We start from the raw sequence: 144179 nt of genomic DNA, 5'->3' as shown, positions 1-144179 counted from the left end.
CTTTAAATCAGAACTGGAGGATTTTTATGGGGGGAAGGGATATTTTCAAGGGAAATAAATTATTTTCAGACAAAGTAGACCTTTTCTTTCAGAAAGTTTAAAAGGAGTGAGGGGGGAAAAGGTTTCTATTAGAAAAATAAAGAAAACCAGTTAAGCAGGCTCAGGCTGGCTTCTCAGATTGGGCTGGCTGGCTAACCCTCTGACTGGGAGCCAGTCCACAGAGGCAGCAGGCTCGCTTGTCCAGGCTGGGGGACAGGAATAGCCAGCCACACAACAGCTTCTGTCACCATTATGCCAACTGTACCTAACATGGAGGTAAATTAAAGATGCTCATCTGTTGCGAAGTTGATCTGGCAATTTCCCTTAGCAGAAAGCTCCTAGTGGGAAAAAACAAGGAGGGGGAATAAAAGTGTTTATTTGTTGAAAGGGAAGCATGGTTTTGTTGACTCAACCTTCATTAAACGGCTCTCATTATTGCCGCAGCGTGAGGTGCTGGCACAAGCCTCTGCTCTGTCACTTCTACACCAATGCCATCTGGAAAAGGAAGAGAAGGGAAGCAGGGCAGGAGAGCCTGAGCGTCCACCCCTCTTCCCATACCCCATCCCCAAGCTTGTCCCGATCTGAAAGAGAGATGCTGTGCTGGGAGGCGCTGGGAGCCCTGTGGCGGAGCTATAAATCTCACTCACTCAGAGAGGAAGATTTATACTCACAGCTTGGAAACAACGCCTGTAGCATGCACACACATTCCCACCCTGCAAAACCCAGCAGCTTTGCCAGAACGGAGACTGAAGAGAAGGTGCAGTCCCAGGAACAGCTAAATTGCTTTCATGACTTTCCAGCAGCATTTTGAAGACAAATTGGGGGCTTGTGTTTTAAATGTATCCCCAATTTGCATTTTGATTGGCTAACAGGCCATGCAAATTCCACAGTAAAGTACTGATCTGTCAAAGGCATCTGACAGTTTTCAACAATTGCTGAAATGGCTTTAAAACAGACCTGTGAGAGCTGGGGAGAGAAAAAAAAAAAATCAAAAAACCTCTGTCTGATGAGTGAGTTCTTTCATCTGCTAAAAGCTCTCCAAGCCCACAAGCCTGAGGCTGACTTTAAATAGAGTCAATGGAGAAATATCTTCTAGACAGGGGAATGATGAAGCCCTCCAATAGTTTCTCTCCCTTTCATTCACACTCTCTCTCACACATGTTTACCTTTGCTCTCTTCCTTACTCCAGAAAAAGTCCTACTCATACTGGTGCTGGGCACCCTCACTTCTCCTGGAAGGCAGAGAGCTGCCTGCCCTGCAGCATCTCATGGGGTTGAACTCTGGGATGGTCCTGAAGCCGCAAGGTCATGGGATCTTCTCCAGTTGCGAATGGTGGTGATGCTTTAAGGTAATTTTATTGCGAGGCAAAGGGATTCTTCAGTTTATGGTATCTTTAAATGAGTCATGATGGATGTTACCACTGCGTTGCCAATCAGGCACAACCTGTTTCTAGATTCAACAGGGACAAAATATTTCCTAAGGACATGTCACAGGGAGGCACTGAACTGCCCTGAAATAACACTTGGCAGTGCAAGGTGAAGCCAGTTGCATGCTCCCACAGCGGGACACCACACAAGCACTTTAGCCAGGGCAAAAGAGGCTTTGAGAGGCTGTGGCAAAGGGCCCATAGGGACCTTTTGCCAATTTATCACATTTTTCGGGAGATAGAAGGTAACAGAAAGAGCCTAGGCTTTTCTAGGGTTGTGCCACTGTGCTGGGTTATCTGGCTGCGAACATTTTCATTAGTTTGAAAAATGTTCATATCCTGAAGCAAGCTGCAAAACTAAAACTTCAGGCCTCTGCAAAGTCAAAGTAAGTTAAATAAATATATAAACCCGATCCCTTTTAGTCAAGTGAAACTTTCTCTTTCAGTAAGTGTCGTGGTTGAACCCCAGCCAGCCACTCAGCCCCACACAGCCGCCCACTCACCCGCCGGTGGGATGGGGTGGAGAATCACAGGGGTAAAAGTGAGAAAACTCGTGGGCTGCGCCACGGGCAGGGCAGTAGGTGAAGCAGAAGCCGCAGGGCAGCAAAGCGAAACCAGGGACCCCCCCGCTCCCCACGGCAGGCAGGGGCGCAGCCACCCCCAGGGCGGCAGGGCTCCAGCACGCCTGGCGGGCACTGGGGAAGGCAAACGCCACCATCCCAGCGCCCCCCCTTCCTTCTGCCCCCCGCTTCCCATGCCGAGCATGGCACCGCATGGCACGGCATAGCCCTCGGGGCAGGGGGGCGGCTGTCCCGGCCGTGTCCCCCCCAGCCCGCTTGCTGTGGGGTGGGGGGAGGGGCAGAGAAGCCCCTGGCTCCCAGAGCTCTGCTGGGCAGGACCTAAACCATCCCTGTGTGAGCAGCGCTGCTTCCAGCACAAATCCCAGCCAGCCCCGTGCCGGCTGCTGTGGGAAACACGGACTCCGTCCCAGCCAAAAGCAGCACAGTTGGGCATAAACCTTTCTCTTTCATTATGTCATGTATTAACAAAGCAAACAAAAAGCTCTTTGATCCTGTAATTTGCTAAGGTACAGAATGAGAAAGACATTGCAAACTTATTTTCTGTGTTGCACAGGAGATAACTTTTGGTCAGTTCCCAAAACACCCCCCACCCAAATCTTTGAGTGAAGAAGATGTTGAAACTGGCCCTATCTTTATTTTAAAAAGTTTTCAACGGTTTTTCAGTTTGGGTTGAAAGAGTCCTGAGATGGTCACTTCCTGAGAAGCATTTAGAATGATGGATACTGGAAAGTGGAGTCTCAAGCTACAAGACTCCAGAGTGTTTCTGACTCCAGAGATGTAAAGATCTCGCCCACTCCTTTCTTGTGTGAAAGAAGTCAGCTCATCTTTGGGTGCCTTTTTGTGGATCAGCCCACTGACCTCTGCAGAGCCCTAAGGCCATTTCCGTGCACAGTGACATAATAATGATGGATAAGAATCATTTACCATTTTGGGGGAGAGACTGAGCAAAAAACAACGTTTCTCAGGCCTGTCCCAAACTGTAGAGCCTGGCTCTGCACCGACCTGCCCCCTTTCCCAAAGCAGTGTGCAACTTCTCACCGCGACAGCACATTCCTCTCCCTGCCCTACAGCTGAGCCCTGATACCCCAGCAGCTCCTAGACTTTTGACCTCACAAACATTGCACAATCTGCCTATGAGCCTGTTCCTCCTTCTGCTTCATCTCATCGATGCAGCATCAGCCTTAGGCGAGCTGAACTGTGAAGAAATGACTATGCCTTGAGGCTGCAAACCTTTCGAGATATGCATGCAGGCTCTACCAGATCCAACAGGCACTTTTACCTACTGCCTCCACTTCTTTTGCTTTTTGTTGTGGGTTGACCTTGGCTAGGTGCCAGGTTCCCACCAAGCTGCTCTATCACGCCCCTCCTCAGCAGGACAGGGGAGGGGAGAAAATAAGATGGAAACAACTCATAGGTCAAGATGAAGGCAGTTCAATAAAGCAAAAACAAAGGCTGTGTGTAGAAGCAAAGGAAAACAGAAGATTTATTCTCTACTTCCCATCAGCAGACAATGTCCAGCCAGTTCCCAGGAAGCAGGGCATCAGTATATGTAGTGGTTGCTCCAGAAGACAAATGTTGTAACAGCAGATTCCCCCCCTTCCCTTAGCTTTTATATCTGAGCAGATACCATACGTTATGGAAGATCCCTTTTGTCAGTTTGGGTCAGCTGTCCTGCCTATGTCCCCTCCCAGGATCATGGTGGGATGAGGAAAGAAGGTTGACACTGAACAGTGTGGGCTGGGGGGGATCAGTGATACCTTTGGATTAGCCACATTGAGAAAGAAATGAGGTGATGTGCTTAGGACTTATCTGTGTGTGAATTACAAGGCTGTGAGGGCAACACATTGCAGCATGGTGTGATTCCCAAGTGCTTCAGGACTTGGAACATACATGGCCCATGGGGATGGGGAATGTTCCCTCCATGCTTGTTCCAGGTGATATGATCCCACTAGGATAAGGAGGCAACTGGGTCTGATGTGGAGGTACAGAGAGGAGGAAGAGCTGCAGTCAAGGGGCTCTTTCCCAGAGCTGCTATCCCTGAAGCGTCTGATTCTGACCCAGCTCTGCACCATGATGCATGGCTTTCCCAGCTTGCATTAGCCTTGCATTAGCAATGACTGATAAATCTCTGCACCACTTGTCATTGCATGCTCTGGATGAGGCATTAGCAGATTACCTCAATCATCCTCTTCTCCTGCACACAGCTCTGGTCTCATGCATGGTCTCTAGTCACCTCTTCCCCTCTTCTGTTCAACATGCAGTCCCCAGTCTTAACTCAGTGCTCCTTCCTCTGTTGTTCTTTACCTGTCCAACCCAAGCACATTAGCGACTTGGTCATCTATTTAATCCTTAGCTAAGGGCATTGGAGTTGTATCCTTGAGAGAGGAAAGAGCATGCAAGGTGTTTTTCTCACTTTCTCTCCTTCCCCAGGCCATCCTTTAGGAGGATTTCACTTTGGCTTCAGCTAATCAGGTGATCCAGCTCGGTGAGTGGGGAGAGCTGCCTCCAGACAAAGTTCAAGCCTTTTCTCCTCAACAGGTTTTTAGTGACAGTTACCATTCAGCCTTTAGCAGCAGGTATTTAGTTATTAATTTCCCATCTCCACCAGGTGGATGGTGCACAGAGACAACTGGTCTTGGTGGTCATAGAACTTTTCCACTTGGAAAAATTTCTTTTTTTGGTGCTACCCTTGGCACAAACCAGATATCTCAGTGGGTTAAACACAAACATAAGGAGGAAACTGAAAGGAGTGGACAATGTGACTCCCGTGTGCAACTCAGCGGTCAGAAGTGGATTGTTCTTTTCTTGTTCTTTCCCATTTTCCCCTCGTGCCTTGTAATGGTCATTGGTAGCAATCTGTGTCATGCCGTCCTGTGCTCTGAGATTCCAGAAATCCATTCATTACGGCCCCCAGGAACAAATCCCATCAAATAACCAGTTTATAAACTGCATTTCAGATATGTTCCACGAGTACTGATTGCAAATCGGAAGACATTTCCATTTCGCCTGAGGCCAAGATTTTTAATTTAAAAAAAAAAAATCCCGTCAGGGTCTGTGCAAAGGCTTTTTAGATATTCCAACCAGCACAGTTTATTTAAAAATTCAATAAGGCAATTTTCATGGCAGCAAGGAAAAAAGAAGCAGTGCTGATGTCTGCACACCCAGTAAGGAGGAAGCAGCATCCAGGGGCTCACCTCCCATACCCGCTGGAGCCAGACGATGCTGCTCCCTCATCTGAGCTCCTAACAGCCTACAGCCCCAAACCCAAGGTACTCTTTCTGCTTGACAATTAAATTTTCTTTTACAGTGGAACAAAGACTAGGGAGTGAGGAGCAGAAATGGCCTTTTTAGCATAATCTGCTGCCTAGGAGCCACATTAGCTACCACAGAGCAAATGTAAATGATCAGACCTCTTCCTGGACTTCATGAGGCTGGTGACCATGGTCAGAGGAAGACGGTGGCTGGCTTTGTGTAGGCATAGCCATGGCAAGTGGACAGAAGCTAAGTAGGATGCATATCAAAAGTGATTATTCTTTGCTTTCTATGAACCGTAAGGGTCTTCTGGGCAACAGACAAAAGTGAATTATTGTAGTTAGAGCAGAGGTGAAGGAACATCCCTGGCTGCTCTAGATCATGTAGCAAAGGTATTTTCTGCTACCTTACAGCCATTGCTGTCTTGCTCTCTGTTCCTCAGCCAGGCAGGGATAATAACCAAGACATCCCCTTGCCTTGGCACGGCATTGGGACACACCCATGCCTGGTCAGTCTTTGGAGGTTCAAGAGGTTCCTATCCCATCAAGGAAAGAAGCAGCCAGAAATCAGTAGTACTTACAGGAAAGAGAGTACAGAGAGACCTCTGTCACCCATCCCTCCCCTCAGGACCTCAACCCATCTCAGGATAGGGGCAGAGACACCTGTGTGACTTCCCCCATGATAAGTATTCAGGTCTCAGCCCACTGGCAGAAGGGCTGAAGGACTTTCTGAGCCTGCTGCTAACGAGATCATTAAGACAAACACAGCGATTACATGAACCTTTCCAGTCAGAAGGATGAGGTGGGGTTTTAATTAAGGTAATTATACTCAGTTGGAAAGGCTATTTGCAAAGGCATTTAAAGTCTCAGGGAAGGTGCTGTGCTGACAAGCTGGATTTAAAGATAGTAATACTGATAGAGCATGTGAAGCCTACTGCCTGTGTGGACCACTGGACTCAAGCTACCAGCATTGCTCCTGTCTTCCTTGAGAAACCTGATGCTACGTAAGAGAGGTAGGCAATGCTTTGCCAGTGGCAATGTCGTGGATGAGTTTATGCTGAAGCATGTCCATTATGGAGAGGATGCTGCTCTCTCAGCTCTGAAGAGTTTTCAGAGTGTCAGCACTTTTTAATTTTTTTTTCCTCTCTCCAAAAGAGGACAAAGACTTTTAACTGCTGAAATGTTCCCAGGTCAGTAACTTGTGGGGAGTAGCCAGCATCTGTGTTAGGTCAGCTGGCATTTTGTATTTGTAATTGATTGCTTTGGTTATTTATTTTTTTTTAAACTTTCTTAGTGCAGTGATCTACAATTTCTATATGAAAAGCCATTGCAACTTGAAACTGGGAGCTTGGGACTTTGCCAGTGCCATACTTCTGACAATTCAAAACTTAAGAATAGTAAAAGATGGGTAAGAACTGACCCTGGCCTGCAAGAAGTCTGGATTTTGATAAATCAATGCTTCCCTGTACAAGTCTCCATGGAAAAATTCTAATTGGCTGTGGTTGTGTCTACTTTACTCCTTTTTTTCACTTTTTCTGACTAAAAGCCATTTACAAACCTATCACCCCTTGTTAGAGACCTGTCTTTCTCTTCCTTTGTAACAGCTTTGCTGAGTGTTGGGGGTCCACAGTAAGGACATCTCATTGTTTCCTTATCCTTGGCAAGAAAGACGGAACAGATCAATGTGACTTATGCGTCACCCTTTCCCATTCAGTGCTGCCTCTCATTTTGTTCTGCTTTTAATATCATCTTTATTGCAAGTCTGTTCTAATGCTGCCTGTTTATTTATGGCTATTACTGAGACGATGCTTTAATTGTCGGATCAGCGCCTCCAGTCCATCAGCAAAAGGAGCCAGCAGCTCTTTATAAACATCATTTTTTATTTAGCTATACCACATGCACACACAACACACACACAATTAGGAACAAGAGTGTTATTCCCAACAAAGTCTTGTGCAGTTCTTTGTAATTTTACCCCGTCTTGAAAAGGACAGCCTTTGAGTCTGTTTACTCTTCTTTCTGCACTGAGCATTTTGCTTTGTAGATCTGGAAAAAGGAAATTCAATTAGAGTAGTATTCAGGATGGCTTATATATATATTTTCTACCAATTAGCATTTCATTAAGGCAGTTATATTGCATTTGCCAGAGACAGACACAACCCATTGCAGAGTATTATTTTAAGATCTCGTTTCTTTTTTTCAGCTTACAAGCTGCAAATGAAATCAGGTAGTGATTGATTAATTATTAATTCATTACTGGTGATTGGGTTGGGTTGGAGCTGGTCAGGAGTGTGAGAAAGGGGGGGGAAAAGTGCTAAGACAAGATATTCTTTTATTTCTTTAGACAACTTTGCAAGGAACTGAGGTGGACAGACTCACCCTAAAGCCAAGCAGAGATGCTGGCCTGCCTTGGATGCCTGGCACTGCCTGCCTCTGAGGGCTTCCCAACCCTGACCTCCCTGCAGAATGGAGGTGGGAGATGGGGAGTAGCAATTCCTCAGCAGTATTGCTTCTAAAATCTTTGGGGTAAGGACCACTCTACCCTTTTGTTGATCCCCCTCTTCTTCATGGTGCAACCAGTCAGTGGGATGAAGGACTGCTGCTCTTTCTGGAGGGCTGATGGAGTGGGACATGTGCCTGTAGGTGGTGTGCTCCTGCTGGCTGACAGCAGCTGTCCAAGCTGCGCCTCTGCCTTCCTCTAGAAGAAGGTGAAGTTCTGTCTTCCCTCTCCATCTCTCCCTCTGTTTGCAGCGTAGCTTTGTCTCTCTGTTGCTCTCAAGGTCACCATTGATCAGATTGTGAGTACTTTACAGCTGCAGCCTTGGATGGGCAGAAAGAAATTGATTGCAGTCAATTCAGCAGCAGATTGAACTATATTGACTTGTCCCCTATTCATGCAGACGAGGAGCTTTGCTACCTTTTAATTACCACAGCTATCCCTTCTTGGCATCAATGGAACTGTTGGGTGTGCGCATGGGACTGTGAGGGGTTCATATGGCCTTGAGGAAGAGAGTCTTTGGGGGGGGGGTGGGTATAGGGATTTTTTTTTTTTTCCTAACAAGTTAGGACCACGTGTGGTAGGAGGACCAGTGCTGTATGGCTGGTAAGGGAATCCTAGGGATAGAAAATCTTTTTTTTTTTTTTTTTCTGTTTACAGTGATTCTTCCTGGAAGAATCTCTGTCCCTGGAAGTTTTTGATTTATTTTTTTCATACTTGAAGCCAGCCATTTGCAAGAGTGACACTGCTGGAAAAAATGGCAGGCACAAGTGATGTAAGGGTGCTGCTCTTTTGAACTGGACACACTTTGCAAGAAAGGTGGAGGTTCATCTGGAAGAAGTCACACTGAGAAGCCTCGCTCCTTCCCCCTCCCTGCCTGAGCACAGAGGAGGGGTGCGCTGCTGCAAGCCCACTCCAATAGCTGGGCAAGCCAGCCTCCTGTTTAGCAATGTCCTTTAGCTGAATCCTCAGCTCTCTTGTTGGGGAGGAAGAGCTGTTTCTGTGGCCCTGGCTTACATCTAGGGATCAGGAGAGACTGGGATGTGTTCAACTGACCCCTGTGGAAAACAAGATGTACATGATTGATTTTCCATGGAGCTGCTCAGGCTTCTCACCCTGGATTCTGCTTCTGGCTCTGTGGGCTTGCAAGCTCTGATGGCACTAGCACAGTAATTCGTTGCTATCATAGAAAGTGCAGTTGGCACTTTTGAAAGGTGCAGGATTGGCAGCTTTAGAAGACTGAAATCCTCTGTTCATCTACTGAATTGATGCCAGTAGTACCAGCACTAGGAGTGAGAGAAGAGCAGTGATTCCAACAGGGCTGGTGAATAACAGCTTTTTTTTCACAAATTGAAAAGTAAAAATACTGAACAGAACAACAAAATCACTACCATTTACGGTCAGAGGAAGTATTGCATTTTGGTTTTTTACTACTAAAACTATTCTGAGACAGATAACAACACTAAAGGAAATTTCAAAAGAAAATACTCTTCAAGCTAAAAATAAAATCAAAATTTTAAAAACAAGTGAAGAGAAATTTGTTTGGGTTTTTTTTCCCCACTGTTCCCTCTTCCTACAAAGACCAGAAATTCAGTGCAATGTTCTGATGTGACCAAATACATCTTTAAGTCTCCTCCCTGGGATTTATGTCCAGTGCTTTTTTTTATGTCCAGGACTATGTAAGCCTAGATCTGACACTTTTAAGGATGCTAACCACAGGCTGGGTTTGTACACTACATGCCCAGCCATTGGAAGCTGGGCTAAGACAGACAATTCATTTTATACAAACTATGAAAACACTATCAGCTGGTCACGAACACAGGCTACAGCTTCTAGATAATCTTTAAGGTCCTTTCCAACCCAAACCATTCTATGACTTCAAAATAATCCTTCACATTTGCCTGTTGCTATATTAAAATACTGAGAAGCTGAATATGTGACTGTGATTTTAGTGACATGTCTGTGGCTTCAATCCCTGCTTTCTGAAAGGTCTTTGTATGGAAGTCATCCCCTCTCTTAACAAAAATCACAGATACTCTGGACAAAAATAGAAGGGGCTCAGCCCTGTACTCTTGCTTCCATGGTGGAGAGATGGGGTTGTTATCATTAGCGCGCCAAGGGTATCTATTGACTGTTGCAATCCAATATGAAATCTAACACAGAGACCAGCTTTATAGTATAAAACCCTTTCTTCTGCCCTTGTAGAGACCCTTGCCTTTTCTTTGCAGCATCCCAAAGGGAAGAAGTGAATTCCAACAGTTTACAACTCCCAGGGAGAGAATGCACTGTGATAATCTCCCCTGGTTTCTAGCTGTTAAAATAAATTCTTCCTATCTTAGTAAGACTCCCCTGAGGCCTCAGGAGACAGGTGCTCACTTGACCCAAGTGTCACCTGCACCTAATATATCACATCAGCCTCGGGGTAAAAACTGCAGCCAAGGCCTCCTCCGCAGAGCGGCCCGGGGAGGCCTGGCTCAGCACAGCCGCAGATGGAGGCCTGCACGCGGGGTCCCTTGGGAGGCAGGTGGGATCTGCTTAGTGTGCTGTGTAGCCAGCCCAGCCGCTGCCATGCCTCGGTGGGGGAACGTCAGGAGACTCGAAGGCATCACACAAAGTTCCTGCTTGTCTGCTGCAGTTGTCAAGGTGAGGCATGTGGACCAAATGTATCTTTACCAGGTGGTCACCCACTGCCTTTTTGAAGAAGGCTTCTGGGTTCTTATGGCTCTGTGCCGACTAGCTAGTGCTGCTGGCCTTGACCATGGAGATGAGCAGCTGCCTCTGGTTTTGGTGAATGAGCATTTTCTTCTGCAAGTCTCTCAGAAGAGGAAATAAAATTTTTCTTTGAGGAGTACATTCCTTCCCGCTGTAGAAAGTTTCAGGTCATCCAGAAACAATGACTCTTCCGCTGCTCTCTCCCACAGCAACCTTAAGGTCAAATGTGTCACTTGAAGTAGCTTGAAAGATGATGCATTTGGAGAAAGACAACTCAGCCAGGGAAATCCAGGCCTGACTATGTGATTGTGGAGGGGTGTGTGCATATTACAGTGAGAGCAATGGGGCATGTCCTCTGCACACATAGTCCTGGCTGCCCACTGTTGGTTTCTGGAGGTGGGTTTAAAGAGCAGTGAATCCTACCTGTTCTGAAGACGTTGCTCGGGACAGATGCTATAAAAAGAAGCTGGGGTAGATTGCCCCTGATGTTAATTGACAGGGTATAGTAGGAGAGACAGAGATGTCACTTTATCTGACTAATATGAAGACCCCCATTACATCATTACAATGGTTACTCCCAAGCCATGGCAGTCAGGTTATGCAATGATGTCTTAAAATAGTTTATGTTCTGCTTTTGTTCACTACAACCCAAACTCAAGAAGCACACACCCTTAGGCTCTCATCTTTGTCCACACCTAATTATGTGTGTTACTTATCTAGCAGGTTATTAATTATTTTGCTAATTATTTAGACTGCATGTGACTGGTCATCCCAAATGATGTACAACATGGGTTAATTTCACGCTTCATGCCATGTTTATGCCAAAGTCAAAAAGGCTTATATAGTTCTTCGTGATTAGAGAGCAATGTAGAGAGGTGGTTGTGGAACTGTTGTTCAACACAAGATTCCTGGGAAGCTCAGCTGGAATATTTCAGTAGCCAGCTCACTTTGTTTTCACTTCCAGGCAATGTGCAACTGAACAGTCAAGTTTTGCTGAATGCAGTGTTGCATGAGGACTTGCATAAACTTTCTATGAGCCTTTAGTTCCAAGTGTTTGGGAGCAGTCATCTAATATGGAAATAGATTCAACAGGGCCTTATGATTTAAATGATCAGTCGCTGCGCTAATGATTAGCTTGCGAACATTTCTAAGTGTCTGTTAGAGAGGAGCCTGGGTTGTGATATGAATGGTTTTGCACAGCAAAGAAAATTAGGATCTGTTCATGGAATACTCTGGCAGCAGCAAAAGAGTTTATATATGGCTTGTAAATTCTTCACCAAGCTCTAAGAATAAAAAACTGTTTACAGAAAAAATAAAATTGGGGATACACATGTGGAAACATGAATGAATAGGAATCACCCCATTTATTTGGGGTGAAGTGGTGGGCAAATGGGAGCAGATAAGAAATACACTGAAACTTTTGGAAGACTTCAGGTCAGTTTTTCTGAGTGGCTATTAGTAATTTACTTCTCTGCCTCACTTCCCGTGTCTTGGCTAATATTGATACTCATTCAAGGATGGGTGTAGGTCCAGGGAGATGGGATGAAAAAAGGAGAGCAGAGAAGGAAAATAGCCTTGTGTCTGTGTCCTGTCATCATAGTGCACACTGAGGAACTGGAGAAGAGAGGACAGGCAGCTCCATGAACATGAGTGGAAAAGGCATGGAGGAACTTTCCCATGATCTTTATTTCACTCCCATTACTAAGGCATAGGAAAAACAGTTCTCAGTTGTGGAACTAGAAGCCTGTATGTGTTTTCCCTTGTAGCAGATGTACAAACTTTTCCTGAGGGCCACCTGTAGAGCAAAGCTCCTGATTGCAGCCATCTGGGAGTCACTAGAGGCAGGCTGAGTACTGCTATTATTTATGTTTGCTGTAACCAATTAAACAGAAGCTTACTCAGTCCATAAAGAGCAATAGCCTGGGGAATGTGGGAGGGAGAGGCATTTTGAAGAGGCATTTTATCTTTGACACAGGCTCCTGGGCCGAGGATTGAAGGTCAATACATACACATCACACTGGCTGATCACAGTGTTGACAACCATTCACTTAGTTTTATGAAATTATCAATTGATCAGTGATTGCAGAATCTAATCAACTCTTAGAAAATACAGTGGGTCGAAAAGCCAGTTGGTCTGGATTGTTCTTCTACATCTTGCTCTGTGAGAGGGGGCCTTCCAGGAATGGTGCAGCTTCCTGGGACAGGGGTTAATGCCACTTTCCCTGTTACAGCTTGGTGGGATGACAGACTTTACTATCAGATGCCTTATTTCTTAGCTGACAGGTCATCCTGTCTTTCTGTGGTGTTTGAAATAAAGGAGCCCAAATTTGCTCACCCACTGCTGACATGGCATAGAATTCTGAATGTATTAATGTTATGAAGATACTTGTATTTTGCTCTGGGTGAAAGGCTTGCATATCACAAAGGGAGCCTCTGGCAACATTCTAAAGTGAATAAAGATCTCTGGATATCGGCAATTCTATATTCTCAAGAAAGCAGTGCAAAGTTTCTCATGACTAATTCTTAAAGGACTTTCAACAAACTTTACAAGAGGCAGCCACCACCTCTGAAATGGGCAGTCACTGGGAACATGCAGCAGTGTCTGGTTGTCAGCAATCTGAGTTGTGATAACTGAAATTGGTACCTGCATCCAAACACCTGCCAGAGCAGTTCTCCACCTGCACAGCCTAGTTTCTAAGCCTGTCTGGTACCCTACCACCTGCTGGCAGAAAATAGCTGTATCAATAAAGTCCCATTACTTCCAGGAGCGTGGTTCTTCTCAGAAGGCAGTAGAGAAATTGGAGAGGTTATCCCATGCCCTTTCCAGATCTGATTGAGTTGGTTCTAGCAAGTTAATGTATATCCGCTCTCCTTTTAAAATGCTTTACAGTTTAATAAAATGGAAAATCAAATTGCAAGAGAACAAAATGATTTTCATAAACATCGTTGTGGGCAAAGGGGTCCTTTGGATAATAGCACTTTTATCTCTGTTTTTGAATCTTCAGGCTGCCCTAAATGCATGTAATAACAGTAAGTCATTCACAACATGCACATTCTCACAGAATTACTGTATTAAACAACTCTGTTAAACTGCTAGGGAGCAAAGGTATATCTTTTGTTATTACCCCTGCAAACTGAACAGGAACTGATTGGTAGAAGCTGGCATTGCTGCTATGGATAGATAAGATCTAAGCCTATGGAGGTCAGCTTGGACAGACATCATTTACTATTGAAAGGCACAGTCCTGCAGCCACACAGAGCTGTGGGCGGAGGGATGGAAATAAATGGCAACATTTTGGGAGCCGTGGTGGTGGAAGGAGCTTTTTTTTATTTTTAATAATAGAGATTTATACTTATATACTACTAGTCAAACTGGAGAGCTGTGAGGATAAGATTCCCTCTTAATCAGAAATGTTAAAACAAATTCTCAGCTAATAGTCTCTGTACAAGCTGTACTGTCACTAGAGTTAGGCTTTGGCTAAAACTGAAATGGCTCTTTATCAGCACAGAACTGGGGAGCACTGAGTGAATAGATGCTGGTGGGGTGGGACAGTTGTCCTCAGAGTCCTTCTCCTTGTCCTGCCTCAAGTTACATCTGTAGTGTGTTGTCTGCAAGGCTAGGACTGTAGATGTGAATATGTTTCAGGAGCATAACGTGGTCGTTCCTCAATGCTAGCCACTGCCTGGGGTTTACAGAGAGATGGACAGAAATCACCCTGCAGTCCCACTACCTGCATTGCCCTTTCCACGGCAAAGGGCACAGGGACTGTGATCCCCCCTCCCCTTTCTATACCTACCTTTGATATCACTTGTTAGGACAGAGGGTCAAGCACAGGGGATAGGAGGAATAAAAAAACTGATGAGGATGGTCCACAGTGTCCTTTCCTAGAAACTCAGCTTCAGGGAGTGATCTGCTCAGTGCTTGGGCAAAGACCCCAGGGAGATCACGTGTGGACTAAGACAGACCCGGGTCAGGGTTCCAGACTGACTTTCTGGACTCATCTGCACATGTCATGGCGCCACACTGGAAATCTCTTTCTCTTCCTCTTTATTGTTAAGTAAAATCCCACGACTGAGAAGTTTTGTTGAAACAAAAACCCTTTTCCCTGCAAAGTCTGGTGTCAAAAGACTGATATTTTCTAATGAAAAAAACCAAAAACATTTCATCAGGGAATGTGCATCTGCCTCTGTTCTGTAGATACTGGTTGGTTTGTATGTTGGTAACAAGCGCTGAGAAGGAACATTTTGTCTCCTCTGAATACGGCCTGTTTGGGGAAATTGTGTTTTTGATGGATTGCTCTGAGCCCTCTGTTGTTAGAGATATTTTCCCTGTTTGGACTCCAGGGGATGGAAAATTTTATCTTTAATAGCAGGAAGTAGATATATCATCATGAGGTGGAAATATTCCCTTCCATGTTGAGAACGCTTTAGTAAAATTTTGGTGGAGAATAATTTTGAATTTTTCCTTTCCCCTTAAATTGTAAAACCTTTGCTAGCAGATCGTCAAAAGAAACAGTGGCAGAGCTGAGGTGGTGAAAATTGGAACAACCTGTTATCTCCAGGGCCTCTAGACCTCCTTTATACACAAAGCCATGTTACTGAATTCTTCACTTATTTCTGATGATACGAGTCATGGGGTTTGAGGCACCATGGACTGAAAGCTTCCATCAGAAGAAGCTTGATCCAGGGGTTAGGAAACAGGCTTGCTATTTTGGAAGCAACAGTTAAGTTTGCTGTCTGGATGCATCATTTCTATGTTACTTTATGGATAAGTCCCCTCAGTCTGTCAGGTTCTCATCTATAAAAATGGTAAGAATATTTCCATCTTATCCTAAATGTGTTATGAAATAAATCTAGAAGATTGAGGCTTTCTGTCTCCCTGTGTGCACACAGACATATACCTACACTCCTTCCTCCCTTTCCACAGAGACACTACTGCATTCTTTCAGCAGATTCACAGCTTCTAAGAGGCACACAGGTTGGTTTGTCCCCAAACCTTCTTTTCTCTTTGCTGTGCAAAATAACGCTCAAAGATGACACAAAGTTCTGCCACCAGACATGAATTTCATGGTGCACTCTGTAGCTGAGGCACATCCTTGTGGAATGTCACTGTGAATAATGTCATCAAAAGAGTCAAGTGGTACATAGTATAACAATGTAGGTCAACCCCCATTAACTGTATTTCCTAGTTATAGCTATGTATAATACGTAAATAATGCTCAAATATTAATCAAATTATGTGTTAGTAATTATCATTCCTATTACTTGAGTATGAAGAATGATAACACATTTTGGCCAAAACGTAGGCACTTTTTTCTTTTCTTTTAGTCTACGAGAAGTTGATGTTGCCTTCTGTGTGGAGAACACAAAGCCTGAGATTACAGAACTGGGCTGGGAAAGATAAAATCTATTCCAGTGATCCACTGGGCAACCGACTAATGCTCTGACAGCTCTTACTTGAGATTCCATACCTGCAGAAGTTAGAAACAGTGTCTCATTAGAATGAAGCTAGATTTGTTTGTTAAGTACCTTCAGAACAGAGGAGTTTGGAGCTATACAAAGCAGCTAAGTATGCATCTATGCACGTTCTGACATATGCTACCCTTTCCCAGGAAAAGAGGCTGTAATAAGAGACTTTGCTCAGTCAGAGGATTTGAATCTATCTCATCTTCAGCATCAGGGTCAGAGCAGCCCTGTGTCTGAACATATTGCTCTTCTAAAAGTGTAGGGGGCATCTCACCCTGTCACCCAAGGGAGCCTCAGGGTGCTGGGGATGTAAAAGCAGGGTCATGCCGTATTTGGGGTGATCTTGTACGCATTTCTCCACCTGCCATTTAGTTGGTGAGTGCAACAAATGGTGTTTTGTCTATTGGTCTGATTAGAAACCCGCTTGAGATCAATAGGAGTCTTTCCTTTCAGCAAGCAGGATTTAAAAGTGATAGTTTTTAAGACTGCTTGGCCCTCACTGGGATGAAAGGCACTGTATGGAGATGTAATACAAAAAAAGTTCCTTCTTCCACACATTCCTATTCATATGAATACGGGTACATCCACCTAGTTCAGTACACTGAAATGAATATCCGCTGTAAGAATAAAGCTTATCAAAGCCTAAACGCAGTACAATCAGCCTTCTATATAGATGCAAAACCTTACTGAGCAGCAGCAAAAAGAATTAAACCAAATAGAGGAAGACAGAGACTCATTAAAGAGAGTTACAACAAATCAGTTATCAGACGTTTAAAGAATAAACTTGTTAGAATAAACCTGTTAAATAAATCCTCAGCAAAGCTAATTAGGTCGGTGCTACACTGGCACAATGGCTCCCTTCTTCCATAGAAGACTCAATGATAGCATAAGCCTGTTAAAGGAACACACTAAGTATACAATAAGCCAGCTATTTAAAGGGTCCCTCAGTCAGCTCATCCTCTAAATCTGACCTATCTACAAATTGTCACTGGTGAGAAATATTTCCGAGGTTCCAAATGTCTATTGAAAACCCAGGCCCGTGTGCCTTGTCATTTGTGAGACAGACATCCATGGATGCGTCCCTTTTTCCAAACAAAGGGATTGGTGATGGCTGTAGAAGAGCTACATGACTGAGGGGTTTTTGTTTTCCTTTCTTTCTGTTTTGTACTCAAGGTGCAGATTAACCAACTGAACCTATTCTCAGAGCTTTAATGACAGTATTGATCGACTATTGGTGAAACAGCAAGGAAAGAAAAAGAATAAAAATAATTACTTTGCCTCTATATAGTGTTTTTTGTCAGCACACATGTAAGGGTAGATGCTTTGGAGATTAAAGGTGTTTAAGGCTTGAAATATCTGGGTTTGCCCCAATTCTGCCTCTGGTTTTGTGTAAAACCTGCACTTGTACATCCCACTTATAAGCAAGGTGACTAATGCTTCCTCTTGATTTCACCTGTTGTGATACTGAGGTCTGTGAGGCCAGCCTTCTAACTTCCCTCAGGACCATCTACAAAGCCAAATGAAGCTTTGGTAAAGTGTGTTAGCATTCCTGTGATGGCTTAGTCTTGCTAGTGTGTGTAACTGCAGGAGTGGAGATGTAGGTGCAAACCATGATGCTCTCAGTACTAACATTTCCCACAAATACCTTAGTATGTTGCTACCATCGTGCATTTGAGGTGCTGTGTAGAAAAAAGCTGGATGGGTAACTGCAGTGAGCTGAGTTCTAGCTGCTAGGTGAAAGTTATGGAAACAATAACCTGGACAGGGTGAGAGCATTAGGTTGGTGTATTAGCACTTGTGTTGCATAGACAGAAGCAGAAGCAGAGTGGTCCCCTTGAGATTATGTGGTCATCCAGCAGCAGAGCCCAAACCAGAACCCAGGCGTCCGAGCTGGTCCTGAATGTTTTATGCAATAGATCACTCCCTCCAGAGGTGAACCGGGTGATTTTCCTCAAGAAACAAGGGAAGATTGAAATCTGACTGGCTTAGAAGGAATTGATCTAAAACTAGCAGGGAAAGAAATGTTTATTACTGGAGAAGGTGTCACAAGGAAAAGAAAAGCTCGAAAACAAGAATTGAACACTACATAAAGAAACCCTTGACAGCCAGAGCCCTTTAAGGTGCCTTGAGTGTCTGTGTGCAGAATTCATTGCTGGCAACCAAAACCAGCGTCGGCTCTAAAGGCTGAGCTTAAGGTACGAATCTGCTGTAACAGCGCTGGGACACTGGGGATGACAGTGCTCTAGGGGAAACATCTAGGCTGTTTCAGAGCTGCTGTGGACAAACGGATACTGAGAGGGTAAAAGGTAGGAAATAAGAACCTGCAGGATTCCCTAGACTGAATTTCTGCCTAATGTTCAATGCACTCCTGAAGAAACGCAGTGAATGAAGTGTTTGGTATGGAAAGCTGGAACATGCTGGTACCAGAGCACGTCTGGACAGCAGGAGGTGAAGCAGCATGTGGGCAGAGTTCATTGTTAGTAATATCACCATTAGCAGGGAAAGGTAGCAGCTGAGTTCAGGACTGCTCAGGGAGAGGTGTGCATACACAGAGTAAGTAGCAGTCTTTGCTTTGGGAAGCATCCAAATAAAATAAACAAGATGGAGTTTTTATACACACACTTTAACACGCTGCTTGGGAAACTGTGGCATAAGAGCTACATCTGAGCAGTCTGGCAGCTGTGTTTCACGCTACACACTAAGATCTTGGTCCTAGACACCTAGATAGAGTAGACTATGGCTTGTTCTTCATTTAGTTGACTGTGTTTCTGGAAACAGATTCTGAATACCTTGATTTGTTTTTTCCTGCTCTGACCAATAGTAAGAATAGCCTGAGAGGCTGTGTTTATGCAACAAGTTTTTGTAAAGCACTTAGACATATGCCTTTCAACATAGTTCCTAAAAATCGAACACATCAACTTTTTTCTTAACAAGATGAAAAGTCACTATTGTATGTGAGAAATAATGTTGCCCAAGGCATGTGGTTACTGTATGGTAACAATAACCCCACTTCTCAGGGTGCTGGTATGCACCAGCTATCAACCTTGTGACTCACTGCATACCTGAGGCAAAGTGCAGTTATCTCAGAGTAACAGCATACTCTAAACCATGTCATTCCTTAGCAATTCAAATTCAAGTTTTCTCCTAAATATAATAAATTATATGAAGTGGGGGATGGGGGGGCGGGGGGATATTTCTTACTCCTTTTCCTATATTCGATACTTGCCAGGCTGTAGTGGGTTGACCCTGGCTGGACACCAGGTGCCCAGCAAAGCTGCTCTGTTGCTCCTCTCCTCGGCTGGGCAGTGAAGAGAAAAAATAACAAAAGGTTCATGGGTGAGCTGCTCCAGCATGGGCTGCCCATGGGTCACAGCCTCCTTCAGGCATCCCCCTGCCCCAGCGTGGGGTCCTGCATAGGCTGTGGGCAGGGATCTGTTCCCCTATGGGATCCATGGACTGGGGGGCACATCCTGCCTCACCATGGTCTTCATCATGGGCTGCCAGGGAATCTCTCTGCTCCAGCACCTGGAGCACCTCCTGCCTCCTCCTGCACCCACCTGGGGGCCTGCAGGGCTGTTGCTCTCATATTCTCGTTGCTCTCATATTCTCACTCCTCTCTCCAACTGCAATTGCTGTCAGGCAGCAACTTCTTCCTCTTCTTAAATACATTATCCCCGAGGTGCTACCATCATTGCTGATGGCCTTGGCCAATGGCAGGTCTGTCTTGAAGCCATCTGGAATTGGCTTTACTGGACACAGGGGAAGCTTCTAGCAGCTTCTCACAGAAGCCACCCCTGTAGCCCTGCTGCTACCAAAACCTTGCTACACAAACCCAATACAGCGGCATATTGGTTTGTCCGAAGACAATGGGGATGGTCCGTTCTGACCTATACTACTGTTTATGAAAAAGTGCAATTTTATTGCATGAATCTGTTGTAATACACTGGATGGCCTACCCTGGAGTCCTGTCCTCAGGCTCCAGAAAATGGAATTTGCCCCCTTTGTTGTATAGCATATAGCCAGATGGCTTGGTCATTATTTGTAATCCAGAAAGAAAATGACAAAACTACCCCTTACGGAAGCTGAAAAAAAATGCCTATACAATTATTACATATCAGCATCAATTTAACAGTCATGCAGTCAGTATGTGTAAACATGTTATGACTTGATTTTTATGCTGTGGGTGGTACCGTTATTCTGTACTAACATCCATTCGTATGACCTTAGCACAGCCTTACTAGATGTGCACTGGCTTCTCTCGGGTAAATCAGAAAAGAAACACTGACCCTCTAACTCTCATTGACATGCTTCTGAATTAGCTTAGGCTATGGATGACAGTGGCTGCCCACTGCCTCCAGCAACCCCTGTTAATCAAGCTAAGAGATCTCTTTCTCATGCCTGCTTCATAAATGTTGGGAGATATCAGTGCCTCTTGCTTTGCCTTCTACTTTGCAATGAACATTTTTGGGGCCCTGGGAGATATGAAACAGATGCAAGAACATAGATATATCAGAGTGAGGAATAAGGGGGAAAAAAAGCTCAACTGAACATTCTAGTCCCTGCATTTGACTGCACACAGGTTTCATCTACCAACATTTTTTTTTTGAGTGGTCTGAAGTGCTCAGAGATTGCAGACAGAGGCAGAGTGAGGCTTGAAGCCTTCTGTGCAGTGTACAGCTCATGATGGGTTGGGAGTTACAAGTAGTTCCCTTTTGAAAGCCTTAGTCCAAGTTCAGAAGGAAACTAAGCTGCAGGTGATGAATACTGATGACTTGTACTTGGTACCAGACAATAGTAACAATGGTGAATATGAAAGATTGCTAATAAAGAGGATGGATTTGTGACTAAGATGGGAAAATCAGCAGATATGGGTTCATTTGCTTGCTCTCCCGTGCACCTCAGCAAGCTGTAGAGGAAAGTATTCAACTCCTCTAACTTCATCCATCTACAATTTAGGAATTCAGTCTAAGCTGCTGATCTGCTTCCCTTTAGAGTTAACACAGAGCGTGCTAATTTCAGAAGGAAATTCATCCCATGTCAAAGATAGTGTCTAAGATAACAGGAAGATTATACCTGTAGAGTTAAAATTACCCCTTTCTGTTAACTGGAGAGAATATTTAGACAAATACTGGAAGCCAAATGCCTGGCCTGTTCTAATTCCCCATGAATTCAATGAATCAAATAATTATTCTTGCATCTCTTAGCCTTGTCCAGAAACCCTTCTATCAAAGACAGTTGGGAAACAACCTTCTGAGCTGGGAAACAATCAGTTCTTACTGTTCTTTCTGCCCACCACATTTTCCTGGAACTAACCCTATAGTGGTCACTGTCTTATTTTAATCTTCTGTGAGAGACAAACCATGATTATTTCTTTTTCACAAGACTTCTGCTTCCTACCCAAGACCAGTAGGAAAAATACTAACAAAGCTAATCAGAGAGTTAGATCTCAGGAGACTGACAATCTCATTCTGCAAACCCCCAGTAGCTCATGGTGCTCGGAATAAGTGTTCTGAAAGGTGAGGGTCTAGGACAACTGCAGTTCAATTTTGAAGCTGTGGCATTTCTTCCACTGTTAGTTTGATCCTGTATAGGGATTTATCTCAAAAGATAAATACGGGATATGTTAATTTAGGAGCAGTGCAAAGATGGAGAAGCACCTGCTTGGAAAGTTTAGTGAGTTCAGTCTTTCAGGCTTCTAGAGCTGTACTGAGGATGATTCGATTTAATGCAGAGGAGCCAGATATCAGAAACTCCTTTCAGGAAAAAAAAATCCCAACCAATTCCCAACTGTTCCTTCCCACTCTGTTGGGACCTGCCAACATTTTTGTTTAGCTTGGCAGGGGCTTCCAGCCTTTCCCTTACCCCCTGCTCAAGCCTTGACTGTAAACCTTTCTTTCTGCACTGGGGATGATGGAAACCATCTCTGCTAGCTCCTTGCCTCTTAGCCCTGACGCTTGAGCCCACTCCCAGGCTTCTTCCCATCATCCATCAAAACATCTTTGTATTGCCCATTCTGCTTTGTGAACAGTGAGACACCCACCCACCTGTAAAGGGTACCCACAGCAAATGAATATGGTTGGTGCTTAGGGGTTGGATATCTCTGCAACCAACACAAAACACAGTCTAAATAAGATCGCTACATACTGTGATATTGTTTGCAGAAGAGAAAGAGGAAATACATTTCACAGGAGACTGGGAGAGCACCAGAATATCAATACAATGCTCACAAAGCAAGTTTAATCCATTTTTAGCCTGTAATAAACAATGAAGCCTGCAAAACCTTGACAGAAATACATTCTGCATCCTCAAGGAGGGCAACACAACAGGATATGTGGAAAGAAAAAGTTTGCCTGTAGCATGAGAGGAACTCAGAGGAGGGTCTGATTATCTTCACCAGCTCATGGGACTCTGAAGTGAGTTTTTGCTGTAGAATCACAAATAGAAATGAAGTATTCACCTTATGCATTTGGCACATACAACTCCTTTTGGACGAGATAACTGCACTTTGTACTGGCCTGTCTGTGATAATTTCCTTTATAGCAGCTCATATGGTTCTGTGTTTTAGACCTGTGACCAAACCAATGCTGTTAATATGCTGATGGTTTAGCTGTTGCTGAGCAGTGTTTGCACAGCACGGAGGCCACCTCTGTTTCTCGCTTCTGCTCCCCCAGTACATAGACTGGGGTGTGTGAAAGAGATTGGGTGGCCCACAACTAGGTGGATGACCTGTGCTAACCAAAGAGATATTCCATGCCATGTAATATCATCTTCAGCAGTAAAAAGGGGGAGAAGGGGATTTCAGTTAGGTTAACCATCTTTTGCTTTGGAACTAGCTGGGTATTGGTCTGCCCATGGGAGGCGGTGAATAATTGTATCACTTGTTTTGTTTTTTTCTTTTTTTCATCTTCCACTGCTCCTTCAGTTATTAACAATTTTTCACTTGACTCCCAAGTTTTCTTGCTTTTACTCATCCTTTCCTCTTACCCCATCCCACTGGAGTGTGGGGTGGAGGCGAGTGAGCAAGTGGCTGTGCAGTGTTTAGTTGAATACTGTAGTTAACCCATACCCGCAACATGCTTGGAGCACACAGCAGTAACTAATTTTCTCATTTCTGTGGCAGCTGTTAGGTGAACATGGACACTTCTCTCTTCTTTCTACCATTCTCACCACAATGTTTTTTTTCTTGGCCTAACACTTGCAAATGGGAGACTCGTTTACACCATGTATATTGTGAATTCTGTTCTTCATATCCTCCCTTGATTTATTAGTTTCTTTTCCTTCATGGGAAGAATATGGTAGTTTAAAAAAATGTAAGCATTGTGTTTAAGACAACTGTTGAAGGAGAAAAAAAAGTGTGAGGATTGGACATGCTAAAATGGTTAACAGTTAAAAAAAAAAAGTCCTTACTGGAAGAAAAAATAGAAATTCTTGTTCAATGGAGCTTTGCTGATTTGAGGTGAAGATTCAGGCTTTGTTTATTGCAGGGAGAAGGTGAGTTGAAGTACCCAAAACTAAACAGAAGAGACCACTGAAAAGAGAAAGCTAGTGAAGTGAAATAATTTTGTTTTTTAAAAATGGCATCCAGAAACCTTATCTTTGACACATAAGAATAGACACATAGCTAAATATGCTGTAACCTGCTTAGGTTTCCAAAGCAGCAAATTAAACCAGTGGACTATGCAGTGAGTGTCCATTCAGATGAGCAAAGCTCATTGAACACAACAATACTGTAAGAGAACATGTTGAATACTCAATGCACCAAATAATCCTCTTTTGATACAGAGTCAGTAAAAGCTTTTGGGAAAGAGGCAACAATAGTGTATGTATGAACGGGGGGGGGGGGGGGGGGGGAACATTCTGGGACAGGAAAATGATGAACAAAACTACCCTCTTAGATTTGCTTTGTGTTCTCTTATTATTACATTTTTATAATATTGATAGAAATTCTTATTTCCAGGCAGGACACTGGTCCTTTGAGTTTGATGATGGACTTTCTGGAAGAAAGTGTTGCTTTGTAGAGAATATTTTAGTTGTTCTCTAGGTCCATGAGACCTTGGTGCCATCATCTCGCCTGTTTTCTCCTGCTCTCACTTCACAGGAATATGAAGTATCAGGCTGGGGGTGCCAGGTCCTGCTAGACACAATCACACAATAATCTTCCAGATGTAGTGAGGAAAGACAGCCAATATTGTTGCATTAGTTTAATGGGTAAATCCCATGCAACATTGTTCATGGAGCCTTTGCTTTGATTTCAAAGAACCTTATGTAGGACAGAAGGACTCCTCCTCCATTTCTGGTAAATGCCAAGAGCACCAATGAAAGAATACACTAGTGATAGCACCAAACACCATTTATTTGCTTAAATGTGTGCTTTGCATTTGTTTATAAGTTCTGTATAAGACCTGATCCCTCAGTCTTCTCTGCTGTGGTGTGAACTGTTCATCTGTGGCCTTGTACCAGGGGAAATCTGTGAGAGTCATTTCAGCCTTTTATTTGAGCCAGTGTGACAGAATCAGGGGTGGCTTACTGGCAAGTGTGCTTTGCAGCTGAACAGTCACTTGGAAAAAAGTAAAACTTGGGAGCTTTGGGTACACTGCAACTGAGATAAGCTAAGCTTCAGCCCTATCAGAACAGCTTGGAGTTTAACCAAACAGCTTCTAATTCTGCTTAGGAAAGATTTGCTGAAGATTTAGCTTAAGACAATGTTCTGTAGCCACAGGGGATGGGTGAGAGAAGGACAGAGTGTCCTTGCAGGCCAGAGAAGGGGGATGGAAGGAGGGTGTCTCCCGTTGTCCTCCTTGCCCCACATACCCTGAAAAGGGTGGCTGTTTTTTTCCCTTCTGTGTCCCCACCGCACAGCTGTGACTGTCTTGTCCGAGGGGTCCCTGGTGAGAGACCTCACAGGGTGGCAGGAACTGTGCACGGCTCTTCCTGCGCTGGCTTGCCTTTGCCGAGGTTTGTCGTGCCTGGGTCACGCCCTTGAGGCACCCCCAGCCCCGTTTACCACCCGAGCCCCGCGGAGGGACTTGTCAGCCCTGCCGGGCGGACCCAGCCGGGCCGGGAGCGCCGCCGCTCGCCCGCTGCCCCCCCGGGCGGCTCGGCTCGGCTCGGCTCGGCTCGGCTCGGCTCGCCAGCCCGGCCCGCTCCCGGGCGCTGCCCGAGCAGGCGGGGCTGAGCCGCGGAGCAGCGCGGAGCCCCGGGCCCGCAGCGTCCGTCACCGCCCGGCCGGGCCGGCGCTGTCCGCGGTGCTGAATCGCTCCCGCACGGCGGGGCTGGGGGCGGCTCCCTCCCCCCTCCTCGGGGAGGTGGGACCCCCCCAGTGCGGAGCCAGGCCGGGGAACAGGCTGCTCCTCCCGGCAGCTCCCTCCTCGGCCGATCCGGTCCCTGCTGCCTGGCTCCGCTGAGCAGAAAATCAAAGGCGAGGGGGAAGAAAAAAAAATTTAAATGGATGGTGGCTGCCTGGAATGGCACCCAGTCCCACTGCAGCCTCCTCCCCAAATCAGGGGGGGCAGACAAGTTTAGATCCCCCCACAGCCCCATCCAGAGGTCCTTTTCAGTCTCATCCTCCCTTCCCACGGTCCAAGCTCCGTCTGGCAAGAGCTTAAGTCCCTCCCTTTTGCCCCCCGCCCCTCCCCTTCCCTAATTATGTACAAAACACTTCTTAGAATAAAATGCCCACGCTGGGGCTCCTCCCTGCTTTCCTCTTCCCCATTCATCCTCTCCAGACCGCTCCAAGCCCCTCCCCCCGTGGCAAGCCCAGCCTCTCGCTTCCCTCCTGGAGCCCTTTTCATTTTTATTTCTAACCCCCTCTCCATTCTCCCTGCTGCCTCTGCTCCTTCCCCCGATGGCTACGAACTGAGCAGCAGAAGAGGGGGAGGGGGCACAGGAATAAGGGAAGGGGGGAAAATTAGCAAGAAAAAGGAAGAGGGGAGGAAAAAGGATTTTTTTAATTATTTTTTTTTTTTGCCTCTGCCCTTAATGCCCGCGATCTGGATCAAGGAAAGGGATTTTCTGTCTGAGCATGAAAAGGACTGCTAGAGCCCCAGGATTTTCACGCCTGCATTCTCAGCCCAGCACCCAGTATGCAAGCTGGACAGAGAAGCTCTCCCACAAGTTCCTACCGAGCCGAATAAAACCCGCGGGCGAGCAGATCTCCGCCAGAGAGGGACATTAGCATCAGGTAAGGCGAGCGCTGCGCTGCGGCTGCGGTGCCCCGTCCTGCCTCGGCCGCGTTGTGTAACGCACCCGCGGCCCCTCCGCGCCCAGCCGCGCACACGGCGCCTCTGCCCTGCACCCCAGCCCTGGGCAGCACGGAGTTGCGGGGGGGGGGGGGGGGGGGGGGGCGGGGGGGGGGGAGCTGAATGGCAGAAGTCCCGCAGCCCAGTTAGTGATAGTGCGTGTGTGTGCGGTGAGAGTGAGGCCGAAATTTGCTGCTAACTGGGAAGACTGGGAGCTCTGGTTTTTACTGGGGAAAGACGCAGCCCCTGGAGGATGCCCACTAGTAGGGGTTCAGCCCCCCGGTTTGGCTGGGCTGGTGGCGAGGCAGGGGTGGAGGTGGGGGTGGGAGGTAGCCAGCATCCATCTGTATTCCGGAGTATCGATACATCCCGGAGCGGGTGGTGGTGGGGAACCGTCCCCAAGGAGATGGTGTCATCTCCACTTAATCCACTGCTCCGTTTTTGCAAGTGACAAGCGAATCACGGAGGAAAAGGAAAGTCTGTCGCCTTGAATCCCACACGGGGCTGATTGCCTCTACTTATGGTGGGGACTGGGAGGCAGCAGCAGAGCCAAGGGAGGGCAGCGATGGCGGGGGGCTGCATCCCACAGTGCAGGAGGAGGTTGCTTTTCCCCGGCTCAGCTCTCAAAGCTGATCGCGAGGCTGGTGTGGAGCGTAACTTCGCCTTTTCCAGTCCATGGGGAATAGGGAGACAGAGGGCATCTCCACACCATTACATCATCCCCGAGGTCTAAAGACCCAGCGAGGATCCGAGGAGAGGAGGGCTGGAGGTGTGAGTGTGTGTTTTGCTTTTGGAGAGTCCCTCTTGCTTTTACTTAGGAGTGGGGAAGGGGAGTGGGTGTCACTTCTTAGATGCAGTCTCCTGGTCATGGGGAGAAACAAGCAGCAGATGAAATGCTGGCAGTCTTGCTGTATGAATTTATCCTCGTGATTGACATCTGCACTAGGTGGGACAGAAGGGTCCTTCATGCTTTACTCTGGCTGCTCATCTAGGTGCATAATAATAATTGGTTAATGGCAGTAAAGCTGCTTTCCCAAGAGTTGTAGAGAAGTATTTGGGAGGTGGTGAGAGGAGGAGGTAGTGAGTAAAGAGGAGATGAGGCTTTTGTGTAAGAAATCTGAAAAGATTTATTTTTTAAAAAAAATTCCTTATAAAGGAAAAAGATTGATCAGATCTGCTTATGAGTGACAGACAGACAAACCCGGAATCTCTCCCTCCCACACACCACACAGACAAGCAGTTGTCTCCCTCGCATACATGTACACGCTAAGCACACAAAACACATGCTGTCAAACTTGCACAGTCCACCCCATGCTTAAACACAGCATCTTGGTGTTTCTCTCCCACGGATGCAAGCACCTCTTCAAGCTACGCAGCCCCGCAGTTCCCCTGCACTCAGACACACAGGCTTGATCTGCACATGAACACACACTGTAACCTGCAGAAATAACTGCATTGATATTCTTATTATGCGAATCAAACAGTCAGATGTTCCCACGAGCGTACACATGCTGCCTTCTTTGCAGGTCTCTCAGTAGGTGGTTTGTTCCTCCAGTGTAGTCTTCTCCCTTGTAGTTAGTACCAGGCATTGATTTGGGGTTTGTCTGTCTCCAAAGCCCTTTGCGACTCAGCAGAAAAGCCTGCTACATTTTGTGTGCCTACGTTTGTTTTACTGCTCTTTGCATGTTCCCGGGACTCGGTAATGGTTGCACTACTGGAAAGGCAGGCAAGCAGCAGGCGGGGAGCAGGGGAATGGTAGTGGGGAGCGGTGGCAATCCCATACCCGTCACAGCCTCTCTGATCAAGAGCTGGAGCCTGTGAGTATGGGAAGTGCCCTGCTAGAGTTGCCTTGCTTTTTTCCGTGTGGGAGAGTGGATGTGAGCAAAGCCACAAACGCGTCTGTAGCTGAAACATACACAGTGCAAGGCTCCGCTTCAGTCTCACCCTGGTTCAGAGCAAAACCCTCCCAGCCTTAGAGTGCGAACCATCCCATGCCTTTGCAAGCCCCTGTCATCAGAAACGGTGTAGTATGCGCAGGGGAGGTGATGTCACTGGTGTTAGATGTATTTAACCAACATCCCCCTCCAACTATCCTCCCCTCCCCCTCTTTCCATAGGGCCTAGTGAGGAGCCCGTGCAGCCCTCCAGGAGCAGGAATATAACAAGGCCAACCAAAGTCTGTGTTAAAACTTTGGAGAGGAGGAACATACGGTGAATTGGCTTGCTATAGGTACAAGGTGTCCCAAGAGAGATGGCAGAGAGAATTAATTGTCTGTGTTCCCTCCTCACCTCTGCTGTTTATTTACTCCATTGGAAATATGTGTAAGGCTGATGCTAACCACTGCGTGGGAGGGGGTCTGCCAGCAGATCGTGCTCACTGTGTCTGTGCAGGGGAGCAGCCCAAAGCCCGACCCGCGCCTTTGCTGGGGCAGGTGCCCCACCTGCGTGGGGGGCTCTGCTCGGGAAAGCACTGCAGCCCCAGCACCTGCGTGTCCTGCCCGTCCCCCTGCCCACCTCCAGCAATGGGTGGGCATGTCCAGAGTGCACCCAGGGCCCCCTGCACACGCGGTATCTACAGCCCATGCTGAGATGCTGTGAAGGCAGGAAAAAATAATTGAGGGGAAAAATAAAAAAAAAAAAATTAAAATCACTAGATACCAGAAATGCGGGTGAAGAGCCCCAAAAGCACCTGGGGGCGCGACATCCGCAGATGGAAAAGCAGGGACCCCCCCTTCCTCCGTGGGAAGGACCCCTCCGCCGCCGGCAGCCCCGTGCCCCGCTGCGCCAGCGCGCAGCCCCTCCGCGGCGGCAGGATGGCGGCGCGGCCGTGCCCAGGAGGGGGCGCTGTGGCTCCACGCAGCGGCGGCGGGCGCGGAGCAGTGCGGAGGGGCGCGGAGCGATGCGCATCGCCCTCCTCCCCCCGCCTGCCCGGCCTCGCACAGCGGGAGCCAAGCGCTAATAATAATACGGGGGCGGGAGGGTGGCGAAGCCAAATAACAACAGGGCTCTCTTCTCCAGGGAGCCCAGGTGCAGCTGAATGGGCTGGGGCCGGATCCCCCCGGCTGCGGAGCCGCTGGGGCGAGGGCGAGTTCTGCTGAGGATCTGGCCCCATGCATGCAGGAATCTTTTACCCAGTGATGAAATGCAGCTACTTCTGGGACAGAGCCCAGCAGCTTTTCCGTGCCAGCAAATACTACAGGGGAAGTGAAAAATCACTTCATGCATTGAAAGTGCAGAGATGAACTTAGTGAGGCAGAATATAAATTACCCAGAGTTAGGTAGCTTGTGCCCTGTGGTTTGATTTACACCATCCCTCTTGCAAAGTATCACGAGATTTTTTTAACAACCGTAAGGACCTTGGCCCACTTCCTTCCAGGCTGTGCAGAGCAGCTTCCCAGAAGGGGAGAATATTTGTTCACAGAAAGATCCGGCTTCTTGCTAGACCCATAGACCATGGTTCAATCCTGCGGTTCTTCCTCTCGCCTAGAAGATGGCTGCCGCCCGGAGCATGATGCTGAGTTACCAAATGGTGCTGAGCTGAGTTAGGGGAAAGCATCTCCTCCTCCCAGCTGTGTGTGATAGCTCAGAGTGTGCTCGGGTGCCAGGGGAGTTTTTCCTTGCTCTCCGTGCCCTGCACTGCCACATCCAGCCGACCTGCTGGGACCAGAGCTCGGCTGGACAGGGCTGCAGCAGGCTTGTGGCTTGTCATCGGTGCAGGAAAGGGAAATGTTAAAGCAGAGACCTGGGGAAGGAAGGGAACTGGAGGTATCTACTGGGTTGTCTGGAGAGAGTGAAACATGGGCAGAGCTGGACTAGAGAAATGAGGTGGCATTCACCAGGGTTCAAGAGTAGACGCAGGATAGCTGTTGCTGACTTGACAGACTAAGCTGTACTGTTTCAGGGAAGAAAAAGTGCTATTACTAGTGGGACGGAGGAATGGGAGAAACAGCAGAAATCGGAGGAGCTGCTGATTTACCCTGAGCTACAGGCAATTGAAGGACTCAAGTTTACTTCAGGGATGCTGGATCAGGTCCTAAGTGAAGGTGGCATAAATTTGGCATAACCATGTCATTTTGAAAAGGAGCGAGGAGTCAGGCCCAGGGTTCCCTCTGTGGTTGGGATGGGGGGGTTAATACAACATTTCTAAACCTTTGCAGCCTCCTGCTTGGCGAGCTGTTTTCTTGCAGCCTTGAGGCAGGACCTGCAAGCAGCATCATAGAAAAGACATTTATTTTTGCTATTTGTTCTTCTGAAGTCATGTGCTCTAAATCCATTTTATCATTGCCTACAAGGTGCAGCTGACAGAGCTTAGCTATGCACAGTGCCATCGCTGTCTGCTGACAAGCCCATTCAGAGCGCAGTGCTGGGTGAGAGCGGTACCCGTGGTGGCACCAACGCCCCTGCGGCTCTGGTGATGGCGTCTCTCTAGGTGTTAACATAGCATTCCCCAATAGTTGAGCTCTCACACACATGATTCCCTGCTCCTGTTTCAGAAAAAAACAACCAGTTGCACTGCTGATGGATCACTTCTTATGCTGGCAATAGAAATAACAGTAAGTCAGAGCAGCAGCAGCTGATCGGAGCAAATAATCTAAAACAGCTTCAAATGGTGGCCTCCAGAGGAGGACAAAGTGAATAGCCTTTGCCAGACATATACTGTTGTTGTTCACTGTTTATGTTGGTGATAGAAATGCTGGGCAGAGGTAGAAACTGAGGTGCCAGGAACACCAGTAAGCTTTCAAGCCCTAGAACAAATTCTCTCTGTGTGTTAGCAGTGGGCACTGTTCAATGGAGTATTGCCATCACAGTGACACCTTTCCTCCCAGAGGTTCACAAACTCCAGCAAAGCCAGCTCTGGCCTGACACATACCAAGCAATGACGCAGAAGCTTGCAAACCAAGCTATGGGAGGTTCTCACAAGTAAGAGAAGCTCCAGAAAAATACAGTTTGTTCAACTTACTTTTTGCTGTAAATCAAAACACAATATAGGAGCAGACGGAGCTCTCACACTCCTCTCCGTTCTCCTGTACTGCCCAATTACCAGTAGAGTGGCTCTGGTTCTTGCAATCTTTTCATGCTTGGGACCTGTCTCATAGTTATCCTGATAAAGGTGCACTCTTTCACCCAGTGTTTATGGAAGGTAAAGCCTGGAGGCTTACAATAGGTCTTCTAATAGCTTGGACTTTTATATCTATGCATATTACAGCCAAAATATGCTGTACAGTGAGTATCTGTGAAAGGCTTGGAACCGCTTGCTGTAAATCATCCCAGCCTGTCGAAGCCAGGGGAGTTAACTGGCTTCATGGTGAGTGAGGATCTCTTTCTTAGGGTTTGATTTAGAGCATGATTTAGAACCTGGCCTGTGCTCTAGACTCTGCTGTGTCCATCATGATTTTGGATGCAGTTTTGGCCAGAAGTCCTGAGTCGACACAACTGATTCCATTTAGCCATCTCTTTACCCTGCTAGAGCAGTGCATGAGGTTGTCTGATACATTGCTAACATTGGAGACCTTTGTGGTAATTTATCCTTGCAGTTGTGGATGCTGACTTGCTGAGCAGGGGGAAGACTGGGAGGGCAAGCTTTAAAACCATTGCCTTGTGTGGGCACTACATTGCAGGTGTGGCTGCAGGACCAGAGGAATAAATAAAAGAAGCTTGCACAATAGTTCAAAGCAATAGTTAGAAAATGACAAAGAAACTAAAACTAACCAAGGAAGGATGGAAGGAAACGGACTGTGAGCCTCGGGAGGAGGCTGATGATTCAGGGCAGGAGGGAGAACCAGGACTAGCAGGTGTGAATCTTTAGCTAGACTTCTGGGATCAGCAGAATGGACAGCAGCGAGGCAGGCGACAAGTGCCGGAGCAGCCTGGCTGCTTTCGCCGTGTGACTGCTCTTCAGGCAGGTACAGATGGTGAGCGGGTAAGCAAAGCCCTCAGACATATGCTGGGGTGCATATGTGGCTATGGGTTCCTCCTGGCTCAGACCACCTCCTTGCCTAGAACATGAGGATGCTAGAGTTATTCCAGACATTTTTCACACTGCTCTGTGCTGGGGGATGTTTGCAGTAAAAATCAAAGGTGTGTTTTGGGAGGAGCAGGGAGAGCTTAGGAGTTACAAGGTGAGACTGAAGAACGCTTGAGAAATACTGAGAGAGTCAAAGGAAAGAACTAACAAAGACAGCATAATGTTTGTGCTAAAATTGTGAACAGAGATAAAAAAGCAGCAACAAGGATACATGTAACGTAGCCTTAAGACCAGCAGCTATTTCTAGAATTACTTATGTCATGTCGTCCAAATTCAGAGTTGCTTCTGCAAAACAACTCCAGGCTTCGCTGTTTTATGCCTGAGAATGCTGATAATGTGTTTATCTGCCATTTCCACTCTCCTAAAAGAGAACTATAGAGTATTTGAAAATGATGGTGGGTTGCTGTACCATATTTTAGGCCAGTGAATAGATAAATCTAATCAGCCAGGGAAAAGCTACCAGTTAGGATTCTCCCACAACATTTGTATGATGCTGGCTTAAAGTAACCTAATAGTTGTAATCTGAGTAATATTGTGATAAAAATCCTTTTTGTGCATCAGTTCTCTTATTTGCTTCTTGGGGCAGAAGACTTAATGTTAAAAGGCAGTGACCAGACCTGGATGTGGTGCTTGGGGTATTTGCTAGTGCCGTGGAGGAAGGAGCGATATGTATTGGTGATGGAGCTGGATTAGATCTTGTTAAGACTGGGAGAAACTGAGATTGGTGTAACCAAAACAGTAGGATACTGAAAAGAGCAGAAAGGCATGGATGAGTGCTATCCCTCCTGGGATAACCTTTCAGCTGCTCGGGGATGTGCGCAGTCAGTACTTGTCTCAGGACTGTCATGTGCAGTGTCACCAGGGTGCCTAGATCGTACAGGCATGACTATTTCATTATTGACTCCATTTATGATTTTGGTTTTCATAATGTTCTGCAGTAATGGGATTAGTAATGAGTTGTGTGCAAAAGTAATTTGTTTGGGATTTTTTAGATGTGGTATCACGTAATTTCCTTGGGTGTCTCCAACTTTCTATGGGAAAGAGAAGGAGTGAAAAACCATTTCTCCTGGTCCACCTCTCCCCTGTTGGTGACTGGAATCACATCCCTTGGCTAAACAGCACGCGGGCCCCAATTCTGCAGGGCATGTAATCGAGTGCTTAGCTATTGCTCAAAGAATATCAAACACAGGCTTGCTTTCAAATATGTGCTCAAACGTCGCTGACCCAGTGCAGTCATGACTGTAAAGGGCCTGATCCTGAAATCTGAATCAAACTAATTTTTAATTACAGTCCTGTGGATATAATGAAACCTGTTTCCAGGATCAAAATCTAAACAACAGCAAATCCATGCACATGCTGAGTGCAGAGTGAATCATGTTTATGATCTGTCAGAGTCCAGCTTCTTTGTTCCAAAATGCTGGTCAGGAAGGCAGAAGAAATATTCCCTGGGATATTATAAAGACTAACGTATCATCAGAGGGAGAATCAATGGAGATTGATGGCAAATTAGGTGGACGCTTGAGACATTAAAAGGAAGGATGGAAAATAGAAATGATATTATAATTGAACCATATTAATATATTTTAAATTGCTTTACAAATATTAACAAGTTATATAAGGAAGGCCTGGAAATCATAGTTTATTTAGCCTGGGAAAACTAGGAGTGAGAAGGGACTTTTGGGTTCCAGTACAAAAGTATATGAAGGTGAGAATGAAAAGCGATCAGAAACATTTTAACGCTTTGATGATATGAGAACAAGGGGACTCATCAGAATTAAAGGGCGCAACTTTTAGAGCAAATTAAAAGGAAATAGTCCTTTCTTCAGCGTATAGTGAAGCTACACAATTCCCTGCTGCAGGATGTCACTGAGATGAAAGTCTGGGTGGATTTGAAGTGTAAAAGGCTACATAACTTTGTAGCAATTAATAGCATTTGCAGCTCTGCAATCTAGGACAATGGTAATCAGATCTCATGCTTCAAAGCAAAAGCTGACCATCTTCTGGGGTCAGAAAGGACATTTTCTTTCTGCATAGAAAGAACATAATATGGCTGGCCAGGTAATATGACTGGATATGGTCGATCCTGCTAGTAGCTAAGTCAGCAAGAGATTAGCAAATTGCTTCTGTGGGTGCTGGATTAAGGTATTATAAAAAGGTTTTCATCAATGCCAGACAGAATATCAATCCAACAATCTCTTCTTCTGTGTCAACTCCCACAAAAGTAATTTCACTGATTACATTAGATATTGAAGTAGGACATAAAACGGGTGGTTATAAGCAGCGGCAATGACCCTGAGCTGCACGTTTCAGTTTCCTCTATCACCATCATTATCTGCAGGATGGTGCCGAGCTCAGATGAGCCTGGAGTCACTCAGTGCTCGGTACCGTGCAGATGCAAGCTCCCTGTCCTCGAGGGCCTGCGGTCCAGACAGAGGAGGCGGAAAAGAAACAGGGAATGCCGTCACCTCTGCTCAGCACCAGAGAAAGTGCAGCACAAGGCTCAGGGATCAATTCAAATCATATTACAGTCAGTGGAAGCATTTCAGTGTGCAGGAATCAGAGCTTGGGCTTGGCCTGGACAGATTTCGAAAGCAGTCGGTGGCAAGGTAATGGGACATTTTAGAAAACGGGACCTTAAATATCACAGTGGGGTATGCTGAACACTTGCAAAATCAGCCTCCAAGGTGTCTGCAAAATGTCACCTTAAAGAATTTGCCCAAGCTTATGCGGGAAGCCTGAAGCAGAGAGGAGTGCCCGGGTGCACTAAATCTGGGGATTTGACCAAACCACCCTGGCAGGAGTGACAGAACGGAGAGAGATCGGATAAGGAGCCCACTGGTGTCCCACCTCCTCTCCCCCCAGTTTCTCTTGAGTGCCACAGCCCCATGACCAGAAGGTCCCAAGGTACCTCCCCAGATGAAGGACCACCCTGTCTGCTGTGTGTAGTCCTGCACCCTGTCCATGGTCTTCCACTATCTCTGGGGCCATGTTGGTGGGAGGAGGGAGGAACCTGCCTTTCTCCATACTCTTTCTCTCATATCAGCCATTGTTTTCCCCTCTTGCTGAAGGCAGATGTTTGGGTGAAGAGAGAACAGGCTGTCGCATACAGACAAGGGTGTTCAGCTTCACCAGGTGACACTTGCTGAGGGCCATAGTTATCTGTAGCTGAGCACAGAGGAGTCTGCTCTTCCATGGTCATCTGTACTGGGGCTGAGACCAGTAATACAACTGGGTTTCCTTCAGAAAGGCAGGAAGGGTGACAAGCTGATGGCTGTGAGGAAGGCATATACACTAGATGGAATAAAGCTCTGAGGGAAATGTGTGATCGAGGCTGGGAGGGAGGGATGGGGGGTGGGAGAGGAGAGCTGGCAGGTAGGAACACAAAGTTCACTGGCAAGGCAAGTGCGAATGCTGAGACAAATTGCCACATCAGGACGAATGATTCCTTCGCTTCCTGGATTGCAAACCAGACAGAGATGTGACCAGCAGGTGCAAATCTGCTGACGAGGTGTTGTGTAGGTGTGATGATTACTGTGCTTGTAAGCCTGGCTGGAAAGGGCAAGGATGGGCGAGGGAGCTTCGGTTCTGTAAAATGCATGAGAAAGATGCATGCAAAAAAAATAGCTATGAAGTAGGATTGTAGTTTACCTGCATTATTGGAAGATTGATTTCTGATGAAAGGAGCAGAGGAAGGAGGGGAATAAAATTTTACAGATGGCAAGAATGGGGATCAGAGCTTTAAAATGGCAGTTGTGAGTTAGTGTTCTTGAAGGATTGGTTCAAATGTGACTGCAGAGACCAGTGCTGGTTTCTGATTTCCAACCATCTGCATTTAAAAGAGAGAGAGACCAGCAGACTGGCCTTAGTGAAATTCTGCTGGATTTCCCCCAGGGAATCAGGATTGTCCCTGCATTTCAAGTACCTGGAAGACTTAAAACACTGACAAGGCTGAAAGGTGAGGAGAGGGCTGAAAGGGAGAATGGCTGGCAGGAATAAGTAGATTGTAGACTACGCTGGATAATTCAGGGATCTGTAATAAAACTGCATGGTGATGGATAGTGAATAAAAGACTGTAGGTATATTATGGTTTACGGAGCACAGGACAGACGTGTCTCTAAGGAGACTGCGATAAGGAGTGGAAGGTAGCAGTGGACTGGGAGCAGCGGATGTTTTGGGATGCAACAGCACTGGGAGAATAAAGCAGCACTGTAGCAAGATAGTTCAATCCCGATGCTGTCACCGACATGTTATATATGACCTTGGGCAGGTCACTTAGGCTGATACCTTTCGGAAGAGCTTTCTAAATGCATGTGTTTCCATGCATAGGAGCTGAATTTCTTACAGTCAGTGCTGTGATTCTGAGCCCTCTAGCTCACACAGTGGATGCAAACCACCCAGGGAACTCGGCTCCAAGTTTGGCATGGGGAAAAGTCTGGATTTTTTTTAAGAATTCAGCAACCTGTGTCCTCAGGAAATACAGGGCCCCCCCTTTCCTCCCCCAAGACTGGTATTCAGCCGTGCTGATCTTTCCTTATCCAGTGCTGGGCAAAAGCAGCGCTGGATTGCGTCTCTCCCCCCTCTGCCCCAGCAAAAGGGCCCGATGTTTAGAAATCTGGCCTGAATTAATTTCTCTTCTCACTGCCTAAGACCACTAACTAAAGTTGCCCTTTTACTGGAATATATAAGAGAATATGCTAATTGTATCTGTTTCTCTCCCTTGCACACAGATATGGGGCTTTTACTTACACAACATGTACAATGAAGTGTGCAAGTGTGCACGTGCACACACACGCACACACACGTGCATGTGTGCACACACATCCATTGTGTTTTGGGAAGCCTGAATCAAGACTGCTGCTTCAGTGCAGCGTATTAGTCTTCTTACCAACTTCAGCATTTGAGGTAAATAGCAATTAATGGTAAAGCTGCTTACATTAAAAAAAGGAGCAACAGAGGCTGATAAGTCCTTCCTACCAGTGGATTCTCCTGCAGTGCTTCTCATTACTTTGTTTGTTTTCAAGTTTCAAGACAGAAATTTTGTCCGTGGTGTATTTTTTTCTCATTGCTGCTCCTCCAAGGGAGCAATTCTGTAGAGCCTTGTTAGCAGTGAGGTACAGCCCCCAGCCGCTTGTGTCTCAGCTAACAGGGACACTCCTTTGGTGCTGGGGGCACGACCCTCTCTCAGGTGTTATAATAGAGGTGGACAGAAGGGCTGGGGACAAATACACACTCTGCTGCCCTTGCACAGTGTTACTGCTCGTCTGCAGACTGCCTTAAATAAGATTTGGAGCTGGGGAAAAGGAAACCAACAGGAGAGCTAAGATCCACTCTAGATTTTATTTTTATGTGTCATTTTTAAATTCCAGGCTCTTGAAAGGATATGAGGGCTGACCTCCAGCTCAATAATGCAGTATTTTTGTAATAAGATGCTCATGATGCATTTTCCATGCCCCATGTGCATGTGCAGAGTGTTCCAGCACGCATTGTCTTCTGGGACAGTGTTGAAGGACTGTAGAAGATGAAAATAAGCCATTGGAGGGTTTGTGCTTGTTCATATTGGCCACAACTGATGTTAAGAAAGCAAAATATACCCAGAACTGGGTTCCTTCTTAGTGAAAGCTTGTTTCCTCCTGAAGAAACCCCAATTCCAAACTAATTGAAGTGCAGTATATGTGGCTAAGGGGTGCAGGGGCCAAGTTCTTTGACAATGTAGAAACACCCAGAGATAGTTAGATGTCTAACTCCTATATACATGCCTATTTTTTTTAATCCACTGGATGCAGGAAGCTAAGCAGGTGATGCTCCCCTAAATACCTCTGGGACTGAGATTGCAGGTGGGTGGCTGGGAGCAGGGTCCTATACTTGAGCGCTCAGCCACAGAAGCGGATGCCAGACGATGCCTGAGGAGCAGGAGCCCCAGGACTTGCTGTTCCCATCCCTGAGCATTGGTGTCTCCTTCAGAGCACACTTCAGTGGTCTGAACCAGGGCTGGCTGTTTGTGGGGAGCTGTGCTTTTCTTTTTGCTTAATGTCAGATGCACTTGGACATCACATGTTCCAGTTTTCTGAAGGAACCTCATGCCTATTTGATTGTATGTTAGGGACTGCAATGCTTAAAGAAAAAAAAAAAAAAACCAACAAAAAAGAGAGAGCGAGAGCCAAGAGAAGCAAAAAGAAAGAATTCAGAGAAACAGAGGGTAAAAAGGCATGGTGTGACTGTCTTGAAATAAAAAAAGCAGTATATGGCAATTTCTAGTGGTAAAAGTAAATCCAGTCTCAGATTATTTCCTGGGAACTTTACTCTCATTTTTGATACAAGGACTTGCTCATTTATTTTTCTCTAAATCTATTTATTTCACTCTAAGTTCTCTGTTGAATGCAGGTTTAGACTGGAATAGAGCAAAGGACTGTGAAAGTCATCAGCTTAAGAGACTCACAGAAACTCAGCCTTGCTGAGATCCCTCATGTTGTTATGAAGATCTGACAGACAGTTATTGTAATTCCTAGTAGGGATAGGTGAATAAGGATATTTTTTTTTTTTGTCAGTTTGGTTCTGAAATGAGAAGGGAAAAAATTAATTTTAGCTATTCAAACATAATTGGTGTGAGGGGGAAGAATGAAAAGACTTCTTTTATAATTGGGACTAGAAGGAAAAGCAAATGGAAAATCACTTCAAAACTTCAAATTTTGCAGGAATGCAAAATTTTTTTTCCATAACTGTATTTTTTCGCTTTTGTTTAGTCTTTTTTTTTCATTTTCTTCTAGATCCACTTTGTAAACATTTCAATATCATGCATTTAAGTTAAGGAATAATACAGTCATGTACTTTGATTCGTTTAAATTTTTCCCATCCCATTTTTTGATGGTAGCTATCTAACAAATTTAACCTGATTTAATAAACATTGGCAGTCAATCCCCAAGCACTTTTCTGTGCCTAATTTTAGTATGTGTTAAAAATCATGTCTCACATCTTTAGTGCCTATGACTGCAGTTTCCTTTATGCTACACACAGTTAAAGACAATTCGTACCTCAAATAACATACACTCAAAGGGTACAGAGCAGTAGGAGATGAAAGGAGAAAACAGAAAGATTTGTCTGAAGTCTCAGGGTAAATCAGTAGCAGAAGCATATAGAGGAGCCTACAGTCTTGACTTCCATTCCGCTGCTCTCTCTATGACTGCAGATTAATTATAAAATTCTTTCTCACCCATTAGATTTTCTCATACTCCTTCTACTCCTGCACTTTCTCGTTCACACCTTCAATTCTTTTTTACTCTTCCTTTAGTCCCACTTTCCTCGCTCTCCATTTTTGAACGCTTTCCTCTTTTCTCCTCTTCTGGTCCTCCTGTAGAAGAATACTAATGAAGTGACAAGTGATAATAATGTGTCTTGGCTGTGCCCACTGTGATGGATAAAGAAGGAGCAAGGTGTGTGGAGGAGAAGAGTAGCGAAGAGGGAGGGAAGGGGGTGATCTGAATTTATTTCAGACTCCAGGTGAAGGTATGCAGGAAGGCAGAGGGGCCAACTGCACACTCAGAAACGCTCACTGCAGTGGGAGCATGGAGTCCAAACTGAATGTCTAGGGAGGGGAGCATGAGCAGATCTGAAAGGTGGGACTGGTGCCCTCAGGGATGCAGGGGCCAAAAGGGGAACAAAGGCTTACAGGGAGATGTGTGGGCAAAGGGGAACGAGCAGATTTCTCCAGTTTGCTGTGACAGGACCTCAAACACAGATGTCTCACACTTGATTTGTCTGGACGAGTTTGTGTGCAGAGACTTCTAGTGCTCGAGTAAAATCAGAGGCGAATATGCATATTCAATCAGACAGGGGTTACGGGTGCTCTCTGCGCACTGGGCATTGCATGCTGGCAGGGATTAGACCGCCATCTGCTTGGTACAATACACATCACAGGGTCGGTACCTGAAGCTGGGATGTTGCTGGAACTCCTGCTGACTTCCTCAAGTCCTGCAGAATAATATTCTTGTCACCAGAGCCTCTATTGTGTGGTTAATGGGCTAATCTGGACTACAGATTTACAAATAGTCTCTGGATTTAGGGAGGAGAGGCGTTTAAGGGGCAGATAGGAGAAGAGGCTGCAGAATCCGTGCTTTGGACTGATACCTATAGCTCCCCGAGGAACAGAGGCCAAGCACACAACAGCTGGTGGGGAGAAACTGTGTTGATGCTGTGGGAACAAAGATGTTATCTAGTCTGCAATCCAGGCAGGAGGAGGGAGAAAACAGAGATGTAAATTAGGAGGAAGCTTCCTTGAGCTTCTTTGGTCCTAGAATATTATACCAAGAATAAAATGTCCAGGAATAGCTGTCTGTCATTGTAAACAGTCACATTAGACATGATAGATAACTTCAGGCTATGTCTTCATGAGCACAGTAGGCTCTAAATACCCTTCTTTCTTTGGAAACTCCTTCCAAACACCTTTGATTTCACAGGGATAAGCCAGCTAGCTGTATTCCTGTTCTGCATTTGATTTACCACTCACAGAAAATTATTTATCTAGCTAGCTATTTATTATCTAATTCCATGGCTGCAGTTGAGGCAAGTCTGTTTATTCCTTTTCCACAGCAGTGTCTCTTTCTCCGGCAGCTGTAACTGGCTTCTAGGTGCCCTGGGGAATGTCAAAGCAGAATTAATTAATCATGACCAATGATGAAGGTGTTTTTTAGATTTGGATTTGGCCAGCTGATCTTTCTGGGAGTTAGGCTGTTGAGGAAACAAATGTGATGCTTGCTCTGGATTGCTTTCAGACGGAGTCACTTTGGGAGGCTGCAGAGGCATGTAGGATCTATCAAGCAGTGGAGAAAATCTGGCAGAAGTCAGCAGTGTGCATGCTGGTGGAGGGGACTGCTCGCTCACTTTGGCAGGACACCATGCCAGTGAAACTGTTAGCTACAGTTTAGCATGTCCTGTCCTGTTCCTGGCCTGCAATGGTGTGAATCTTTCAGCATCCACAAGAAAGTCTTCTGGGCGTTTGTTCTGAATGTCCCCTTCAGAGCAGGAGGAGTTGTGATGGCACCTGGCACTTGCCGAACTGGAAGCCACCCCTTCATCATGCCCACGAGTGATGGCAGTGCTGGCAACTGCACAGGTTGTGATGAAGCAGCAGTGTTTGTTTTACAAATAGCTCTGATTTCTTCCAGATCCTCTTCCCTTTCTTTGTAGAGCCTGGTAGAGCATGTGCCGTTCTTCCTGGTCAATGATTTCCTCCTGGCAGTGGAGAAAGGTCAAGTGTCCACGCCAATTCTTTTTGATCTGTCAGCAGCCTTCAAATCCTCTGGCAATGAAGGGCTAATGATTTGCAGTGTCTGGCATGGATGGGCAATCTCTCCCTGCAGGACCATTCCTCCTTTCCAAAGAGACTCCACAGTGTGGTTTCGAGTAATGAAGCATCTCCCTCAAGAACTCTTCCAGGGGGTAATTCAGTGCTCAGTTGTACTGTTGCTGTCAGAGAGATGGGGCTACAATATTGCAGATGTGCTGATGACAAGGGATAAGATCAACTTTCCAGTAAATAATCCATAGTTTTCAAAATTTATCATCCTCAAACATCTTTTTCTGCCTTCAACTTGTTCCGCTGCTGCCTAACACAGGAACAAATGGAGGCACTTTGCTTCTTCCCCACCCCAGAGATGAAGGCATGCATACAGAGATGTAGGCTGGGATGGAGCCATTTGTGGGGCGGGGAGGTGGAAACATCAGCTTTTAATGGAAGTCTCAGAGTATGGCAGTACTCGCTGTTAGAGAAAAGCTGTAATCCATAGTGACAGGCCAGCTGGAGCAATAGTAGAGAACCAGGCGGATCTGCATGCAGAGGTGTGCGTTGAGCAGCTGCACGGGGGAATTCAGATTGCAAACTGCAGTGCTTGGCGCTAGCGGCATGTCCCTTTAAGAGGAAAAGCAGACAGAAAAGCCCACTACTACTTTAAATAAGCCTCCAAAGTTTGGAGATGCTTTTCCTTTTCATTCCCATTGCACAAACCACTGGGCTCAGCCCTATGAAGCCCACGGCCAGGGCTAGCCCCCCACCCCGAGGGGTGCTGTCAGCCTTGCAATGGGAAGGAGCAGCCCCTGCTGCCTCCTGAAGCTTTCTCTTAGCCTGCTGAAAGGCAGAAGGGAAACAAGGTTGGCCATGCATAGCCATGCCCTGCCTCTTGCTCCGTCCACCATCACGCGTAGACTCCTGTTAGGGCCCTGCCTTTGTGTACGTTGCTCTCTGCACATACATTGAAGATGGACTTGCTGCCCCCTCGCCGTCCAGCCCCCCGGACAGGCACGGGCAGCACTACGGCACGCACAGCTCGGCACGGGGACCCGCTGCCCTCAGTCTCTTATCGAACTGCCATGAATGCACGAGAGCCGCTGGGGACATTTTCATCCATGAAATGAAGAATCAATAGAGTCGCCTCATTACAGGCTCTGCTCCGTGCTGCCATTCTCCCCTTCCCTTTTGCCACATACCTTGCCCTTTTTGTCAACCCGCTTTTACCACCACCTACACAGGCTTGATGGTGCAAATTCACGGGTAGCAATTCCCCTCTGCTACGCATGGAGGAGCAAAAATGTGGTTTAAAAGAAGAAGGAAAAAAAAAATCAGAGAGACTTCCAAGAAGGAGGTGGAATATATCTTGTAAAAGTACATAAGTGGTTTGGAAGCCAAAGGCCCCAGGAGGTCAGTAGTATTCAGACTTTGAAATCCCTGATGCTCTTGAAAATGCTACATGTAAATTCTATCCTGGAAAAATCTGGTGGTTTTTTTTTTTTTTTTTTAATAACAAGCAGAGAAGTTGGTTTTGTGATGTGCAGAGGGGAGTGGAGCTGTGCTCTGCAGTCACTGAGCTGACAGAGCTGCTTGGGAAATGGACATGCTATTTCCTTGGGAAATTCACGCTTTTTGATTTGTGGTTGTTTTTCTTAAGCTCCAGTTTGAATGAGAACCACGTTCCCACAAAGCTCTTGTGGCCTAAAAATTCAAAAGCAATAATAATTTGAGATCATCAATATCTACTGTTTCTGTGGTGCTGAAGTACTAAAATGCTACAGGAAATATTTACTATTGAATAATGATAACACATATAACAAACCAACATCAAGCATTTTATACAATATATAGTATATTTTAAACATGTATCAATACAATACAGAATATGTAAAAATGTCAAAACAAATTAATTGAAACAACATAAAAATAATGTGTTTATCTCCTCAAAATGAAACATGAAATGAAAAGAGAAAATCAAAATGATCTGTTTTGACACTTTAAACATAAAAAAGTTTGTCAAAATTGACATGTTCCCATGCAACGTTTGGATTTCAAGAGAACTGCGTTTTCCTACGAAAAACTGTTCTGTCAAAATTTTTGACCAGCTCTACTTACAGCCTATCTAAACAGACAAGCATCACAGCCAAGACTCTCAAACGCTCCAGGTGGTCAGAAGATAGATTTAGCACAGAGCAGAACAGTCTCAAAGAAAGGAATAAATAAAACTCACAGCTAGAGGTGGCCTGAAACTTGGGTACCAAACTGCTTTAATGTTCGAGATGCTCAGATCCGAGTGTTTTTGGACTTTAATCCTAGCAAGGAATGCGTTCCTTCAATTTTTAGCAAATGTGTGTTGCAGGGTTGGTGCGCTGATGGAAGAGGCTATTTGTGATGGTGAGATGCCAGTGCAGAGTCTCCGTATCCCCTGGGATTTTTCAGTTCTTGGCATTGGTCAGGGTCTAGCTAGTAAGAGCCCTCTGTATTTGACAGATTAATACTGGTAAGTATGAGATGGCTTTATTTTCCACACATCCTTCTGTCTCAGTGGAAATTCCAGGCTTAGGGCTGAGGAAACAGGCTAAAATGCAGTGCTGCAGGTAGGCTGGCTTTCAGATGCAAGGCTGGTGAGAACAGCTTTGGCTAGGAGTTCTCCCACCTTCATGATACACAGATTTTAAATCTTCTCATTATATAAATGCAGTTTCAGCTTAATTTGAGCTTCTAATTTAATACGCTGTTACGAATTAAGACTTAATATGATATTTGATTATCCTTTTGCAATGAGATCCAACCCAAGGCTCATTGACTTCAATAGACCTTCCAGCAGAACCTGCAACTGCAGACCCTGCATAGATGCTTAGAGCAGAGCTACACTCAAGATTTCTGGCTTCTGTTTCAGAAGCTGCCGATATAATGGTGTTATTTGGGGCTAACACACATTCTAGCTCACATTTCTAGCCTGAATTTAAGTGCCTGTGCATCAATGTGCGTGTAACTTCCCCCATACAGGGAGGCAGGGCAGCAGCAGGAGCTGAATGTGGGTGTCCCCAGCCTCAGACCAGTGTCCTGGGCACTAAAGGAATCCGTCCTCAATAATTCTATCAGTGATTCGTATCACACACCTCTAAGTCACTGTGCAGCACCTGTCGGGTGGTTGCAGAGGTATCAAGCCCACGTCAGTGACCAGTTGTCCTCCCCTTGGTTCTGCCTGCAGCTCTTTCCCTGCAGAAGTCTGAGCCACGCCATCCCTGCGAGGTCTCACCTTGTTTCTCGAGTCTCCTGGCAGGGTAGCTGTGCAAGGGTCTAAGGCAGTGGCAGCAGGAGCCGGTGTGGTGAATGCACAGGGAGATTTTTATGGCCACAGCAAATTCTTCTTCCTCTCAGAGTGATAAGAGGGGCGTGTCTGCCCGGGGCCAGAATTTGCTGCTGCAAACAACTCGGGTCCCTTTTCCCTCTCCTCTTCAGCTCCCCTGGCTCCCTTGGCTTCATCCAGCATCCATGGTGGCAGAACCTGGTGCCCATAGGAAACGCCGAGTTAAATGGTGCTTTTCATCCTGGCAGGCAGGGCTGTCATTATCCAAGCAGCAGGAGCTGTACCAGGAGAAGCAATGGCCTGCAGATTTTAACCCCTTCTACTCCTCCAGTAAGAGCTGAGGATCACAAAAAAGCCAGGTCAAGAGCTAAAATTCCTTCTAAGGGACAAGAAGAACAGGAAGATAAATCATTCACAAGGATCATTAGGTAACCTCAGCTTCCTAGCATACCAAAATAATGAGTGTTAGCTTGCATTTCCCAAGCCCTATGGAGTGGGGTCACTCCATGTGGCTCTGGTGGTAAAGTCCCTGCCCAGGAATGAACTTCAGAACAACAAAAATATTGCAAAGAATGTCAGGTGTGGGATAACAGTTGACCTTTTGGATTGAGCGTTACATTATTGCTCTTCAGGGCAGTTTTGGCATCGATTTTTTTTTTTTTTCTTCAGGCTGTCTTCTTACAGGTCCAAATTGTTGCAATGGAATATATTAGGAAGGCGAGACCAGCACACAGAATGGAACAAGCATGATGGCAAAACCCAGGGTTTGTGGACTGGCACAGGCTTCTCTGAACTTAGTTTTCAGATTATTGTCTGTCTCAAATTTCCAGTAAAGACTGTAGGGAATGGTACGATTTTTGTTCAGATTTTGTGTATGGTTTGCAGGTGTTTCTTGTTCCAAAATGCAAGAAAAGTATTGCATTAATTTGGACATTTTCTTTTATGCATAAATTACAAAATCTATTTTGGCTCAGTCAAAACATACTGTTTAAGAAAACACTTCATTTTGATTTTTAATGTATATTACTCAACATGTAATGAAAAACAAAACACAATCTTGAACCGATCCTTTCCAAATAGAACGCTCAACACATTCTGTTCCAAAGAAAAGCTGACTACATGAAAATGCTTTTTTTTCCCCTTAAATCAACAAATTTCTACAAAGTGTTTTGCCTCTGATGAATTGGCATTTTTCTGACATAAAATGAGCAATCCAAAAAAATCCTAAGCAGCTCTGTGGCAAGTCTTAGCTAATTCTGGAATAGTAGCATGAAGGTGCGTAGGAAGGGTACTGTAAGGAGACATAGCGTTGAGCTGAGACTTAAGAGATTTGGGTTGAATTCCTGAAGCAGTTATAAAATGATCTGGGAAAAGCCATTAATCTATGCCGTGTCTCAATTCCCATTCTGCAGAATGGGAAAAACAGCATTTCCCAATCTCCTAAAGCTACTGCAAGTATAAAAACCTATTAACACTTATGAGATTACTGGACTTTGATATGAGGTGTATAAGTACTGAGGAAGACAGAAGACAGACCTGCATTTTTGTGTAACTTAGAATGAAATTATGGAGAAGTGGACTAGCTGGGACAATAATTTAATAATAGTAGGAATAATTGCAAGTTCAGGGCAGTGTTTAATAGAAATCACTGCTCACCACCCACCATATTTTTTTTTAATAAGCAGCTCAGAAAAGTGCAATTTATCATTATTATTATCATCTATATTCATTCTATCTCTGCCACTTTACAAATGAGAGAAGTTCCTCACAAACATCTACAAAGCTAGCTCATTATCCAGCCTCCCTATTTATAACTCTCATTTATGACAATGGCTATCAAAATCTTGCCAACAGTAGGGCTGCTGGTGTGCTGACACCACTGCTCCACAGCCCGCTGAGCGGTATTATCTCACTGTTCCCTTGCGTTCCCCCATCTGTCCCTGGCCATCTGGTGTCCTTGGTCTTCTAATTAGATTGTAAGCTTTTTGGGGCATGGACTGCCTTTCTGGTTTCTGTTTGTACAGCACCTAGCACAACGCTGTTCCAGGCTCAGATTCAGCAGGACCGTCTTCAAAACGTGAGGCTTCATCGCATACCTGTGTGTGCATGCAGAAGGTCTGTTAATTCAGTTCCCGACCTGTCAGGCACTGTTAGCTGGATCCCCTTTCTAAACAGAGCCCGGAACCAAGCGCCCATGGATCCTGGATTTCAGAGTGGTGGCTTTGCTACCTTGGCTAGTAGATTTGTGGTGATTTAATGGAGTTTAATTCCCTCTGTCCAGCACCACTTGATGTTGTGACTTGACAGAGGTTGTACACCTGCCACAGTTCTTCAGTTTCAAGCCACCTCTCATCCTCATCGTAATAACACCAGTAGTTTATAATTAGCTGAAGTGTGGGGACAAACGAGCTGAGAACAGGTACCTAGTTGTTACCAGTGTGATTCTCGCCTCGCTATATGCAGGGAGTAATTAGAGTTTCTGCACAAAACCCACTCCCTTTAGGCTGCTGGTTGAGCAGGGTTTGTAACAAAGGATTTGTAGGGTGGGCTTGCTTCACTGAGTGTTCAGAGAAGTTGTAAGCAAAGTGTTGATGAACTGAGAAGAAAAAAAAAACTTTTCTCCTCTAAGTCATTTGGGGTCAAAAGAAATATTTTTATCACTGTTTCCTCTTAATAGGCTGGAAAGAAAAATCAAAAGGAAAAAAAAAAAAATAAAGCTCTGCTAGTTTCAAATGGAGATTTGGAAATATTTCCCTTTGGTACTCTCACAACCAAACCACTGACATCTCCCAATCATTGCTGTTTTCAGCATGAACAATTTTGCAGAAGTGAAGTGAATTTGTGGGCTGCATTGGTGTTTTGGAGAGGTGTTTCTCATCCTCTCTCTTTGCCTTTCCTCACCCAAAAAATATTTCAGCTGATGAATATCCCTCAGGTCTAACTACTCATATTTTAAACTGAAATGGTTAAAGAAAGTGCAAATTTAGACACCGTTCAGTGCAGAATTATCAAGGTCTGAGGAGGGATTCACCTATCATTGCCTGAAATGGAGAAATCCCACTTCTGTAAAGAAATAGATTTACAGTAATTTGGGATTTTATGATTTTGCATGCCACAATCATCCAGAAAGTCAGAGCCACTGCTGAATTGCAGCTCCATCTCTGACTCCAGTCAGATACCAGTGCCTGTAGTTTGAGCTATAAAGACATGCAGGTCAGAAGTAGTCAAAATCTGTTTTTCCCAGAGCTGAGGTTTATCCACAGAAGTTCATATGACTTAACAAACCCCGACAAATTGGCTTCCCCATCCATTTCCATCCATGTTCCCTGTTTTCCTCTGGCCCTGGCACAGAAAAGATGTCCTCAGCTTGGCTGGATTGCTGGCCAGCATTCTAAAGGACAACTAAAGCTGCATCGCGGGTGGTAACAGCCTTCCAGCACCTTCATGGGCCATCTCTGAATTAGGTGCAGAACATGAATGCTGTTGCTCCAGTTGCACCCAGCGACCTAACATGAACTAAACCCTACCAGTGTAGGGCAGCAGTTACCTGTCCAGCAGGAATGTGAGTGTGCAGTTAACTTAAAGCAGGGGTAGCTGAATAAAACTGAAAAGAGCATCTCCTGTACTTAAAATTAAGGATACACTTAAGCTCTTTGCTGAAATGAGGTCAGACGTTCGTCACTTTGCAGGGTCGAGCTCTAAACTAACATAAGCTGTTTCATCTCTCCCTTGACACCTCAGTCTTTTACTAATTTATCAGCATTCTAAAGCAGTGTGTGAAGCTGCTGCAGAACAGAAGTGTTTCAGATACAAATAGCGATGGTTAGCCTCTTCCCTCTGGTAAATGGCAGCAGGCAGAAACCTCTCTCAACCTGCCAAGAACCAAATGTGGGGCACAAGAAAGAGTTATTGGTGCATGAAGCTTAAAGAGGTAGGGGACTTTTTTTTTTTTCTGCAAATAATGTGTTCAGTAAGTTCTCTTTCCTAAGTCTGCATTTCTGGTGGAAATAGTTTACAACAAGGAGCATGAGAAAACAGAAGGGATGTGTCCAAGATCAATTTGAATCTAATAGAAGGGATAAATGAAAGGTACGGAGGTTAGAAGAAAGGTAGAAAATCCCAGGAGGCACGGGAGCGGTGGAGTGCTCACAGCAAGTGATGGAGAGTCAGAGCTCCTGCATTCTGCCTTTCCATTAATAGCAGTGATCTGGGCTACACAGCCTCCTTCATATGAAACAGACCTTGCAATACCACTTTGTGCAAAAATCTATCATTCTGAGCTATCCCACTGTATAAAAATTACCTTTTAAGTGGCTAAGTAGACACCCAGCTTTATTCTTTTCTTCTTATTTCAAGAAACAATGGGAGTAACAGCACTTGCCTGCCTTACTAGAGCGCTGAGAGCTTTAATTAATGTCTCTAATTCAATTTGAACTCCTTGGATAAAAGGCGCTGCCTTGTGACAGCAAAGGTATTGCCTAAAATAGAATATAATTAACACACAGATATCAATCACGATGAAATTAAGTGTACATTCAAATACAACTTGCACTTTACAAAAAGTACTTGCCTATTTTTCCTCCAAGAATCCTGAAGACTCATAAGACAGGGAACATTTAATGTTCTAGGATGAATTCATATTAGAATAAGGCCATCTTAAACCACCTAACAAACTATAAGGGGCTTTAACAGAAATCTCCATTTGCGCTGATGGATGTGCCTTCGTGATGGATGATGGTGGAAACTGACTGTAATGTGACTCAGAATCAGGACATCCAACATTTTCTCCTCCCGGTACTTGCTTACTGTCAACTGTAGCCTACGTTCTAGCTCAGCCACCTATCATGTTTATTAACAGATGCGACAATGGCAAGATCATGTTTGTTGACGTGAACCAGAAGGACCTAGCTCACTGCATTGCTCTGTAGTGCTCCTAAGTGGAAATGGGCTTTATAGCTTGGATTTTTTTTAACTGATAAATTGCAAAGCTTGCCGACACATTGAGATGGTAGGACAGAAACACCCAGTGAGCTGTGTGGGCAGCATGACTGCGTTTTACTGGGTGCTATAACCAGATGATGGTCTCTCCAAGTTCATGGTCCACATAGTCAAACAAATACTATTGTGTTTCCATGCTGTTAATTGGAAAGTGAGGCAAAAAAGCATGTAAGGGCACTGCCCAAGATCATAGAGTGTGTCTGAGGCAGAACTGAGTGGAATGCTGGATTTCTGGATCAGAAACCAGTGTCTGACTTCTTCAAGCCACCCGTTTAGTGCAGAGATTGCTTCTATGCCAGATTTTTCATGAGTGTTTAGTCTCCTACCCAAGGGCTGTATACTTTTGAGATATTGCCCCCTGCCCTTTTTTTCCCCCATCCCTCTTGCAAAATCCCCAGAATGTATCATACATCAATGAAGCCCCGTAAAGACAGCTAACAAATTAATTTCAGATTCAAACTTGTTAGGAGTTAGATTGAACGCGCCTCACAATATTGCCTTAGACACAAAATAAACCCACTTTACTAAGCTTTATAGCTTCCATGGGGACCAGCCTGGTGGTGTGTTTTAATCTTTAATGTGTAACAACATCTCTACAGCAGCTACAGGGGGGAAAAAGATACTACTAAAAAATTAAAGTTGATGGTGTGATAGTTGTCTAGACCCACTTGTGCTCTACCATCCTCCATTGCCTCAGGCACCATTCCCTGCTCCCAGCGCTGATACAGCCAGCTTCCAGACTGAGGATGTGTCCATTTCTTCTAGCGATCTTAAGCCATATTCTCCCCATGTGTTAACGCTTAGTTAAGAGCCATCACAACTCTAATCACCCTGACTCTAACTTTGACCTAAAAGGAAAGGAAAGGAGGATGAAGAGGTGCATGGGGGGAATTAGTGAGTATCCTCTCTCCTTTATGAGCTGATATTTCCCCAATGTATGATGCTTGCATGTGGGAGGATGCACTGGGATTTTTCTGGAACCCAGTTTATTTGGCTTTTCTCATACTCACACCTGCAATGTGCTGGGAACTGGACGTGGGCTATCACTCCACTTTGGTATGTAAAAGCTCCCTTCCTCTCTTTGCAATAGAAATTCAATAGAAAGTGAAATGTTTAAAAGAAAACTGATCCAGGCTGGCTGATGAAGGAAGTAGTTATGGATGAGTTTAATGAACAGACAAGCAAGCGAGTTTGGACAATGTGTATGGAGGAACTGATCCTTATCAGCAGCGAATCTGCATACCCGTCTAATGGCAAATGTGCTGAGTTTGCAGCTGCTTACTGTGATGGGGCAGCACTGTAGGTCTGCAAAGAGCAGCAAGGCAGAGAAAGTAGCTTGGATGGAGAAGCAGGGGAAACAATCCCCTGAAGCGGAAATTGGAAGTGCTGAGGGTGGGAGCATGTCTCAGTAGTCACCTTGAGTTCATGACCACTTTGAGTGACAGCACAGATGTAATGTAGCCCACTTGGAATATGATCTGTTCCCCTTAATGTGGGGCTAGGAACTCCCCAAACCCCAGTTTTGTAAGAACCAGTCCTTTCTGAGAGGCAAGGGACTAGGGCAGCGAGAGCTGCTACATTTATGGGTGAAGCAGGAGTCAGTGATGAAGGCTGATACTAAATACATGCCTCCAGGACAGGAACAACCACCTCAGTCAGGAGCTACAGGTACCATTAGGTTTAATAACAGTAATATTCTATCTGCAATTGGAAAGAAGTTTATATTTGCCCAACAGAAAAAGCGAACATTCGTTGACTTTCCCTTACTTAATTTTTTTCATTTTTTCATGTAATGCAACAGCTGACTGTCATTTTTAACCAGACTTACACAACTCCGTTTTGTCAAGTGCTGCTGAGCTCACTGCAGCTCCCCAAACACATGCTGTGCACACGTGCAGACTCCCACACACTCCGGCGCACACACACACGCGGCACTTGTGCTCCCGTCACACTCCTGGGTTCAATCCACCCGCACAGGGGCCATGCATGCTCACTGCCATGGGCTGCAGATTTGCCATGCTCCCGGTGAAAGCTCCTGGAGCAGAGGAGACAGCCATGCCAACCACAAATGCTAACGCCCTCTGGTCTCTACTATGTTGCTCGCACCAGCCAAGGTCTCATGTTCACATGCAGTGCTGCAGATTGGCACGGCACCTCCAGCACACCTTGGTTTGGCCTTTCCTACACTCCTAGCAAAACCTTTTCTCTCTGGGAATTACAAATTTTTGAGTGCTTATGGTGGACTCAGACTCAAAACCAGAAGGGTTTCTGGAGATGTGCAAATAAACCCGACACTAAATTTCACTGTAGCAGAGCTCTGTGTAGCCTAATATCCTGCTTTAAAAAGTAGCTACAGTCTTTCTGCAGCATATTCTGCAGAAATAGTTGGGTATCACCTGTTCTGAGGGTAACTTTTGGCCAGGTTTTTGCTCCTAGAGTGAGGGATGCAGCCTCAAGATAGCTCTGCCTGCCCGGGCATGCCCACTGTCTTGGCACATCCTCCACAAAACGCAGCAAGGCAGGCAGATGGACAGGAGGTGGGCAGGAGGAGGAACACATCCTGCCTGTGGAGAGGACTCTTTCAGAGCAGCATCAGCAGTTCCCAGCAATGAGGAGCACAACCGAACACGCTGGGCTGCTGCTGCAGCTGCGTTGCAGTTCGGAAGCAGAAGGGGAGGGGGTCCGTGCCAGGCGCAGGGTGCCAGCTAAGCAAGCCGCTCACCTTCCGCCAACGGAGCCCATGGCTTCGCTCGGAGAAGGGCACCGCGCCAAGAGCATGGCTGCGGAGGCGGGTGATCTAATGGTTGAAACGCTGGAAACAGGAGTCAGGAGACGAGGGCTCCCTTCCAGCTGTATCTGTGGCTTGCTGTGTAACCTTTGGCAAGGCATTTCACCCCTCTGTTTCCATTCCCACTCATCATATGTCTTGTCTGTTTAGCCGTTAAGCACACCGGGGAGAGGAGCTGAGTTGTAGCAGGGCTGTCTGCAGCCATGATTTGATGGGGGGATGTGTGTGGTGTGTGCAGCAGGACAGCCGCTCTCCCACCATGTGAGCAATAGCGTGCCCTGCGCCAAGTGGTGTGCAGCATCCCCTTGAGCTCCCTAGCAGAGCTCCTAGGGTGAATAGGCATGTTCAGTGTGTCGCCCTGCAGAGCCTTGATCTTGGGAAGAGCCTCGAGGTCCTCCCGTAATCAAAATAGCAACAGTTCCTGTCCCCGTCCACCAGACACACAGCTCCCAAGCACCCAGGCAGGAAAACGGGTTGAGGTGATTTTATCTTTCGAAGTTTGGCAGGATTTCATAGTGTCGTGTGTGTGTGTGTGTGTGTCTGTGTGTGTGTGTGTCTGTGTGTCTGCATGCGCTCATCAGTGAAGCCTGGGTAATTATTTTGTTTTATTTCTTTTTTGGCAACACTTTAAAGTAAGAGCTGGATCTTTATAGATTGCTCAGGTTGCATGGAGTATGGATCACAGATCATCAGAGAAACATGAAAGCAGAAGACACGTTTCTCTGGCACAGCATTAAAGGGAAAATAAAGGGGTAATTGTAGCCTAGGGTGCAGCCACCTTCTGCGCCCAGCCTGTGCTCGCCTTTGCGGCACTGTGGAGAACCTCACGAGGGAAATGATGGAGAAGCTTGGGTGAGAATGTCTCAGGTCAGGACCTGGTTATTTCAAAGGTGATATATGCTCAGGAGGTTAAAGGCACCACTTAGGTACATGAATAAAACACTGCCAAATACTTTAAGCTGTAACACAGGCAGACTGAAGTCTTTTAAAACTTGATTTTTCAGGTCTGTTTTCACCCTGAGAGATGGTTGTCAAAGGATCAAAGCAAATCCCATTTTTAAACTCTCTCTTTCTCTCCCTCCTCCCTCTCCTCCCCTACATTTCTCTCTCTCTCTCTCTTTCCTTCGTCCTCTTCCCTCTCTTTTTCAACAGGACTCCACAGAATGGAGCAAGAATGAGAGGAAAAAGGCAGACAGAAAAGCATGAACTGGAGGCTTGTTGAGTTCCTCTACCTCCTGTTTATATGGGACCATATACTAGTACAGCCCTCCCACCAGGACCCAGCTGCTACCAACCAACATGTCTCCAAGGAGTTTGATTGGCTTATTTCAGACAGGGGCCCTTTCCACCACTCGCGGAGCTACTTATCCTTTGTGGAAAGACATCGTCAAGGATTTACAACCAGATATAAAATATACAGGTACGTTGGTTTCCTACAGCACCTGTAGCTTGGGTAAGTTAGGTGGTGGGAACTCAGCCGGTTCCCAGGGGCTCAAGGCTCGTAGTCACTGGGAGATGCATCATTGTTCCTGTTCCACCTGGAAACACTTCTTTGGTTCTTCATGGTCCTCAGCTGGCAATGCAAATTGCTTCAAAGTCTCAGATGTAATGCTCTGATAGTAAGATGAAGGCACTGCGGTACCATGGCAATGTGCACTACATAGATTGAGAAAAAAGGGACCAAAGGTGTGGGTGTACTTCATTTGTGGTGACAGATAAGTTCATAGGCAGGTTCACAGGCATGTTTTTTCAAATCAAGGCACCTGCAGGCTGACCAGGCCTCTGTACCAAATGCATACATGTGAACTGCTGACACCTCAAGGTTCACATGGGCAAGAACAGACATAAAGATGTCAAGACACACATCGGTATGGCAGTTCTCACACTGCTGTCCATGAGTTTTAGCTGTGAACTGCCTACCACAGACCTTTGCAGATTATCTGCATGTATGAATTGGACTTGTCCCCAGGACTGTGATTTTGGTTTAAAAGTCTTCCATCTAAAAAAACTACAGAGAATAGGCAGAATTTGGATTTTCCTTTGCCTTCTAGGTTTTGAAGCCTTTTTTGTTGCTTCTTTCAAGCTGTTCTTGCCAGCTGTGATATCCAGAAATGCACTTTTCCTTTTTCATTTTAACATGAAAAGCTAGGGTGCTCACATGAGCCTCTTATTAAAGCAGCAAGCGCTTTGGAGTGAAGGGGAATAAGAGAGCAAGTGTCATGAGATTTGCGCAAAAACCCAAAGAGACGGCAAAACTCTCATAGACATGTGTGCATTTACATAATTATATAGTCCTGTTGTCTTTCAGAAAGACACTTGAAAACACAACCAGGCAAACCAGTAGGTAGGAAAGGTCTAGTGAATAAGCTGGCAACACGCACGCAGATACACATACACGATGACTGGGGGATGGGGGGAGCAGGGAAACCATGTGTGCAGGCAGTGTTCTCCCCATGGGCAGAAAGCCAAAAGCACTTGGGGATTAATAGCGATGTGTGAGACATCATCTATGTGTGGGGAAGAAAAATGAGTTGCGCCTGTCCCATGGCCTCCAGGGAGTGCAGCGTCCCCTCCCCTCGCACCAGCCCGCAGAGCAAGGGCAGGTTAGCATGGGTTGAAGATATTGTCCTGGCTTGTCCTCTTCATTCAAAACAGCTCAGGGGGAAGACAGCCCCAAACCCTAGAAATTATGCTGCCACACTTCCACTAAGTGTGCCTCACTGTCTTTGCTTGCACATAGCAGCAGAGAAAACATGCCTTTTTCAAAAAGACTTTCTTCCTGGTTGTGGATATCTCCAGCTCTCCTCCTGCCCTGCCTGACAAGGTGTACTCTGATCGAGACTGCAAATCTCTGCCCTGTGCAATGCCCATGGCAGCGGCTCTGCCCTTTGCTAAAGAGCTCTTCAGCCCTGAATGCCACCGCAGCAGTCTGCAGGGGCTGTAGTGGCAGAGAAATGCATGCAATGTATGTGTTCAGACACATCTAAGAACTGTCACTGTAGGTCAGGCCAGAGATCCATCAAGCCTGGGATCCTGTCTCTAAGAATCATGGAGAAATGGGTCTGGAAGGACCTTGAGAGGTCATTTAATCCATGCCTCTTCCCCAAGGCAGACTCAGACATACCTGTGTCACATATGACAGAGGCTTGTGGGCAACCTGAAAGGTTTAACGTGACGAAAAAATCATGCCCAGTGCAGGCCACCTGCACCATGGCTTTGCTGTCCCCACTTTTATAAAGGAGCTAAAATCTTGTTTGTATGTAAAGTCTGTTATTTCTAGTTTTATCTGCTATGGAGCGAGGAACTAATTTCCCTTTGGTTTGTAGGAGACTGGTAAGAATTTGAAGGCTTATCTTGGTTCAGGGTGAACTTCATTTATGGGAAGTGGAAAGGGATCTGGTTTTCTCCATTTTGGCTGGATATTGCCAAAGCACTTATGAAAGACACTTGTAGCACAGGAGGACACAGTGTCCTTCTTCCGACATTGGAAAAATGGGCAGCAGCACTCTGCATGCATGGGAGGTGTCTGAGACAGGTCTTGCAGATGGTCAGAATGCTGGAGAAGTCATTATTCACAAAAGCAACTGGAGATGAGATGAAGTCCAGTGGAAGTAGTTAGTGAGAGAGTTTAGGAAGACATGGGAAGACTGCAAGGGCACCTAGGGATGCACCTCATGGCCAAATACCATGCACTAAACTGAAGGAGGGAGCTGAGGGCTTGGAGAAATCCAGCCATGTGTGTCATGGTTTGAGCTGCTGGCAGAGGAGCGCTTTGGAAATGCACTGTCTGGGACTAACTTTTGCTCCCACTACAGTCAGCTGAGGAGGAGGAGGGAGAGCCTCATGTGCTTCAGCAGAGCAGATGGAGCCATTAGGTAGGAGGCTGGCTAGATGCTGAAGGGTTATTTGTTTTTAATATCTGGCCCTGTTGGCAGAGCTGGCCACTTAAAAATTAGGCCCATGCATTTTTTAGGGAGTGTCAAAATCAGACTTGCTATGGTGGACTAGCGGAGTCCCAGCCAATTCTAGCAGTTAAGAGCTGGACTCTGAGCACATGTACCCTCCAGAACATATCATTTCACAGAAACCCACAGGGGTAAAAATCTCATTTTGTGGGCTCTTTAAATTGACTTCGAGAATCTGTAAAGCTGTTGGGATTTTGTCAACTGTTTAATTCCAACATAGAAGCCTCTTTCCTACCAAATGATGTCTCTCAATTGCTCTTTGCACTAGAATAGCCCAAGGGAGGCAGATATTCTACATTAAGGATATCGCTCCTTTCCTTAGAAAAGCAGCTGATACGGAGCATGGGAATTTTCTGTCTAGTCTCCTCTCTCAGTGTTCCCTTTCTCCCATAGTTTTTTTGGCTGGCCGGTTTGTTCTTTGTCCCTCAGTCAGGCAGTTCCTTGGAGCACTTTTGATTTTGTTGGATGAGGTTTGACATTTGGTAGGAAAGACCACTGCTCTTCCTCTAAGGCCAACAGCAGCAGACCTCAAACCAGCCACAGCACTTTGGAGTGGATGTGAAATCAGGCGGGAGGACCTCACCCATCCCTAATTGAAACACTTGCCTGTTTAGTGGTGATTTCCCCAGTGTCTTGCTGTGCAGAAGCATGGACACAGTGCATTAGGACCATGTCATTTACATTGAAAACCGACGGAGATAAAGCCCCTGTCAATGCTACACGGCAAGCATAAGGCACAACGCAGCATTTTCTCATTTTTACAGGTGGTGTTAAAAAGGAAACAACACCAAACTAAAACATACAACACTCCTCCTTCCATCACGGCTGAAGTCCAGAAGTCTGTCAGCAAGGAAGGAGCTTGGTTTAGTTAGCAAGGCTATTTTATATGCTGCACAAGCAGAATTGCTGTAGAACAGAGAAGCTGCTGATACCTTTTCATAGGATGCCTGCATCCAGATCTGCCATTCTAGCACAGAAAGGCCATTCACTGTCAGTCTCCAAAGGCTCATTCCTCCTTCTGTGTATTTTATTTTAGTAGATTCCAGGTCTATTTCTTGCAAAACTTGAACCACTGATACCAGGAACCATTCCTGGTACCCTCAGTCAAGGTTTGCACCTCAAATGTGATATTAGGAGGAAGGCAAGCAAAGGTGGGAGATGTTTTATATTAAATCATGAACAGTAGGGGTAGATACAATTGCATTAAGGAAGCACATTAATCAGCATTGATTCATACTAATAAGGCTGATTTAGGGGGGCCTCTGGCAGGAAAATGCTGCTTTGATCATTATCTGTGCACTCTGATGCTAATGCGGATAGGATGGCAGATGCTGAGAGTGGTTTGTGGGATGTCTGAATATTCATTATCACTATCCTTGTTGTTGTTCCTAGTCATGAGAGCCTTGGGTACTAGGTACTGCACGAAGGCTGGAAAACAGATGAAGCTCAGCTTGGTTTTGGGACTAGGGCACTGCTCAAACCAGAGAACATTCCTGTTACCACAACATAATTAACAGCTTCAGTCCACCTCTTTGAAGTATATTGTTGTGTTGTCCTCTTCTCTTCTTCCAGGAACTGATTATTTAGCTATAAGGCAAAGCAAAAGAAACAGTAGACTGAGCACTTGAATACACTATGCAAATAGCCAGGCAGAAGCACTGACACAAAGGCATTTTGCTAATGGTGCTGCTCAGTTTAAGCAAGTTCTAGAAAAATGAATCTTTTTTTCAGAAAAAAATGAGGCTTTGTTGTTCGATGTCAGAGGTGAGACAGGGGAGGCAAAGAGGGAGGGGGTAAGGTGGTCTTGTTCAGCTGGGTAGACAGGCTGCCTCTGCCAGTTTTCCCATAGCAAAGCAGGGGCAGGACACCCCGCCTTGGGAAGAGGGACTCAGTTAGACTGGCAGAGAGGTCATACGGGCAGAGTTTATATTTTTGCCCCAGGCTCATGGTGTGGCTGTGGGTAAGCTCACTCCTCTGCGCCTTGGTTCCCTCCCCACCCCCCAAGGATGGGAGATGAGAGCATTTTTCTGCTCTGTGTTGCTGGGTAGACTTAATTAAATGCTGCAAGACGTTTGGACATAAGGGACGACAGCAATATGAAGTGGATGATCACACAGGGCTGGAAGGGGAGTGTGCATGTGGAAGAAGAAATGTGGATTTTCCACGTGTGGGAGTTTAATTCCATTTTCTGAAATGACAGTAGGGACAGGGAAATCTGGCTCTCTGTGCAAGAGAGCAGGGAAACCCTGGGGTATAAAAAAAGAGATCTGCTCGCCTTGCAACTTCTCCTGCAGCAGGACCATTTAGAGGCTGCCTAATTTCATGAAGCCTGCAAATACAGAATGCTTCTGAGACCTCTGCCAAGTCTGGTTGGAATGCACTACAGATTCAAAACTTAGTGGGGGATGTGACAACAAACCAGCCAGTCCTGCCCCATCCCTCTGCCTGCAGGTGACAGGACAAAACTGACTGCTTACGTACACACGTTACAGTAAGGTCTCTGGGTATATAAAAAGGAAATACAGCTCCCGAGACAGGAAAGGTTGTGAGTAAGTAGCTGCAAAAGCTAGCTATAAATTGGTTGGGATGTGGCCTGGGGAAAAAATGCTGATTCCACCCCCCCAAAAAAACCATATTGTTTCATAAGGAGGGTGGTGCAGGTCTGTGACAGGTCGATGGAGAGGTGAGGGTTATCTCCATCTTGGAGTTTTCAAGGTTTGGCTGCACAAAGCCACAGCCGATGTGCTCAAGAGCCGGTGACAGTCCTGCTTCAAGTGGGAGGCTGGATTAGGGATCCCCAGGGTCCCATCTAACCAACATCGGTGTGATTTCCCTGTGTCTCCGATTCAGAGTGGACACTAAACTGGGTGCTCATAAAGGGATTTGCACTGCTGAATGTATTCAGCCACACTAGAGATTTTTATTTAGTCCTAGAAATCCACAAATCTGAGCAACTATGTGCTCTCTAAATGTGTCATTCCCTCGGCATAGAGGAGGAGAATTATCATGAAGCGAGGATCTTTGCTGTGCACGTAGCACAGGCTACAGTTGACTCAGAAATGCATATGCTGTACTGCTGCTTGAACTTTCTCTTAGAGGAAAAAAAATTAAAAAAGGAAAAAAAAAATTTGGTCTCACAAAATTGTCTCACAAAACTTTCAGAGTTTTATGGCACCACAAATTAAAAACAATGAGCCAGATTCTCTGTGACATAAATATGTGAAGCTGTTGACTTCAAGGAAAATTCACCAATTTATTGGCTGGAGAATCTGTTCTAGCACATCCAGCATCACCCACTGCCCAGGACCTGCGTACCCAGCACCAGGGTTTATAAGGCTGCGTGCCTGGCTGGCTGGCTGGCTGGGAGCATTTTGAGTATTTATTATTTCTAAGCAGAAGCAGAATGCAACTCCAGCATTGAGGAACTGGACTTAGACAATCTGGCTAGTGAATGTGGGGTTTCTATGACTGTTTTTAGCAGCTTCTATCACAACAGTTTTGCCTTTCCTGGCCAGAACTTCCAGGCAGGTTTCATGCAAACCTGTGATTCCCACAGCTGAGGAACTGATCTGGCAGAAAAATAAGCTGGCAAGAAAAAAGGAAAAGAAAAAAAAAAACAGAAAAAGAGTCAGTTTTCAACTAGATAATTTTTCTGGTCTTGCTCATTGTGTGATAGCGAAGGGACAGGACTGTGCAGAGGAAGGCGAGAAGGGGACTGAGGGGACTGGTGAGAGTGCTGTTTTCAGCAGCAATGTGGATTAAAGTTGTATCAAAGTGATCGTGAAAAAGCATGCTAAGTTTTGGCAGAGACAATATCTATTAGAGGTGCTTCCACCATTTTTGCAGTCCATTCTTCTCCCATTTCTCCACTCTTCATTGACTTTTTTTGCTGTCTCTCTATTGCATTGAATTTAATCTACTGGTCACTAGAGCTGTACAAGTAATTGATTTTGTGGTTCACTGGCTGTACGGAACGAAAATAACATTAAAAATGGGTTGATCTGAAGTGGACGTTTGTTCAACTTTTCAGTAAAATGAAAAAATCAAAACATTTCATTTTAGGCTCAGTGAAAGGTTTAAGCTTTGCTGCTTGTTTTCATTTTAGTAATCCAGTGAATTTTGGGTGGTTTTTTTTCTTTTTTTCCCAATTTTTAAGGTATAAAAATTCATCTCAAAACACAAAGTCAGCTAATGCCACTTGAAAAATGTCAAAAGGGAAATGTTTTAATTTTGAGTGCATTTTGTTTGGCTGTTCGCTCTTCAACTTGCTCATTCAATTTATGTTGAATTTGCAAGTAGTATTTATGCCCTTGAAATAGGGAAGGAGGGGAAAAAAAAGAAGTCTGGCTGTCCTTATTGTTCACTCTGCAACTCTGAAATCTTAAAATTCCCCAGGGTTCAGCTTTGACTTCTCTTGGGTTCAGCTTTTAGCATCTTAGGATAAAGAGAAAAAAAAAAAAAAAAAAAAAGCATTTCCCCAGCAGCGCTGGGCAAGGAAGGCAGAGCCAAGATGAGGAGGAGGATTGCAGCTTTGCTGTGGGAAGGCTCATGCTCATTCAAAACAAAGCCAGATGCTGAGGCCTGAGTGCTACTGACTGAGACAAACTGTACAACACAGGTGCAGGCACAGTTCCTCTCTCACACACGCATCCTGGCAAGTTTTCAGTCCTGTTCCAGTTGTTTGGATGCCTGAAGCATCCAAAAAAGCACCGTGAAGGTTCTTCTCAAACAGCATTAAGGTGGTGCTTTGCACTGGTACAAATTGATAGGCACTGTTAGGCTTTTTAATCTTTGCTTTGGCTTTTTTAGTCATGCTGAAGTTCTGCTGACAAGGTTTCCCTATTAGAGTTTTTTATGCTATCTGTTTAAAGGGGACATCAACTTTTATGTTTTCCAGTCAAAGGGAAGGTTTTTTTAGCAGAGGCAAGGCAGCTATTGAAGGACAGAGGGAGCTGAGATGAAAGGAGGCTCTTGCCTCTGCGTGGAATGAGCAATGGAAATCCTTACAGCGTTGCATGGCAAAAAATACGAAATCTCCATAGTTTACATTATGCATGTAAACGAGTGATGTACATTGGTTTGTAATCAGTAAATGCCTTGTAAATAAATGTGTGTAAACCAAAAATTTAAATCTATTTCCATAGTGCATGTAAACAATGAAGCCTAGTGTTCTCTTCAATGTAAATGTTAATCTAAAAATGACATTACTACAAGTTTATCCAACTTTACAAGAGACCCACAATTTACATTCCTGTCTCACCAGCTCTAACACAGCAGTTTGGCAAACACGAGCCATTCAGTGATGGGCGTAAACCAGCCAATTCCGTCATGTAGCCTCTCCTTTAGCCACAACCTTCATTCTTCATGCAGTTCAGGGACCACTGTTGTTACATTCCCTGCACAATGTGTCTCCCTGCTTATGGGAAGCTTTTAATATATTTGCATAAGCAGAAGAAAGGCAGGAGTGGGGGATGGCAGGGACTAGCTCCAGCTGAGCTGTACAGTGCTTAGTCCTGGGAGTGCTGGGCTGAGCAGACAAGGAGCTTGGCCCCCATCGGGGCTGGAGGAGCAGCTGCTCTGGCTGGGATTGGATTCAGATGGCGAGGCCTTGCGAACACCACTGACAGCTGCAGGACTTGACAGAAAGACACACCTCTCCTTCTCTTTGATATTCTTGAGAACAGAGGGCAAATGGAAGGGTAAATGGCACCAGCCTTTGATATGCTCAGAGCTGCTAAGTCACAGGAACAGAACATCTGTCCGAGCTTTGGGGAAGGGGGGACCCACATCTCAATGTGGCAGCCGATGCCCAGGCCATGGGGAATGGCGCAGAAGCAATGCAGCTGATAAGTTCACATGCTGATAGGGCGCTTGTGGTTAGGACACGCCAGTTCCTCGGGAGAAAAAGCATGCACGTGAGCTGTATGCCTGGAAAGGCATATCGCTAACCGGGTGCCCTGCCTGCTGACCCGGGTAAGCTCTTAGCTGGATCAGCTGAGCAGCAGCTCAGTCCTGCAGAGTTGCATGCTCAGTCACGGAAGTTCCCTTTCTGAGTCCAGAACAAAATATTTTAACTGCTCGTCCGATGAATCCCAGAAGCAGCGCAGACAAATATTTTTAGTCGCTGAACCTTTCCAAAGAGATCTGGACCCTGCTGGGCTCAGAGGAAGCTGTCTACATGGTCCCCTCTGAGACCCTGCTTGGTGGGGGGATTTTTCCCCTCTGCCTGACAAGTGGTGAGCTGTGCCCAGCAGGACTCCCAGGGCAGCTCCCCAGCATGCTGCCACAGCAATGACTCTGCACGTTCAGCTCAGACTTCTTCAGACCAGCAGACCATGGTCCACTGGCTAGGGAACATACTGTAAAGACTAACAACCCAAGAAGCCTTCACTTTTTTTTTTTTTTTTTTTTTTTTTCCTGTGAACAGATTATTAATTCTGCTTTCAAATCAGGCAGATGCTTATTTCAGCAAGAGAAGCTGTTACATTATATATATAAAAAAAAAAGTCATCCTGTTAGATATATGGAATAATTTTGTTCTGGCACCAGTAGTACTGGGAGATGGCATGACTGTACCTATTATAGGGGTTTTTCTATTTCTGGATCCCTCTAATGTTTCCCTTGGGTTCCAGAAAGTTTTTTTTTTCCTTTCTTTTTTACTGATTGCCACCCACCAGCCTCTGTAAATGGAACAAGCTGCATCCCACCGGGGCACTCGGAGCCATTCAGGCTGGTTTCCTGTGTTAAACTACTAAGCACAGATAGTGAACCCAAGGACACATCTGAAAAGAAGCCCAGGACCCAGCTTTACCCGCTCCAGGGAGGGCGAAGGGTTTGGGTTAACCCTTGGTGCCAGGATATCCTCTCTAGGCAGTGTGAAATCCAGCGTGCCCGTGCGGAGCCAGCGGTTCCTCCATGTGCGGCAGCACATGTGTGCCCGGCGAAGCAGCCGGCAGCATGCGGGGCGGGTGGCTGCAGCCTCAGCATCCCCAGGAGAGCCCTGGACAGGTGGTACCCACTCTGCTCCTGGGGCACGGTGTGGAGGCAGCCTGAGGGCTGCCAGGGCTGGGCACTAGGGATGCTGTTTGCTGCCGACCTGGAAGCTCTGTGTCTTGGGCGATCAGACCCAATTTCACATCTACAGCACTCTGCAGCCTTCCACTGCTGACACAGTGATCACGAAGTATTTATAGGAAGCTGCAATGAGGTTCCCTTCATCAGGGAGTAATTTTTGGTGGTTAAATACATCCCATCAGGTGAGAAATAGCGAGAGGGATGGGAAGAGAGGGGCAGGGACGGGCGGTATTTACACCCACCTAGCTGTCTGGGCTGGAGGCACCCTGCAGCCCAAGCAGGTGCTGCCTCTTCCTCCTCCCTCCCTCGCAGCTGCCTGGCTCTCCAGCTCCTCTTTCAACAGGACAGACATCATCCCTGTCCCAGTCCTCTGTGGCGTGGGAAAGCCTCCTACCAGCACCAGTGCCTGCCCTGAAAGACAAGCCTTGAGGTCTGACACCAGCAGCTGGGAGCAGGGCCAGGCTGGGGCGTAGCGGAGGGATGGGATTCTCCAAGGTATCTGCTATGCTTCTAAATCAAAGTCCCGCTGACAACACAGAGCACTAAATGCCTGCCTGGGGCTCTGCTCCTACAGTCATGTGACGACATCAGAATTTAAGCTTTAATTAAGAAACAAGTGCAAGGGAGGGAGGGAAGAGTGTCTAGCCCTTATGACTGCAAAAGAAAGCTTGGAAACATGACCCGAGTGCAACCAACATCTGCTTTAATGTGCAGACGGCTCCCAGCAGAGGGGTAAGCAGCCGGGAGAAGAAGCCATTACATCAAATTCCCAATCAGGTCAGGCCTGCTTGTGCTTCTGCTTGCAATGAAAGAGCTTACTCGGAGAAAGGAGAGTTTCCCTAAAAGCTGTGCTAGGGCAGAATTACACCAGCCTGCCTTCTCTTGCTGTACGTGGCTCTTCTGCAGCCTTGTGGGGCCAAATCCCACCCTGCTACAGCCTCTGCTTGTGCATAGCCACGTCTAGCGGTGGCAAGTGCCAGCTGACCGCCCTGTGCTCCCACAGCCTGATCCGGGCCCATGGTGTGCAGCTCCTTTAAAGACGCAATGTGGAAATCCTCAGCTCTGGGAAGTGGCAGAAGATGTTTTGCCTCCTGCAGTTCCGTAGCCCAAACTGAAGGGACCCCTTTGCTCTGCCCCTATGGCATGCTGCCCTTCGACACCTGCCAGTCCGAAAACCCGTGCTATGCTTTCTCCTGCCCTCAGTTTCAGCAAGGGCAAGGGGAAACTAGATGTTTTAGAGAACAGTTAAGAAGCAGCCTCTGGACACTCTCCACCTCCGAGGCATACAGCTTTGGCAAGGTTCATTGAAGAAGAGCCCTATACGATGGCTTTGCTCTCAGCTAGCACAGCAGCATTTGGAGGCTCAGATATGGCTGATATTGCAATAGCCTCTTGTTGCCATGAATGTGTATAATGAAAAGCCAGTGGAAGAGCTGTTCCCCTGCAGCTTAGAGCTGAGACCTGTCTCTGGGCTCTGACTGATTTAGTCACAGCTCTTGCAAGCATCCTGACACTGACCGCCCTGCTGATGTGGCTACAGATCTTGTCGTCTCTGCAATAAAAGCGCCCCTTTACAAATGACAGAGAAAGGTTTCGTGGACTGGTAGCGGCTGGCAGGTCTGGTGGAGCACAGGCTGGGTTTAATCAGTGATTTCAGCAGCTGGCCATCACAGCGTACCCTGGGGATTCAGCCTGGATGAGGCTGCAAACCCTGGCCAGTGAGGGACACTGCCTCCCCACAGCTACCTGGAGATGGAAGAAACAACATTATGTCGGGAGGGAAAAGGTGTTTTCATTGTCTGTGCGTCCCTGCCCAACCTCATTTTGCTTTTCCTCCCCTTTCTTTCATATTGGTTCTTTCTCTCTCAGCAAGGAAAACCTGCCTACTGAGTATTCAGCATTAAATATTTCAGTGGTAGCTTCCAGCTCTTGAACAAAAACCCAGAAAGAACATTACTTCTCACTCCTCTCCAAATGTCCAGGGCTCTCCCTGGGGAGTGCAGGCACACAGCCTGGGTAAGGCTACTAAGAGAGCTTGATACACAGGCAGAATTGCATGTCGCATGGTTAAGAGCAAGCAGGAGAGACAGGAATAAGAAAAGAAGGTTGTTAGCTTCATCTCTGGATAAAGCTCCCCACCAGATCAATATGTTCTCTTTGCATTTTGCCTTTCCCCACCCCCTGTTTTCTTCCCCTTACCCCCATTCATGCACAGACTGTGAACGTCTCAGATTCCCCCCTCCCACCTGTAAAGGACTCCTGGCTGTTTCTGGGGAGTGTTTGATATTTGAAATCGGTGCCGTAGCAGTTCAGCAGGCGAGTGTTGCCGAGTCACATGACAAACTGCATCTCAAGACTGTTTAATGTCTCTTCAAAGCCCACACTTTCAGAGTCCTGTGATTATGTAAAAGTCTCAACACAATTTTTAAAGTAAGTTTACAGCCCTCATAATTGCAGAGGAAAACTTGATAATACGACTCCTACATAGTCAGAAAGCAGAAGGCAAAAAAGAAGGGGGGGAGGGGGGGGACACGGGAACCCTGAAGTTTATCAGATTTAAAAAGTCTCATGAATTTTAAAACCAATCTCTTAATTCTTTTTTTGAGCTTGACTCATGATTTTCAAACAGTTAGCAATATGGCTGTAGGGATTGTAAGGCTGGTTTGTTATCTTATTAGATAACTTACATAAAATATCCAAACCCGTGGAGACTCAGAGATTGAGTATTGCACTTCAGTACACAGCTGGAGAGAACAGTGTCTCTTCTGCTGTATAGATGCTGAGATCTCCTCTTAATCCAGGTCTCCAGTCACTACTGCAGCATAAATATTTCCCCAAATTATATTAGTGCTAATCATATGAATGAGAATAGCCATAATATTGATCTTCATAATACTTAGGTTATTAAATTTGAGTTTGAAGGTAGTTTTGTGGGGCAATTCATAATAGTAAATCTCGTCAGCATGCATAAGCAGGGAAAGCAAGCCACAGAGCAATAGCATTGCAAACCCAGAGAGAAATATATTCTAGAGTCTTCCATCCTACCACAAGATTGCACATCGAACCAACACGTAACTTAGCAATGCCAGAAGTTTTACTAACCGTTTGATAATTTCAGATGAACTTAATTGATCTGAGAGGGGAGGAAAGCCTTCAGATGTGGAAACGACTCTGTCCACTGTTTCCATGAGCTATATGCTGCACACCTCACACACCCCCCAGGGCACTTTACTCCTGGAATATTTACACACACACAAAGACAGGGATGCTGGTGTGATAAAATGACGGTGGATTGCCACCAGTATCATTAAGTGGTGGGCTTGCCTGCCACACACATGTTTACTCAGGCTGTCCACATTCGGTTTAAGGGCTGTGCATGCTGAAGAGGTAGGGAGGTAGCAGGGCATAGCATGCTTGGCGCTGTGCGCAGAGCCTCATGCACGCCTCTGTGCAGACAAAAGCATTGATATTTGAGGTGCATGCAGGTATTGAGGAAGGTGAAGCATCTTGCGTGGCCTATGGCATATTAAAAGAAATCTGAGAACACTTCCCTGTGAAATGGCTCTCTAATAGGGACAGAAAGAGTCTTATGGCATCTAACAAAGGAGCAACCAAGAGTGTGGAAGAGGCTGAATGCTGCTATATAATAAGCTTACAGGATAATTGCCAGCTGTATTTGGACTTAATTTTCTTCTGCAGAAGAGTCATAAAAATAAGTTTATTGTTTTCACTCCTGTGGACTGAGGTATTTGCATCGTGTCTTTTTTAAAAGACAGAGCTTTATCTTCCCACTTAAACATTGCAGCTCCACTGGTGCCTGTCTCCTGTACGACTGCGGGTGAGCACCTGAAGGTAAAGACTTTATATGCTCAGCTGCTGTCTGCTAGCTGTCTGCTAGCTGGAGTAGGAGTATCTCAGCTCTCTGTCAGAGTCTTGCAAGTGTTTGTTGCCCTGGGGTGGGAGTTTCACTTATAGTGGTGGACACTGTGCACCAAAAGGGGAGAAAATGTGGTGAAGTTCTGCAAGGATGGAGGAAGGCAAATGATAGGACGGCAAAGTCTTTGCATTTTAGGTGTAATAAAATCGACTCAGTGAGGTAGAAAAATATTTTCTCCAAAGTAAGGTTTTGTCAAAATGTTTTATTCTGTCAGTAGTATGGTGTTTCAGGCTGATGAATCGGATTTGACAACTTTTTTAAGTCCTGGCCTCTCTGGTCATTAGTGTCTATGGCAAAAGAAAGCAATCTAGGAAATGATCTATTTTGATAAAATTTTGTCCAATGAAAACATTACAGGCTGTTCCAGATTCTTCCAGCATGGAACAAAGCCAGATTCTGCAGCCCTGAACGTAGCGACAAAAAGGAATAATCTCCTAGACAGCTCCAGCCACAACTGAAGTCAGAGCCCTCCCAAACACGAGCGATTTAAGCTTTGTCTGGAGACACAGAACTGACGCCCTTACCACTTACAGATGAGTTATCATCAGGTGCCACAGGGCCACTGCACAGGGACTGAGTAACAAAGGATTAGCCAGTGCACACAGAAACACTGAGCAACTCACTAGTACCTCCTATTGTGCTCATGCCAGTGGAAATCCTTCTTAGAATGGCATATTTTATTCAATTTTTAAGAGCTCTCAATTTTTCATTTAGGAAAGGAAGTCGGAGCAGCGTCCAATCTGTAATCAATCAGCCCGCCTTTGCAGGAAAGCTCTGAGGAAGCACTCGTGCTCTTTAGTCCTTTATCTTCTCTGTGAACTCACAGAAATTATATTTCTGAATGGGATTAAGAGTGAGAGAGAGGAAGAACTACAGCCAGGGCAATCCCCAAGTAAATCTTGCAGACCACGTCCTGTAGCAACTGGCCGGCCCCACTGAAGCTGCCCAGTCAGCACTTCTGTCTGCTCAGAAGCAGCAGATGATGTTTCAGATAAGCTTGGCCCAGACTTAAAAAGCTATTTAAGCACTTTGTGCGGATACTTAACTGCCGAAGTGCCAAATTCCTGTAGTTTTGGTGGGCATAACGAAACCAGAAGCTTTTGAACAGGATCTGTCATAGTCTTAAATGAGGCTGTCCGTAACCTAAGCCATGAATTTATTATCCTGGTAATAAATCACTAGAAATATACAATGATAAAAAAAGGAATAACAGACACAGTTCATGCAGGGATCTCAAAGCTCTCTGCAGCCATTACTTAGAGTTCCTTATGGTAGCTGAGGAAAAGGCTGGGTTTTGTTTGTTTGTTTCGAATGAATAAATTAATCATTAGTAAAATATTATGCAGTTCATCAAATATATTATTCACTAGCTATTTGTCAAAATAACAGCTCAGTCATATATTATCAGAACTAAACATTTATAATGTGTTTATATCTAGTCATCAGATGATTTATTCAGGCTTTTGTGGAATGAGTTAGTTATTGACCAGTTTAAATCAAGCTCCCTCGGGAGGCAGAGACGTATCAGGTTGTGAGCTCTTGGTGAACTTGGACATTCATTTTGCTGTGTTGATGTTCAGCACCTGACACCACAAGCAGAGTCCTGTGTCTGAGTTTCCTCTTGACAATACCTCAAAAGAAAAATAGTTATAATTCTGTTTATGTATAGCCAATGTCAGGTCTAGCTCAGGTAGGAAAATTCAACTATTTATTCAAGATCCAACCACTGAGTTCTCCATTTTCTTGTAGGACCAGTGCCTGAACCCAGCACCAATGTCCTCTTCCCTTCTTAGACAGCTCAAGAGTTTAGTGTCTCTCCACCTCCCAGTTGCAGGAAAAAAGGGTTTAGGAATCCCAGTTCACAGCTTTCTGTGGTAGATCACACAATTTCGGTAGCACTGGGAAAGAACAGAGGAGCCCTTTACCACGTCCCTCCCAGCTCCCTCTCCCATGCCAGCAAGCTGGCCTCCTTCCAAAAGTGCCTCAGCACACTGAGGCTACGTGACTGACACTCACTTACTCCCCTTGTCATTCGTGACCAGCATCCCAGAAGACGGCATCTTCTTCCATGCCTTTATTGGTGTCAAACATCACAGCCTCTCCCCTGGGTTTTATTAGGGAAGCTGATGCCAAATCACCCAGCTTCCTCCTACTCGATAAAAAATGTTTATAACCCAGTAAATTCTAACATATCAGCAGCTTGTTATGGAGGGAAAAGGTCACTAGGAGAGAAAGGAAAAAAAAATTATGGTGCCCTTCCATCGGAAATTCTGGCTGAGTATATATGAAGGAGTCAGTACCAGGAAAATATCTTTTGATATGATAAAGTCTCATAATAGAAAATGTTGCTGCAGTACAGGCCTCGTTTCTTCAGATAAGTATTTAATATAGATCACTAAAGATTAATCGAGTACACAAAGAGTCTCTCCTATGGTTGGTGTAAAGAAAACATCTTCTCGTTAATTTATTATGGAGCCTGAAATGAGAAAAATCCTATAGAGAGAGATGCAGGGTACGGTTTCCATAGAGAAGCAGCGCACCGCACCAGAATTTATTTAGTGTGTGGGCAGAGGCCTTCCCAGAACCAGCTGCAGTGTGGTGTTTGCATGATAAAAAATCCCGATGTAGGAAGAAGCCTCACAGAGTCATCGTGTTTTGCTGATCTGACTCCTGCAGATCCCAGGGTTTCCAGAAACAGTGAGACTGTAGGACCTATGGGCTTTCGAGAGCATGCTCCACCCTGGGTGAAGATGTGTGATGGCATGTGCAGCATCCCAATGTGCTCCTCCAGGAAAGGGCAATCAGTCCTTTTGGAATAAGGTGATGCGCCAAGCTCACTGCAGGGAAAGGGCCCCCTAGTCTGATCCTGAGGGCTGCTTGCTTCAGCCAGAAGTCCCTGTAAGCATCTCCCTGGCAGTTTCTCCAGGACATTGTGGCCATTTCGCACTGTGCTGCTGACTGTATTGGGCAGCAAAGAATCCAGGGTGCTGGTGTGAGATATCCATCTCCCACAGTGCTTGGATGTGTTTAGTCCGCTCCATTACGATGGGTAGATGAGGGGATACCTTTGCTTTCCACAACATCATCCTCAGAAACCATCTTCCCAACCATTTTGCAGCATTAAATAGGACAGTGACAGAGAATAATCATACATAGCAGCAGAGACAGTATGAGGGGAAAAATAAGAGAGTCATGGACAAGGGGCGAGAGAAAAAAAAGATAAAATTGCAGCTGAGACTGAAATGGAACAGAGTTGAGGAGACAGAGGTACACAAAGGTTGTTCCAGATGGCCAGCCCCACTGACATGAAGCCTCTGGCACCACCAGTGTCTTGTGACCAACTTGTAAAGAGCGGGGAACCGCTTGGTCTTAGATGAGCAGTGGAAGGGCTGGAGAATCTGGCAGATCTGTCTGTTCTCAGGGGTGGGGGGAGTAGAGGACCCCCCTCCCAAAAGGCGTATTATAGAGACCAGAAATAACTTGGGAGAGAGGGAGGCTGTAACATTTCCCCATCTCTCCAGCAAGCCCTGTCTCATTGTTTCTCTAGGGGTGATACTTTTTTTCCTACTTGACCTTTTCCTGGGGACACCTTTCATGTTTCGGGAATGTTTGTATCAAGCAGTTGACAAAACACTAGTCCACATGCTTGGCTCTTCCCGGGAGAGAGGCCAAGGGAAGGAAGGTTGAATGCCACCAGTGCATCCTAGTCATACTGCTCTGGGCATCGCTGGGAGGCATTCAGGAAATGTAGCTAGGGGAAAGACAGAAAAAGCACGGTTAGGAAGGGACGGTTGCCTCTATTTTTGTGGCGTATGCAACTCAGAGTCTGTTCTGCTGCTGTGCCCAGCTGATCTCACAGGACACTGTTTTTTTTGGCTCACATGGGAGATGGTGGAAGGACAGAGAGGCTTTAGCATCTGGTATCACAGCCCAAGGAATATGGGACTAAAAGGACCCTCCATGGTAACAGCTTCACATGTGCCACTCTGCCAGGCACAACATTTTGCTGTTTGAAGATTTACAGTCCCAAACCTCTAGGGTAGTATGGGTGGTGCCTTTGCAGACTGCATCTCCCAGGCCTTGGCTGCTCCCAGAACTCAAGTAACAACAGCAAACTTAAATAAGAATTCTCTCTAGTTCTACCACAGGCTGTTGGATTCGATGCAGGTGTGACTGGACGGCAGGCTCTAGCCTGGGGCTATCTAGGAGAAAGACTAACAGATTTTTAATAGCAGCAGGGACAATTGCAGTCACCTAATACCACGCTAATCTGTGTTTGGAACATTTATTTGTGGCACGTGGCACAGATGTAGTCAGGAGAATTTCAACAGCTAAACTACCCCCAGGATAACTCGCGGCTGATCAAGGGGCTCTTATTTTCATCTCTGCAAACACTGTGACTGCACTGCAGTTTGGGCTCTGTCACCTTGGCAGGGGCTTTCATCAGCCATGCCCCTCCGACTCTGTCTGTCATGCTTTGTACTCCCACTGCAGTGAGCCACAGATATAATCTATGGAACACAAACATGATTTTATAATAAGTTTTCTATGCAGCCAGGATAAAGTGCCAAACAGAATCAGAAAACAATCAGTCAGTGAAACTCAGCACTGCTGATGAGTGCGCTGTTTGTAATGGTTCAGTGCCCAGGAAGATTGAGGCTTTAAATACAGCCACCACCTGCCCTTCCAACATGGGGATAAGTGGGGCAAGGAGAGGTGGGCAGGCAGGGGGATGTGGCTCAGGGAAGTGGGAATAACCAGCCCCTCTCCTGTTGGGAGTAAGTTAAAACAGGAGCAACATCAGAGCTGCAAAAAGACTTAGTATGGAGTCACTGCTTCGTGCATCCGCAGATCAGCAAATTCGCCAGCGACTGGGCTTTGGAGCAGGGCAAGGAGCAGGGCCGAGCAGGTCTGCAGCACAGGGTACTGGAGATAAACATGCATTTATTGTGGAGGCCTCTGGGTGATGCTCTTGCACAGGACCCTGTAATTGATTCCTCACTGCAGGCAGTTTTAGGATGCCTCTCCCCCCTCGATCAGGCTTGCCACAGCCCCTGCCCTGGACGAGTTGAAGTTTACATCAGGTTCGATGTCCTGCCACAAGAATATGGTTTTGTAGGGCCCTACATCTGTTCTGCTCAGCACAATGCAACAGCTGGGGGAAAGAATAAACGAAAGGAAGGCTGGGAAGCAACTCTGCAAAGGAGCAGGAGAAAGAAGAAAACTGGGTGCCTTGGCATGGAGAGTGCTGAAAAGCATCCTGCTGGGCTGAGCAGCCCTAGCTCAGGAGAGGGTAGAGCTGCACCCCAGAGAATAACTACCCAGCCCATAGCAAAGGGGCAGCATTCACCTGTCCCCCATCTTCCTGACACTTGCCCAGGCACTGGGAGCTATGAGGTTTCTAGCCAGTAGCAGGAAACATTGGGACCAGCTCTCTACCAGACTGCACAGATTTATTTTTTTTTCACTCCAGTATTTGTAAGAGTTGGGGGATTCGTGCTAGCTTTTTTCCTGTCTTCTTTAAGTACTCCAGGCTTGAGTCATATAATTGTATAACTCACAACTTCCATTTAAAAAATAAGAATAAGCTGTCTTTTAGGATTGCAAAGAAAAGTAAAAAAATATGTGTCTTTAAATCTCAAAACCCAGAAGGCAAATAAAAATCATTTCAGATATTGTTATTTGGTTCAGTAGATAAATATATACATATGCATGTGCTTCAGAATTCTGGGGTCCAGTTCATTATTTCTGAGCAGAGGCTCAGATGTGCAATAGCACATAATCCCTTACTCAGCCATATGTATGGCTTTAGCTAGTGTAGGAGCTGGTGCCTTTACTCCACCCAGTCCTCAGCCCCTGAAATAGCCATGAGGGGAGATCATCTGCTTCGCTTTTCTGCAGCATCTGACCAGATCAGATGATCAGTCAGAAACCAGACGAACTTTCCAGTCCCTTGCCTCAGAGAGATCCTGACTGTAACTTAATGCAAACAAAAATGTCCACCATGAAAGAAAGCAGTACGGGCGAGAGGGGAAGAACCAAGCCCACAGAAGCTCCTGCCCAAACTCAGCGAAGGATTCCCCAGCCGTGATAAACGTGCAAAGCAAATACCTGCCAAGCCAAAATGAAAAGCTGAGACATACAAGCCTTACTAAAGAATAATCCCCTTCACCCTCTATTTCTCTCCCTACTAAACTTAAAAAAACCCCAACCCCAAACATCCCCCTCAAAAAAAAAACCAAAACCCCAAACTCTACTCTCCTGAGGAAAACAAACAAAAATAATAATAATTTAAAAAAATCCAGAAAAGCCAGCTCTCCCCACACAGCTGACCTCTCTTTCCCCCTAAGTAGACCTTGAATGGTGAGGCTATAAATCGTTGCAGCGGGCCTTATGCTGCCCTACAGGAAAGAGGTTCGTGCCCTGTGCTCAGTGACAGGGCTCAGCTCTGCCCAAAACCCTAAATTTTGATGCGGGAGAGTAGCTGTGCTTACAGCCTGGAGACCTGCTGGGCTTTGAGGCTGCCTTTGTGTGTGGGGCTGGATGCTGCCTGCACTAAAGTAGAGGAGGTTTTGCTGTTATTCTCCAACACCTGGATTTCACATCTGGACCTTGGTGTGTGAGTGGATTTTGCTTTGTAGTTAAATTAAATGATTTGTACAGACAGGTGCTGATGTGGCTCCGTGTGTGTTGCAGGGCAGCTTGCAGTTTGCGTGTACTGCCCTTTCCCTGAACCACTTCTGCTGTGCTGCAGGTTTTAAACCCACAGCATGGGTATAACAACCCCTCTCAGCTATTTTAGGTGTGTTTGAGGCTCAGTCAGCTAAGGAAGTGCTCTGGTGGTCCTTTTTACACTAAAATAGTCTGCTGGCTGTGGTATGTATGTTCATAAAATCACAGGAATTCAGACAGGCACAACCTGAAGGGGTACAGACTAGCGTTGCTGGAGGTCTTCAGCCTTCTCTCCCAGGCCATCTGGCATGTTCTTCTTGGCTGATTTGAACACAGCAGAGTCGGCAGTCAACATCCCCTTCCTGAAGGAAGTGGTTTGCGTTTCATTAGATCAATTTCACGGCCTTGGGATCCTGTTACCTTGTAGAAGATAAATGCCAGGGGTGTGCATTTGATCTGTCTCACCTTTGCTGTAGGTCATGTCCAACACCTTCCCTGTGTCGTGACTCCAGCTCACTCCACTCCATGTTTTTCCACTGTTTACCTGTGGCCCTTGTGTCCTCTCCAAGGGGTTAGGATTTGGGAATCTATGTGCAGCGGTTATTTTTAAGACACGCACTTCTGCTCTCTGTGGCTCTTGTGGGGGTGCTTTGCACATCACCACTGCCACCCCTAGCCTTATTGAGTGTGATGTGGGAAGCAGAGCACCCTGCTGAACGGAGCCCTGGTGGGAGGGTTTCTTGGCACAGCAAAATGGGCAGCAAGCTTGGCCATGACCCTACCATCTACTTTAGTCCTTGCCGTTGAAATACTTTGGTCTGCCTGTAGATCTGGGTCAATTTTGTTCATGGCTGTGCTGTATGTTGGGTTTCTTCCTTGGAAAGGTTGTTCATCTCCTGCTGCCTTAGCTTCTCTGTCTACAGTGACACGTTTGTTTAAAAGTGCTTTGAGATCCATATATCAAAGTCACAAATAATGTCTAAGGGAAAGATGACTCACAATTGGGAAATTGCTAAGCATGTGTCTGAATAACCAAGTACCTCAAAGCTTCACCAACAGATCCCAGAAAACAAAAGTATTTGCATTCACTAGTCCCTGTCCCCTGGATAGGACAGGACAAAAATAAAGCTTTTCCTTTATGAAATAGCGCACAAGAAGCATGGTTATCTTTTTATTGCAGGCCACTTTGCAGCATGGATAAAGATTGCCTTTCTTCAAGAGTTTGTGAATTTTTATTTTATTGTAGTCTTTTTATTTCCTCCATCAAAACATGTCTGAGTTTGAAATGGCATGACTAGGAATGAAAATTAAATACATCAAAACTGATTTTTGTTGAAATGAGGTTTTGGAGCAACCAGGGAATGTTCAAGGCTTTCTCACAGCTTATGTTCAGTCTTTTTGCTAAAGAGGGATGTAGTCTGAGGAAATGGGTCACCTTTTTCCTAGAGAAAATTTCTTCAATTTTACTGTAATTCTGAAATGTCACAGGCTTTTGGGGACAGGATTTTTTTTTTTTTTTAATATCTTGAACAAAGAACAAATGTCTGTGATTATGGATGGCTTGAATTTTGCAGCAGCTATACTCTGCAACCTAATTTTTTTTAGCCCTTCACCTCTTACCTTCTGCCCTTTGCGAGTAATTTCAGGCCCCGTTACCATCTGAATCCCATATGAGAGGGGATGGTTTCTGCATATGGCCACTGTGTATATCCCTGCTTGCTGGGTGTCACTGTTAAAACAGCAGCCCTTGGTGTGTGGTCTGAACCTAACGACCAGCTTAGAAACCAAAGGGATGTTGAGCCACAGCTCCTGCGGTGAAGGCACAAAAATGAGTGTCCTGAGGAACCAGTTTTCTCCTAAACCCACTCGGAGGAAATAATGTCACAACACTATAGGAATAAAGTAGAAAGGATCAGCATGGGAGGGCAGTGTGGTTTTGTTTTACGATGTCAAAACAGTTTTTGTTCTCTTGCACTCATACATCCACCATATACTCATGAATGCTTTCTGCAAGTTTCCTTGCAAGGGCATGGGGTGATGAAGGATGCTAGTCCTCATCACACCTCCTGGGTTATTCTGAGGTTGGTGACTGTGTGCTGGGTCTAGGTACACCTTCAGGAGCAGGCAGTGACTGGCCCATCTGTCCTGTTAAATCTCTGCAAGTCCTGATTTCCCTGCGTATTCTCAGCCTGCAGCCTGCCCTTCCATTTGAAGGCTATTCCCTGGCAGGGAAGGTTATGGACACCCTTCACTTAACCTGGACAAAAGCCCCTCAACTGGCCTGCAGGAAAAGATCCCTGTTGTAAGCAGGTGGCTTTGCCAACTGGCTGTCCTTAGGAATCCAAGCTGCCCACCAGCATGTGCCTTATGTGATCGCTAGTGATCAGCTGAGAGTGACTCAGGGACGAGGGGGCGGGTGAGAGGGGGCAGCTTCCCTGCTCTTGCTGAGCCTACAAGGTGGTAGCTGTGCCCAGGTGCCTTGAGGGCATGGCTGGGTAGAGGAGGCAGGAGGAGTTTTGTATTTAAACATCACCTTTATGGTTTTTTGTTTGTTTTTTTTTCTCCTGACACGGTGATTTGAGCCTTTGCCAAGTGAGTAGCACAACTGACCAAAGTGGGGTGATGGCTCCATTTTCTAACAACAGTTCAACTTTTGAAACATGGTCGCATGCTGTGTTGGAGAATTTTTTGTGCTGTTTGAGGAAAAGGGCAATCAAGGCTAAATTTCTGATACCTGCTTCCCCAGTGTTGACAAATGCTGTGCTTACGTTGCCAGTAGTGCAGTAGCTGGGTACCCTGGCCTGTAACATGAGAAATTAAGGTTCAGGTTCAGATTTCTCACATTTTTTTTTCATCTGAATTAACTGTGAATCATGGTAAGTAAAGAGCGAAGCTTGGGGCTGTGGTGTCACAGGCTGAGGTTATCAGCTTGCTACAGCTAAAAAAAAAAAAAAGAGGGGGGGGGAAGAAAAAAAAGCCTGTAATCCACACATCTGTATCTTCAGGAAATGAAGCAAGTGCAATTTAATGAAATGACTTGTTCCAGACTATGGCCCTGCTGCAGTCTCTGATTCATGCTGTAGTGCTCATACTGACAGAGGCAGGCAGTGAATCTAGATGGGGAATTTTGGGGCAGGGCAAGCCCAGCTTGCTGGGGGGCTCTGCGGGGTGAAGAACATTCACTGTAACTTAGGGTGGGCCAGTCCTCCCCTGAGAGATGATCTGCTCTATAAATTAAAATCTGTCTGCCTGTCTTCCATCTCAAACTTGTTTTCAAAAGCAAAAGATTTAAATACTTCCACGTACTACTTAGCCGTAGGAGGAGGGACTTCATCAAGTAACCCTCTGACCTACTAGAGTCCAAAGAAACAGTTCAATGTGAAAAAAACCTCTTGTTTTTCTTTTTTCTTGTTTATTTTTTTTTTGTTTTTTGTTTTTTTTCCCCTGTACCAGTTGCTACAGCACCAGACTGAACAATCTGGGGCCTTTTCCTGTCTATGCCCCATGCTCCTATAGAGCCTCAGCTGCCTCACCATCCTGTATCTTGGCTTCCCTGCCAGCCTGCTGCTGGCTAACGCTAGCTGGCTGGTGGATGCCATCAGCTCCCTGCACAGGGATCGTGTCTTTAGCAAAAGAGTGTACAAGAAGGAAATTGGAAGAAGTGTGGAGAAAAGAACCTAAAATCGTACCAATTACCCCAGGTTTCCTGCAGACTATCTAAAAATCTTTCAATGACTGAGAGGTTTCCATCTGTTGCTTCAAAAGTGCTGTTCTTTGAAAGCATTTTCTTGACAGATCCTTGACTTCCCAGAATCTTCTTGATCCTCAATTCTGGGTCAAGCTCATAGAAACAAATCCAGGAGACCATGCTATGAAAAATAATATCGGTGTCATTGCAATCATAACTGCGGAACTCAAAATGCCCAATTCATTAGTTTCTCTAGGCTACCTCAGGTATTTTAGTGGAGAGTTGTTCTGGCTGCATCTCTTGTGATTTTTATCATAATTCACCGTGAAGGAATGGGTGTCTCAATATTGTCCATTCCAGTGCTTGAAGCACAGGACCCTGCAGCCTATTAGAACAGCTTCCTCAGTAGCTTAATAAACCATGTCTGGTTTAGGTAAGCTTTTAGGAAGAAAACAGCAACAGAACAGAACATTTCCTATTGTTGATAATGTTTGTTAAGCTGCAGCAGCGCTAACAACGCTGGGAGCTCTTGTAGAGATGTCACTCTGGCTTCTAGCAGCTTGTATCAACCACTATGTAAATCGTAGTGGCTTAGAAGAAGTGCCGTTAGCCCAATGCTGAGAACAGCTGAGATGGTGTTAACAGTAATGGGAACTACTTACAAGCAACTCTCCAGGGTGGACAGGGCTTAAACAGGCTGGTGTTGGAAAGGGTATCTCTAGTGCCCAAGTTGTGTGCTTTTTGCAATGAAATCTGCACAAAGAACACTGTGGGCAAAGTTGAATGAAGTAAATGTCCCACAACCAGTTTGCAGTGGAAGCTGATGGGTGGGTTGAAAAGGAATTGTAGCAGCACACATATAACTTGGGTGGAACATGGGAACAGACAGGTAGATGACAGATGAAGGTAGCTGGTGTGTTTACTCTGTGCTGAAGAAGTGTAAAAGTTACTATGTGTTATCTGAGGATGCATAAACGTGTAACTTGGAGATGACCCCATTCAGCAGAAGGGGTAGTAACCTACTCTGCTGTGTTTGCCTATGATTGTCTGCTCGTGATGGTAGCTGTGTTGAGATTTGAAGTCAGAGCTAGGAATCATAGCCACATCCTGGCCATGAACAAATTTAATAATAAGCAAACTTAGTAATGATCAGATTTAATGACCTACCTTCTAACTTGTACTTACCTGTGTTGAATCACTCTGACTCTCTAGAATAAATTTATACCAGCTTCATCTTTTTTTTTTTTTTTTTTTAAGAAATCAATCTTTCCAGCACCCAGCAATTACATGTTGCCTCCTAAGAGACCCAAGTGTAGTCCCATCCTAAGAGAGAATACAAGACTCGGAGTCATGTTTGTCTGATTGGTTTTTAATTCAGTGCTGGAACAGTCTGTTTACCAAGGAACTTTCAAGGTCACATGAAATCCACCTAACTTAAAAGTAATTTTCTTTCATTTTGCTTCTTGCAAGCTTCATGGCATTCTGGACCTATTATTTACCTCCCTCTCCTTCTACAGAAAAAAACCCCAAAGAAACAAACAAAAAAAATACCTCCAGGTTTTCAACCCTGGAATAATTTACTATTTTAAAGAAAAGTATCAAAGAGATGAAAAAAACGCCGCTGTTTGTAACAGGAAAATCCAACATGATTGCCCAGAAAGGGGAAGTAGTTGAGGTTTCAGGCACCTCAGCCAACACCAAGCACATGGTCAAAGTATAGGCCAAGGTAGAAAACCAACAGAAGATTCTTCCATTCTCCTGTGGAGACAAGCAAAGGAGTAAGTAGTCCAACAGCATTGCTTTATTTCTGCCGTGTGATTCTGTTGAATGGTCCAAACACTGATGGTCATCTCCTTGGATTCGGTTCTATCCAGGTAAATGCCCTTATAGGAAGAATGCTGCAAACAGCACAGTGTTTATCAATAGAACAGTAGTCAATTGTTTATTTCATCCACCTGCCAGCTGTCATAGGTGAGCCTGTCTGCTTGCCTGGATGTTAGGCAAAATGTTGTCAGTCTTTCAAGCTTAAGTGATTACTTTTTCATACTTCTCTGGAATTACATTTTTGTTTTTATTTTTTTTCTTTCTTTCTTTTATGGCAGAGCTTCCTTCTCTGCCTAATTTGGAACTAGTTTGAATCTTTGGAGTTTTCTTAAATAGATTAGGGGGGATGAATGCCAGACCCTCACAGGAAACTAATTCTTGTAGGTCCTTTGAAAAGCTCAGCCTTGAAGACTGACTTCTTCATGCTGGCCTTGATCAAGAGAGGCCAAGCTGCAGAGGAAACTGTGAAGGGAATATTGCACTGCTCAGCCTGGGGCTGTCTGGCATTTTGAGGGCACAGACTAGAAATAAAACATGACTGACCCCACCATAATCACAGCCACCCCATACAGACTCATATTAAGCCACATCTGGCAGTAAAAGATAAGCATTATAATGCCGTTGTCATGCTTGTGTCCTGCTCCCATGGCATTGTTTGCAGAGTCAAGGGCTCACCGCAGCCTGGGAGAGCCATCACCCTGGGGACTGGAGATAACTCCTACTTTGTGCAGCCCATGAGTGGGACAATTAGGCTGAGAAAAGGAAAGGCAAAACAAAATGCCCAAACCAACAGCTCCGATGTAGGAGTATCGGTTAGGCTTCTGGAGGACTTTGAGCAAAGTTCCTTATGCTAACACAAAACTTCTTTTACCTGAGCGAGGCCTAAAATCTATCTGTTTCGGTTCACACTCATTCTAACCACTAATAACAGCTGTCTGCAACACACATAGGGGTGTCCAAAACCACCTGTTTCAGTGATTGTGAGGTGCTTGGATGAAAACAAGGGGCAGAGATGTTTCTAGGAGGATGTCATTGTATATACAGCAAAATCCAAGAGAGCAAGAAGGCTCTGGGAGTTTCTCTCTCTAGCTGGGGATCCTAAAGACATTGGAGAGTCAATAACATGCAAAAATGCCAGGTTGAGGACATGAAGTAATGTTTGTGTCTTACTGTTACTGAAGAGGGTGGTGTTGCCTCTGGAAAAGCTCTGTCTGCTCATCATTTCTGGGAGCAGCTGATGGCTTCTGAGCTATGATCTCTAAAAAAGGTAAAGAACCACTGAAGAGAAAGAAGCTGGTGCCTTCTCCTTGTCCAGTTCCCAGGGAGCAGCGAGGCTGGTCCTGTTTGCTTAGTGTGCCCCGTGAGTGGGATGTGTTAACTGCCCTGCACGCCCTGCAGGCAATACATCCAGCAGCAGGAGGTGCTGGGGTGTTCTAGTTAGCATGACAGTTATCGGCTTTGTTCAGTGTCTTCCCACTCTGCTTTTTTCCCCATTTTCAAACAGATTCTGTCTTGATCATTACTTAATGCATTTAATTTCTTTTTGGTTTCAAGTGCCAGCCCCTGAGGTCTCTACTGAACTGGTTTCTTCACTTACGTCCTTTGGTTGCCTTGGCCATTTGAAGATGGTGAATTTAATTTGCTCTGATGGCCTCTCTCTTTCAGACTTCTCTCCCTGGGTAGAGATGCTCATGCCCTTGGATTCTCCTAGCCTCTCTGCTGGTGTGGTGCGGGGTCTGGGTGACGTACCCATCCAGGCTTTTTAATTTTCCTTGCTTCAGTATTTTCTCCCCCAATTTTTTTCTGCTTCCCTGGAGGGGTCATAGTGCTAATGAGCACTGAGACATTCCCAGTGGCTCCCTCTCTCTGACATGCATGGCCTTGATGGTGAGCTCGTTAATGCAGACTCTGACAGGCCATGCATTTTCTCAGATATAGCCATGTACAAATAAAAGTTATCCCTTTATTGTTACAGCGGGGAAGGCCTGAAATGTGAATATCTGCCTCCCTGAGGCTGTCCTTCATCCCTCTGTTTCCTCTCACCTCCCTTCCCCCTTTAGACATTAGCACTTCCTACCCCTTCCAGCCATTAGGGACTAGGCTCTTCAGTGCTTTCACCAGACATTAGAGAGCAGACTCCCCTCCTCTGACCTGGCAGGCATTTTCCTGGGTATGTTCCACATTAGCATGGGCTGTCTACACTGGCGAGACGTTAGAGCATAAACAAGTGCCTTTCCCCCCACTACTCAGACATTAGGTCATAGTTTCTCCTTATCCCATCTCTGCATACAGACTCTTCCTCCTCCTTGCTAAGAGGTTTATCATCTTTCTGAAGCCCTTAAAAGCTTCCCCACTGGCAGAAGTTCAGGTCCTTGCTAGGGATTTCCCCAGAGGGTCAGAAGACTCTACTAATCCTAACTGTATCGTGGGGTGCCATCGTAATCCTGGTCAAGTCTTTGCAACTTCTTCACCTGGAAAATGAGCAGGCAACAGTGCAGTATTTCTCTTTTATAAAGTGCCCTGAGACCTGTGGAGATCTCCCCTCTGCTTTCCAGGCAGCGGCATTGGGACTGTGCTGTCACTGATGGCTCTGTGGAGCAACAATCAGTGAGACGGCATCTGAGAGAGATTTCTGGAAGGAAAGATTGTAGTGCCCTTTTGCTCACATAATCCATGAATCCAAGGCCTTGGTAGATCCTCCAAAAATTCACAGATTGAAAGGTTTAGTGGTGACAAACAAATGGGAGTATGCTTACTTAGCCCAGTACCATGAATTCAGTTTTGACCAACAGCAGCTTCTTCTGCAGAAAATGCAATTGAGCTGGCATTGACAGCTAGCAGAAAACCTGTTCTTGGAGGTGTTTCTTCACAGACTTCAGGAGTTACAGGTTGGATCATTCCCTAAGGCCACAGCAATACTGTTGCCTGAAAACATCACCTTTTTTATCACCTCAATAGTTCTAAATGATTTCACTAGCTATATCCATTACTTTTAAGTCTATTTTCCAAAACTGTACCATAACCTTGGCCTCAGGTGCATCTTACAGCATGGAGTTCTATAGCTTGCATGGAAGATTGCTAGTATTAGAGAGTTGCTTTCAATGTAAAATATCCTGGATCTGAGGAAGCCAAATTTAAAATGTGTTTGTGGTCATTAATCAGAAAGCTTAAAAATAACATAACGTTGGCTTGACCAATCCTAACCAATCAACAGCACACAAAGAAAGAATACAGCCAAATACTATGTAAAACCTTTTTTTAAAAAAAACCCAAACAAATGCCAAACTTGAAAAATGTTACTAAGTAAATTCAAATAATGCATAAATTAGAGGGAATTGCAACTGGCTCGTGGATATTCTATAAGCAGAAGATAAGCATCTAACTTAGTTGCATAAATTATTCATCATAACATATTTGCTCAGCTTTTCTCATCGACTATGAAAGCCACACATGGAGGCATTTGGAGAGTACAGTAGAGCTGAGCATTCACCTCAATGATATGCCCTAACAGTAGGAAGCCCTGGGGGGAGGGATGGCATGCACAAAAGGCTCCTTCACTATGTTTTAGATGTGGCTTCCACTAAGGACTTGTCTACTCCATGCATGGGGACTGCAATTGTCCCTTGGCAGCAAGGTTGAAGATACTGCAATGAGTTCTTTTAAACCCCCACTTTTGCCTCCTGTCAGTGGTACCATGAAATGCTGTTGGACCTCATGCAAAAAATTAACCCACTTTTCCTTTGGACATACTGTTTATCACATTTTCATTCTCTATTCCTACCAACTCCCACCTTCATTGCCCACTGCTTTCCAGCCCATGGTCTCAATTGTAACTGTTTGCCCTGCCCACCTCCACAGACTGAGTGCAGACACTGCTAAGCTTTGGGTGTTGATACATCAACAGGGTCCTACCTGGTCAGTTGTGTGTTTCGACTCCATGGTCTTTGCTTTGGAATAGATAACTTGGCAGTAGCAAAACCAAACTCCGTACATTGTTGGTGAAAATGAAGCATTCCCCCAGCCCTTTCTGAAAACATGCTGGCTCTGGAGGACTCTAGTCCCTCGTGACGTCTCTTTGGGAAGGAGGCACAGATGGCATTTTTCCTATGCTTGCTAGTTGTGTTCTTTATAATGGGAATCTCTATTTATTATAAAACCTTGACTGTGTTTTAGCATCCAGATCTACATCTTCCCATGCAGCGTAACTTCTGAAGGGACCATTCCTTCCTCACATGAAGGGTATTTCCTGGTGTAGCAAAATCTGGAATTGCAACTCTGGTTGGGAATGACTAAAGCAATCTCTCCCTGTAGTGTCAGAGATAAGGTTGTTTGTTTTAATATACTTTTAAGGTTTTATGCATCATTAAAATCAAGTGTGGGACTCCCAAATATCCCCCTTCCAGAGTTAGTAAGTATGTGACTTTTACACTCTTCTTGCACAGCAGACAAAATTTCTACATTCTCCTCCACACAGTGAATACACAAACAGTGGTAACATACTCATTGTCTGCAGACAACTTTGGAGCTAACGAAGCAGGTTTTCTTCACTCCTGGTATCAAGATCCTGGTGTATGGGGGTTTTCTAATTTGGGTTTACGTGGGTGGTGGGATTTTTTTGCCTTTTGACAGAAGTTTCTTTAGGAAAGACCGATCTTTCTGTGGACTTCAAGGTTTGACACTAATGACACTTAGGATGTGGTAAGAAGGTTGTTTCATTCTGGCATTTTTACTTGGCTTGTGAAAGTCTAGGAGCTACAAAGGAGGAATTAGTTCAGGTGTAAGGAGATATTTTGAAGTAAAGAGCTGGGATTTTGCTATTTTAATGAATGCAACTGCCGTTAGGTAGCCTGAGGTGATGTGATGGGGTGCAATCAAAATAAATACAGGCATAATTGCATTAAGTAAAATAACTGAATGCATACAAAGTGGACTGGGTGTAGAATCAACCTGGGGAAAAACGATCTGGTTTGTGATCCTGGCTTTGCAACTGACTTATTACATCTCCTAAATCTGCCCGCATGGCAGGTTCTCTACCAGCAAAGTGGGATTGCTGGTGCTGGTTGACACATGCTGATAGGAAGAGCCACACCAGTGTTAGGTATTGCTATTCCTATTGTGTTAGTTTTGACTGGGTGTTATGGATTAACACGTGCTGGCCATTCTAACAGGCTCCGACCCTAGGATCCCACTCAGAATGCAAAGTCCAAGTGAAGGTTTCCAATTAGTCTTTTATTAGTTCTTAGATTACAGCTTAAGCTGGGCGCCTCCAGAGAGGGGCCCCTACCCCTCTGAATGATACCCATACCACCCATCATGCAATCCCCAAATCCAGCCCCAAGCCCAATTACTTAATTCTGGTCAGTGGTCTCTTGATGGCTTATTGGTTTTCACTGTTGCTGGGTGGCCTTCTTCCGAAGCTACTTCATTCTCTTGCAATTGTCTCCTTGGTTCTTATCATCTTCATTCCTCTCGTATCTGCTAAATTCAGCTAGTTCTTTCTTAGCAGCGATAATTTTCTAAAAAAAAGTTTACTATGTCAGCTTTTGTGGCCTAAGGCTTCATCTACTTTAGCTGCTCATGCTAAGCCACTAATGCTAAACGAGACTATTCAGAGGGAATGCAGTTAATCATACTTCTTCTGTAACACTGGGACGGAGTCCGTGTTTCCCACAGCAGCCGGCACGGGGCTGGCTGGGATTTGTGCTGGAAGCAGCGCTGCTCACACAGGGATGGTTTAGGTCCTGCCCAGCAGAGCTCTGGGAGCCAGGGGCTTCTCTGCCCCTCCCCCCACCCCACAGCAAGCGGGCTGGGGGGGACACGGCCGGGACAGCCGCCCCCCTGCCCCGAGGGCTATGCCGTGCCATGCGGTGCCATGCTCGGCATGGGAAGCGGGGGGCAGAAGGAAGGGGGGGCGCTGGGATGGTGGCGTTTGCCTTCCCCAGTGCCCGCCAGGCGTGCTGAAGCCCTGCCGCCCTGGGGGTGGCTGCGCCCCTGCCTGCCGTGGGGAGCGGGGGGGTCCCCGGCTTTGCTTTGCTGCCCTGCGGCTTCTGCTTCACCTACTGCCCTGCCCTGGCGCAGCCCACGAGTTTTCTCACTTTTACCCCTGTGATTCTCTGCCCCGTCCCACCGGCGGGTGAGCGGGGCTGAGTGGCCAGCTGGGGTTCAACCACGACACCTATTACCTAAATGAAATTTATGTCTTAAACCTGAGTTACAGGGGTAAGTGAACAAAAAGTGATAGAGAAGCTTGTGACTTGATTATCCGCAAGATAGTTTAAGATAGCGCAGATGTGTTGTAGGACAATAGTTATAAAGAATACCCTTTTAAGAAGGACTCAATATTTTTCAAAGGACTTTAATAGGTTTCTCATCTTCTAGATGCTTAGCTGGTGATGAGTTTGAGGCCTGATTTTTACATCACAGGTGTGCAAGGTTTTCTCTAGGCATTTCCCTTAGTGTTGTTTCAAAATGGTTACCTGCAATAAAGAGCTGCTTTTGTAAACATTAACTTTACTTTTTCCCAGTTGGTATCAGTTTAAAAGAAGGGATTTGAAAATCACTTTATAGGTCTTTTTTAAAAAAAGGGGAAGAAAACCAAGCAAAACCTCCATTTTCATTCAGGCCTCAGCTTATATCTAAATCGATTCTTTTAGACAGTTTATCAAACATACTGTTTTTCAAAATTACCTTTTGCTGCACTCCTGGTGCTGAAAGATTAAGGTGTTCAGAGAAAGTGTTTCCTTCAGTCTTGTTTTCAAAAGCATGCTGGGAAGGTTAGTGGACACAGGGATGTAGCAATGATTGGACTGGTCTGGATCTACAGCCTGACCAGCTCTTTTGCTGACAGAAACCAGAATCTGCTGTTTTACGGAGAGTTCTAAGACCCCAAAGGGTGCGAGGGTGGAAGGACCAGCCTGGTGTCTCACTAGGGGGATGCAGCCTTCTGCCAGACATCTCTGGAGCCTACCTCCTCACCAGCCCAGACCTGGTCCTTGCAGCATATTGTTATTGTGCAGTAATGCCTCACTTTTCTCCTCTCCATTCCCCTCTGTCCAGCCTTGTGGCCTCACGTGTGTATCCATGTGGGGGTGTCCAACAGGATCATCTCCTTCTCCACCCTTCTTTCCTGCCCTCAGTGGTTCCCCCAGCCCCTCCAGACTCGAAGCCTCACCCGTGTTGTGTTCCTGTGTTGTCATGTAGGGAGTTTGCCCGTTGGAAGGTGAGGAACACAGCCATCGAGCGGCGGGACCTGCTCCACAACCCACTGCCCCTGATGCCTGAGTTTCAGAGAAGCATCCGCCTCCTGGGCAGGAGACCTACCACGCAGCAGTTCATTGATACCATCATCAAAAAGTACGGCACCCACATCCTCATCTCTGCCACCCTGGGAGGTAGGTGGTGACCTGGGCTGTTTTCTTCTGGGGGGGGTGGCACCGGAGAGCCCCTACGGACCTGGGCCACGCTGCTGGAGGCTGGCTGGCAGCACGGAGCCTGCCTGTGCCCCCCAGCCAGCACCTGGCTCATCGGTAGGCACCGTGAAAATCCCCCGAGTACGGAAAGCCTTTGCAAATGAATTCACAGCACAACGCGTGTGAGTTCGGCATCTGTGGTACGTGTGCACCTGTGCTCCTCCAACAACAACGTGTGTGTACTGGTGTGCGTCAAGATAAACATGCTTCATTTAGCCGGGGAGCCTGGCTGTCATTCCTGCACCTCTGTCCTTAATTTGACAACAGACTCTGTTGGTCCCTCTTTTTGTCAGAATGAAACCAAATGCAGGGGGGGAAGCATCCTTTCTTGCTGGAACCAGAGGAATTTTAAAGAGCTCAAGGAAAAGGGAGTTCAAGGAGTTGGGCAAGGAGCGTGTGCAGCATGGGAAGAGACGGCCAGGAAGGCCTGTGCTGAATGCATAAGCGAAAGCAGTAATGTGGAGTAGACTTTTGAAAAAAGCAAGAGTTGAGTAAAATTCCAAATGTATATGCAAGGACCGCAGAGAGGTTTGTGTGTGCCAGCAGAGTGCGTTGGGGATGACACCAGACGGTACCGTAGGGCCATTAACCCCTGAGTCTGTGCTGCTGTCGGTGCTGCATAAACATTTCAAACACTGAGTACTGAAAACAGGAGGGGTGAAAATCATATGCTCCTCCTGATGCTTGCTGCTGATCTTTTTCTTTTTTTCTCTCTTGTATTATTTTTACCATTCTTTACCCCTTCGGGGTGTGCATTTAAGTGCCTTTCTCTTGAGATCTGTTTATAAGAGATTTTGCAGTGGTGGAGGGGTCTTAATTTTAACATCTATTTTATTGCTGTTGCTTCTTCAATCTACCTGACCTCCAGCTTTGCCACATTGTGAAGTTTGTAGTAAACTTTGAAGAATTTCTGGCCATCTGTCTGTTCCCAAAGCATTCTGAAGACACTGGGATGAGACGTAGATGAGATTAGATGTGTGCAAATGATTCATGGGCAAATGAGGTGGTAGGTAAATTGGCGCAGTTCCATTGAAGTCAAATGGCCTCTCGTGTGGCAAATGTCCTTCAAATATCCTCATGCTGCTCTTCCAGTCCAGGCACTCAAACTGTTTGCTCCATCAGCAAGAAATGTAAGAGAAAGCAGGTTTCCATGCATTAATACAAGTGACTGCCTGCATCAGGCCTTAATGAAGTCTGTGTAAAGATAAACTCCTTTTTATTGAGGAAACTGTTTTTCAGGACAGTATTTTACAGAGCTGAAGCCAGCCAAGTTAAAATCCAGTAAAGAGTTCTTTTTGTGGGTTTACTTTTCTTTCCATTGACATGCCTTTTTCTTCTTGCCACTCACATTCGTGGCAATTCGAAATAAGAAAGACCTTTGATGGTAAAATATATTTTTAATTTTGCCTGGGTGAGGTTGTGAATTATGCACAGGGGCTTGTTTCTTGTCCTGATTTTACAACACAACAATTTTAAATATGCAAAGGCTTGTAATGAGAACTGGTGTTGGAGAGGAGTGCTAAATGCTCCATCAGCCTAGTGCACGGTGAGTAATGGTAGGGGAGAAAAGGAGGATTTATCTTGGCAATGGCAGTCCTGGAGAAAATGTAGATGAAGCTGGGCATGCATTATGCAAGGAGGACACACTCTAATCAGTCTGTGGGCTGAACAAGACCACTGGGATATAAAACCAGACGTGTACTGGCACCCTTGCTCTCCCAGGACCCCACATCTCCTCAGAAAACTCACTGGAGTTCTGCTTTGGATCACAGTTGTTTGTGACTTAGCTTGATGTCTTATTAGGTTGCAAACAAGTGACAAACACGCAGGAAATTGTTCTGCTTTTAAATGCCAGCTGTTGCATGGACCCCAGGAGGCTGGGTGATGGATCAGGCCAGCCCACCAGTTTCACACCTGGCCACATGAGGAACAGCTCCTGATGCTTTTCAACCTACAGAGCAGCCTGCTTCCCCTGGAGCCTAATAAAAAACCAGCTCTGCTCCAGTTTATTTCTGACAATGGGATTGGTGAAGGGTCATTTTGAGGGCATCCATGCTCTGGCATGGAGCACACAGAGCTGAGAGCTAATTTGCAGGGAAAGCCCTGAAGGAAAGACAACTTTGAACATAGCATCAGCTTAATAAACGAGAAATTAAGACTTAATAATGCAGCAAAAGTCTGTTAACCTCTCTTGATCTAAGAGTTGCTTTCTCATGCACACGCTCCATGGGGATGCTGTGCTTTCCCAGGTCTGCACACATGTACACAAAATAGGATTCCAGCAACAGTATTTCAGCTCAGCACCCTTCACTCCTAGGCACAGTATTTGTCCTTCAGGGAAAGCATCGAATCTCATGGGCTTTACTTTCCTGCTTTCTTCTTCTTGCTCGCAGTGGAGGGGTCCAAACACCCCAGGGAGGAAAAATGACAGTTTTTGTGGGGAAATCGCTGATCTCCACTGCCCTAGATTACAGGTTTCTCCTCTCTGATGTCTAGGAGCAGGCTGAGTTGCTCATTGCCTACTTCATGTTATCTAGGGACCAAAAGCTAATGGTGGATCTCCTTGTGAACCAAACCCGGTGTTATTGCCTGATGCAATTCAGTCCAGACTTCCTGGTTGCTCTCTGTCCAAGGCATCTCCAATCTCAGCATTTGTCTAGCTAAAATGAACTAGTCTGGACTGAAAAGTCCTGATTTTTTGTGCCTTGACTATTAATATAAAGCATGATATCTTTCCATAAAAAGCAGTTTTTTTCTCGTTGCTGGTGGAATTGAAGAAGAGTTGATGCCTGGATCCAGCAGGTTCCTCTGAGAACCGCAGCTAAGGAGAGAATTATTCCAGGTTTTCCCTCATCTGTCACAACCTGGCAAAATGGTGGCAAAGCATCTTTTAAGTCTGCTGCATCTCTGTGCAGTTAAATGCTTCCGTTACATGAGAGATTCAAAAGTTTTGGCTCAAAATACACTTTTACGCCAATCCAGCCTATCTTTCCCCAAGCCTTTTGGCTAACTCCCACTCAGATGTCCTTTCAGTGGCAAACTAGTTGCCTCATGAAAATTCACAGAGTCTGACCTTCCTTCAAATCCCCGCTAAAGCTCACCTTAAAGATGAAACCTGACCAGGCGCTGACAGCAGCCAGGCAGCTGGTGTGCGGTGACCGCTGTTTCTCACACTGATCACAGCCATCTTATTACCTTGTGCGCTGCCGGCTGTTTGCTGTAGACACCTGTTGTGTCTCATCAGATACGTGGGCTTTAAATCCTCCGGGAGAGGAACTATCTTTCTGCTGTTTGTGTGGATAGAGCCTGATGTACCAGAGCCTCGATCCCTGCCAAGGTCTCATCGCACCGCTCAGTGCACTGTAATGTTGATGGTGATAAAGGAAATCAAAGCTGGTCATTTTCCAGGGAAACTCATTTTGTGAGAAGTAACAATGATGATGCTGTTAACTACTACGTTGATCGTGGTCAAAAGATAGCATGTGATTTTTAACAAAATATTTGAGAAAAAGCTTTATATGCCAGACTTCTTCACTTAGCTCCCGTGAAGCCAATTAAAAGATTTCAACTGATCAATTCTTTTGATTAAAAGTATCTTCTTTCCACCAAAACTTTCAATTTTTCATCTCAAAACTGAAGGCTCAATCCTCAACATATCAATCGCTCGAGAAACTGAAATCCAATAAAAATATTTTGATTCATTTTTGGTTTGTGTTCAGGCATTTGGCTTCCAGATAAAAGCTGGAAAATTTCCAGGGAAAGCAAGGAGAAGGACTTACTGGGTTGGATTTTTTGCATTTATGTAATAAAAGAAATTATTTGGACAAATCAAACTATTTCAGATAATAAGAACCTTTAAGAAAAGTAACTTCCCTGTCTTACAAAAAAATAAGCAAAAATGCTGAAAAGCAAAATATTTCTTGGCCTAGAAAGTGGTGGTACTTTTTTTTTTTTTTTACCATGCTATCATTGCCAGAGGCAACGTATTCATCAGTGGTTCATCAATCAAATCAGAACAAGTACCATTCCTCTCATTAAGAGAGCTATGTAGAAATGGCACATTCCTAGTGTAGGTGTCTGTTCTTTTCATTTATTAAAATCGGAGCTTCACACGTTAAGGATGCAGGATGGTATTCTGCCTTTTTACTCCTCCTATAGTCCCAGCCTTGTGTTAAGAATGAACTGGATTTTAATCTGGCTCATACAGCAGAAATTGAACTTCTAGGTAAATATTACTTCACACCTTTGTGTCCTTTTCATCTGCTTTTCATTACATACAGGATTCTGCTAATGTTTAGGATGTTTGGTGCTATCAGATCTTAACCGTTCCACTCCCGGATTCTCTGGTTACTGATTAAAAATCACCTGTCGTCCTTTATCTTGTACAGTATTTTTCACTCTCCACTTAAATTACCTGAATGACACTCTGAGAGGGGGGAAAAAAGCAGAAAGGATGGTTGGTTTACATCAACTTTCTTATTTGTTCTTTCCCCTGATCACTCCCCTTCACTCACCCCCCCGCCCTCACCCTTTTGTGGGGTCACTGGAGAGGTACAACTGGTGTTTATTTGTCCTCTTCACCCACCTACATAACTATGTCCTATTTGCAACTTAGATCATTTATTCCTTCTAGAAATGGGGTCAGAGAGAGACTTGCATAAAAGTGGCATCTTCTCCTGTCAGTTGTGCATCGTTCTAGAGCACTGCCCACAGAGAAAAGCATTCCTTGAGTGGGACAAATGGTACTGAATCCTTCCCAGCAGTTGTGTTAAAGCTATGATGGTTAATAAATGTCCAAAATAGTATCTACTCAATTCAGCGGAGCTGATCCCCAGCAGTGATGGACCTGGCCTTTCTGGCTGAATGGAGGAGGCTCGTATGTACTGCACTAAGGTTCTGGTACTGGTGAGGAAGGGTGGGTTCATTTAAGAGTGCTTTGTGTTGGGCTTTTCTTTCTTCAGGTAAGACACATGACATCGTATGTTCCTGTTAAGATGACCCTGCACAGCAGCTTGAAATCTCCTTTTCTTTCTGCTGCAGGAGAGGAGGCCTTGACCATGTACATGGACAAAAGCCGCCTCGACAGAAAGTCAGGCAACGCTACCCAGAGCGTTGAGGCATTGCACCAGCTTGCTTCCTCCTACTTTGTAGATCGTGATGGCACCATGAGGAGACTCCACGAGATCCAGATCTCTACCGGAGCAATCAAGGTACTGTATCTTGCCTTGGGAAGAGAAAGAAGACTGTGTGCCCATGCTACTGCCGTAGGGGTTGAGGGCAGGACATTGCCAGTTCAGTGTGATGGCTTTTTTGATCACAAGTTGTTTTCTTCCTGTGCTGATTTCCTAAGGTAAATTGGTTTTTTACCAGCCTTATTGAAGAATTTATTTCCCCAGAGCCAGTCATACATGGAAAGGGGTGGGCATCCAATGTGATGGTTGTCTAGGACAGGAGACTTCCACTACTGTGAGGCAGTGACCCCTGGAAGGAAGAGAGGGAAAAGACAATCCAGATCAGCAATGGAGGTTGGAAGGGAAAGGCAGGTCTGTGAAATGTTCAACCCCATGCAACCCAGAAGTATTTTCCTCTTGTGGGTATGACTGCTAAACATCTCTCAGATGAATTTGCTACAAGAAAAGGTGAAAAAATCAGTGTGGCATTGCTGAGGTACCTTGAATGAAACAGACTGAGAGACAGCTAGGGGGCTTGTGGCAGGCAGGGAGGCAAGCTGCTCAGAGCATACAGAACAGGGGAAATGGTTCTGCAGACAAAGGCTGCCTTCTCTGAAAGCAATCATCCTATACTGGGGAGGGATTTTATTGTTGCAGAGTTCACCTCAGGGAAGGTGATGTGGATGGAGTTGTCATTGTTAGCCATTTCTGAAAGGTTTCAGCTCTTGTTATTGTTCTGTGCTGTCTCATGGCTGAGTCTGTTCCCTTCTGGATGGGAAATCGTATTGAGATATTGAAACAGCGATGGCAGATAACCGCCCTTTGTGAATTCAGGAAGGGCAGCTCTTCTCCATGGCTGGAAACCATTAGCAACAACCACAGCAAGAGCACTGCAGGCCATGTGTGCCTCCACCTAACCTCAGCACAAGGATGGTCTGCACATATGTTGTGGGAGCACTAGGCACCACTGTGGGCTTGCAATCCATCTCTGTATCTTGCTTTCCAATAAGAGAAGCCAGGGAATAATTCCCCTACTTGCTTCTGATGTTCTCCAATGGAGATGCTCTATGAGAAACATCAATCTGCAGGACATCATTGCCAAGCCCAGAATAACATGTGGTACCATAAAGAAAGCAGGCACATTTCACTCTATTTTTTGCAGCTTGTGAGTGTGCCAGACATTAGTCGTGTCTGTTCAGTGTGGCACATTATTTCCCAATTAGGGAAGATGCATTTTGGATTGCATCAGCTGGTGACAAGCAGTCATCATATTACAAGGTCTGAAACTGCCTGGGGAAGACATGGTGCTGCAGTCAAAGGGGACACTCTGTTTTCTCCATCCTCCACAGGTAACAGAAACTCGTACCGGCCCCCTGGGCTGTAACAGCTACGACAATCTGGACTCTGTGAGTTCTGTCCTTCTGCAAAGCACTGAGAGCAAACTCCACCTGCAAGGTAGGGCACAGGAACGGGGGAGCTGGACATGCAGGGCATGGAGGGGGGGGGATGAAATGAGAGAGGGGTGCCCTTTATTCTAGCCTGCTTCCATCCTCTGTTTGCTGCGATCACCACCTTTGCTGTAAGCTCACTGAAGCAGGACTGATGGCTTCTGGCGGCTTCATACGATGCTCAGCACAGCAGAGCCAGGGCTTGACAAGGGACTGAGCTAAAGGTGCAAAAGACTGCAGACTTGGACCCCAGTGAGGTGTCTGGGTGCCCTCTGCCAATGAATTTTCATGAACTTCTATGTATTATACATATATCAATATACATAAATGTGGCCTTTTCCATTAATATTGTAGGGATATTCCATCCACGTCTCTGTCCCTCCCAAATTGCTGTTTTGCGTAAGAGGTTTGCAGATCAGCTTTTGGGATTCTGTAATGACGGTAATCTTTGGGAAAAGTCACAAAGGTTTTATTTGGATGCTAGAAGCCATGGCTTCAGTCCCAGTTGGGGAACTAGTCCAGAAGTCAACAGATAGAGGTCATGACTGAATTAATAAATAAATACATGCCGGTTAGCAAGAAGTCAACTTCAGTACAAGGAGGAAATTCACTGGGCGTGTAATTTACTAAGGTTATTCCCAAGTTTTTGACAAAATAAGGAAATGTTGGATTTAACTGCTCATTTGCCCAGATGGTTTTATTTCTGGAATCCTTGTACTTGCACAAATTTTAATTTTTCAGATGAATGGGCTACATTACATCTTCCGCTTTGAGTATAATTTGGCAAGTGCTGTTTTAATCTTGGGTTCACAGAAACTGGGTTTCATTTACTGAGTCATGTTGTGGATATTATTATTGTTGTTATTATTTGCCTTTAAAAATAATAGGCAGGTTGTCTTCACTATTCCAGTGATTATCTAAATCACTGAGTTCAGGTTATTACCTAATTAACAACACACAATTTGAGGCTTTTTTATATACTGTGATTATGGCTGCTGGTAATGAAAACCCAAGGATGACACACCAGATAACTAGGTAAACAGCTAAATAAGCATACAGCTTGGTTTATAGCAGACAAACTGGTAAGTAGGTAAATCAATAGATCTCTATTGGCTATCTGATCCTACAAGATAAGAGAAAGAGCAAGATGCCAGGGAGGGGGAAAGAGGTGGAGGAAGAGTGAAAGTTTAGGAGAGAGGTGGGATGTAAGATGAGTGAGGCTGTGATTTCTGATGGGAGCAGACAGAGGACCTTTGGGGTCAACCACACATGGGTCTCATGGAGCTTCATAGCATAACGCAGCACAGAGAGGACAGACCCAAGCCAAGAGAGACAGCGAGGGAAGGGAGCAAGGTAAGGCTCTTCCTAATAGAACAAAGTGACCTTTAAAGCTACACCTGAGTTTTCTGCCTAATCTGGAGTGCAGTTCTTGGGATAATTACCCAGGAACCTTCCTCTGCTCTGAGAGGCCTCATTAGGAATTAGTCATAGGGCTGCAGGTAATGGATCGTGACCAAGTCTCCCCTGATCTGATTAGCAGCTGAGCATGAGCTGCTGACAGAAATCCACGTTACTACCTTCATGTCACTCTGGCTCTATAAACGAGCAGCTTCTTCATGACAGGAAGAAATTCTATTTCTGAACTTGCTGCAGCCCAGCCCTGAGAGTTGTGCTTCCAAAACTTGCCCTCTAGGAGATGCAATGGCTGGACCCAGATCTAAGCTACATATTCATGTCTGCATGTAGGGTTTGGGAAGGTCAGCCAGCCTGGAGATTTAGGGAAGGACCTGGATGCATGTGCAGTATCTGGTTCTGCACTTGTGGTTAAATGGACAGAAGAGCATCACTAATTTGTAAACCAGTATGCATGTGGACCCAGCATGCACGTCCATCTGTGTCAGATGCCTTCATTCGGGTGTATACACAGGTATATTAATCGCAGTAGCTCAGAAGGTTTGCCTTTTAAATAGCACGATCTAGGGACAGGTTCCCTGTCCTGTGCATGGGGAGGGCTGTGCACAAAGCTGGGGGGACCAGCCCGCACGGGGCTGGGGGAGATCTTGCTGTGGGCTGGGAACTCACAGGTGACTGCATTTATTTGTGCTTTGCATCCTCCTGTCCCTGCAACCAGCATGAAACCATCCCTTCACCTGCCTCCACCTCTGGTGTGGCTGATGCATGAGCTGCCTGTGCTGCCTGGAAAAGGAGTAAGCCGAAGCATGGGAGGGGAAGGTGCTAACAGCTCCTCAGCAGTCTGGTGGGAAATGGGAACATGTGTTCCCTAGAAAAGTGTCCTAGGCTGAAATTTGAAAATCTGAGTGAAAAAAAGCATCACTTTGAAAAGTTCTGGGAAATTAAAATTGCAGAGACACGTCCTCTTGGGCAGCGTATGTTAATATTGCAACGTGGCACTATTTCAATAGGGTAAAATCCTTCTGTGCTATTCTAAACACTGTGACATAAAACCAGGAAATATTGCATAGGTAGTTTATTACACCAAATACGGTAATAGACTGTTAAATTTACAGTACAATTAATGTTAAAGTCTTTGCCAAGGTGGGCAGAGCAGTGATGACAATACAAAACATTTCATTTTTTCAGTGAAACAAAATGAGGGAGTATGAAAAATACATTTAGACCTTTCCCTGTCAAAAGTGCTTTTGGAGTCAACACACTCTCACAAAATGCTTCAATGAAACTGCATTTTCAACAGAGAACTCTTCTATGGAAAATGTCTCAAATAGCTCTAATTTAGAGCTGGGGAAATTTACCTCTTTTAATGCAGGAAGCTTTTTATATACAGTCCGAAGCCAAACATCTCTCTAATAGTTTTTCTGGGTGAATTAAGGACATGTTCCCTTGTCAGAAACTTCACATTCTGCCTGTAGTTAGCTAAGACAAACCAATACCAAATCAGTGTTGCTCTGAATTTTTAAAGAGGAACTTTATGCTTTACAGACTGGCAGAATTCCTCCTTCCGATCAATAAGTTACCTTCAAAACTAAGATATTCTCCCTAACACTTGCCACTAGCAAACCTACCTTCTGCATCTATTATCAGCTACTGAGGCTGCTGTGGAGGATAAGCCTATTCCTTGTGCGCTTAGAACAGTGGTCTCAACCAATATGGCCTTCTTGCAACCTCATCTTTGTCAAGATTACCTTAAACCATTAATCACACCTGTGCTTTACTGGCAGCTGTAATCAACTCAATTTCAGTAATATCTAGTTACTGGGCATGGTATGGAACTACACATGAATGGGAAGGGTACCAGGACTGAGATGCTGCTAGCCCAGTACTTGTACAACATCTTGCCAACATCTGCTCACAAGGGTGTTCAATACAAACCCAAAAATACTGGTATGAATTTGCCCTTGTCTGGGTATGATGATAAATGTGTGGGGATTTATATATGTCAAGGTACAAATGTGAGAGCAGGCATGGCTGTATTTCAGTAACCCTATTACTTTTATATATCTATATCTATATCTATATCTATATGTACACCCTGTAATGATTTCTTCCACAAGGAAATTCCTAGCTGGAAGATCTGAGTTGCCTGTAATCCCTATAGAATGTTTGCAGTTTTTAAGTTAGAGCTTTGCATTTGGAGTATGCACACTCATGTTTTGATGGGTCGCTGGATTTGTGTCACTAGTGTTCCTGGTCTAAGCACATATTTGAATATGTGCTGCTTGTTAAATGCTACAATTAACTCTATGGATTCCAGCAGAACTGCTCACCTGGTTAAACTTAAGTATTTCTGTAAGTGTTTTGTTGAATTGGTGCTAAATGTACAGGGGTTCTGACTACCTCTTAAACATGAGGTTATTTCTTCGAAGAGGATATCCTGGAAACGGTGGTGTTTTTTTTTAGAAACCACAAGTTTTATGGGCAAAAAGTGAGCCTCCACATGAGGAACTCTGCAGGGTAGGATGGGACGGTGTTATGTTTTGGAGATTACAGGGTATTCATGTTTCTGCATGTATTGAGATACACAATGCACGTCCTTTGCAATGGGAGGTGCTTTCCCTGAAACTTTAGTTGCTTTTTTTACCCCTATTCCTTCCAGAGGAAAAAAAAAAAAATAATCTCTGAAGCTGGTGTCATTTGTAGCTGGGACCAGACAGCTTGTTGGTGCTGTTACCCACGTTAAAACTGGAAGAGAAACTATGGTGAGCTGAAGAGCCTGTGGTCATTTGGGCCTCACATTCAAAGGGTGAGGCCAGGTCAGGTTGCTTCTTCATGAAGCACAGAGTGGAAAGATTTATTCAAGGGACTTGGGCCATGAATAAACGGGGTCAATGCACATCAAGAAGCCCAGGCCCCCTCTCCTGTGAGCTTGCAGGCTCAGTGAGTACAGCAGCCTTCAGGCCCTCCAAGCCCCCTTTGTAGATCTCGGTTCTCCAATAGCACTGCACTTTGTTTCCATCCTGAAGGGAAGTCTTGGAGCCAGGCGGGTGGGACCATCCCTGTCAGTGCGAAGGTTCAAAAAGGAACTGTCCCTCTGGTGGTTGCTTCAGATCAATCCCTAAAAGAGACTGAAGTTCAGTCCTTCCTGAAGACAATGGAAAGAAAGCTAAGGTGCTTGTTGAGAAACATCTCAGGAAAGACCAGATGGGTCTCAAAATGATAATCAGCCTTAGACCACTTTTGAGGTTCACTGGGGTGCGGTAGGCTGTGGCCAGCCCCTTGCATGTTCCCTCTCTTCCCCACAACAGCACCACAGAAAAGGCAGCAGGATCTGTGCAGGCACAGTGCCTCCAAATGCCAGGCTTGACATCCTTCCCTGGGCAAGTGCCACAGACATCTTGTCCAGCTCAAGGTTGCTCTGGGTTCATCCTGCCCGGCGGCTGCCGCTGCTCCGTGCTCGGCTGCCAGTTGGGTCAGACAGTGGGGCAGCTCAATGACAGCAGGCATGGTGCTTGTGGAGACTGTGCCCTGGCAATAGCAGCAGGGAGAGGAACCAGAGGTCCCTGTGCCTTCAACATCCTCCTGATCCCTCCAGACTTGGTCTTCCAGAGGGACCTTGTCAAAACTGAGATCTCTCAGTGGAACCAAAATCAAAAGGGTAATGGGGGTGCCAGGGTCACTGCCCACCACTCTTCTCTTGTCTGAGGTGGACGTGACCCATCACTGAGATGGGCCTGAACTCCTGTAAGGAGTCACAGCCCTCCTTGCCCTTCCTGCACACTGTCATCCTCTGAATTATTGTCTTATTTTCATTCCACTCCAATGAGCTGTCAGGCACGGATACAGTAATTCAACGCAATAGAAACACAAACAGATGGGTAATTGACCTGCATGCCTTCATTACGTTGGAGTTCAGTGCTGCTGTTCGAGCCATAAACTCCTTTATCTGCCACTCCAAAATCCTTGGGCCTTTTATGAGGAAGGCGAGCGGGCCAGGCTTCCCGCAAAAGGCTTGCTCGGAGTTATTGTTGTCTCTGCCTCGTGCACCGCAGACGCTGACTGAGTTTGACAAGCAGGACTCACCAGGTAGAAAAAAACATCTGTGAACCCTCAGGGACATCTGCAGGGGGACAGGAGATGGGGGCTGGAGAAGGACAGATTGGAAAAACACGTACACTGTGCGCGAGGCAAACACTTAAACTGTTATCGTGTCCTCTGGTACCCGAGCAAGCGTACGCCTGCACAGATGGATGGATACGCAAACACTTGCTATGGAGAAAGAGACATGGGGATAGATCTCTCAGCTAATGTAAATCTTCAGAGCACCACTGAAATCATTGGCACTAAATCCATTTGCACTTTTATAGGATTTGGCAAGTAGCCTTCCTAGCAGGGAGAGAGCTGAAAAGACTCGGGTACCCAACTCCTGTATTTATACCATGGGAACTGGGCACTTAACTCTGCAAGGGTCTTTTATAAATCCTTCCTTGTATTATTTTCCTTTCTTCTGTTTCCTTTTCTCTTTCAGTGTGTGGTTTCCATGTTTCTGTGGTACCAAACCTATTTAGTCTCTCTCAAATAGATCAGAACAGCGTAACGCTCATCACTTCTGAACTAGCACTCGGTTGTCAAGTGTAAAACCAGTCCTAACCCGGGAACAAGGGAGGCTTTGGCTTCAGCTGCTTTGTGCTGTACTGGAATCCAGGACTGGGATGAAGGGGGTACACTGGATGTTGTGGAGGGGGTGTTAACTGTCACCTTTCCCTCACAGAGCAGGTGGGTTCTGCTCTCAGCTACCTCACTAGTTGCACTGGAGGCACACAATTTGTAGCTCACCTTCTTTACTCATGACAGCTCCAATAGAAATACCCCAGCAGCTTTTAATTCCTCAGCATCACTTTCCCAAGCTGTTAATGAAACAGGTTTTGAAAAGAACAGATACCTGAAATGACATCTTTTCTTGTTTCCCCCACCCCCTTCTCTGCCTCTTGTTTCTATGCCAGGTCTCCAGATCATCTTTCCTCAGTATTTACAAGAGAAGTTTGTCCAGTCTGCCTTGAGTTACATCATGTGCAACGGCGAGGGGGAGTACATCTGCCGGAACAGCCAGTGCGGCTGCCAGTGTGCGGAGGAGTTCCCGCAGTGCAACTGCCCCATCACTGACATACAGATCATGGAGTACACCCTAGCAAACATGGCCAAGACCTGGACAGAAGCCTATAAAGATCTGGAGAATTCAGGTAACCAAGCAAAACACATTTTCCAATTGATTTATTTCAAACAAAACATGTCACATTATACCAGGTAAGAATCTCTTCTTCCCTCAGTATAGTGCTCCAGTTCGGATAAAAAATAGAGGCTATTGAACCCAAAAATGTGATCTTAGTCTTGAGGGAGTACCTTTTTTTTTCTGTTTCAGATACAGACAAAAACCCATGCCACATGTAATTCTGTGTGTAACGGGATATTTTCTATGGAAGGATTTGTTTGCTTAAAAACCTGATTTTTCATAGCAACCCTGCTCAGAATCCCTCTTTAATAGTTCTACAGAGAAACTTCCACAATATGAATGATGCAGAAATTGCTTTTCAGATTTGCATGAATGATTTATTCCACTTTGGTGAAAGGCAATTCACAGAGCGAGAGCACAGGCCATATGACACCTCATTTGAGATAGAGAGGAGAAGGGGAAACGACTTCCCTCTCCTATGGTGCCGATGCTTGCTGGTGTGAACGTTTTGCTTCTCTCTCCACTTCCTACCAGTCTGAGGCTGGAGGTGTCAGTGGAGTTTGTTCCACGTTGATGCTGGGCAGCACCCATAGTAGCTGTGTGGTAGCACTTACGTGATACGCACTCTCAAGGGCTGGAGGTAGGAAAGAGAGCAACAGTACTGGTGCAGTCACATCCTTTCCTTTGGCAAGCAGTCTGCATGCCCCGAAGCCCCATGGGCACTATGCTGAACTTCTTCGAGAGCTTACCCCTGTCCTGACTCTCATCTTTTAGTGTTAGCCAGTTACTTCCCCACACATTTTCTTTAACGTTTATGGTCATAACTGTCCAGGTCTCTGTGTTAGGAAAGAAAACTATGAGGAAGGGACCATCTAGTTTCATGCAAGGCACTGAAGAATTCTTCTTCAGAAGTCTTCCCGGCAGCAATTTCTTTCTTCATGTTGAAGGTCACCTTAATCCCTTGAGTGGCTGGAACAAAGCGGCCTGTGTTGTTTTCTTGATAGGCTGTTGAGGACTGCTTCATACTTTGATATGCGAATCCTGCTGGCATGTCTGCTGTTGCACATATTCTTATGTCCACCTCCTGCGGTCAACTTGGTGCTCAACTGAGCAAAGTAGTTAATAGCCCAGGGCTGATGACCATATTGACAAGGTCCCCCCATATACGTACACTAGGGGAAGCTGCAAGGCTGGGGCTGTTCCAGTAGTAAGTCACTAGCTGAAGAGGTCAGTGGTTTTCTGGGGGTTTCTATAGATTCACGGACGGGGTGGGTGCACTAGGGCAAATCAGAAGTGTGGATACTAGAAGCTTCTGCTAGATCAGTACTACACAAATTAGGGTTACTGGTAGTGCTTGCCTGCACAGCTCTGCCATTAGTTATACGTTGCTAGTTGTGGTACAGGATCTTCATACAAGATGCTCAAGAGCCACATGTTGGCCACCATTCATCAAACCCCTTTACACTCCCAGGGCATCTAACCCAGACACTTAGAAGGTGAGAGCCCTATGGAGAGAGAGGAATTACAGTCCAACAGTGATTGCTTTACTGTTACATTCTGTACTTGTTGCACTCAATCTAAGCAAAGGCTGTGGTAGATAATTATATTCGGTCTCCCTCCCCTTGAGATTTCAACAGGGGAAGGTGTTTTTTCATTTGCCATGTTAAAATGACACATTGCAGTGCAATTCTCTGTTGTGCTATAGCCATATTCCACCCAGGACTGGAGGCTTTTCAGGGCTAGACGGAGTGATTATCTTTATGTTTAAAGCTGCTGCATCTCATTCATCACTTTGTTGCATCATGCGTGAACTTATCCTTTGAGATGAAAGTTGCTGTCACAAAAGACTGTAGCATTAGTATTTTGCTTTTTTTGTTTTAATAAATATTCCCAATAACGAGAGGATTTTCTTCATTATGAACAGCAGAAAAGAAATCTCTAATGAAATCTGAAGACTTTTCCAATAAAGTAGGCTGAAAGGCACATGAGTGCGCTGAAAGCATATACCATTTCCACAGGAAGCTGCTGATAGCTTGAAAGATCTGTATTCTGGCTCTGACGTGTGTTGGATTCCTATGCTAATTTGAAAAAATCATGTGGGACAAATCAAGACTTGGTGTGATTTGGGATAGCATCTTCAAAGTCAAGGAGGCTGCAGTGAACTGCTGCTGCTGTAAATCAGCTCAGGAGCTCTCTTAGTCCTGTGCTCCATCGCTCATGTGTAAATTGAGAAAAATAACACTGCCTCATTCTTGGCATTTTAGTATGGCTGGCCAAAAAATTCTGCATCGGAACTGTGATTCTGGGTTTTAAAACAGCACTTTGATTAAAAGTCATGGGGTTTGGGCTTTTTTTGCAGTGCTATTGCTTTCTGACAAAAATGTGATTTTATTTTTTTTTTAACTGAAAAGACAAGCACTGGAAAAATGAAAGTTTCATACTTGAAAGAGATGTTTGACACGGCCATTTCACTGAAATGCCACCATCCTTCTCCAGAGGCTGGACCTCTGCCCCCTGCCACCTGTGATGAAGAGTCATTGCCATGGGACTGCCTGCAGGGACTGGGTGACTCAGCAAAAAGAGAGGCCACGTTGCATTATGGGGGATGTAGTCCCAGCCATCATCGACATTGTGCAGATGAATGAAATAAAACCAAATGCAAACAGATTTATTAGTTCATTGGAAATTCTCAGGGTTAAGAATGAATTATTCCCAGAAGGGTACAAGACTTAGCACAATCCAGCCATAGCCTTGGCTGGGGCCTCCAGGGACAGTTATAAATAAATATAAAGAAATAATGAAGAATCTATTCTTTTGGGAAAGTATTTTCTTTTTTCACCACCACCCCCCCCCCTTTTTTAGAACAACCTCATTCAACTTTTATTTTGCTGGATTTCTTTGCTAATTTGTTTTTCTCCCAATGTTGCACTGCAGTATCAAAATGTGCACACTGCACTGAATTTTCTCCTTTACTCGTCTCTATGAAAAATGTAGCACATTCATCATCAAAAGGAAAAGATCTTGGTCTTTTGCACAAACAGGCTTTTGAGGAAATTGATTTATAAGGGGCGGGAAGCAAATGCAAGGCTTTTACTGCTGAAAGGTACCCGGAGTAATCAGCATGGTCAACAGAAGCAATTATACGTGATGATAGTTTCAGAGGACCACTGAACAAGAGAGAATCATTTTTGGGGAGGAGAAGGGCACTGAAAGCAACATTACAAATAGAGTGAAAACCTGAGAGATGATTAAAAAAAAAATAAACCTCTGTTATCTTTGGTGAAGAAAGGAGACAAGCAGATGTCCCATGGATCTTGATAGTGCAATGATGAAAATTATTTTTATCAGGTGCTCAGTTTCACCATGTGATGAGTAGGATGTGAACATCCATTTACCATCTATGCAATGATGGTACTGACTAACGCATAGATGTTCTGTGGTAGGCAGTTGAGCATGAACTGCAAGTTGCTGGATAATAGGAAATCTGTTATGCAAATATCCATAAGCTTTTTATGATGGGTTGTAAATTATCTGGTCTGATTTTCTTCAATAATTCTATGGATTATTACTTTTTTTGAAAAGATACCATCCTTTACCAGCTTTCATTTTTTACTTTTTTTTTCCTGGCTATTGTCCTCTTTTCCTTCTGAAAATGGGATGAAGGAATTTTAAAAAAGGATTCAGAAAAGAAGAAAAATAATGTAGATAGCTTACAGGAAAAGAGGGCCGCATTTCATGTTGGCTGCTTTGTGGGGTTTATGGCAGGGCTCTATCCAGCCTCCCCCCAGAAACAGGACCACCACCAGCAGCAGGTCAGGTCAGCCATGGCTTCGTCTGGCAGAATCTAAAATAAGGGGTTCTGCTGCATCTCTGGGCAGCATGTTCCAGTGCTGCATTACTGCCAAGTAAAGAAGTTTTTCAATAAGCCATTTGAACTTCTCAAGCTGCAAACTTTCTATTACTCCTTATTATATCATATGTGTCTAACAAGAGGAGTTTCTCTCCTTCGTATCTGTAAGTACCTTTTTAACAGTGGTAAGCTGTAATTAGATTGCCCCTTGGCAGCTCCACCAGATTAAACAAGTGCGGCTTCCTCCACCTGACCCTGCAGGACTTGTGCTCCAGGGCCTTGACCACCTAGGTAGCCCGCAGCTGTGCCCTCCTCAGTTTCTCAACACTTCTCTTTAATTGGGTGACCCTAAAGTTGGCAGAGAAAGACAGGTGCAGCCTCAGTAGTGCCAAGTAGAGGGGAAGAGAAACTTCCCCAACCTCCTGGATTTAGCCCAGTATGCAGTTTGTGTTGTTCCCAGTCAGAACATAGTGCTGACCCACCTTCAGCATGGTGCTCACCATAACCCCAGGACCTTTCCAGCAGCTGTTGTTCAACTGGTTGTTTCCAAGCCTGTACTGACGTGTGTGGTGGTTCTCTCCTGGTGCAGAACTCTGTTCTTTTCTTTATTGCATTTTATAGGCTTTTTGTTGGCCCACTCCTCGTGTGTCTCAGTGTGTCAAAGCCAGTTTACTGGTATCAAAAATTGAGTTATTTTCTACTGAAAAATGGGAACCATCTGTTTTTTCCATATGAGGATGTCCCAGCCTGGTAATCAGAGTCTAAGCAAACTATATTTCTAAATTAGGAAGAAAGGGGTGATCGTAAACAGAAACAGTATCAGATTTTTTTTCTTTTGTCATGAAAAAAAACCCTCAAACAAAGCCTACATAATGCTTTTTTCATTATCAAACAAAATCAAATGGAAATAAAGTGATTACAAAACAACATTTAACAACGTATTTTTGGATCAATTAGAATTTTCTTTTGGCTAAAACTGACACATTTTGTTCTGACCTTAGCCTTGCAAACTATTTTATTTTCATTGTTACATAAAGCAACCCATTTAACTTCAAATGTTCATGAAGTTAAATAAGAAAAAAAGGATCAGAATGCTCTGCTTAAAAATGAGAAAGCTGGACATTTTAACACAACCCAAACCCTTCCTCTGGGGATTTTTTAAGGCTTTTTTTTTTTTTTTTTTTTTTTTTAACAACACAGCCAAAGTGATTTGACTTCAACAACAAATGACATTTTAGGAGCAGATGAAAAACAATTTAAATGAGAACTCTTTAACTGACAATGATTACAACGCCTTGCTTTTTGTTCATAACCCCCAGACTGTAATCCTGTGCTCTAGGGAATTTGCTTCTCTTTTTTACTTCACCCTGTACACATTAACTGTGTTGTTTCACCCTCGTACTCTCTGGCTTTCATTTCCCGTGTGGGAGCAGCAGCAGCCCTGGAATCAGTGGGCTTCCTGGGGCAGACTGGCAGACCAGTGAGTTAATGGGCATCACCTTCCTTTAGCAGAGCACTGATGGCTCATACATCATTGCTGTTTCTCCATCCTGCTAGTGACAAGCTTTGGAACTTGGTTGTAGTTCAGAAACCTCTGTATTTCTCCACATTTTTGTGTTTTTCAGATGAGTTTAAATCCTTCATGAAAAGGCTACCTAGCAACCACTTCCTGACCATTGGGAGCATCCACCAGCACTGGGGGAACGACTGGGATCTGCAGAACCGCTACAAGCTGCTGCAGAGCTCCCTGGAAGGCCAGCGCCAGAAGATCCAGCGCACTGCCCGCAAACTCTTTGGCCTCAGTGTCCGGTGTCGGCACAATCCTAACCACCAGCTGCCCAGAGAAAGGTACCTTCATCCTTCCTTGGGGATGGCTGTGGTGTGGCAGGTGGCTGATGGAGCTGAGCCGGGGCTAAACCTAGCAGCCTTGGATACAGGATGTGCTAACATGGAGGTTTGGGGGAAAGTGGTAAAGTCTGGGAGTGGGTTGGAATTTCTGGAGGTGTAAGTAACCATTACCACACACCTAAGCATATTTGCATCCTTCTGCGTGGTCTTACCTACCCAGGTGAAGGGCAGTGGCTTATTCTGTGGTGTTCTACAAGAATATTTCAGAGCTGCCATCAGACAGCCAAGCAGGCTAAGCTGCTTTTTAAGCCATTTTGCCTCATATACCACCGCCAAGCTTTAGGCCTCCATTTGTTGTTAAAGTGGACATATGGAGCACAAGATGCTTCAGCCCATTTTTGAGTTGTGTTCCGCAATGAGTGTAGCTAGAGCGAGAGAGAAGCTTTAGTTTTGATTGGGAGTAGATTCCATCACTTCTACAAACTGCAGAGTAAACCTGCAGTCCTGCCCTGGCCAGAAGCTCAGCAATGTTGTTACAGGTGGAGAGAGTAGATTTTCCATTACAGTTGCACAGCTGTGGATATCTAATAATCACCTCCTGCTGGCCCCTTTCAGCACTGACCTATAGCTGTGTTTAAGTTTCCTTCCAATCATTTTTGGAGACTTGAATCCATGGATTTTAACAAACAGCTCTTGCTATTTCTTTCTATGTTGTCTGAAGTGAAGTAACACTGAAAATCTTGGGGAAAAAAATGAGTCCAAGTGCTTTTTCTTCCATGTTTCTTTTGGAAGGGTCAGGCCAAGTTAATATTTGTAGAGGAATGCTTTCTCACCTCCTTCTTTTCCTAATTATTCAGTGTCGAGAGAACATTAACTGGTTGACTGCTGTCTCTTGTTATCATCCAGTCCCCCGACTGCTAAACACACAAAGTTTTCATTTCATCGCTGTGCAGCTTGGGAAACTCTTCCAGGGGTTAACATCTCTAATTACCAAGAAATCTCATATTTCTGGAGAAAGTCTTGATGGACTTACTAGGGATGAAGAGAAATATCTATTAAGTTTAAGAGATTATGAAAAAAGTCTTTGGAGAACTTCCTAAAATTGGCCCATTCCTGCCAATTGGCTGAGCTGCTATATACAAGCCAAGTGGTGGTGGAGTCACCAGCATGTCCAGGCAGTATTTTGAGTTGTGCCATGACAACAAAGTGAAGCAGCAGCAAGCAAATATCCAGCCAACCATGCTGCTGCAAAGCATTCAGATAAATATGTCTTTAGCATTTCTCTTCTATTTTAAAAAGTCAGCCACGCAGAAAGGGCGCCTCCAACTAATACTATAAAATCTGGAGGAAGAAGGACGAAATGGATGATGGCAACTGGAGTTTTAACTGACTGATGTGCTTGATTTGTTTAAGTCAACACCACCAGGCATATTATAATTTCTTTTCTTATTTGTCGTTCTGCATTTGTAGCTAGGCAGGGGAGCAGCTTGGTAGACAGATATGTAGTGGAAGAGGTATGCATGTCATCATTTTTTTTCACAGAGCTTGGAAATACTCTAATTTTCTAATTGTTGCTGTACAGAATGACAGACGCTTCTCAAGCAAGCCAGTGGCTTTGAAAGGATGGAAAGGTCCTGTTAAGAGCAAGCCTCTCTTTCTCTTTAATACAGGCAATAGTAAGCCTGCATTATATATTCAAAAGCAATGTGAGAAAAAGAAATAGGATTGCTGTTGATTGTCCTCAGGGAAAGGAAGAGGTGGCATTTCCAAAGGAAAGGAAGAGTAAGGATTTCAGCAATTAGACTGATTCTCCATGACCTTTTGCAATAGCTAAGGACATATATATACGCACATGTATTTGCTCTGCACTGCTTTTGCTTAAAAAAGAGCTCTTTGCAGGCAAGTTTGTTGGTTTAAAAAAGAAACCACTCCTCAGTTGTTACAGTGTCAATGTTGAATGAGTACTTATAGTTGCATTTTAAAACTGTAAAATGTAAAATATAAATAATATCCAAAGGAGAGAGGAGTTGATACATGTTCTGGGCTCCAGCCAAATTGTCATTAGTTAAGAATACATCTCACAGCTGCTGAGAATAAAAATAGCATTTTTTTACTTCACTGTTCCATACAGAAAGCCCCAAAGTATCTCCACAGCAGCCAGTACTGGCTGGAAAGAGAAAGATGATTTTTCAAAGGAAAACTTGTTAAATCCCTACCTTTTTACTTGCAATTAAAAAAACAACGAACCAACCAACCAAAACAACCTGTCCTACTGGATCAGGGGTTTGGTGTTTTGGTTTTTTGGTTTTTGGTTTATTTAGTTTTTGGTTTTGGTTTGGTATGGTTTGGTTTTCTAACACTTAGCTAAGATCCCATCTACAACAAAGCTGAGTCTTTGTCTCAAGAGACACCCATCAGCCTCTTCCCCTCCCCAGACCTGATTAATCCTGAAGGACAAGTCAGGAAAAAAGAAAATTATTCATAACCTTTCTGTATAACATGACCTCCGCTTCTGATCTGAAAGCCCGACATGTCCTGCAAAACATGTTTTTTTGTCACAACAGATAGGTTTTAAATGGCGAAAGAGCTCTGGGTGATCACCTGGCTCCCAGCTCCCAGCACCACCAGGGGACTGCATGTCTCCAACCAGCAACAGCAAGAAAACACTGCAAAATAGCTCTCGCTCACAGCTTTGCCTGGATGTAATTTTTTTTTCATTTTAGTTTTGGAATGTAAGATATTAAAGTTGAACGTAAAACTACTTGACAGTGACCTTCAAAGACATAGCTTCCTTTTTTTTAATTTCACATGTTCTAGTACTTTATGCTTTGAACTAGTAGAGGTAGCAAACGTGAGGCAAAGTAACTTTTGCAATGATATTAAAAAGGAGAAAGATAAACTGATGACTCCTTAATGAAAGAGAAAATAATTAAATTGAAAACCAATCACCACTCTGCTACTGGCTTTCAGCCTTTAAGCAGTGGCTCTTTTCAGCTTCCTTCTGCCCTGACAGTTCTTGGTTCTTCTTGCAGGCCTCTGAGCCATCATAGCTCTGTTTTTTAAGTTACCTCCTGACAGCTGAAGGGCTGTGACTGGTCCTGCACATATTCTTATCCTGTCCCAGTTGCAAGACAAAATCGATTAATTTATACCGCTTTTCCTCTCTCTCACTCCATCACACTTCCCATTGTCATGTTTGTAGCTGATGCCCAGCTCTGCCCTGGATTCTGCATTTTCATTTAATTATGTCCTTTATTGCTGCCATCAGCAGATGGTGGGTAGCATTATTATTTTTTTTTTTTGTCCTACTTGTGTCTTTGCTGAATGCTAAGACATATACACACACACCAAAAAAAACCAACCAACCCTCTTTCTCCTGAACTCCTCCCATCCGTCCTCCACAAAGTTGATCTGGGGATCAGGAAAATTACTAGTTTCGATTACAAGATGTCAGCTGAGAATCCTTTCTCATTTTGCTGTGCTGACTGCTAGTATAAGAGAAGGTTGGAACGATGCCTTTTTTTTTTTTCCTAAGACAGACAGGACATGGCCATCTGACCCTAGTTTTTGTTGTGTTCCCTGATGTGTATCTGGGCAGTCCTGGACCCATGAACTCAATGGCATTATCAATATGTAAAACTGTGTGAAGTAGTAAGGCAGCACTGCACAAATACACTGGGAATCCTGTGCATGAGTGAGCGTGTGAGGAAATCGGGAGAGTCCCACTGCCTTGCATGGAGCTGGAATTGTGATCTGTCCATGGCAGCCGTTCAGCTGCTGTGTGCCCATGCACCGATACAGGCTATTGGAAGCAGTGGCCCTATGTGCACACAGGCACACCTCTGACAGTGCCGAATACCTCATCAAACCCACCTGAGAAACCACCTGTAGTCATATGAGCAGCCATTAGTGCCTCATCTGAAAGCCCAGCCCCACAAAAAAGCAGTAAATGTGATCACAGTGACAGCTGTGGGAATCGGGGAAATGCTGTCTTTACGTCATGGACAGGGGTAGGGATGCTGAGAGGGTACAGGATGGAGCTGGGCATTTACCATCTGTCTGCCACCAGCCTGCTGCTTCAGCTCTTCATTTGCTTTGTGCTGCTGGGCTTCTCCTCTTGGTAGAAATTCCAGCAGGAGTGGAACCTAGGAACAAAGCTTGGGGCTGCAGGAGGTATTTTCTTCAAAGCAGCCTCTGATGTTCATCATTGTCATCAAGCCTAGTCATGGGAAGAGGCAGCATGCAGGAATCTTGCACTTCTCTTAGCAATTCCCCCAGCCCAGTGAACCCAGGCAGCCAGTGTGCATGCATTGGAGGGTTGCTGTGCTTTTAGTTCATCCTCCACTTGCTCATTACCTCTTCGTGCTTAGATTAGTGGTTAGAAGCAACAAAAGATTTCAAAGAGGTGCATGGAGGAATTGAGGTGGGTTCGCAACACCTTAGGGGGATTGAAACTTGGAATCTGGGTGCCTTGCTAAATTCAAATGCATTTTTCTGGCTTTCCAACTGTGAGGCTTCAGATGGGGTAAAAAATATTTGTATTGCTGAACCAGTGAGCAAAAAATCACCTATCAGCAGAAGGGAGACTCAGGCCCCAGCGGGTGGTTTTGAGAGTTCTTGTTGCTGTCAGTAATGTGTTTTGCAGTCACGCTGTGCTGTCCCCTCCACACCAAAGCAGAGCTGTCCTAGAAACCAGGAGCCCTGTGCACTTTTTATGGGGACCAGGGCTGTCACCATCTCCCTCTGCAGCAGATGTGTGGAGAGGTCACTGCCTTGCTCCCAGGTTCCCCAGCCAGGCTTTTCCACTAGCAGGAGAGCTCCTGTTAGCTTTGAGTAGTGGAAAGAGACCCTGGTAGCCCTGTACCACAGGACGAATGTAAAAATTGGCTCTTCCCACATCCAAGGTTTCAGAATTTTCCTGCTATTGCACGTCCTTCTTCCTCGCTCTGTCTCTCTCTTTTTTTTTTTTCATTCCTTTCACTCAATTTCTTCCTCTTTCTTTTCACTCCTATAGGTCCTCTGTCTTTCAGTTGTTGCTGTTGTTTCAGTTTTCCCCTTTCTCCAACCTATTCTTCCTGCCCACTGCATTTCTCCCTCATTTTTCCTTTTACCTGCTTGTTCCCCCCCCAACCCCCCCCCTTTCTTCCCCTACCCTTACTGCTTCGGCTTCTTGATTATTTCTTTCCTTCCAGTGCTTTTTTTCCTGTTTTATACTCTTATCCCTCCACTCGCTCCCTCCCCCTAATCATCGTGCTGTTCTTTGCTGCTGTATCATTTAATGCCTTCTTTGATACAGCCTACAGCTTAATGATTATTCGGAGGTCAGGCGATGCAGGTGCCATGAATTTCACTAATCCAGCTCTGAGAGCCTCTGTCCATAATCACTCCTCCCTTTCTACAGGGACTGAATCCTAATTTGTCATTAGCCAGTCCTCTCACTGCAGCGCTACCAAGAACTTTTTGCCCAGAGGAGACAATGAAGTATTCATTAGCTGGGGGGAAGGCGGAGGGGAGGGAGCAGGCGGCTGAACAAGGCGTTCTGCTGAAGGCTGCTGAGAAAGGAATCGCTGTGCTGAGATTTCCCGGGGTGGTGGGGAGAGGGGGGCAGCAAGGCAACATTGCAAGTGCCTTATACAAAAAGCAAACGTGGGTTACAGTGTCATTCATTAGGAGTCATTCCAGGGCTGCAGGACGTGGAGGTGAGGGCGCTGATCTAGCAATTATGGGAGTGGTGAGGCCTGGGAATGGGCAAGTGTGGCTGCCTGTTGTGGGGAGAGGCTTTAAGAGGTGGTTAATTAGCAGCAGATTTTTTTAAAGGAGAAGCTGTTCTAGCAGCTTTGTCTCTACACACCCTGGCTTTCATCCTCTTTTCTGCTGTTGTTGAGCTCTGTACCGTAAGCAGAGGTTACTGCTGGCTTTGCCTCATCCCATTACGGGTCTGTTTTTGGAGAGTGGGAGGAATTGCCAATGACATGGAGAGGACTTTTCTTCTGCTAGCCCAGGAGTTATGGGGACCTGCAGTGCCTGATAGCACCTCAGCCTCTGGCAGGGCTTTATCAGCTCCATCCCCGTGGCTGAACTTTGCTGCTGCGGCACTGATGGGTTCTTTGGCAGGAGACTGTGCCAGTCTCAGCTCCTGGAGCAGTGTGAAGAGAGACGCTTTTCAGATGATCAGTTCTAACTTCTAGCTATTTCTTAGAGGGCTATTGCTCTCCACCAAAGGAGTAAACAGCATATGAATGATCCAGTCTAGAAATAGACTGGAATAGCTGCCAGATGCCATGGCAGGGCACCAATGTTCTGAGAGCTCTGCCTCAGATATATCCCTGAAAACACTGCGGCTCTAGTAAGATGCTAGCACCAAGGACTGTGAGGTTCTAAAATGTTAATGATTTCTTCTTCATACCCGCAGGACAATACAGGAATGGCTTACTCGGGTCCAGTCCCTGCTCTACTGTAATGAGAATGGGTTCTGGGGGACGTTTCTGGAAAGCCAACGGAGTTGCGTTTGCCATGGTGGCACCAGCCTGTGCCAGCGCCCCATCCCCTGCATCATTGGGGGCAACAACAGCTGTGCCATGTGCAGCCTCGCCAACATCTCTCTCTGCGGCTCATGCAACAAGGGCTATAAGCTTTACAGGGGTCGCTGCGAGCCTCAGAACGTAGACTCAGAGCGGAGTGAGCAGTTCATCAGCTTTGAGACAGACTTGGACTTCCAAGACCTAGAGCTGAAGTACCTGCTGCAGAAAATGGACTCTCGCCTGTATGTGCACACCACTTTCATCAGCAACGAGATCCGCCTGGACACCTTCTTTGACCCCAGGTGGCGCAAACGCATGTCCCTCACCTTGAAGAGCAACAAGAACCGGATGGACTTCATCCACATGGTGATTGGGATCTCCATGCGAATCTGCCAGATGCGCAACAGCAGCCTGGACCCTATGTTCTTCGTCTACGTCAACCCGTTCAGTGGGAGTCACTCTGAGGGCTGGAACATGCCCTTTGGGGAGTATGGCTACCCACGCTGGGAGAAAATCCGCCTCCAAAACAGCCAGTGCTACAACTGGACCCTGCTACTGGGCAACCGGTGGAAAACCTTTTTTGAGACTGTTCACATCTACCTACGCAGCCGGACTCGGCTGCCCTCCCTACTGCGTAACGAGACTGGCCAAGGGCCTGTGGACCTTTCTGACCCCACCAAGCGTCAGTTCTACATTAAGATCTCGGATGTGCAGGTGTATGGCTACAGCCTGCGTTTTAACGCTGACCTGCTGCGTAGTGCCGTGCAGCAGGTCAACCAGTCATACACGCAAGGCGGGCAGTTCTATTCTTCCTCCTCCGTCATGCTCTTGCTGCTGGATATTCGGGACCGAATCAATAGACTGGCGCCTCCTGTGGCCCCAGGGAAGCCCCAGCTGGATCTGTTCTCTTGTATGCTCAAGCACCGCCTGAAACTCACCAACAGCGAGATCATCCGTGTGAACCATGCTCTAGACCTGTACAACACCGAGATCCTCAAACAGTCGGACCAGATGACAGCCAAACTCTGCTAACCCGGACTTTTCAATGGACATGTTGGTGATTGATCCTTTTGCTGTAAAAAAATAAAAGAGAAAAAAAAAAGAGAAAAAAGTAAAAAGAAAGAAAGAAAAGTGGGGGGGGAAGTAAAGAAAGGGGGGAAAAACAAGATTTGTAAAATGTAATTAATATACGAAAAGAAAAAAAAGAGGAAATTCTTCATTTGTTGAAAACTAAACCCGTTCTAGCAGCTGTATAAAACTGTCAGGCATGTTTGTTATTTCTATAATCCGTCATAAAAGGGTAACACCTTACATTCTCTTGACCTTGGGGTGTTGCTTGCTAGTCCTCAGGGGCAGCAGAGTAAATGAAGGGAGGAGCAGAGAGAGGGACAAACTTCTGTAATGAACTGTAAAGTTTCTGCTATGCAGGTGCCAAGACAAAGAGACAAACAAAGCAAAAGCAAAACAAACAAACAAGAGTTATATGTAAATGTAAAAGAACTACCATTATTCCTATAGTGGGAGTAAATGGTTAAAGATAAAAGATATTTCTTCTGTTGAGATTTATGCCAGCTTTATGTTGAGTTATTCACGCAGCCTGTGCTGAGCTTTACTGGAGGACAGAAGGTGATGGCAGTCCTTTGAGTGTAAAACTAATGCCTTGTTGGTGAGAAGACACATGGGAGGTGGAGGGTGGGTGCAGGTCTCAGGTGTCTTCAGTTTGGGATTTCCATCTTGGAAGACTTTTCACAGAGGTAGAGTCTCAGCACTTGCTGAAGGATGGGACGTGTCAGGTCCCTTTGGCTGCATTGTTGACCTGGAGTTCATGTCCTGCACCAGACTGCTGTTGCCTTCAGTGATGTCAGAGCTTAACCCCTGAGGAGCAGCACCTGTAAATCTTCAGAGTCACTCATCTTTAAGGTATTTCAACAGAATCCCTAAAACAAAGAAAGCCAAAATCCTATGCCACTTTGATAAACCTAGACTTAAAGTCAAACCTGAATTTGTTTTTTTGCTTTGGGTTCTGGGTTTTCCAGTAATACTGGGAAAACCTCATCGCCACAAAATCCAAAGCACAATGCAAAAACCTACATTTCCAAGGAAACCTGGAGATACTGAAAGGCACACATATTGTTTTTGTTCTTTGGGGAAGGAAATTCTTTTTACTACCTAATGTTTCTGTGTCTGTGAATAATGTCCTTGTTTCACTTACACTTTATTTGTAGACAAAAAAAACACAAACCACCAAAAAACAAACAAAACCCCCCTCAAAAATACCATCACCAACAGAAAACAGATGAGAAAATGTAATTAAAATATCTGCAAGAGTAGTAAAAGTGAGGGGTGGGAGGAAAGAGCACAACAACCAAATCTACCCTGAAATTGCAAGGATTGAGCTAAATCTAAAAAGTTAAGTTATCAAAAATATAACTAAAAGAACTAAAGGCTGGGTAAAATTTTGTGGAGTGTGTGTTCACTTGTGTTTGGATTGAAAGAAAAGTAATATATTGAATGGAGTGTATGAATGTAGGATCAGCTGAGCTTGGTGATGAACTTTGAACACAGTGGGAGGTGAGTAGTGTGGTATTTCTCTTAATCTCACTGGTTTTAAGTTGAAGTCGATTCTGAGAAGTGCTAGTGAGAGACTAGAATTTCTGCCTTCCTGGAAGGGAGAAATTAATCTCTCATCCTGCTGGCTTCTAGAGCTGGTGGAGTATCCTGAGGGAAAACAGGCCTGAGGAGAAGAGACAGTCCTGAAACAAAGTCCAAATTCAGACGTGGCTTGAGAAGTGTGTGGATTCATCTGAGTTCAAAACAGCCTCGTAGAAATTTTGACCTTACTTGGAGACTTTGGCTCAGTTTCTGAGAAACATCAGTTCTGGAAACAGCTAAATGTGTTGTGGTATTATTCATATGACTTGGACAATGAAGTTTGGTTTCAGGTTTAGTTGAATTTGTGGGGTTTTGGTTGATGCTCATCCAAATTTCCTGAGAAAGAATTAAGGAAAACATACATTCCTTGAACTCTCCTGCTGAACTAGTATTTGAGGGCACGAAAGGTATTATCTTGGGACTTAGTAAGAAAACAAAAAGCAATCCTAGTCACAAAAGCAACCTCGGTCCCTGCCTTCCAAAAGGTGAGGAAGTGCATGCATCTGAAGATCCTTGTGAATCAAACAAGGATATTTCTAGGGACATCCATAAATTTCCGTTGGTAGGAACATTGTGTTTTCCCCAATTCGCGCTGATATCTCTTTCTGTCTCTACTGGCCACTCCATGCAGGAGGTTGCAAGGTTGCCTACTTTACCCACTTTGTTCACTTGTTTCTTTTTCATTTGATTGGTCTTTGCTTTGTGTAGTAGAGGTTCGTGCTTATAGACTCAAAGAGGTTTCTTTATAGTTGTGACATTCCTGTGTCAGCTTTCCGATAAGAGAAAATTCACCAGCAATAGTATGCATGGAAGTTAGTTTTAAGCAAATAGTAGAGAGTATTCATGGGAAGTGAATGTCAAATTTGTAATTATGAGTGGAAATAATGTTCCTGACAGTTACATCCATCCAAGCAGGGAATAGAAATATACTGTTTAATTTACATGTATGACCCAAAGAGCTGACACTGAAAAGAACTATAGTTATTGCTCTAAAAATACTGAATACTGCTTATGAGCAAGCAACCTATAGCCTGAGATGCAGTCTGCATTCAATGATGGGATTTGTTCATGGCTGGGAATAGCGAATGCGCTAACACAAAGTGAAATTAATTCGATAAATTGCTTTCCTATGAGATAAGTATCCAGCTCTAGTGACTAGAAGCCAAAGAAGTTGCAATTAAATCTCAGATCTCATGGGTAAGTAGCAACACATTATCTAAATCTTGCCCTGTATTTGTGGGACTGTTAGGGATCAAATCAATTGCTCATGTATCTTTAATGATGCCTTGGGCTGATCAGTCCCCAGTATTATGGGGCTTCAGCAAGGGAGGGGCAACATCACACACCTTAAGCAAGACATTGGGCACCACCAGAACGTGAAATCACCGCTGCCCAGTTCAGAGCCCAGCAGTGGCAGACAGCTGTGGAGTCAGAGAGGCATTGTCCAGCATGAGCTAGCATTTCCACCAGAGCTGGGGGCGGTGGAGCTGGCGCGTAGAGAACTGGAGCAGGGAGATGGAAGGAGGTTTGACATAGATACGCTGTCCATATGGAACTTACCTTGGGAGTACCTGACTGTGCAACATGGCATCAGGGTATGATGGCACATCAACACAACAATCTGGAGCCACGTTGCAACGTGGCTAGATGAAATTTTGTGATGGAATGAAGCCAGAATGTCAATAATAAATTCCCTTGTCCTTCAGGGTAGGGGAAAATGAAGCTATCTGGCAGCTCAGCCACCATTTTGGGCTCAAAGTTTATGTCAGAGAGAAAAAGGAAAACCAAACCCAAACAACCCAATTAAATGTGGCCTGGACCATACTCTACTTCTGATGCTAGAAAAGAAATCAGAGGACACATGCCCTGCTACCACTGCTCAGTCCCACAAGCCCTTCCCCAGGTAAGTGAAGAGCCTGTAACAGCCAGATCCCACAGTTTTGTTTTAGGGTACTTGTTCTGCAGGCAGTAGAAGATGTGGCAGCATGTGACATACTTCTGTCTCGACAAAAAGTAGTTCAGACCCCCCCTAGAGAGGCCACACCAGTGCTACAGCGGTGTTAATGGGATCCTGACGAAATTATGTCTAAGTCCTCCCTTGGTCAGAAAAAGATGTTTTACAAGGCTATGGCTAGAGTGGAAGGTAATTAATACAGGCGAGTTTGGTGGGACCCAGGGAATCCTTTCCCACATAAAACTAGATTCACTAGACTGCATGACCAGTAAGCATTGTTATAGAGTTTAATGATAAAAGGAACATTCATACTTGAAATATGAGTAACCATTCTCTGAGTGTAACAGAATGAAATTTGGCTTCCTTCCTTTGCATAAGGAGGAGGCAAGGAGCAATCCATAAGATTGTCCAGCTCAGCTAATACAGAGTTCGTCCTACCAAATCATGGCAGATACTTGTCCCTTGCTGCAATTAAATTAGGGACTGCATGAAAGCTGGAGCTTCCAAATAACCCAGAGGAAAAAAGAAAAGCCAGATGCTAGATGTCCCAAAGGCAAAGCATGGCAAAAAGCAGCAGGTAGAGCAGCCTCTACCTGCTTCTTCCCTTCAAATGCAGAAGACTTCTAGGTTCAATTGCTTCAAGTCACATGAGAGAGTGCACTGGGAGCTTATTAAGAAATGTTCTTTTTTTAAGTTATTCAAATTTAGACTTAGGAGCCGATGTGGCAGAAAGCAAAGGACGTCAGCAAATCTTATTAATATGCTGATGCTATGGCTTCAGAAGTGTACAGAATGTCCATTTGGATCAGGCTAAGAGCACAGGATGGAGTTGCCATGGAAACATGGGGAGGCCATTAATTAGCTATCACATGAAATCATCAGGAAGACTCTGGACCTCAGCAGCTTTGCCCTCCTCAGAGGCAGAGGGCACAGCCCTAGTGACCCCCCAGTCAGACCCAGTGACCCCTCCACAGCTCCAAGAACAACCACATCCTGGAGGCATGAAAAGTGGGTGGACAAGTAAAGAGGAGGGGGTGACAAGCACAGAAGGCAGGGAAGTAAATAAAGGATGGAGACAATTTTCCCCTCCCCAGAAAGTCTGTTTGCTCCCACATAAAAGAACACAGGAGATCTGCTGCTTTTTGAGCTGATGGGACTTATGCAGTGACCGCAGAGAAACTGAGACTGGCCACAAGGCCCTGGTGACCTCAGTTAATGGCATTAGCATCTTCTTGGGTGGGCTGCACCTGGGGTGAGTGAATGGCAATGCTTTCTGGTGCCATCCTGCTCTGCAGAGCCAGGGATGCTGGCCATGCTAAGCCAGGAAACCCTTTCCCCAAAGGGAAACATGGGCAAGTAATAGAGGCTTGTTGGCCACTTGCCCAGCCTCCCTCCAGAGCCAGAATGTTGTAAGTAAGCTGTGATGGACTTCAGCTGCCATGTACGGGATGTTCTTTTTAGCTTTTTAGCCCACTTGCTAAAACACCACTCAGGAGGACGTTTGGCAGATGGCATCCCCTGCACCAGGGTGTAGCAGGCTCCCTAGCCTGGCTGCTCAGCTCCCAGTGCTGAAGGAGAGGTGCTAAGTGGCAATGCAAACCGTGCTCCTGTCTCTGGCTAGAGCACTTTCCTCAAGGAAACTACACCGGTGCTCGTTGAAAGGAAAAAGGTGGCACAAGGGTTGGGTGGTGCAGTTTCTTGTCTGAAAGCAGAGACAGAGGAGGGTGTCAGTGTTGTGTGTCGGAGAGAGGCAGGAGTGAGACAACTGAGCCAAGGCATAAAGAGGTCATGAGGGAGATATTTCCATGTCCTTTCTACCCTGGAAAGTTTAAAGTGGTACATTAGACCTGCTGGACCCAGTCAGGTTATAGACCTTCTTGTCCAAGGTATGTATTCTAATCCACATATCAGTTAACACCCCCTCACATTTTCTTTGCGACTACTTCCAGTAATCTTTTTTTCCATAATCTAAAACTGCCTTTCAGGATTATTATTCTTCTGCAAATCAAATAAATATGGAAAACAGTGAGGGCTAAAAGCTATATAAAACCCTTGTTGGAAATGTTAGTCCTTCATCCTGAATTTTCAACTGACGAAAGATGGGTGCTTTGTACAATTACATTGTTCAACCAAAAATTACTTTCCTTTTGTGTAACTAGAAAAAAACCCACACAAATTATACCAACCTATGCCCCTTGGATAGAGGCAAAACAAACTTTCTCACATACAAGACTGCCCATATGGATCCTGACCACAAGAACCAGGTGAGGAGTGGTACTCCGCAGCCTACCAACTCTGGCTTCTCCAATAAATACCGACAAAGCACCACCAGACACTGTGGTGAGAGTGGGTCTCACCATAGGAGTTCCCAGTTTGTGCTGGATTAAGTTTAGGAGGACACATGAGATGGGGTGTAGGTAGATAAACATCTTAATGGAGTTTAGTGCTGTTAGAGACATCGACAGTGGGAGCCCTAGGTACACCATGTTGTGTCCCCATCTTCTCTGTTGACTTGTACAGCAGTGCACTCGCTGGGCGGCTCCTCCTGGCCTCCAGTGCTTGCTTTTCAGTCAAGAAGGAAATTCGACCTTATGTAGAGACCTAGGAAAAACCAGGTCATGGGGCCCTCCCCAGGAGAACTACAAAATGTGTCACTAGAAAAAAACAATCATGGCAGTAGGACCTGTGAAGGAGCGAGACCTGGTTATGTGACCCTGAACAGATACAGGCAGGCACAAAAAAAAAAAATTGGATTACTGACCTCACCTCCCAGGGAGGACTCCTTTCACCCCCATAACCCACTCTGTCTCTCATCATCCCCTCTTTTCACTTTTGGCTCAGTAATGAAGAAACACAGCCCATTAGATGTTATATACAACACACATCATGTAAGGGCAGCTTAAAACAATGTTTTAATGCCACCAAAAAAGTCAACCAAATTGAGCTGAAGAAAGAAGCAAAATTAAATGGGAAAAGCACACAGACTGATTCTGTTTATTAGGGATGCTTTTGCCAGTGATAAATTGCTGTGAGACGCCTTAGTTTTTAACAACACAACAGTGCCCAGTAGAAAATGTCCAGCTGAATTATTTTGACTGAAATTTTAAAGGAGGTCTAGAAAAAGAGAAATTTAAAGTCAAGATTTTCTGATTGAAACATGTGGAATGGATACTACTCTTTCAGTATCTGAGCTACCCTTATTTTTTAATACCATCAGTCATGTTGTCTAGATCATAGATTTGTCTAAATGGGAAGGCTAAGTTTAATTGGGATTATTTTCTCACAGGGCTCTTAGAACGGGGTGTGCCAAGGGGAGCTGAAGGTCAAGAGTTCTCAGAGATGCTGCCAGGAACAGAGGAAAGAGCACCTGGGTTATGGTGCTGCTCAATTCGAGTGAGGAAGACAAGAGACTTTATGTGACATCACAAAGAAACAGAAACTATACTTTTTAATCTCTATATACAGGTGTATATTTAGTTAAATTTTCATATATTTATATTAGATCTCTTTAAACTTATTAATAGGTATCTATTAATTTATCTATTAATCTATATTTTTATGTCGGAATTACAATCCAAGTCTCACTGTTTGGCCATGGGCGTATACAGAATTAATGCAAGATTGTCACCTAAACAGACGTGATCAGTTTAGGGCCAGCCTGATTTTTACAGGTTGGAGAGGGAAGTCCCCAACAGATGGAGCCTGGCTTGCTATGGCAAAACCTGGGCAGAACGGGGAGCAGACTCTGCCTGGAGTCTCAGTCTTGAGACTGACCGTTGAATGAAGAGGAGAGACGACAGGGCAGGCACAGTTACGCCAGGTATGTTTTCATTTCCACTGATGGTTCCTGGTGTCTGAGAGTCCCATGCTCACATGCATTGATACTGACCCTGAGAAAGATGTATAATGATGTGCTACCATGATGTGGCTTTTTTTCCAGACTTGTGACATCCAAAATGCTTCGGTCAAGCCTGAAAGAACTGCCTTTGCCTGATTTTGGTGCAAAGAGAGCCCCATAATAGAAATGTTCTAGAGATGAAGCAATCCTTATTTCAGTCTGTTTTCTGGGGCAGACTTCTTGACAGCATGCAGCATCTCCCTCTGAGTTGGGTGTGGTGTAGTTTAGGACTGAATCTCATTCTGCAATGTGATGACAGGATCATATTATACAAATGTCATGCATCTAACTACTGAGATTTGGTTTTCAAACTTCCCTCAGACTTTTAGACTCAGAGTTCTGTTAAGATTCATTCCGGGATGAGAAAGCAAAACCTGGATATTGGCTGGTCAGGATTTAGACATTAATTCTGATCTTTTTTGTTTTTATAAGCTACTCAACAAAGGGAGTTCATTCCTGTCTTACTCCAGGATACTTGGGAACTACCTCCATACTTTCAGTCTCTCCTGATATGAAAATCTAATCATGTTCATTGCTCAAAATCAACTCTGGTAGAAGACTAATGCAAAAAGGCTCAGCCTAAGCAAGCAGTTTGTTCAGGAAATATAGATAAGAAACCCTCACGGGTTGCTTTGAAAGTCAATAGACTTGGGTTTAGAAGGATTAGAAGGGCTCACTCCTGCAAGGTGCTGAGCACGATGGATTGCAATACTGAGTGTCTGCATGTGTGCAGGAAGATGAGTGAAAGTCAAAGGGATTGTTCAAACCCATATGAGTTAAGAACATGGCCATATATTTTTCTGGCTCAAATTCAGAGTTCTCAATAACTGATAATGTGTGTTGAGCTCTGGGGAATCCCAGATCTCAGGGCTGTAAAGGCCCATGAATCCCAAGATCAAAAAACAACTTACTAGCCTGAATTACTTTTTTAATCTCAGTGTCTGTGTTGGGTTCAGTAAGCCTTGGCAGCTGTGATGGAGCATACACAGAGCCTTTTAGACTGAAATGGGCATTTACATTGCACCCTGGAGTAGCCAGTGAAGTGCACGATGCTTGTCCAAATGTACATCAATTGCATCACTTCTTAATGAGAATTAATATCTCTGACGTAGCACTGGGGGGCCTCAGTCATGCACCAAGACCCCGGAGTAGCTGACATTTTACTGAGACATAAGAAAAAGGAGATCTGGTTTCAAGAAGCTTCTCAGCAGAGCACAGATTAAGAGGAAGACATGTGTGGCACCAGCTTTAGTTCCCAGTGGGTTTTCAGGGGTCAGTCCCATAAAGGTGGACCAGTCCTTCATCTGTTTTTTTTAAGGTGTTATTTTGCTGCCCTCTCTTCCCAGGAAATGTTGAGCAGGAGCCATTGCTTTTGCCACTACATATTTCACAAAGTGGTTTTGTTTTGGTTTGGTTTTTTTACTTCTTTGATATTCTTTATAGGTTGAGCAGCGTTTCCTTCGGGTCAGCATTACTTGTGCGTTGATTATAGGATCCAGTTAATGAAAAGAAAGACCAGCAAATTTAGAAAAAGAAATAGAATTTTAAAAAGCCAACTAGATGCCACGGACATGAGAAACTCATGGTCCAGAAAGTATTTGTTTAAAACAAGAAAGAAGGCAGAAGTAGATGTTGAAAGAGGTGTCTGTGGTCACATAGTCGGTGGCAGAAGCCAAAGAAGTTACAGAAAAGGGTCTCTTGCGGCACTGCTCTGGTCATACCCACCCATGCTAGTGGTCTTCAAAGTCTGTGTCTACAGAACTGGGAAATGTAGGGTTTGCTGCCAGGGTGAGTGGAGGTAAGGAGCCAAAACCACGTCTACTGTGTGGCTATGTTGTTCACCAGTTGTAGAATAGCTCTAATTTCTCTGAAATACCAGGCACTGGCCAGAGGCAATGCATTAAACTGCAGGGTACCCAGTTGTTCTAACAGGTCTGGCATATACTATCTTTCTGCACTCTCCTGTAAAACAATAATGCCATTTCTCCCATCATTATGCATCACACATCAATCTGGCTGTTCACGAACCGCTCTGACCTGAATCTGTCACTTTACAACAAACTCCTGTAGGATTCCAGGTTTACTGCCATATAACTGCTTTATTATACATGGAAGGCTGTAATAAGCTGATTAAAATACCTTCTTATTTTTTGAAGACTTAATATATACTTTTCTGACATCAGATAAGTACAAAATAAACCCAAAGCTTCACCCAAAATACATTATGCAAAGAAATCTGTCACTATAAAAAGCCTAAACCACGCAGGACTCCCTGTACCGACTCCTTTTGGCACCGCCTTGGCTGCATAAGAGGGATCCCATTGTGGCGACTGTTAATTCTTTAAAAGCCATGAGTCAAATCATCCTTTCTATGATTCAGCTGGTGCAAGATACCTTTCCTCCCTAGGAATGGAACTTTCTGGACCAATATTTTCATTCCGAGGAGGAAAGTTCTGGAGTTAAATGGAAAGTGCTGTTCTCAAAGTTTAGGGTGAAAGGCATCAGTTTTCAGCTCAGGAATCTCAGGACAGCCTCCTTGAAGGAAACTCTGCGAAGTGATTGAAAGAGTCAAGGGCTTCTCTGCTGGATTTTGATTACTTCATGCCAGATGAGACAGAACTGGCCAAATGCTAAAATGGAAATGAAGCGTTTCAATAATTTCCTATTACAAATGTCAACAAAAATTATGTTTTGCTGAATTTGCATTTCTGTAAGAACAAACTGTTCAGCTGGGGTGAAAAAAAATGGCCAGCTCTATTGGCAGAGGTAGTTATCAGAAGTGAAGTTCATCACATCTGTGCTAATGGGGTGTGAAAAGTTGGCTTCACAGAGTACATGTAAACCTTTCTTACTGCTTCTGAGAGGCCTCAGGGGAAGAAGTGATCCCTGATTACTCTCTCCTGTCTACAGCTGTAATATACTCATCCAGACAGGGCTGGAGTGTGAGAAGCCATGGGTTTGCTCCGTGTCCTTACAGGCCAGTCTAGAAAAGTTAGTGTCCATCACACTTCCCATGATTAATGTTCTGTAGAGGGAACCGGCCATAATAGTAAGACATCACACTGCACCCAAATTGGCTCTTTCCCTTGTGTGGCTTCCCACTGCCCCCCCCCCCCCCCCCAATTATTTTATGTGTCTGTTTTTTAACCTCACAGTTGTGGAGGTAGCAAAAGAGTTGCAGCCCTTCTATCATGGCACAAAGGACAAGCTTCTTACTGCAGGACATGTCTTGAGGATGGCTGGTAGTGACGTGAAAGTCTAAAACCTGTTCTGACAGTGGTGAAGAACTGTCCTGGATAAAAAGAACCAAACGTGGTATATGTATGGATAACTAAAATAGACCCAGGAGAAAATTATTCTGTAAACCACATTAGTGTTTAACTTGGAGGGAGCAAGGTGATTGCTCCAAAAGGAGTCAGCTATCATGTGGGATGTGATTGCCCTGAGGACAGGACCTTGGAGCAAGACGGTGGCATGCATGGCCAAGTAGAACAGTGCTTTTGCAAAATAGAAGGCAGAATTATGATGATCACCTGCAATATTTTAAAACATGACTTTACAAGTTAGAGCCCAGCTTAAAAGGGAAAAAAGGTATTTTGAGTCTTACATCTAAGGCATTGATAGTGGCAGGGTTTTACAGTGTGAGCTGTACAATCAGTGAACAAAAGCCCCAGATATTTCTGCTAATCAAAGCCTGCCTTTTGAATCAGTGATTGGGTTGTTCCTCTTGTTGCAATCACTGACCAGCACAAGCTGAATTACAGTGTTCTTTATTAACTGGCACGGCTTGCTCCACCTTAATTAGTGCAGACCAGTGGAGTCGAGGTGAATGAGGTGAACATTAGATGCAATTTTATCATTGATGTTGAAGAGGCAACCAGACCTCACCTTTTCTCTCTGTAAGTACATGCCTTCCTTTTGTGAGATGATCAATAACACTTCCACTGGAGGAGGTGGGCAAAGCACCTTTCAGAACTGATAATTGTGCAGGATCCAAATCTTTTCTAATAAAATCTTTCAAAACCTTTACAAAATTTCTACTGAAGGCCAGCTTTCCTAGGAGACCTATAATTATTGAGAGCAAGAGAGAAGAGATGAGAGTTATCAACCTGTTTCACATAAATAGAACAAATTCAAACAAGGGACCTGAAAGACAGGGATATGGACAATCAAATAAGAGTGGAAAATAAATAAATAATAATAATAATAAAAGAACAAGGATCAATATCTCTAAGAAAAAAAAAGATCATTTAATTTTATACAAACCATAAAGCATGCACACATTCTGTGATTTCCCAGAGGTCTTCTCTTCTGGCTGATTCTATTTTCTTGTAAAACCCACACACTGCATTCACAACTCCTATCTTAGCAGTACAAAATGTGCATTCAGAATGCAGGACATCCCAAGAGACTGATTCCCTTGATGCTGCTCTTCATCTTCTTTTTCATGTTTCAAAGTCAAATATTTATCATTTGACATCTTCTCTGTTTTGCTTTGATCCTTCTCATTGCCCTCACTCTGGAAAATCTGGACAGCAGAGGCACCATCGGTGTCAATGACCGGGAAGATGCAGGAAGACGTTCAGCTTAAGATAGCAGATAGGAAGATGGCTCCAAGACAGCTATTTTCCCCAGACTGTGAGGACCAAAAGTGAACTTAAAAATCCAGTGATATCCCTCTGTCCTCCCACAGAAAAACCCACACAGGCTCCCCAGGCAGCTCTGCCTGCATCTGCTGCCTGCAGCAGGGAGGTTCATTGCAGGGATGGATAGGGGCGATGCTCCTCTGGCAGCACCCCTGCCCTGTGTGTGGCATCCCTTGATGATTTTTCAGCCAGAGATGTATCCCCCTGGCCCCAAGGTCCTCCAGTCCCTTTGGACATCAGCTCTGGTTTCTTTTCACACATGCTTGCCTGTGGAGGCTCAGCTTTTCATCTCTTCCACTTAGTGCAAAGGTGAGAGGACACCAGTCAAAAAGAAAAGGATGAAAAACAAACCAAAGAGGGGGGGAAATACCCACTTAGCAATAACTGAAAATTTCCTCAGATGTCCATACACGAGCCAGATTCTCTGAGGTACCCTCAGTGATAGCAGTGAGGACAGGAGGTGGGGAAAAAAGGAAAAGAAAAAAAATCTTTTCACTGAAACTCACTTGAAAGAAGCAAGGGAACATGGGTTTGAGCCAGGCTGTAACTCAGCTCCCATGATTGCTGCTGTGTTGGGCAGTGCTTATCATCTTGTGTCGTTCAGGGAGCTTTCAGGTGATTGCTCTAAAAATACCTTATCTGCAATGGTTAAAAATAATTTCCTCCTTTCTATTTATTGACTTCCCTCTTTACCTTTATGACCTCCCATTTCCAAACATCTCCCAAGTACTTAAAAATAACTATTTGTCTTTCTTCCTTCCCAGTCTAATTTGAATAGTTTATATAGCACTGTTTAATTGGGTGCATACAGAAAATGAAGACCTGAAAGAGGATTTTTGCATTTGCTGTTTAGCGTGACACTCAGTCTGATCTCTCAGGAATGAACAACACTGTCTCTGAACAGGTTTTGGGTGATTCAGATATGACCTGTTTTCTTTTGAGCTACTGTTTTGTGGTCCTGGTGGTCCGCAGGCTGAGGCAGAAGCACGCTCAGGGAAAGAGAGGCATTTCAGATTGAGGCGAAACAGCATACAGAGCAGCAAACCACAATAACTTGCTTTGTACCTGGATTAACAGCTGTGTCTTATTCCATTTATAGTCTTTCCTTGCTGCACCTTCTCTTGCTGTACGCACGAGCTGGTACCACAAGGCGCTTGGACAGTGGAGCTGGCCCAGTGTCTTCTTGGCCATTGTGTAATTGTTGTCTCTCATGGTTTGAAGTGGGTGTTTATTTCTTCATTTTTTATCTTCTGACAGCAAGAGGAAGCAATCTTGAACTCATCAAAGAGGATGAACTCTGTAACACTGCCACTTCAGGATGAGTTGTCTCTTTAAGGCACCAGATAGTTTCTTTAAACATTAACTTAGGTAAGGGAGAAGGCTGTGCTTGTGAGAGTCCGTGGGTGTAGGCACGGCAGGGTGGGCTGTGCAGGTTGTCTGTCCTGGTTTGATTTGGAAGGGCAATTTAAAATTACATTGTTCATCCTTTGCTAGAGACGGGGTATTATTTAGCAAGCGATAGTATCAAACGCAGGGGAAAAAAAGTCCAGGAGAATGGATACAGATGCACTTCATTTAATTTAGTACTTTCATGCTCCTCACTTCGTGATTGGGGACGCAGAGAACAGCAGCCACTTTGTGCTGCAAGCACAGCTTTTTATAAGGACTTTGCAGTAGCTTCTGCCCTATTAACACTTGCTGTATTCTACTCCCAGGCTTAATTATTCATCTTATACCCAAAAGTGCAGCAATGATTAAACTGAAGAGCAGTTAGGCATTTTCAAATGGAAGCGATGCAGCAGCACTGAAGAGATGCGTATTTCAAGGGTACAGGTTTGTCCCTCTCCCCCTGCCCAGATCTCCTCTCCGCTAAGCATTGCCTCTGTGTTCCTCCACTGCTCAATCTTTAAAACACCTCTCTTTGTTTCCCTCTCTCTCCCCTCTCACAATTACATTTTTTGCCTCTCTCATGTCATTACCTTTCCCCTCTGTTGATTTGCCTCTGCAGCTGTATTTTCTCTGTTGCTCTCTCTGCAGGCTTGGATGAAAGCCCATTGAAGACAACTGAAATTTTCTTACTGACTGTTGGAAGGCACTGTTGAAAGGAGGAAACATTAAGGATAACAAAACTTAACTGCAGCTTTCTGTCTGTGCATTGGGGATGGGTCAAGTGACTTCTCTTTATGTTTCCAACAGGCTTTAGTTTCTCTGACTCCATGTAACTTGAGCAAACCATTTAAGCACCATTTCTGAAGGGCAAAGATGTGCAGATCCCAGGAGAAAGAACAAAATGGTCCTTTGAAGGGGCCATCTACTGAGAAGTAAGCCTTCTCACCTCACTCTGAGTTTTGAAAATAACTTCAGATGAATGCAGGTAACAGTGAAGATGGCTAATTTCTGCCACCAAAAAGTTAGGTTTTCAGTTGACACTAGTCATTTAAGCCATAGAAAGAGAGACTGTTACCTTTGGAGGATGAGTCATCCCACCCACTTTAGACACTGTACATAGGAAGAAGTGACTCATCCTCTGGAGATGTCTCCCTTTCTCTTCACAGCCTGTAGAGGAAGGCTAAATCACTGGCTTAGACATCTAAACTTTTACATGGGTAAAGCTGGGTAAAATTAATCCTCGCTTTGCTGAAGAAGACGCAGATGCTGCCATGCTTCACAGCAAAGCACTGCGATGGACACCACACCGCTGTGCTCTGTGACCCTGTGAGCGGAGCTGCAGCAAGCGGAGCCACAGCATGTGCCACCTGCCCTGGCCGAAAGAGATCTGAAGCAATTGTTGCCCATCAGTGTGCCAGCTCAGGCGCAAGCTGTGGCCTCAGCTGAATTCTCCTGGGACACAGCAGGAATTCTTTCTGTGTTTCCTGCTACTAAGTAGTGGGTGAACACTGGGTGAGCCCTACTTGATTTCAAAAACTTCTTCCCTCTCCTTTGGCACCCCGCTTGGACATTGCACCCTGTGGGCTGTGGTGCCTTCTTTCCACTGAACTTCTCACCCTCAGCCCCCCGATTCTGATTTGATATCTCTAACAGGCTTGGCTTACTGTCCCTGGGACTACTAGGGCATCCCAAGATCCTGGGCAGGTGGGAACTGTGTCGAAGACCTGGTTTCATTTTCCAAATGCACTCCAGCCAGGCTAGCCAGGGCTGGGCTCGCTGTCTCACAGCAGAGGTACCAGTCCAGCACTTCATTATTGGAGTGCAGCCAGTTCTCTGGTGAGAGAGCATGAGAGCACCGTTCAGATTTTTCACTTCCAGAAAACCACATGATGGGAGAGAAGTTAGGACTTGTTCTCTCTTGCTCATAGTTTCTCCCTTGCATTTTTGTTGGGGGCTGCATCGGTACACTCATTTATAAAACTGACCTGAAGACAAATGCGCACAAGCTTTTCTTGCCTTCCCACTGCTATCTTGGAGGCAAGGCTCCAGTTTTTAACCATATGACACAGCAAGATAAGCTTTACAATGAAAAGCAAACAAAGCAAGGCCAGCCCCGGGCCTCCAAGCCATGATCTCCTTTGTTCAACATTTTCCCGGGAGGTTGTTGGAGATACCTGTGAATAAGGCTGAATGCAGAGATTCAACTTTGCTGAAGCAAAGAGCACAGCATTCTGGGTTATTAAACCATTTGTCTTACAGCCCAGAGGAGAAGGAGTTTGCTACAGAAAGTCACAAACGGACTGAGTTTGCTCGTCTCAAGCCTGCTTCTCTCCATTTTGCTGCACCGACAGCTTGGCACCGTTGTAGCATGAGCACCAACTTCTGGCGAGAGGAGAGCAGAGACTGAGAAATGCAAAAAAAGGATGTGTCAGTAAAGCTATTTTTGAAACTGTCTCTGGCTCTTGTCTGCATTATCTTCAGATCTCCCCTCAACAGTATTTTTTTGCTGTTCATGATAGGTTGAGGGTGTTTTTTTTCAACATAGCGTTATAAGAAGAGTTAATACTGTCAAAAAAACTCACTCTTAGAGTAAACTATATTCTCCATGGCATGGTAATACAATATGCTGTTAAATTCTTTCACTCAGGAGGGAATAAAGGATATTTGAGCATAAATGCATTATCCACAATCCACAATAGCACAGCCTATCCCCCTGTGGATAATGCTATTAGTGCTACATTTCAAATTAAAAAGCATATGCTCTTCTTCTTTCAAAAACAAGGGAGTGCTGCCCACTTCCTTCACTTGACTAAAAACAAAAGCTTTTAAAGTGATAAAACAGCATTCATTTGATAAAAACAACCATCTGCATCCGATTTAGCTAAGTGTTCACATTTAAAGACAAATTGCTGGTTGGGGAAAAATTAAATACAAGTGTGAAGGTTGACTAGATTCGACCACAAATTGGTATCTACTATCCCCATCAGTACTAACCCTAATAATGACACTAAATCCTGACCTTAAGTAGCAAGTCTTGATTGAGGGCTCTTTAAATCATTTTACTCACAACCCCTCAAATAAACACGTTCTCAAACGCACCCTCCCTCTTCTCAACCTATTAGTCTGTATTAGTGTAAGTGGGTTGCTTATTAAGTTTTTTATATCTTCAGAATAATTTGGAAAGACACCAAGGCCTTAATGTACCAGATTTTCATAACGCAATGCGATATTAACAAGCATCAAACTCCATCAATGATCTGTGCAGCAGGCATCCTTAAAGTATGTAATTAAGATAACACAAGATAACATCAGCCACAAAAAAGAAAGTGGAGGAGGGAACACATGCAGCTTTCTGAGACCATCCCTTTGAGGTCAGAACATGGCAGCAACACGGGAACACTAAAATGCTCTTCTGGTAGTGCGCTGAACTGGGATGAACAGTGTGTTGCACGGATCAATCTCAGAACAACAGCAACTAGCACAGCCAGAACGGAAGATGAAGAATCAAATGTACAAATGTCCTTTTAGAAATGGCTATTCAGACTCTTATGGAAAAGTGCTCCAGTGTTATATAAACTTTCCTTGGTTTTTAAATCGATGAGGAACATAGTAAAGGCAACAATACCCACCTGTTAGGGAGCGATTTTCATCAGTAAATCTTACAGCTTTTGCAAAAAGGGTCAGTATTTTGAATTCCATGCAAGTTATCTCCATCACTTCAGTGCCTGTGCCACTTTTCTGGGCACCCCACAAAGGTGGATGTGTCCATGGGGGTATGTGCGCTGGGGGGCAGGAGAGGTGATAACAAAACACAATTAGTGAAACCAAAATCATCACTATTAGCACTTTGCACTTTCAAGAACCACCCAGAGTTCCCCATCTGCTGGGCTATTTCTGCTCTGTTTAGGAACAGTGAAGTCGTGGGAAAAGTACTTACCAGCAGGTTCCATGAGCTTTGAGGACTGTCTAGGGCTGTGCACACCTCCGAACCTCAGTTCACTGGTACATGGCTTGGTATTTTCATGCTGGAAAGTGTGGTTGCAGATTTGCCTGCCGTGCCTTTTCCTAGCATAGTAGAATACATCCTCACACAACTGAATATGTATATTTAGCTGTTATGAAATAAAAATTAAAAATCCTGGCATAATGAGGTAACAAGTTTATTTCCCACCAGAAGGTTCGGTCCATTCGGGCAAAACTTTCTGTATTCCCAGACAGTAATAGACAAGCCCAAATATATATTTTAAATAACATCAGAAAGGAGAGATTACAAAGCATATTTCAGACATCCAGGCTTATAAACCCCGCCTTTCCCTATTCACAACCCCCAGGCTCAGGCAGAAAAGTAAACCAATTTGTCACTGCTGCTGCCTAATGTCAGGATAAAAGTGTGTGCTATTCCCATCCCTTTGCCAGAGGTCACTGGATGCAGCATCTCAAAGATTTCTGAAGGAAAACAAATGAGCGCAAACATAATAAATTGCAAGTAAGAATCCCTGTCGTGACTAGTAGGAAGGCAGGGGGGATGATATCTTTTGGGGGGAGCAGGAGAAAAAAAGATGTGCACGGTTCATCCAGCACAAGACTACTTTAATCACTTTGCAAGGGGATGGCTGGTTTCAAGGACAAACGGATAATACATGTTTCGCTAGGGCCGATAGCGAGATAGTGAGTATCTTTGAATGTACTGATACAGCAATTAAGCAAACTAGTGTCCTTGGGCAGCTGCTGAGGTTTCTTAAAAGCGGAGTTTTAGACAGCACTTCAAGTCTTCCCTCAGTAACAGTGGGGATGCACAGAAAACGTGCTGTGGTGCATGCTGGCAGGAGCAGAACATGGCTGGGGCATCATTCCCTCCTCCATGGCGATGTCTGGGGCCACAGAGTACTGACCTGGCACGTTCCCTATTCTAGCCTGCCCTTCCATGGGGGTGGATGGAGGCATATCTTGATGTTATTCCCATGTCAAATGTAGGGCGGCTTCTTGGCAATATGGGGCGGTAAGAGAAACCACAAACTTTTGTACCCTTGAGCTGTTGCCAGTAGGATCAATTAATCAAAAAAACCCTGCAACTGGACTTGCTTTCCTGTGCAGCTTGGACAAATTTATTTGATGGGATTATAAAGCTAGATCCTTCTTTTGGTATCCTCACATATATAAGGATGTCAGTTTACACTAGCAGTGCATGCACGGCAGATCCTGAAAGACCCCTAGAGAAACAACAGCACAAACAGATGCCATTTTGGCTGACCACAGAAACTAGGAAAAAAGCCCTACAAATCTGGAAGTCTTACAAAGCTTAACAGCTAGATCTACCAACCCAGTGTCAGTCTCCAGTCAGGAATGGACTGGGTTCACACTGAGGCATCTGTTGTCTGATGAGCAGTGGGCTGCCAGGGTTCCATAAAAGAGTGAAACAAACCCTCGGTTCCCACCTCCCTCCCCAACTCCGACATGTCTGGCTGGGACATCCACACCGGGTCACTCTCCATGCACAGGGTCACCTGGGGAAGTTGCATTATGCTTGTGCACTGCAATGATTAACTTCTAGCCATGGGTTTATTCAGCTAATTTTGCTTTAGAAATTCTTTCTAATTTATTAGACTCATTTTGCCCTCCTACAGCTGAGATAATTAATTCTTTGGATTTATTTGCCGAATATTTTTTCCTGGAATTATTTTTTTGTGCCATCACTTACCTGAACTGTAAGCTTCTGCAGGTTGTCCTTTTTCGTCTGTTTGTAGTCCATCTAGCGTTTTGACTGGGGGCACACTGTCCCTCTGTGAGACAGAGATATATATGTGTATTTAAAAAAACAGACAGGACATTGATAGTACTCTGTATCCCATGTTCACGTTGTGCTGGTTAGTTCTGACACAACTCAGAGTCCACATGCTGTGTATCGCTCCCCCTGATTTCACACACATTTCTCTATCAAAGCATGTTGTTAGGACTAAAGCTTAGAAACAAAGTTGAGCTCCTACTAATACTCCCCAGTGGTCATTCCAAAGCATAGGAAAAGGAGGTTCAGCCACTGAGCAAATAAAAGCTGTATTAATTAAGCTGTTATTTCTGGAAGGTGTTTTGAGGTATTTTCTCATTGTTATTTTGTTCCCTTTTGTGGAATGCCTGTGCCTCGTGACCCCACCTGACACTCTCACCACCATCCTTGCTCTTTCAAGGTATCTTTTATTGCCAGACAAAGAGAAAAATATATATTTGAATGTGGCCACCGATAGGCCGTTGCTATCATCTCTACAACAGAAAAAGGCATCGCAGAATAAAGACATCATTGGCATCATCAGGAAGCCAGGTGTAGGCAGAGAGGGCTGAGGTGTTATCACACATTACAAGGATTAAAGGTTGCCAGCCTTGACTTTGGCCACACTAGGGCAGATTCTCAGCTGGTGTAAACTGAAGTAGCTTCCATGAAAGGAATTGAACTATGCCCATTATATCCTGTGACTTCATTGCCGTCAAAGAGCACGTGATGGAAAGAGATCTCAAAGGTCGTTGCATCCAGTCCCCTGCTACCACAGGCAACCACACTACACAATCCCACTTGCAATCTGAGCAAGCTTCATCATAAAACTAGTCAGGCTGCTGCTTGCCACCCACTCCTGCTGAAGGCTGTTCCAGAGCTTCCCTCCTCTGCTGGCTGCAAACCTCCTTCCAGCTTTCAAACAGAATTTGTTAAATGGATTCCATTCTGGCTTGCTTTCTGAATGCACAATTTGAAGGCAGCTGCGGATGGAAGCAGAGGCTAGCAGGGCCTCTTTGTATTTCATTTGTTCCACAAGCCTGGGAAAACATTCCACAGATGCAGGAAGCTCACTGCATGGACGAAAGGTAGGGCTCAGCTTTTCCTCCTCGTTGTGCGTGGCATGTAGGCAATGTGACTGAAGCTACGGAGCCTTCTGCAATTCAATTTCAGTCTTTTCTTCAAAGATCACCATCTAGCAAGCAGAGCTATATCCTTATGGTGAGGCTTACCCCAGGACAACTAATAGCAAGGAGACAATATCTGTACCAGTTGCTTTTCCAAAATCCCAGGTCAACCACCAGAAATCTACAGGCAGTTCACTCCCAAGGGCTGCCTAGGATCACCAGGCCAAACTCAAACAGAATTAAATCCTGCAAGCTCCACAGTGAGCAGAAAGATGGGTTGCTTCTGCCCCCTGGCCCCTGGATGTGATGTTATGACAGCTTAACATGGAGAGTAAATTATACTTTAGCCATTCAGGTTCATCTAACTATGATACTTCATGTTGGGTGCACCACAGTTTTGACCAGCTGGGGGCTAGGGGCAACACTAGTGCTGTCATGAGGATGGCTGCATCCATAGCAAACTGGCAATGTGGGTCTGTACTGCTCAGTCTCACCCCGCACCTTCCAGTAGTGGCAGGGAAAAAGTCCTCTTAGTTTTAGCACAAACTGATGGTGGGCTACAGCCTGCTCCATCAAGGCATGTCCTGGGCTTGGGGCCTCCTGAGAACACTCTGGTTATGTTTAGTCAAGGCTTCAAAGCTTGGTATACACATTATTTTTCTTTCTGCACAGAAACAAAACATTTTTGCCTAGCATTTTCACCTTGAGGAATATGAAAAATATCAAAGGAAATATGCTTTATGAAAAAAAAAATATAATCAGCTCAACAAAAAAGATTTCTCAAGAGGGATGTGATCAGATGAAGGGAGAATTCACTTCTGGACTTCCATTTGTCTGCAAGTAATATACCATTGTTTTGGCTGGGTTTTTTAAGGCTAAAATGACAGTGATTAAGAGATTCATTTAGTAAGCTTCTGTTCTTTCCTTCCAGGCACACTCTCCCTGGAGGAGTTAAATTGGAACTCCAAAGAGGCTTCTGACAGTGGGGAGCTCAGACGAGTCATGGGGAGCATATTTCAGCGGGTTTTGAGGGTGGCAGGTAGTGATTTTGAGTGAGGAATGGGAAGGCCGTAGTCTCTGCTCAGCCCTAGCTGGCTTCCAGCTCTCAACGCCCAGGAACGGCCCTGATCCTGCTAAAAGACAGTGAAACAGGTTGATGTACTTTCCTCAGAAGCTTCCTAAAAGAGTGTTGCCTCAGTGACACAGTAATAATTGCCGAATTTAGGTAAAAATTTGTAAAGATTCTCCCTTCCTGCTGTCTCATCAACTACATTTTTGTTTTATTTGTGGTACTCACAATGCCTGTAACATAAAAATGGCTACTGCAAGCTAGTACGTGAAAACTTAAGGCATTGTTTTCATAGAGATTGATCCTGTGAGGTACTGGGCATGCTGACCCCCGTTCTGTGTGGTACTTAAGTATCTGTTCAGCTTTGAACATACTGTGAAGCGCTTTGCCTTGAGGACGCGGAGGTGGATCAGGAGTCTGCAGGGATGGATCCCATGGCTGTGGCTGGTAGGACCCAGAGCTGAACACTGGGTGTTACTGGCGGTGTGGAAAGCCCAAGAGGACCTCATGCACACTCAGAGCAGTTTCCTGGCTTGCCCTGGAATAGAGGAACCCACCCTTGGAAGAAATGCACCTTTTTGGTAGGGACCGCTCTCTTCTTGTTGCAGTGTCCTCTTGCCAGGCCACCATTAATAGGGACAGCCCAAAAGGTTGATACTCACATATGGAGCGAGAAAAGCCTCTAAAACACAGACACAGAATGCTTATCCTCAAACTAGACCCAGCAGCTCCAGGAGGATTAAGTACAAACTCTCTTTGCTATACTTTTCCTTCTTTCTTTGTCTTCCTTAGAATCTTTTTTCAATTATTTTATTTCTTTTTGCCTTCTCTCTTTTCTCCTTCCCATAAACCTTTGCTCTTCCACCTCCATCTCCCACACTGCTCTTTTTATGTTAACACCAGCTTATCCCCCTACGATCCTCCTGCTACCCTGAGGAAACTCTTAATTTTTTCCATCCTGGTCTGCCATGGTAAGTCTCATTCTTCTGCTATTCTCTTACTTTCATTCTTTTTTCTGGAGTCCATTCCAGTCCTCCCCCCTCCTCCTTGCCTCACAACTTTTCTCTGTCTGGCTCCAAAGCTGTTCCACTCCTGGGCTCCAGGGGGGAGTTCAGCAGTAGCTGACACCAGGAGTTTGAGCCCTGGAGATAAGGAGATACTGCTTGGTTGTGCTCTTTGGGAGCTCTGAAAAGCTTGGCCAATTAACAAGGACATGGGAGCACACCTGCCGCTAACAGGCTTTTAAAACAGACTTCAGAAGCACAAAATGGGTCAATAAAAACAAGACATTAAGTTGATGTCAGAGGTTGTGTACATATGACAATAAATATCTTCACATGGTGGAATCCTTCCCTCTGTTGGAAGGCTCCTGGCTCTTGGCCAAGTAAACAGGCTCTGCAGCACATAGAAATGAGGCGACAGAGTCAGAGGAGGGTACAAGGAGCCGTTGTCAAAGGCAACAGAGACACCAGCTGCTTGTACCTTACTGGTAACCCTACCCAAGGTGTCCATCATGAAGCCAGGCAAAGAAGTAATAATATATTAGTATTCTTTTTTTTTTACTGTGTAGCAGTATTTTAGATTATAAAATAATGTCAGAGCAGGGGGTGTACATACTAACTTGCAATAAAAAGCAAAACTGCTGGAAGATTTTCCCTTATAGGCTTATTTTGTCAAGTATTGTTCCACATTTACTTTTTTCCCCTCTTAAACTAAGAAACAGATCCTCCCTCTGCATTGTGAGAAGCACCTTTTGAAGACAAGAAAGAAAGAATGGGAATAAAATAGTAAAACATAAAATAAACCCTGGAGCCCATGCTTCTACTCCCAAGCGAAAGGAGATTTCAAAGGGATGCATTTGTAATTTAGATTTCTGAACAGCAGTGAAGAGAAACCCCACTACTGACTTTCCTGCTGAAGACGCCGAGGCTGTGCTCCTCTTACCGATGGCAGTAAGATTTGGTAATAAGCTTGAGAACAATGACCCAAACCCCATCAGCGATTTAGCCGAATGAATCCTGCAAGTCACTCACATGACTCCGATCAGGGCTTTATCAGCTTGACTTCCCCCCACATCTCCTCACATTGCCTGGGGATGCCAAATCCTGCTACCCTGAGGAAACTGCCTTATGTTGCCACCATCATATACTAAAAGGGACCTGTGGCTGTGGCAGACACTTGGATGTTGTTACTACTTCTTGTCCAGCACAGTGGAAAGGGGAACAGCAGAGCCTGAGGGGCCACCTGGAGCAGACCCAGGTCTCAGAGGATGGTTGTTGCCAGGAGAGAAGTGGTTTGAGCAGGTCTCAGGGGCACAGCCTAGCTGTGGCACTGAGGTGGCTGTACCATTGCATATTGACAAAGGAATTGTATTTTTTCCTTCTTTAACCCTCTCCAGGTGTAGATGACATTTGCTACATCACATCCTCACAAGACCGTGGTCTGAAGGTAATCTTATTACTTTCCAAGCTTAACTTCAGTGGAAACAGGAGGGGGTAATTTGGGCTAGCTTTAATTTTACAATAACTATCATTTATCTTCTCAGGTAGCGGTCTCCAGTGTCCACCTCCCACCTTTGTCACTGCCAAGGACCACTGGCCTTACTCTGTTCCAGCAAAAGCACTCAGTCAGCACAGCAAGGTGAACTGAATGCGCTGATTTTAATTTGGATGAGAAATGAATTGCAATAAGATCCCCACCACACCAGCAGCCCCCTATGGCTCAGAGATATTTGAGGGAGAGCAACACTGAAGAAGGGGAAAAAATAATAACAGGGTCCTTGCTGGGTGCTCCCCACCCCCTCACCCCGTGACTGTTTATTAAAGGTGAATTCCTGAGGGTGTTTGGAATCTGTCTCTGACTAACAGTGATAATAACATTGAAAGCTTTGTTGAGACCAGCATGAACTTCCACATTTCTGAATCTATATGAGTTTTTGAACTCCTGAGGGGTTAATATATCCAGGTGAGAGAGTGGACAACTAACCCGTATCTATCAACCACCTGGATCACCATGGCTGGAGCTACAGGAGATGTCGTGGATCATAGCACAACCCCTCTCATACTCCTTAGGCTCCTTCCAGCCTCATGTGAGGACCCACAGCCCCACTTCCAAGGTGGAAATAACAGCAGCAGAGCTGGGTGTGCTCTAGTATGGGAGTGCCCTCCTCCCAGCATCGCTGCCTTCAGGGCACAGGCCGGTGCCTCCCTTACCCTGCCCTTGCTACAGCACAGTGTCCAGCACGAAGCGGGCTGGAAAACCTGGGATCTCTGCAGTACCAGGAGGAGGGATTAGCCCACACCATCAGTCAGTGGCAAGTTTAAAGACACATCAGTAGAAACTGGGGACCATCAACAGTGGCTTCGTCTCACAAAAGCACACTCCTGTGGCTGTTTTCTTCTAAACCACTGGCCACCCTCATCCAAATCTTCTCTTAATGCTTACAAAGAACATTAAAAAGCAAAACCCCCAGAGTTTTTGCAATTTAATAGCAGAAAAATAGAAAAGCGCATCATGTGACCTATCACTAAAAAAACAGAAGATATTTACTCTTATCACAGTACCTGGGTTTTTGCTGACATATTTCTGTTCACTTGGCTTGAACTCCAGGTGGGCAGAAGCTCTGCTGACTTCCTTGTGAAGGTGAGGCACTGTCACAAGGCTTGTCATTTCTGCTTGTGCAGATACAGGCTGTAGCCAAAGTCTTCATTTAAATGCTTTAAAATCCCAGATGTTACATCTGAAATCACCTGTGTAAACATTTTCTGAGAGTGAGCTCCTCAGTCACATATACACCACTGCTTAATAAATGTAATCTCCCTTGAATTTGAGGGAGCAACAAAACATCAGAAGCTTTTCCCATTCTAGCTCTGGTAATTCCAAAAGTTTAAAAGGCAAACTTCCTCACATATGTACAATATGGAGAATCTAGATTTGGAGCAGTGAGAGCTAAAATTGTCTGTCTTTAGGATTCCCTGTAATTTGAAGAATATAAAGACCCTGAAAACATCCAAGCAGAAGAGACGCACACACACACACACCCCTTTTCATCAGCCTTTACAGTTTGAGATGAAAAGAAATTCTAAAATTGTTTCACAGCTCAATTTAAAAGCGCAAAGTTACATAACTAAAACCAGAATGAGAACTGGTGCCTGGGCACACAAAGACAAGAACCTCCTGGGTCTGATTTAGGTCACCTTTGAGACAAACGATCAAATAAATTCCTCCTGAACCTGGGACTGAAATCCTGAGAAGAACATAACCAAACCAGCTCATGCAGAAGCAGGACAGAAGGAGGGACCTTACCAGATGTTCCCAACACAAACCTTGTATAATTAACAGGTGCTGTAAATGAAGCAAAGCCAACATGACAGTCACAGCTGGATTGTCGTCTTTGCTGAGCTTTGTCTCCTTCTGACCAAGTGCAGACATCAGCATCCCTTCCCTTTTTGGGTGCCAGATGCATCTCTGACCCCCTCCCCCAGCCCAGCTCAGGTCAGGCCTGGCCTCTTTCCTACACTGACCAGCCTTTTGCAAAACAGACATCTCTGCCCGTTTGTGGTCACCTTTGCTGAGCCACCCTGGCACTAGCAGCCAAAGGCTTTTGCTGACCTTGGGTGACTGCTTCTCCTTTCCAATCCTGTTATTGCTCTCTTCTGGATTGCCTGCTGCTGCAGAGCTCCCTTAATGTCAGCTGAATAAATGGATTGGGTGGAAATGTGGGGAAATGAACTCACGGGCTATTATGATGGAAATAGTTCAGCTTCAGTCAACTTTACCATTAAGCCCATCGCAGAAGTGTGTGGTGTGTAGGGTGCCTCCTCACAGAGGGCTGAGAACTGGGAACTCTGCTTCCTAGTTCACCCAGTGGAAAGCAGGGTGAGTAGGAGATACAGGCTTTGACCTCCAGGTTCTCCTTTCTGGATGCATGGAGAGCATTAACAACCCTTCCAGTGGCCTCCACCTTCCTCCTACCCTTTCTCTGTACCCCTTCCTTTGTCCCAAAACCTTTCTACATCTCTTCATGTGCCAAGCAAAACCGATCACTCCGGAGTTCTTTCATCTCTCATCTACACAGATTCTGTTCCCTGACAAATTTCTCCTTTTTGTACAGGAACTTCAAACCATTCGTTGTATGAAACCCATCCAGCTTGGGGGTCTCCTTGCTCCAGTCTGCAGACATGCCAGTCTCAGGATGTGAATGGTCGGTTTCAACAACTTTATTCCTCCATCCCCACCTGCTGCTGTGGGGATAGTCACTGTAGTCCAGTGGCTCTGCCTCCTTTGTTGGAGCTGGTCATGCCTGACATGGTCTCTGGGCAGTGGAGGGATGCTATGTGTACCTGAATATGACCCCTAGCTGAGGATAAAGCTCCACAGAGACACACTGGATGCACAACCATGGAGAGGGAGAGGGAAAGCGTAAAACCAAAGTGAAAAACTGCATTTGGGATGACTGCAGAAATTGCTCAGAGGCTGCTAGCGATGGCAATAACTGAAGCTTAAGATCTTCAGTACAGCCCCCATCTGAGCTGATTCCTTATCATTTCCACGCTTTCCTGTTTCACCCTTGATCTACCCTATGAAGTCTGTGTGTGTCCCCTGAGTTGCCAGCCTGACAGCCCCTGATGACGGGTTGCTGATCCCATGAATCACAGAGCTCTTAAGCCCTTTCTCATCCCTTCCAAACACATCCCTTCATTTTGGATGATGCAGTGAGCTTCTTACATATCTCTCAGTTGCCTGGTTACCAGGTTAACACTGATGACAAGTGCTGGATGACAGTTTGTTTAACACTGCTTTCTCCATGGTCTGGGCTCCAGCCTTCTCTGCTCCTAACTTCCTGCAGTGTCAAGTCTTCAGATGCTCTTATTCAGAGTGTCTCTCCAGTACCCAGCCTTCTGCAACCTATGCTCGGTCTAGTCTATCCTGTAATCTCCAATGTCCTCTGATTGAATTACCTTGTCACATCTTCACAGACCAGCTTCCCGAGGATCCCTCAAAAAAAAAAAAAATACGATTTAATGTCTCCATTCTTAAGAAGGCTGTTGGAGGGAAGATCAATGCTTTTCCTCCCCCCCTGCACTACAAAGAAGGTATAGTCATATATCATTGACTCCCTACCTTCTGAGCTCTCAATCTTGAGGAGAGATATCTCTTTATATGTTCACATGTGACCCCATATAATAGGCTATAGTCTTGCTGTTACAACTGTATTATAAAGGAATAATATTAGTAACAAAGCACATAACTGGCAAAAATCTCCTTGCATCACTTATATGCAGATGATGCCCTTTAAAACACAGGCCCCCTCTCTGTTATATATTTACAGTCTTGAGCACAATGTGGCTCCTACATAATGTAAATAAAAGATACCTTTAAATCCAGATTTTCTTCCATCTTGAAAATGAGGAAGGGCATTCATATTGCACAGTTCTAACATCTTCCTATGTTTTTGTCCTTTGTAGCATCACTGAAGACGCTGAGTGAATGCATCTGATTTTCTAACCCCAGAACTTCTCAGAGAAGACTTCAATCTTTGAAGTCTCCCCTAGCCTGGGCCAGTGTGATCCTATTGTACCTCCAACACTTCAGAGCATCTTCCCTCCCTAAGCTAAAAAAGGACATCAGTCCTCTCACCGCCAAAAGCACTCTACAACTGAGTGGTCTTTTGGAGAGAGGTGTCTCAGAGGCTGTATGAGAGGCATTTGTCCAGCTGGCAAACAGACTGACCAAAATACATTTTATTCTTCCAGTGCTGAAGCCCAGAGCTTTTGGATGAATATGTGCTTAACTATTTGTAATTGACCTTTGCACAAAAGAACATGAAATTTTTATAGCCTAAAGCCTCATTTATTAACTTTACTGGAGTGTAAAATATTGCTGTTTGCTATAAATTTGTACCAGGACAAACAATATATATGCTAATTAGTGGCTGTGCAGCCATTCGGGGGTGTATGTGCTCACCAGTCATTTCCAACAGGCAACAGAAAAGAATGGAATAGACAAATGACAATTGAGTAGTTTGAGACTCTCTGTTCAAACAGTGAAGTCTGAAGAGGTGAATTAATGGTGTTCATTATAACAAGTCCATTTCCTTTTCATTTCCTTTATAAATTAGTCCAGGTAACATGCTGTGTCCCTGAGAGAGCCGATCAGAGGCAACCTGCTGAGATGCACCTGCAAAACTGATCACTCCGGAGTTCTTTCATCACTCCTTACTTTGCTTTCCCCTTCCTTTGCCTTCCTTCAGCCCACCCATTCATCTTCTCCATTCTGTCTCCTCCATCTGCACTTTTCCCTTCTATCCTTTCCCTTTTTTTTTTTTTTTGCATTACTTTCATTTTTTCCTTTTTGCTCCTGTCCCTATTTACTTCTTTCTACTTTTTTCCCCTCACCTTTTCTACATATTGTCTCTTCCTTCTTTTTTCTCCCCAGTACATTTTTCTCCCCATATACTATCCCATTAGTACTTTCAGGATCTCATTGTTGGTTTATTAACTTTGGATCATGCAGGGACACGTATCCCTAAGGCTTATCAAAACTCACTGTGAAGTACAACTGGGGGGAAGGAAGGGGGGAGGGGGTCGTGGGGCGAAGAGAGTGAGATGTGTTCAATTTCATGTGGCTGAACCTGAATCAGCTATTTTATGGTTGGCTGGCTCCTGGTAGCAATAAAGTAATAAAAGGAACCTATTGGAATCATCTTAAATGGTCCAGGATCTGCAGCTCCATGTGAAGATCTCCTATTCCTGTGCTTGCCATAGTATATCAGTACATAACAGGCTGGAAAGATAAGTGGTGACCTGCTAGCAATGAATATGACTGCTCTTAATAGCTGTCTGGGGATGGGGAAATGGGAGACAAATGCCATTTTAGGGCTGGGTGGTCACAAAAATTTGGCATGGATCTGAAATGATGCTCCCCAGAAGGCATCCTTCCATTTCCCTGCACCTCTCTAGCTCAGTGTCTACGGGATGTACAAGCAGCCAGGATGCTCAAATGGGGAGCAGCCAAAATTATAATAGTGCTCCATTCTCGCTGGGAACAGCAACAACCAGAGGGGGCACAGGGACACAACCAAGGAAGATCGAAACATAATAAACCTACTAGAAAGAGTGTATCTGTTTCCCTTGGACACAGATTCAGGATGCTGGTTTTCTTGGAATTTAGACCATTTAAGGAATGCAATTGAATTTATTGAATTTTGGGAAATTGCTAGGAATTTTCCATCAAAATATTTGCAAAGAAGTATTTCATTTCTATCAAAATCATAAAAAAAAAAATCAGCTGAAAGAGATCAGTATCACAGAAATGGCTTCAACATTTCCTTTGAAGCAGACAGGTATAAGACCTAATCTGAAGCCGTGGGAGAGAATAATGTGCCCCAAAATATAATTATCATGAAGCAAATTGACTTATCTGGAGGATTTTAACTTAAAATAAAATTTTTAGCATTTTCAAACTACTTTTCAACTATTTTGCAACAGAATTATGGTTATGTTTGGCTTTTTATGTTATCAACCCTATTGATATATTGAAACACCTTAGTGGGACAAAATTCTGCATCTGAATCAGATCTGTGTTCCGGTATAAATGTCAAATAAAAACATTTCCTTAAACCCACAAACTTTCTGCTTCCTGGGGTATAACATAAACCCTGCTGTGAAGCTGTCCTTGGATATTTGTAAAGGTAAATAAGCAACAACAAACTTCATTAACAAAACCGTTGTGTAGAAAAGAAATCAGTTCATCAATCTCTTTGAGTTTATACATATTAAAAGAAAAAGCTTTGTTTAATGATTTTTGCTTTCTTATTTTCCCCCATTATTTTAAAAAAAAATTAAATGAACACACTAACATACTGAAAGCACCAGGGTTCTCCAGTTCCAACAGGAACACTTTGCTGAAGCCACAGGTTTTGCTCTCTTCTCATCTAAAGATAGACTTTCAGTTGAAGTGTA

At 45.0% G+C, this 144179-nt stretch overlaps 1 protein-coding gene and 1 long non-coding RNA gene across 2 annotated transcripts; one reads left to right on the top strand and one right to left on the bottom strand.

Annotated features, from left to right (window-relative positions):
* The first annotated feature begins 25711 nt into the window (after positions 1–25711).
* On the top strand, positions 25712–114028 carry BRINP1 (BMP/retinoic acid inducible neural specific 1). Its single transcript, XM_056352944.1, has 8 exons — positions 25712–26152; positions 53763–54030; positions 86971–87161; positions 92280–92449; positions 93760–93865; positions 100275–100511; positions 105977–106199; positions 112612–114028. Exons 2-8 carry the CDS (start codon positions 53813–53815, stop codon positions 113750–113752), a joined length of 2286 nt encoding a protein of 761 aa, XP_056208919.1. The 5' UTR covers positions 25712–26152; positions 53763–53812; the 3' UTR covers positions 113753–114028.
* An 11384-nt stretch (positions 114029–125412) lies between these two features.
* LOC130154572 (uncharacterized) lies at positions 125413–141427 on the bottom strand. The gene is made up of 7 exons (XR_008823785.1): positions 141340–141427; positions 141177–141213; positions 138780–138965; positions 132958–133039; positions 131197–131324; positions 130889–131041; positions 125413–129662 (listed from the first exon to the last, which is right to left on the bottom strand). It is a non-coding gene; the product is annotated as an uncharacterized LOC130154572 (long non-coding RNA).
* Between the last annotated feature and the right edge of the window lie 2752 nt (positions 141428–144179).

Source organism: Falco biarmicus, chromosome 9, assembly GCF_023638135.1.
Source record: "Falco biarmicus isolate bFalBia1 chromosome 9, bFalBia1.pri, whole genome shotgun sequence".
In the NCBI taxonomy this organism is placed as follows: Eukaryota; Metazoa; Chordata; class Aves; order Falconiformes; family Falconidae; genus Falco; species Falco biarmicus.
Note: the sequence above shows the minus strand (reverse complement) of the source record. Positions and strands in the feature narration are given on the sequence as shown.

Bases quoted from the DNA above. Each gene is read 5' to 3' on its own strand.
- BRINP1 (XM_056352944.1), top strand. From the start codon at position 53,813: ATGAACTGGAGGCTTGTTGAGTTCCTCTACCTCCTGTTTATATGGGAC. The intron at 54,031-86,970 runs GTACGTTGGTTT...GTTGTCATGTAG, and splicing joins ACCAGATATAAAATATACAG to GGAGTTTGCCCGTTGGAAGG. The intron at 87,162-92,279 runs GTAGGTGGTGAC...TTTCTGCTGCAG, and splicing joins CATCTCTGCCACCCTGGGAG to GAGAGGAGGCCTTGACCATG.